The sequence below is a fragment of the Oncorhynchus keta genome, chromosome 1, assembly GCF_023373465.1.
Source record: "Oncorhynchus keta strain PuntledgeMale-10-30-2019 chromosome 1, Oket_V2, whole genome shotgun sequence".
Classification (NCBI taxonomy): domain Eukaryota; kingdom Metazoa; phylum Chordata; class Actinopteri; order Salmoniformes; family Salmonidae; genus Oncorhynchus; species Oncorhynchus keta.
The window spans coordinates 21,572,615-21,716,793 of record NC_068421.1 but is presented as its reverse complement, the minus strand read 5'-3'; the positions used below and the strand labels follow the sequence as shown (position 1 = coordinate 21,716,793).

At 43.3% G+C, this 144,179-nt stretch overlaps 4 protein-coding genes and 1 pseudogene across 6 annotated transcripts in view; 1 reads left to right on the top strand and 4 right to left on the bottom strand.

The window, feature by feature from the left end:
• Window positions 1–2,553, bottom strand: part of LOC118376166 (unconventional myosin-XVIIIa-like) — a 220,504-nt gene extending 217,951 nt beyond the window's left edge. For both annotated transcript variants that reach the window (XM_052518612.1, XM_052518616.1), the window contains exon 1: window positions 2,375–2,553. The gene's annotated coding sequence lies outside the window, so the exon portion shown is untranslated. The remainder of the gene's footprint in view (window positions 1–2,374) is intronic.
• Window positions 2,554–4,959: 2,406 nt separating this feature from the next.
• Window positions 4,960–11,406, top strand: LOC127924357 (phospholipid scramblase 2-like; annotated as a pseudogene).
• Window positions 11,407–20,751: 9,345 nt separating this feature from the next.
• Window positions 20,752–32,100, bottom strand: LOC118380416 (galectin-9B-like). Of its 2 annotated transcripts, XM_035767402.2 has the most exons (9): window positions 31,792–32,100; window positions 31,516–31,691; window positions 24,408–24,496; window positions 23,347–23,554; window positions 22,624–22,743; window positions 22,292–22,537; window positions 21,725–21,813; window positions 21,262–21,418; window positions 20,752–21,014 (listed from the first exon to the last, which is right to left on the bottom strand). In XM_035767402.2, exons 2-9 carry the CDS (start codon window positions 31,549–31,551, stop codon window positions 20,868–20,870), a joined length of 1,092 nt encoding a protein of 363 aa, XP_035623295.1. In that variant the 5' UTR covers window positions 31,552–31,691; window positions 31,792–32,100; the 3' UTR covers window positions 20,752–20,867. The 2 variants fall into 2 exon arrangements, with proteins under 2 accessions (XP_035623295.1, XP_052374536.1); XM_052518576.1 differs by having other exon boundaries at window positions 31,516–32,100.
• A 4,132-nt stretch (window positions 32,101–36,232) lies between these two features.
• LOC118380417 (kinase suppressor of Ras 1-like) lies at window positions 36,233–100,084 on the bottom strand. The gene is made up of 20 exons (XM_052508569.1): window positions 99,701–100,084; window positions 82,200–82,340; window positions 52,231–52,369; window positions 51,729–52,131; window positions 51,356–51,492; window positions 51,072–51,141; window positions 50,530–50,613; window positions 50,378–50,439; window positions 50,146–50,258; window positions 49,831–50,020; window positions 49,016–49,108; window positions 48,586–48,643; window positions 48,364–48,421; window positions 43,996–44,232; window positions 42,728–42,924; window positions 42,462–42,558; window positions 42,226–42,365; window positions 39,937–40,068; window positions 38,985–39,120; window positions 36,233–38,759 (listed from the first exon to the last, which is right to left on the bottom strand). Exons 1-20 carry the CDS (start codon window positions 99,833–99,835, stop codon window positions 38,613–38,615), a joined length of 2,769 nt encoding a protein of 922 aa, XP_052364529.1. The 5' UTR covers window positions 99,836–100,084; the 3' UTR covers window positions 36,233–38,612.
• An 8,658-nt stretch (window positions 100,085–108,742) lies between these two features.
• Window positions 108,743–132,694, bottom strand: LOC118395788 (WD repeat and SOCS box-containing protein 1). Its single transcript, XM_035789755.2, has 9 exons — window positions 132,283–132,694; window positions 130,842–131,010; window positions 125,748–126,016; window positions 118,019–118,150; window positions 117,174–117,274; window positions 114,053–114,225; window positions 113,839–113,952; window positions 112,888–112,995; window positions 108,743–111,309 (listed from the first exon to the last, which is right to left on the bottom strand). The coding sequence occupies exons 1-9, from the start codon at window positions 132,320–132,322 to the stop codon at window positions 111,147–111,149; spliced, it is 1,269 nt and encodes a 422-aa protein (XP_035645648.1). The 5' UTR covers window positions 132,323–132,694; the 3' UTR covers window positions 108,743–111,146.
• Window positions 132,695–144,179: the final 11,485 nt, after the last annotated feature.

The following is a 144,179-nucleotide window of genomic DNA, read 5'->3' as shown; positions in this document are numbered from 1 at the left end:
TATAGCCCAACGTTTGTATAACAACTAAAGTTACATTAATAACTCTAAATTTGTCACGACTTCCACCGGAGTTGTGTTTATACTGGTGTTTTCTTGAATTAAATACCTTGTCCACGCATCTCAGCTCTCCTGCGCCTGACTTCTTTCACCAGTTACCCACAGCCTTGACAAAATTAAGCATAGGAGTACCTATTTTTATTTATTTAACCTTTATTTAACTAGGCAAGTCAGTTAAGAACAAATTCTTATTTTCAATGACAGCCTATGAACAGTGGGTTAACTGCCTGTTCAGGGGCAGAACGACCTTGTCAGCTCGGGGGTTTGAACTTGCAACCTTCCAGTTACTAGTCCAACACTAACCACTAGGCTACCCTGCCGCCCCATTTATTTATTAACCGTTCAACACAGAATAGCCGCATGTACGCACTCCCTCAAATCCTTTGTAGAAAAAATATATAATTTATTCAGCTTTGTTCAATTGTATTCTTCATACTATAAAATAATGCCATAGAATTATAAGCAAATCTTGTCTACTAAATGAACTAGTGTAGCCCACAGCCATTTGGCATAAAGCACATCAGGACCTAACAAAAGGACAACTTAGAATATGCTATTCTTTTCTTCTGAAATAGACTATACATTTTCTTCATATCATGCTTCGTAAGACTAGTCTAAAATAAATAATGGATTTATTGAGAAGGTGTAGGCTATATTACATGGATTTATTAGCCTACAATCCATTTTAAAGTCTGTGTGGAAGGCAGAAGATGCTAAATGTGTTTGTTAATTAACGGTCAATTAATGTGAGAACGACAGTTATTTCCTTGACAATCACCAGCTGACGAAATTTTGTGACCGTCACAGCCCTATGCGGACCACCCTCTCCATGGTGTAGCATAGAATCACAAACAGCCCCAGGCTTTATCCCCAAATTATGTAGGCTTAAACTATATTTCAGCCTCCGTTTCATGTGTGTAAATCACAGTCAATGTAAGCCAAAACCCAAATTGACTTAAAACTACCCCTGCCTGAGTGATAGCAGATATTTTGAATGTGAACTAACTGTTTAGACTAACTGTTGTTCCAGTGAGGGATGGGGGCGCTCAAAATGGGTCCGAATGCACACAGTCCCACTCTGGTAGTCAATGGGGTGAAACTTTGGTGACAAAGTTCCAGTTCTATCTGACATTCCCACAGTTCCCAGCAGCAGGAGACCCCATACATCTAAACAAGGGGCCAGATTCTTGCCCCCCAAAAAACAGGAAGCAAGGTTTTTTCAGGACCAGCTATAAAATGGTCTGGAGGATAACCATAGGCAGAAAAACTAGAAATAACTCATATGTTCCTCCTTGTAGGAGAAAATGACCAGACAACAAGCATAATGGACATACTCTAGAAATGTGAATATACTACACAATACATATAAGCTTTATTCACTTCTAATAACGGGCTTGGCAGCTACAACCACATGCACAGTTAAAAATATACTGCCAATTGCAACACTTTACATCAGTCCCCCTTTAAAGGAGGTAGGCTACTAAAAGGTTGGGATATGTAAGCTGTCTTAAAGACAGTTCATTATTAAATCATTAATGAGAAGATGTCTTGTTTGAAATTGATTATTAATAATGATGTAGTCACATATAAAGTTTGCTTACTTTTTGGCATCATGTCAGCAAAAAAATGCCATAGAATCAAAGTTGCATGAAGCTCCCAAACCGCTTCATTATCAGCTGACATATTTCCTACACTTTCGTGGTTATAACCAATCTTGCTTGTTGCTACAGATGTTTACACTGTTTTCTTCCCACCACCGCAGGGATGCTATGGGCACATAATTTCGCCACTTACATCAAGGCTTTATGTTACAACAATGAAATGCCCGCTGAAATACCAGGCACTCTCCACTACGCTAGCGAGTGAGGTGTCATCGTTCCCCATTCCCTCAATGGACAGGGGAGAACAAAAAGCGAGAAAACTACTAGCTAGCCAGCTAGCTGATGTCACATTGGGAATTATACTATTTTTACAGGCCATTTTTATTTACTACAACTTTAAAGTATTTTCCTCTAAACCCGACTGTAACAGAAAAGCCCTGGTTACAATACTCCATTGACAAAAATGTTATTTTGAAACTACCAATACGCCTTTAGTTAGCTTGGACTATTAGCTGGCATCCCAAGCCTCTGTTCTTTGCCAACATTAATTATGGTGTAGGCTATCAGCTACGTTAGCTAGCTGCTACAGCACTGGGGAAATGTTTTGGTATTTCGGAGACCTCTATTCATAGCTATCTTGCTAAGCCATTCTGCTTTCAATGTTTAGCTCAAATTGGTGCATCGATTCCATCTTCATGAAATGATGGGTGACTCACCGTTTTCAGTGTGTTCTTCCTCTGTGTCGGTGGTTTGACACTAGTGTGTTCGAATCCGAGGCAATTGTGTTGATGGGATGCAGCTCGTGCTAGAAAGCAGCTGCGTTGACTGTTTATGATTAGCTAGATAGCTGGTTACAGCATGCATGCAACATCACTAAAAATCTATCGAATAGTGATTCCTGCTGGCCAGTTGGGTTTATTGCAAGTTGGACAGGATGAACTATATATGGAAGATTAGTTTATGACTTTATGGTGATAGATTTCTATTGGTTGCTGTTGCTTTTTATATTTTCTGGGTTAAGTCTTAATACATACACAGTTAATAACCTAGGAGTGACTGGTTTGTTTATTTGGGATTCATTCAAACAAGCACTATTAGGCACCATTTCGAAGCAGGTTACTAATACTTTTATCACCGACCCTATCTTTTTGGGGGGCCTAAGCAGAATCCGGTTTAGGGTCCTCCTCACAGTTTGTGGGGAGACCCTGAACATTGGGGCCCAAAGCAGAATCCGGTTTAGGGTCCTCCTCACAGTTTGTGGGGAGACCCTGAACATTGGGGCCCAAAGCAGAATCCGGTTTAGGGTCCTCCTCACAGTTTGTGGGGAGACCCTGAACATTGGGGGCCCAAAGCAGAATCCGGTTTAGGGTCCTCCTCACAGTTTGTGAGGAGACCCTGAACATTGGGGGCCCAAAGCAGAATCCGGTTTAGGGTCCTCCTCACAGTTTGTGGGGAGACCCTGAACATTGGGGGGGCCTAAGCAGTTGTTTATTTTGCTAATAGCCCAGGCTGCCTTTGTGGTGTCGGTTTACCTTAGTGGAAATTCACACCACACCTTCACTCATGCGCAGTGAACTGTTTGCCTACACGTCTGGTTGCTGCATCAACTGTGAGCCTAAAAGGTGGAAACATTATGCATGGTAAAGTCATAAACTATAAGGTATAACAAACTTTATTAAATAGTAGGTCTAGGCTTCTTTGAACTGTAAACTGCTGGATATAAATGTGCCAGACAGTTACTCCGTTACTGGTAAGGCAGCGTTGCTAAGGGAAATAGCTCTTTGTGTGATGCTGTAACTTGACCTACTTGAAAGAGAGGACCCTTGGATTCTGTAGACTCACAAAGGAGTTTCAAACAAGCTGAAGTTTAGTTTTGGACAACCATTTCCTAAATTGTCTTGTAAATGTAATTGTCATAGATTTAAAAAATAGGAAGGAAAACTCATTTTTGCATTTTGTATGTTCGATGGTAGATTGAGTTTCAATAGTGGAACTGCCTTGTTCACCCAAGGATGGTTTGACACTTCCTCAGGACAGATACCCCAGGCACCCTTTAACTCAGTAGAGGCGCCTGGCCATAATGCTGTCTTCACCCCTCTCACGAGCCCCAGAGTCCCACTACCCCCAGGCTTTATGCCCCCTGTGGTGGAGACATCAGAATTAGCTAAGTAACATAGATAATTAAGATGTCTTGTCTGCAGAATATGCCAATATGATTGAACTGTTGAAACTCTTTGTTATTAGAATGTCTCCTTTCGCACTCTGATCTTGGGTCCAGAGAGGGGAGAAGTCAGGCTTATCTATCACATGTCCCTGTTGCTATGCAGAATATCTGCAAGGAGTATGGCAAAGGAGGTCAGAAGGAAACATTGTTTCCATATGCAAACTGTGTGTCTCTATTGCAAACCATGTGAAGGGATGCGTGAGTAATGGGGAACCAATCACTTGTCTCCATAATGTCTGAGCATCAATCAACTCCTCCTATGGGGAGATTGTTCTCTCCCCTAGCTCAAGGTGGAAACTAAGTAACAACAAATGTCCAAAGTTCTTAGTACTGAACAAAACAACAAGTTCCTTGTATTTGGAGCCTAATGTCTGGCACTGGATGTGGGGGTTAGTGTCTGGAACCATTGTGTGTCATCTCTGAGATTGCACCTATCCTGACCTATCCTGAGATAGTATATAACTCAGAGGTTCACTCCACTCAGTGAGTACTCACTCCATTCATTTGTGTTTGATGTGACCTGCTCCCTTATTAATAAGTGAATAAAGATTTAGTTTAAGTATAACTCTGACTTGTGTGATAAGTTTGGTTGCTCCTGAAGATCTGGGTAAACTGTGCCCAGGGGAGCCCCAAATTGGAATCTCAGGGGAGCCGCACACCTGAAGGAGCAGCTGGACTGCATAAGATCTGAGAGAAAGCGGACACGGGTGGATACCAGATTCCGAACATAGTATTGAGAGAGGGGAGCAAGATGTTCCACCAATATCCTGATCGGTGATTGACCTTGTCTCTCCTCATTATTGAAAAAGAGGTGAGGGAACCACACAAAGTCAAGTTTTTAAGAAAAGCCTCTGTTACGTAGGCTCCGAGTGTGGTCCTGTGTGAGGCGGCACCTTGGAGGCGTAAGCAGGGCAGAGTCAGAGGAGAGTAATCTGAGGATTTGCAGACTCAACGATACTCTGTCACTGCTCGGTTGCGGGCGACCTAGAGCTGTCCTGACACTGAAATGATTACAGTGGGGATTGGTGCGGTCTGTAGGTGCGAGGGGCCAGGGTGACTGTGGGTTCTGTGGGAAGCATGGTACCTGGTGAAGTCCCATTGGATGAGGGGCCGCTGTCTGAAGGAGGTATTTACGTGTCTAAGTTACTGATTGATCTCCAGAAGTGGTTGAAATCCATTTATTTGAAATGTGCTAGCCAGGTATGCCCCGGGTTACGATAGTTAGATGTTATTGTGAGTGTTTTGTTATTCCGGGCACTTCACCTGAGGTGGAGGTTAAAATATACGAGGTAAGATTGGATTTTTGGGACCGTGTTACACAATTAGATAGAAGACACAGTACTCTGTAGGTAGTTTTGTACATTTGGATAGACATAAGAGAATCTATACAACAGTAATCGTAGTACGCAATATCCTCGTGTGGAGATAATACCCCGTTCTGGGGCAGTATTTTAATGAAGATATGAATTACATATGGATAAAATATAAAATCATAAACAGTGCTAACTGGTTTTCTTTGTTTGTCTACCCCTGTGTGTGTCTGTGTTATCTTTGAGTGTGTGTGGACAAAGAACCAGGCATTCCAGACCCTCCTACAGGAGCCTTGAAGGTCACGGTAGATAAGTGGGGAAGGGATATTATGGCATAGAGAGGGTGGGACACTAAGTGTGATGCTGTTAGACAAGGTAAGACAGAAATTGGTAGAGAAAGAAGGTAAACTAGGGAAAATGGATCAAATAGACAGGGTAAAATTCAGGAAATGGGAAATGGAAGATGACAAACAAAAGGAGAAACAGGACCCATTTCAGGGAAAGCCCCATCAGAATATGGTATTTCAGACTGAGGAAGAAGAAAAGAAGGGAAAATATGAAACAGTCAGAAATAATAGGAAAGATGATGATGACAGAGACTGTCCCCCTCCCTATGCTACTCCTCAAACTCTCTATCCAATGTTGCCGAATCTGCCACCTCCTCTGCCGCCTCCAGTTGAACCGCCGGATGCCAGACCACTGCAATCTGCTGTCCCACCCCCTGTCTCTCCCAACACCCCGGTGATTGATCATCTGGCGCGGAGGGTGACTGAAGTCCTGACAGGGTCTGGGGTGACCCCGGGCCGTCCCGCTGAAGACGCAGTGGGGGGAGCACGCCAAAAGGGAACGAAGACCAATCCTTTTTTCAAGGCTCCTCCACCCAGCTCCAGTGAGGAAAGTGAGGACGGAGGGGCACCCCTGCTGACTCTCCTGCTGAAGGACCATCTACGGGCCAGGATGGAGAGGTGTGCCTCTACCCTCTCCCCGTACAACCCAGCATCAGGCCTACATCAACAATATCCTCTAATGGCCTGTCCCAACCCTCAGCATTGACCTGACAATGCCAATGACGCTGCCGCCACAGCCTGGAATCCAATTGTGAATGTCCAGAGGACGTAAAGACATGATGAAATCAAAGAGATTGTAGAAGACCTACCAGACCCAAGTAAGGATGCTGTGAAATATTCAGCAGAGATGAGGGTATTGGTGGGTCAGTACAAACCGAGATAGCCCATATCTGTAAAAAATAAACTGGGACTCAGTGCTACGGTGGGGGCAGGACGTGGGGTGCTACAACTGTAGGAAGCTGGCAGAAGTGCTACAACTGTAGCTACAACTGTAGGAAGCTGGCACAAGTGCTACAACTGTAGCTACAACTATAGGAAGCTGGGTCATTTTGCGGCTGACTGCTCTGAGCCACAGAAGAGCAAAGGCTGGGCAGACTGAGAAGGGGGCCCCAAAGGGGGACCCCAGAGGAGAGGGAAGTGGAGAACCTCAAACTAAATCAAATCAAATGTATTTATATAGCCCTTCGTACATCAGCTGATATCTCAAAATGCTGTACAGAAACCCAGCCTAAAACCACAAACAGCAAGCAATGCAGGTGTAGAAGCACGGTGGCTAGGAAAAACTCACTAGAAAGGCCAAAACCTAGGAAGAAACCTAGAGAGGAACCAGGCTATGTGAGGTGGCCAGTGGTGGAGATTATAACAGAACATGGCCAAGATGTTCAAATGTTCATAAATGACCAGCATGGTCAAATAATAATAATCACAGGCAGAACAGTTGAAACTGGATCAGCAGTACGGCCAGGTGGACTGGGGACAGCAAGGAGTCATCATGTCAGGTAGTCCTGAGGCATGGTCCTAGGGCTCAGGTCCTCCGAGAGAGAGAAAGAAAGAGAGGAAGAGAGAATTAGAGAGAGCATACTTAAATTCACACAGGACACCGGGTAGGACAGGAGAAGTACTCCAGGTGTCCCCAGTCCACCTGGCCATGCTGCTGCTCCAGTTTCAACTGTTCTGCCTTGTTATTATTCGACCATGCTGGTCATTTATGAACATTTTAACATCTTGGCCATGTTCTGTTATAATCTCCACCCGGCACAGCCAGAAGAGGACTGGCCACCCCACATAGCCTGGTTCCTCTCTAGGTTTCTTCCTAGGTTTTGGCCTTTCTAGGGAGTTTTTCCTAGCCACCGTGCTTCTACACCTGCAATGCTTGCTGTTCGGGGTTTTAGGCTGGGTTTCTGTACAGCACTTTGAGATATCAGCTGATGTACGAAGGGCTATATAAATAAATTTGATTTGATTTGATTTGAGATATAACAAACTAACCCTAGCCCCCCGACACATAAACTACTGCAGCATAAATACTGGAGGCTGAGACAGGAGGGGTCAGGAGACACTGTGGCCCCATCCGATGACACCCCAGGACAGGGCCAAACAGGAAGGATATAACCCCACCCACTTTGCCAAAGCACAGCCCCCACACCATTGGAGGGATATCTTCAACCACCAACTTACCATCCTGAGACAAGGCCGAGTATAGCCCACAAAGATCTCCGCCACGGCACAACCCAAGGGGGACGCCAACCCAGACAGGAAGACTCAACCCACTCAAGTGACGCACATTGAGTCCCCCAAAATTTCTTTCAAACGCATTGGCACAAATTTTGGAGGGTTTCATTCCCGCGGAGGGGAGCACTCTAATATAGTATGTTGATGACTTGTTATTTTGCTCTGAAACGCTTGAGGTGTATGAAACTGATACTTGAGCTCTTTTGATCTTTCTGGCAGAGAATGGCCACAAAGTATCAAAAACAAAAAAAAAATACAACAATTCAAATTTAATTCAATTTAAATTTAAAAAAATGTTATATATATATATATATATTAAAATTAAAAGTTGCAACTTCTCTCCCAAACTGTAAAGTATTTTGGGAAATTATATCACTCCCAATGGCAGACAGCTGGGTCCAGAGAGAGTACAAGCTATTCTCTCTGTCCCATAGCCTGTTACCAAACGACACATGATGTGGTATGACAGGGTACTTACTGTAGGGTGTGGCTGCCTGACTATGCCGAGGTTGTCCAGCCTCTCTTAGATCTCATTTACGGTCACAAGATGGCTATAAAATGAATGACTGAATGACTGACTGCCCTGACGCAACTGAAACTTACTCATGACTACTTCTCCATGTCTGGGTCTCCCTGTGCACATTCTAAACCCTTTCAATCTGTTTGCGGTGTGTGTAAGAAGAATGGGTTTATGTCTTCTGTGTTGACTCAGGACCATGGGTGGGAAACAGAGACCAGCGGGTTACTATTCTAAGCAATTGGATTGCGTGGCGAGAGTGCCTGGTGTGTTGTTTGACAGCGGTTGCTGCAGCTACCGAGGCTGTACTGGTGTATGCTGACATCATTGCTATGTGTGAACTAACTGTGCATGTACCAGACGCTGTTTATGCTCTCTTCTCACAGGCCAAGACTGCTCATCTGACTCCAGCAAGGCACTATCAGAATGTGCTTCTAACCATGTCTCATGTGACTCTGAAAAGGTGCACTGTGCTAAATCAAGCTACATTGTTACAAACTAAGAACAGGAGAAACCCACGACTGCACAGCGCTGGTGGAGCTTGTATCTAAACCAGATTTGACTGATGTCCCTTTGCAGAATGCTGAATTGGAAATCTTTGTAGATGGCTCCGCTCAGAGGTCTGAGAAAGGAGAACCACTTGTTGCATATGCTGTAACAACAGCGGCAACCACACTTGAAAGTGCTAAATTGCCACCACATCTCTCAGCGCAGGCTGTAGAACTTTTTGCAATCACAAAAGCTTGTATAGTGGCGAAGGATAAGTCAGTTACTACCTACACTGATAGCCACTATGCATTTGGGGTAGTACATGATTTTGTTACATTGGGAAACAGCGTGGGTTCCTCATGTTCTCTGGGAAAACTATTTCTCACTGGAAACTTGTTGATAACCTATTTAAAGATATTCTTCTCCCTTCTGAAATAGCTGTATGTAAATGTTTGGCTCATACTAACTCTCCAAGGACAACATAATGGCTGATTTGGCAGCCAAAGCAGCAGCTGTGTCTACTGATTCTCCCGTGTTGCAGATGGGTTCACATCATATTATGAATCTCTTCTCCCCCAATGACATTTCAGACTTGCGAACTTCTGTAGGTCCTGTCGAGCTGAGGAAGTGGAAGAGGCTGTGTACATATGACAATGTGCAGAAACTGTGCTTGAGCCCGGCTGGGCTGCCAACTCTGCCACGTTCTTGTTTTCCCTACCTTGCTAAGTTAGTGCATGGCCAGTACCAGTACCATGTGTCAATAGTGGAGAGTGGTAGATTTACCTGGTGGAGTAATTATTAAAGACAGAGGTATAGTAGAGACAGAGTATAGTAGAGATTGTAAAATGGAAAGTCAGGTATTTGAGAGGAAGAGATATGTAGTTAATAGAAAGTAACAAAGAAAGTGGGAAATAAAGGAAATTAGAATTTCATTGGAAAGTAAAATTGAAAGTATAAATTCATATTTTGAATTGTTTGAACATTATGATGGTGAAACTCATGGCAGGAACTGGCCTCCCCTGGGTCATGGTAATGCCACTCGCATTGATGTACATGAGGGGGCGGGCACACATAACTACTGGGTTGGCCCCCCATGAGATTTTGACCCCTTTCCTACAGAACAAGCTGAACCTGAGGGGCTGCAACGATGACATGGTAAGTTATTGTACTGCTCTAAACAATGTTCTGAAGACTATTTTCCCCAGGGTGAAAGCAGCTCTGCCCCAGCCTCTGGTGGGGATCCTGCACAAACTGCAACCAGGTGACTGACTGGTGGTGAGACTTGAGACGAAGGCATTGGAACCACCAGAGGAATCCATGCCAGCCACTGCAGGAAGGTGCCATACTGCCCACCAGACCCTGAGGATGGAGGATCCGAGACTACACCCCTCAGACTCCTGTGATGATCCCTGCCCCACCTGGCTTAGGACAGGCAATCATGGCCGAGGGGTGCAATAATGCTTCCCACCCAGCAAACACGAGCCCCGTGTCCCTCTATCCCCAGGCCTCTACCCCGCACCCATGATTTCCAGAGTACCTCTAACCCCAGGCTTTGTGCCCCCTAGGGATCCTGTGATGATGCCTGCCCCTCTCAGACCACAAGCCTGCCCTCCAGGACTGGAAAACCTGACTAAATTGATCAGCTCCTCATCCATCAGAAAGTTAATCTGGCTGAAGTGGTTCTGGGCTGGGAGGTGAAACATAACTACATTGTAAAGAACAGTGTCCGGCAGCAAGTGTTTGCTGTAGCAGAGAAGGAATGCTGCACTCTACAGTTCTGGGCCGAGACCGATCTTTCACCCTTCACATCCAGGACAACCTGGGAGAGGAAGTGATGACCCTGATACGGCCTTTGAGGTGCGACTGCTGCTGCTTCCCCTGCTGCCTGCAAGAGCTGGAGGTTCTGTCCCCCTGGTAGCCCCATAGGCTATGTGGTGCAGGAGTGGCACCCTTAACTGCCCAAACTCACTGTGCAGAACAAGAGGAGACAGCCCCAGCTTAAGATCCATGGGCCAAATGTTGTTTGTCATTGCAGTTCAGATGTCACCTTTGATGTGAAGTCTCTGGATGAGACAGTGGTGGTGGGGCAGATCAGTAAGCAGTGGGTTGGATTCCTGCGAGAAGTCTTCATAGATGCAGATAACTTTGGAATCTCCTTCCCTATGGAACTGGATGTGAAGGTAAAGGCAGTGTTGCTGGGAGCCTGGTTCTAAATCGACTTAATGTACCTTGAGAGAGGTAGAAGAGGTGGATTACATTCCTAACCCTATGGGTGACGTTTTCTGCCCACTGAACAACACTTGGATTGAAATTAAACAAAACCAGTGTGAATTTAGGATTTCCATCCATTGATGCTCAACGTAAAGTATGTTGAAATGTGACGTTAATAGAATGTTAAAGGCATAATCTGGGATATCACCTGCTGCATTTATTCAGTGAAAAGAGTTTAGTATTTCCAACCTAGCCTACGGCAAGGATTTTTTTAAGGAGCTCTGTATGCGTTTCCTTATTAACCTCACTAGCTTGTCTGTACATTCTCCCGTCAACATGCACAGATAGATGTTTTAACACATAGCTACATTTCGAGTAGTTTCCTGATGAAAATGAATAGGCTGAATGACTGATGTATCAGTTTAACGATCTACTGACATGTGACCCGATACTCTTCACTTCCGCTCCAACACAAGTGCGTCCGAAGGCTTGATTTTTGTTCCCTCTACGAATGCACGCAGCAAGAACTTGTCTATGGTATGCTCGCGTTCCTGAGGAACGAAACAGCGCTCGCTAGCGAATCCCAAGGCTAGCACCTACCTGGCTGTCGCGAATAGAATTCACTGCCCATCAGTGACGTGAAAATACCTTTTGGGGACCATGTACTCAAACAAAAAAAAGGCACACCCAAAAAATGTGTCCCGCAACCACGGTCACAGACTCGCTTTATTACAACAAGAGGAGACAGCAGCACAATCTGATGAGTAAAGTATTTTGCTAAACTATTTTAAACTGGAATAATTGCTACACTTATTACCAATGAACAACACAATTCCAGTTAAAAAAGAAGAGTGTAAGAAATACTGTACATATATGTAGGATCTTCATTTGTTCACCCTGTTGCAGGAGTACTTTACTGAAAAGCAGGAAATGTAAAACTTGTAGTGTATTTGAGGTGTCATGTATGCACCTGGAGTGCCTGAGGGTCGCACTGTTACTAATTCCTACTTGACCATCTGTACTTGCATTTGAAATCCCTGCCTCAGTGTGCTAATATATTATATGGTGTCAGAAGTTAAAAAGTAATACAAGGAAAGCTCAACATTCCGAAATATCAAACAAATGAGACCGCCAACTACTCTGAACCTAGAGGGAAATGTAGCCGAAAATTGGAGTGTGGATCCAGAAATTCAACCTTTATATCAATGCCAGTGGCATCTGCAAGAAATCCGGAAAAGTTCAATGTGCCACATTCCTGCACGTAGCCGGAGATGATGCAATCAAGGTATTAAATACTTTTGATTTGGATGATGATGTAGAGGACTTGGATGTATTAAAATAGCTTTTCCAAACGTATTGTGAGCCAAGAAAAATGTGGCTAAGTGAATGTCAATGAGAAAAATACTGAGAATTAGCTGTGGCCAGAAACACTGAAAATAAACAACCACAAAGTTACTATTAAGCTGGATACAGGAGCTGAGTGTAATGTCTCGTCCATGAGAGACTTGAAAACACTGACAGTGAATGTGAGTGGTGATTCCATGCAAAAATCCAACTGCTAGTGACGTTTTCAGGCCACCAGATGGAGCCAAAGGGCAAGAAAACACTCAAACGTGTTAGAGAACGTGTTAGACCTGGAATTTCAAGTGATAGAATAAGATGCACCTGCAATACTTGGAAGATCAGCTTGTCTGCAAATTAGCTTAATACAGATAATATTCAAGCTTGAACAAAGGACAGACTGACAGTGAATATGAAGATTTATTCACTGGACCTGGATGTGTTCCGGGAGTTCATCACATACAAATAGACCCAGAAGTCACACCAGTGGTTCAGTCACCCAGAAAAGTGTCATGGATGTCATCAGGCAAACTGAACCTACTGAAAGGGTAAACAACTTGGTGACAATCGTGAAGCCAAACAAATTACAGGTATGCATGGACCCACAGGATCTAAACAAAGCCATCAAGAGAGAACATTATATTTTGCGTACCATTTAAGAGGTAGTTTCTGAAATGCCTAACGCCAAGGTATTTTCAGTAGTTGATGCAAACCAAGGATTCTGGCAAATCCAACTGGATGAAGAGAGCTCCCGACTCTGCACGTTCAATAAGCCGCTTGGGAGGTATTCATTCAAGAGACTGCTGTTCGGAATCCTGTCCGCTCCAGAGGTGTTCCAGAGGTGCCTCACCCAGCATTTGGAAGGTGTCATAAACATCATGGATGACATTCTTGTCTGGGGTGATGACACCAAACAGCACGACCGGAGACTGAGACAGCTACTAGACAGACTGAGAAGCATCAACTTGAAACTGAAAGTGCAAAATCAGAAAGACAGAAACTCGCTAAATTGGACATGTGTTGAACAAAGTCCTGAAACCAGACTCCGAAAAGGTCAGAGAAATACAAGAAATGCCAGAGCCAGAGGACAAAGCAGCACTTCAGAGGTTCATGGGAATGTTGAAGTATCTCGCAAAGTTCATCTGAAATCTCTCAGATATCAGCACACCACTGACACACAACTGCTGGAAGGAGACATTCAGTGGTGTTGAGAGTCTTCACAGTAACAGCTTCAAAAGCTTGAAAACACTTGGCAGCCAGTGTTAAAGTACTACGGTGTAAATAAAAATATAAACTGTGACACTATCTGTGGATGCCAGCTCAGAAGGCTTGGGAGCTGTGATCCTGCAAGATGGTCAGCCAATCGCATATGGGTCAAGATCCCTCAGACTGTCAAGAGATACGCTCAAATTGAAAAAGAGCTACTGGTGATGGTGTATGACTGCGAGAAGTTTTATAAGTACCTGTATGGAAACCAGATCCAGGTGGAGTCAGACCACAAGCCCTTGGAAACAATCTTCCAGAAGTTGCTCCAGAAAACACCAGCCAGACTGCAAAGAAAGCTGATTAAAATACATTGATACTGTCTACATGTGACATACAAACCAGGAAAGGAGATACACATCACTGATGCACTGAGCTAAGCATACCTGAAGGAACAGATAAAGAAATTGCTGGATGGTGAGCTGGATGTAATGTACATCGCTCATCAACTTCCTGTTTCAGAAGAGAAATGGCAGCAATTCAAAAGAGCAACAGCATAGCTGTTTAAAGTTGGTGAGGGAGATAAAAAATCTACAACTTCAACAATTTTTGCAATTCGTTCCAGTCACAGGCAGCAGAGAACTGGAAGGAAAGGCGGCCAAATGAGTTGTTGGCTTTAGGGATGATCAGTGAGATACACTTGCTGGAGCGCGTGCTACGGGTGGGTGTTGCCTTCGTGACCAGTGAACTGAGATAAGGCGGAGCTTTACCTAGCATGGACTTGTAGATGACCTGGAGCCAGTGGGCCTGGCGACAAATGTAGCGAGGGCCAGCCGACTAGAGCATACAGGTCACAGTGGTGGGTGGTATAAGGTGCTTTAGTAACAAAACGGATGGCACTGTGATAAACTGCATCCAGTTTGCTGGGTAGACTATTGGAAGCTATTTTGTAGATGACATCGCCGAAGTCGAGGATCGGTAGGATAGTCAGTTTTACTAGGGTAATGGAGTACCGTGATTAATGGACAGTCCAGCAGGCATCAGCTATGTAGCCAAGTGATCATAGTGTCCAGGGGGCAGCAGTAGATGGAACAGGGAAGCTGCCACTACATAGCGACACAGCGTTTAAAGTTAGTAGCCCAGGGCTAGTAGGAGCGTCTGCTCCGACAGAGGCCGGTTGAAGGCACAGCGGATGGAGTATTCGTCGGCAGACCAGTCGTGGTGGTGCGGCGGGGCGCCCTGTCGACAGAGAATCCAAGCCAGATGGCGAAAGAGGTATTGTAGAATTTAGTTTGCTAGCCCGGAGATGCGCCTGGCTCACGGCTAACTGGTGCTAGCTTCGTGGCAGTGGCGTTAGCCACTAGCCAATCGGTAGCAGCGGTGATCCGATGCCAAGGTCCAGAGTTTACAGCAAGGATCCGGTGGAGTATTGGGCTCTAGCCGTGTATGAGTGGGGTTCGGGTGAACAGCTGAGTAGGCCGGGAGGTGGGCCTCAAGGATAGCTTCGGTACTGGGTGCCACGGTGAGTGCACGCTAGCTGTGAGCTAGATAGCTGCAAGTTGTGAGCTAGCTGTGAAGATCAGAAGTACAGTGCCGTGCGAAAGTATTCGGCCCCCTTGAACTTTGCGACCTTTTGCCACATTTCAGGCTTCAAACATAAAGATATAAAACTGATTCCAATCGAGAATCTGTGGAAAGAACTGAAAACTGCTGTTCACAAATGTTCTCCATCCAACCTCACTGAGCTCGAGCTGTTTTGCAAGGAGGAATGGGAAAAAAATTCAGTCTCTCGGTGTGCAAAACTGATAGAGACATACCCCAAGCGACTTACAGCTGTAATCGCAGCAAAAGGTGGCGCTACAAAGTATTAACTTAAGGGGGCTGAATAATTATGCACGCCCAATTTTTCAGTTTTTGATTTGTTAAAAAAGTTAATATACAATAAATGTCGTTCCACTTCATGATTATGTCCCACTTGTTGTTGATTCTTCACAAAAAAATACAGTTTTATATCTTTATGTTTGAAGCCTGAAATGTGGCAAAAGTTCGCAAAGTTCAAGGGGGCCGAATACTTTCGCAAGGCACTGTAGTGTTCCAGGGATTACGGCAGGAATCCGGCGTTGTTGTGGAGAGACAGTCCGATACTGGTAGACTAGCGAGTATTATCCAGGCTAAAAACAGGGCTGGTATCTGTGCAGAAGATAAAAGCCGCTAGCAGTGGCTAAAAATGACTAAATAGCTTGTAGCTAATTAGCTGGTTAGCTTCTGGGAGGTTCTTGAATAAAATGGAAAATAATAGCGATTCCGTATCACATTGGGTGAGGCAGGTTACCAGAAGGTATAATCGAATTAAAAATCGAAAAGAGATTGAAAAAAATAAAATAATAATTATATACAAAAAAATATGAAAAATACAAAAGTACACGAGAGGACAAACAAACACGTCTTCACTGCTATGCCATCTTGGATCTAGTGATATCCTTGTCTCATCACGCACTAGCGACTCCTGTGGCGGGCCGGGCGCTGTGCACAGTGTTTCCTCCGACACATTGGTGCGGCTGGCTTCCGGGTTGGATGTGTGTTGTGTTAAGAAGCAGTGTGGCTTGGTTGGATTGTGTTTCGGAGAACGCATGGCTCTCGACCTTCGTCTCTCCCGAGCCCGTACGGGAGTTGTAGCAATTGGATACCATGAAAAAGGTTTTTTTTTTTTTTTTTTTAAGTGATGGACAGACATAGGGTTAGAAACTTTCCGGTAAATTTCCAGAATTTTCCTGGAATTTTTCTATGGGAAGTTAAGCCCGGGAGTTTTTGTAAATTTGCTTAAATTCATTAAAAAAGTTACCTTATAACATCAAAAATATTTGTGGCATATTTTGGTTAAACTATCCCCAATTCAATGAAATTGCAACCCTCTGCATGCACAGTGCACTCTTCCAACACATGTAAAGCTGATTCTTAAGATCTTGCACACTAATGAGATGCTACTGAGTCCACACTACTACACTGTCTGAGCCAAGGACTACATGCTTTCCGGTAAGAATTGATTACAATACTGGGTGAAGTGAATATATATGACGTACATTATTTTTTGTTAACTAGTAAATAGTAGCCCACAGCAAAGTGTGTTTAAAAATGTTGGAGTCAACAGAAACCAGAAATCACATTATAAATATTCCCTTACCTTTGATGATCTTCATCAGAATGCACTCCCAGGAATCCTAGTGCCATAATAAATGCTTGATTTGTTCGATAATGTCTGTTATTTATGTCCAAGTAGCTACTTTTGTTAGGGCATTAGGTACACATATCAAATGCTCGTGCAGGTCAAGCATTCCTTCGGACAAAAACTTCAAAAATGTATATTACAGGTCAAAAAACCATTTCAAACTAAGTATAGAATCAATCATTAGGATGTTTTTATCATAAATCTTTAATAACGTTCCAACAGGAGGTTGATTTAATGTGGAATGCGCGTGAACAGGAAATGGCTCTCTGCCAGTAACCTGACTAATTTCAGCTCTTATTCAGTCCCATAGCACAGTAGAAGCCCCATTCAAGTTTCTAAAGACGGTTGACATCTAGTGGAAGCCCTAAGAAGTGCAACTTCATTCATATCCCACTGTGAATTCAATAGGGCCTGGGTTGAAAATCGACCAACCTCAGATTTCTCACTTCCTGTTTAGATTTTTTCTCAGGTTTTTGCCTGCCATATGAGTTCTGTTATACTCACAGACATCATTCAAACAGTTTTAGAAACGTCAGTGTTTTCTATCCAATACTAATAATAATATGCATATATTAGCAACTGAGACTGAGGAGCAGGCCGTTTACTCTGGGCACCTTTTCATCCAAGCTACTCAATACTACCCCTGCTGCCATAAGAAGTTAAATAATTTCTAACTTATTAATGTGTTAAGTCACCTGTTTCCATACATGTATAATTTTAAAACATTTATCTTACAAATGACTTGTTTAATCTAACTGCTTAACTATTTATCTGTACATCGAATTGTATTTGGGTTTTTTGGAAAAAAAATGTCTAATCTTTACAGGAAAATGCCACGGGCACTATCTGATGTGTGGAAAAATTCCACTGTAGCTAATGTAGAAGGAGAAGCTGTGTATATTTACAAATACTGTGCCAAATCATATGTGAAGAATGTAACAAAGATGCAGAATCATCTGGCCAAGTGCATAAAGTTCCCTCAGCGCTCACAACAAGCAACCTCTGACAAAAGTTCCTCTACTTCTATTCGAGTTGAGAATTATGAATCACACACCTTGTCGATAGCAACAGCTCATGGTCCTCCTGGAATCAGAAGTGTTTTTGACTCAATGGAGGAACTTGGTCAGAGAAATGCTGATGAATTTCTTGCTTGAACTGTGTATGCAACTGGTTCACCTCTGATGCTCACAGGCAGTGTGTATTGGAAGAGATTTCTGAATGTTCTTCACCCAGCATACACCCCTCCAACCAGACATGCTTTATCTACTCATTTGCTGGATGCAGAGTTCAACAGAGTTCAAGTGAAGGTCAAGAAAATCATAGAGAAAGCAGACTGTATTGCAATCATCTCTGATGGGTGGTCGAATGTTCGTGGGCAAGGAATAATTAACTACATAATCTCCACCACTCAACCAGTATTCTACAAGAGCACAGACACAAGTGACAACAGACACACCGGTCTCTACATTGCAGATGATCTGAAGGCAGTCATCAATGACCTTGGACCACAGAAGGTATTTGCACTGGTGACAGACAATGCAGCGAACATGAAGGCTGTTTGGTCTAAAGTGGCGGAGTCCTACCCTCACATCACACCCATTGCTGTTGTCGTGTCTTTGGCTATGCCGGATTAAGTGATATGACATGCTATTCTATAAAATAATTTATCTGTAATTAATATTACCTGATCAAGCTAATGTTAGGAAAGTTATGATTAAATGACTTAACAAATCATTTTAAATGGAACTGTAACTAAGTGAAACTTATATACTCTGTTTTACTATATCTGATTAACAATATGAGTTCATAAGAAGGGATTGTGAGACACGGACAAGGAGTAATTAAAGTTAATGAACACCATTCCAACTAGGAAGAGACTAATGGGTTGTGGACTGTGTAAACACATAAGGTCGTTAGCCTATGGTTGAACCTATGGAACTGAGCTCTGGGGCTTTTAGATAAGACAGTGAGTGCATTCCTAAATTTTCTGTTAATTAGAACTGTCAGCTCAGTGGTGATCGATAATGTTGAGGGGTCAAAAGTTACCTGGGAGTGTGTTAGTAAGTTTAAGGGATTCTGTTAAAACAATGAAATGACGTCATGATCTGTATATAAACTGTTGCTTGTGGTTAAGTGGCAGCGCGCTCCGAGAATAAATTCTGTTACCTATTATTGAAAAGACTGGTCTCCAACTATTTTATGCAAACAAGAATCTTACAAATTCTTATAAAATAGATTAAGGGTTTTCAATTAATGAAAGCACATTGGCATAATTAAATGACAGTAACAGCTAATCAGGTAAATAATTAACTAGAAAGTTAGGGCACCACGAAATAATGTATATAGAGCTGTTATCTTCCGAATAAACTTAAAGACCTGGTCATCTTTTACGTCAGTAGCAGTCAATATTTAATCCTCACCTTATTTTGTCTCATCTGAAAGTTGTAAATTATTGGTTGTCTTCACAAATCCTGGTTAACAAGTTGAATCAGCAAAACATTTGGTTTAATTATTTATTCACTAAATACCTAACTAATCACACAGAATTACATATACACAATGAATCATACATTGATTGACCTGGTGAACGGAGCCGATATAGTGGCTGGTTACAAAGAAAAGGGGGGGGATTTGAGTGAAAGAGCGGGAAGACTGAGGAGCAAAAAAGGTTTTGTGTCTCTATCGGTCCGTAGGCAGCTTTGCTATCGTAAATACAGTATCGTATGCATTCTAAATAACCGCCCATTTGAAAAAGGAGAATGCAATAAATATTTACTCTGAGCTGCGCTTCGATTGGTTGGTCGTAGATGGGAGGCCGGGTTGTCCTTTGAAGAATGTCTGATGGTAGAATGGATACTTGGTATATTTAAAAAAAAAAATAGCCTCAGCTTCAACATACTCTCCTGCAACCTGCCTCACCCAATGTGGTATGGATCTACTATTTTCTATACTTTAGAACCGGAACTCCCAAAAGAAGCTAGCCAGCTAACTAACAACTAGTCAGTTATCCACTGCTAGCGGTCATCAGCTAACCTTAGCCTGGTAAACTCCTTGCAGTCTGCACAGCGCGATTCAACCCAAAGCATACCGGACTGCTTTTTCTCCACATCTCTGGTTTCCTACTGCAAGCTCTGAACATTTTCACCTGGATCATCGCAGCTAGCTAGCTGCTATCCGAGTGGCTACCCCCTGGATAACGTCTCTGTCCCGAAGCAAGCACCAGTGAACCTGGAACTAGCCTCGTGCTAGGCCCATCTCCCGGCTAGCTGAAGAGGCCCATCAGCCACTCCTTGGGCTACTATACATATTTTGCCAATTGGCCTGGACCCCTTTTTCTGCAGACACGGAGCCCCTCCGATCCCAGGATCCCGATCCCTAGCTACTCTGTTGATTTGAAAGCTGGATAATCTTATCCTCTGAGGCTTTAAAGGTGTTCTTACACTATGATTTTGAACATTCAAAGCAACTGGGAAACGTCCATGGCATTCATTGTTGTCATCTTAACTTGCTACATAACTTCTGAGTGATAGGAAGCACGAGCATCACCAATCAGCCTACACCACGGTGCACACACCCATTGTTAATGACAACTAGCGTAGCCATGTCAGCAAATCACTGCTGTCTGAACACATACTGCAGTTTACTTTGTGAACAAGGGTTTTGGCATAGCCAGTCTCACGCAACATATTGTCACACTTAACTGTATATACTGTAACTTAATGTTATAAAAAAAGTCTAGAGAACTAGAGTCTAGAGAACACTGGTGATAAACTAGGTTACATATGGAATTACTAGGCATTGTCCTCAGGGTACGTCTCATGAGAGTTAACGTCAGGTCTGGCATTCTATCACAATGTGATTTCTAATGGCTTTCTACCTTGATTTATAACAAACAGGAACACATTTCTCATCCTTGAAGTCAATGGCACGGCACTCACTAATAATACATGTGCAAATGGGGTAGTCTAACAGGCACTGATAGCAGTAAGGAAACAAAGTGAATGTAATGTTTATTGCGGCAAGAACAGATCAAAAAGATATGTGGTGGTTTGGGTCAGAGGTGCCACAAAATTAAACAAGTGGCTGAGTCACAGTTGTGACCCACAGCCCTAAACCATCACGGAGGTCAAGCTGAGGTCTCCATCCACCTCCAGAACGTTGACCTGCTGAAGGAGGGTGTGGCGGTGTTTGTAGGTGCTCGTCTGATTCCCGTTGACCACTATCTTGTAGCACTGAGCCTCACAGGTAATAGACAGCTGAAAATACAAAACTAGCCTTATTAGTACTCCGTCTCTGATATAGAGAGAGAAACAGTCCGGAATCTTTAAAGTGGAACATCTCTCTAATCAGCGTCATGCCATTGTCTGAGTGACTAAACCATCAAGGAACTCTGTATCAGGAAAGGGCTTGAGTGGCATGCTTTGGGTTGAAACAAGAAATAATTATTCATCCTTGAAACTAGGAACGTATAAAAGCTGCTTCGTGTTCATGGTGGGTAGTTACCGTGAAGGCCTGGCCCCTGTGGAAGGGCATTCCACCAGAGCGCTCCTCCTTTCCCCATTGGTCCCTCAGCCTGCTGTTGCGTACCACTAGGGTCTCGTCAAATCGGGGGTTGTAGTGCAGCACAATCTCAGAGTTGCAGAGTAGGTTAACATTAAACCTATAGGCAAGGAGAAAAGGATAAGATCAGTGTTGGTGAGAAACCATGACAGGAGAACTGCTATAGTTGCACCCTCCAGGATGTTTTGTAAGCCTCTCTTTCTTAGCCAAGGGGTTATTGACACACACTTTCAATACCACGCAAATGATGAACTAGAATTGCTAAAGTTCTTCTATACTTTTATTTCTAAGGGGAACAACTTTAAAAGATAAAAAATCATATTATAATTGTGCCTACAACTCCAGAGGAAGTGAATGTCTCACTGTGGTTCCCCTTTACAGTAAAGACAATAAGACAGGATCAGACCTATTTGCATTGGGGTTAACCACTCCCTGGATGTTGATGGTGCGTCCAGGGTAGAGTCCACCATTGATCGTGTTCTTGTATGGAACAGCCTGGATGAAAATTGAAGATTTGAATAAATCACTCATTAGACAGACATTGATGTGATACAGTAAGTAGAAGGTCATTTACAAAGAATGGTGGCTGGACATATGGAGGAGGAGCCTGTGAGGAGCAACAGGAGAGAGGGACAGCATGTTGATTAATGTACTACACTTTCCTGTAAACAGGTTACTGTATATTTACTGTAGAAATCTGCCTAAAGACAATGACAGGGGTTATACTCGCATAACGATACAGTCACTGTACTGAATGAGGAAGTAAATCACTCTAAAATAAATATGAACTTTAGTGATCTTAAAATTCCCCATCACAGGCGATATCAGTAGTACTGAACATAAAACCAACATATAGAGACTGAAAGACAATGAAAGGAAAACAAATCACAGATCTGCCCCCCCAAAATTATGAATCCGATAACCAAGAAGTGGTTGGCCAATAAATTATCATTAATGATTCAGATGAACTTACTGGACATCCCGTTTGCGCCGGAAATCCCGTTTGCGCCGGAAATCCCGGTTGCGCAGGAAATCCCGGTTGCGCAGGAAATCCCGGTTGCGCAGGAAATCCCGGTTGCGCAGGAAATCCCGGGTGCGCAGGAAATCCCGGGTGCGCAGGAAATCCCGGGTGAGAAGGAAATCCCTGTTGTGCCGGAAATCCCTGTTGCGCCGGAAATCCCGGATAAGAAGGGAATCCTGGCTGTGCAGGTAAGGTGGGCTAAAAGATATTAAATCCCTTTAAAATCAGTGGAACTTACCTTCAAATTCTCTGTACATCTAATAAATGTGTTAGGTACTACTCACTGCAGGGTTCTGGAAGACGATGGAGGTCACCTCCACTTTTCCCTCGACTGAGATGGTGTCCACTGCGTCAAATGGAATACGGTGCTTAAAGGTCATGAAATGTTTCCCATTCGCATTCAACTGAAGGCAGAGAACAGAGAACAACCATGAGCAGAGTCATTATGGACCTGAGGACAGTGAGTATTCCAAGTAAACCCATGAATTGAAATCCATTTTAACTCCTTAACAGACTAGCATAAATTGAGTCACACTGTAAAATAGATAAAAAGATAATAATGATAGAATAACATAACATACAATTTCAAGAAAACAAGAGTGAACCACCATGTTAGATCATGAGTCACTGACTTCATTAAAATCATGGGGGAGCTCTGTAAGCATAATCTTTTACAATCATTCACACAAACAGACGGAAAAGGTTATTGTGTAGTCGGAATGTACAGATGTTGGATCTTAATCTGACCCCTCTTTTGTTTCTGAAAATGTTCCTACACAGCAGGAAAAGCAAACTTTTAGTGTATTCAAGATTTAAAAAGAATTCTAAAGTTTGTAATTTCCCTTTTAAAAATGACTTGATTTGTCCTAACGAAAAATGTATCAACCCAATTAATTATAATCCACATAATAATTCACATTTCTTGTTGCTGCGCGATTATTTTGGCTTAAATTAAGATCCTACATCTCAATACTCCATATACTATAGTATGGGAGGGTTTGGGTGACCTGGAAGCCGTCCCTCTGGACGGTGATCACGAGGCTGAAGCCAGAGCCATGCTGAAAGGGGGAATGCTGCTTCCGCTCCTCTGTCCCCCATCTGGACTGCTGCAAGGTGTTGGCCACCACATATCCAGGGTGACTGTCATATCGTGGGTTGAAATGAAGGGCAATGTCCGCCCCTGCCCTAGAACCACACTGCAAATTCACATGGAACCTGAGCGAGAGAGAGAAACCGAGAGAGAGGGAGAGAGAGAGGGCGAGAGCGAGGGAGAGCATGTGGTTCCGGAGATGTTAACCTCTATGGGATCGGTGTCCCCCCGCGGGACGGTTGAGCTAATGTGTGCTAATGTGATTAGCATGACGTTGTAAGTAACAAGAACATTTCCCAGAACATAGACATGTCTTATATGGGCAGAAAGCTTACATTCTTGTTCATCTAACTGCACTGTCCAATTTACAGTAGCTATTACAGTGAAAAAATGCCATGCTATTGTTTGAGGAGAGTGCACAGTTATGTACTTGAAAATGTATCAATTGATCGATTAAGGACTTCATACAGCATTTTGAACAGTAATGCAATGGTTCATTGGATCAGTCTAAAATGTTGCACATACACTGCTGCCATCTAGTGGCCAAAATCTACAATTCTAGACTCCTAAGTTATTTATGGCCTTTCTCTTGCATTTCAAAGATGATGGATCAAAAAAGAGAAAATGCATGTTTTTTTCTTTGTATTATCTTTTACCAGATCGAATGTGTTATATTCTCCTACATTAATTGCACATTTCCACAATCTTCAAAGTGTTTCCTTTCAAATGGTATCAAGAATATGCATATCCTTGCTTCAGGTCCTGAGCTACAGGCAGATAGATTTGGGTACGTCATTTTAGGTGAACATTTTTAAAAAGGGTCTGATCGTTTTAAACAGTTCTCCAAACAAGTTTTAAATCTGCACAGAAAATGTGTAGTATGCATTATCTAGACTAGAACGCAAACCCCTGAATCTCTGGAAGACAAAGAATGAGGAAATGTGTTAACAAAGTTTATATCGGTGAGTGGTGACCCACCTGTCTGCCCCATGGTGAAGTTTCCCAGTAATAGTGATCGTCTTCCCCTCCTGCAGCCCACCTTGGATAGTGCCGGTGAAAGGGAGTCTCTGCAACAGATAAACATAATCATTGATGATAAACAGAATAGAATAAGAATAGATAAGAGCTATTACAGTGCATCCAGACCACTTCCCTTTTTCCACTGTTTGTTACGTTACAGCCTTATTCTAAAATGGATTCAATTAAATGTTTTCCTCATCACTCTACACACAACACCTGAACACATGAATGTTTTTTTTTTTTTTTTTTATGCTTGCAAATGTATTAAAAATACACAACAGAAATACCTTATTTACATAAGTGTTCAGACCCTTTGCTATGAGACTTGAAATTAAGCTCAGGTGCATCCCATTTCCATTGAGATGTGTTTCTACAAGTCCACCTGTGGCAAATTCAATTGATTGAACATGATTTGGAAAAGCATACAATTGTCTATATAAGTTCCAACAGTTGCACGTCAGAGCAAAAGCAAAGCCATGAGGTCGAGGGAATTGTCCGGAGATCCAAGACAGGATTGTGCCGAGGCACAGATCTGGGGAAGGGTACCAAAATATTACTGCAGCATTGAAGGTCCCCAAGAACACAGTGGCCTCCATCATTCTTAAAATGGAAGAAGTTTGGAACCACCAAGACTCTTCCTAGAGCTGGCCGCCCAGGCAAACTGAGCAATCGAGGGAGAAGGGCCTTGGTCAGGGAGGTAACCAAAAACCTGATGATCACTCTGACAGAGCTTGACAGTACCTCTGTGGAGATGGGAGAACCTACCAGAAGGACAACCATCTCTGAAGCACCATCAGGCCTTTATGGTAGAGTGCCCAGACGGAAGCCACTCCTCAGTAAAAGGCACATGACAGCCCGCTTGGAGTTTGCCAAAAGGCACCTAAAGGACTCAGACCATGAGAAACAAGATTCTCTCGTCTGATGAAGCCAAGATTGAACTCTTTGGCCTGAATGCCAAGCGTCATGTCTGGAGGAAACCTGGCACCATCCCTACGGTGAAGCATGGTGGTGGCAGCATCATCATGCTGTGGGGATGTTTTTCAGTGGCAGGGACTGGGAGACTAGTCAAGATCGAAGGAACAGCGCAAAGTACAGAGAGATCATTGATGAAAAACTGCTCCAGAGCACTCAGGAACCTCAGACTGAGGTCAAGGTTCACCTTCTAACAGGACAATGACCCTAAGCACACAGCCAAGACAATGCAGGAGTGGCTTCGAGACAAGTCTCAATGTCCTTGAGTGGCCCAGCCAGAGCCCGGACTTTAACTCGATCTAACATCTCTGAAGAGACCAGAAAATAGCTGTGCAGTGACGCTCCCCATCCAACCTGAAAGAGCTTGAGAGGATTTGCAAAGAAGAATGGGGGAAACTTGAGGCTGTAATCACTGCCAACGATGCTTCAACAAAGTACTGAGTAAAGGGTCTGACTACTTATGTACATTTTTGGCAAAAATGTCTGAACCTGTTTTTGCTTTGTCATTATGAGGTATTGAGTGTAGATTGCTGGGGAAAAAACAATTTAATCAATTTTAGGATAAGGCTGTAACATAACAAAATTAGGAAAAAGTTAAGGGGTATCAATACTGTATGTAGGCTAGAGGCCATTGACTTGTTCCTCTTTACCTCCCTCCTGTTTCAGCCTCCAGTATTTATGCTGCAGTAGTTTGTGTCGGGGGGCTAGGGTCAGTTTGTTATATCTGGAGTACTTCTCCTGTCCTATCCGGTGTCCTGTGTGAATTTAAGTATGCTCTCTCGAATTCTCTCTCTCTCTCTCTCTCTGAGGATCTGAGCCCTAGGACCATGCCTCAGGACTACCTGACATGATGACTCCTTGCTGTCCCCAGACCACCTGGCCGTGCTGCTGCTCCAGTTTCAACTGTTCTGCCTGTGATTATTATTATTTGACCATGCTGGTCATTTATGAACATTTGAACATCTTGGCCTTGTTCTGTTATAATCTCCACCTGGTACAGCCAGAAGAGGACTGGCCAACCCACATAGCCTGGTTCCGCTCTAGGTTTCTTCCTAGGTTTTGGCCTTTCTAGGGAGTTTTTCCGTGCTTCTACACCTGCATTGCTTGCTGTTTGGGGTTTTAGGCTGGGTTTCTGTACAGCACTTTGAGATATCAGCTGATGTACGAAGGGCAATATAATTGATTTGATTTGATTACTACATCCCGTATTACTACCTGTGTGATAATTATTTGTATTTTTTTTTTTTTTTTTTTTGCGGGGGGGGGGGGGGTTGTACTAGATTGTAAATTGCAATGGTCAAAACATTGATGCAATAGTAGCTAAGATGGGGAGAAGTCTGTCTATATTAAAGCGCTGCTCTGCCTTCCTAACACTATCAACAAGGCAGGTCCTACAGGCCCTAGTTGTCGCACCTTGACTACTGTTCAGTCGTGTAGTCGGGTGCCACAAAAAAAGGACTTAGGAAAATTGTAATTGGCTCAGAACAGGGCAGCACAGCTGGCCCTTGGATGTACACAGAGCTAATATTAATAATATAAGTGTCAATCTCTCCTGGCTGAAAGTGGAGGAGAGATCGACTTCATCACTACTTTTATTTATTGATTGACATGTTGACTGCACCGAGCTGTCTGTCTAAACTACTGGCACACAGCTCGGACACCCATTCATACACCCTCATAGATAACATCCTGACCAACCTGTCCTCTAAATACACCTCTGCTGTATCCAACCAGGATGTCAGCGATCACTGCCTCATTGCCTGTGTCCGTAATGGGTCCGCGGTCAAATGACCACCCCTCATCACAATCAAATGCTCCCTAAAACACTTCAGCAAGTAGACCTTCCTAATTGACCTGACCAAGATATCCTGGAAAGATATTGACTTCATTCCGTCAGTTGAGGATGCCTGGTTATTCTTTAAAAAGTGCTTTCCTCACCATCTTTAATAAGCATGCCCCATTCAAAAAAAGTTAGAACCAGGAAAAGATATAGCCCTTGGTTCACTCCAGACCTGACTGCCCTTGACCAGCACAAAAACATCCTGTGTGTCACGTTCTGACCATCGTTCGTGTGTGTTTTCCTCGTTTTAGTGTTGGTCAGGACGTGAGCTGGGTGGGCATTCTATGTTGTGTGTCTGGTTTGTCTATTTCTATGTTTGGCCTGATATGGTTCTCAATCAGAGGCAGGTGTTAGTCATTGTCTCTGATTGGGAACCATATTTAAGTAGCCTGTTTTGTGTTGGGTTTTGTGGGTGATTGTTCCTGTCTTTGTGGCACCAGATAGGACTGTTTCGGTTTTTCACATTTCTTGTTTTGTAGATAGTTGTAGGGGGTTCAATTTTCGGGTCGACTCTTCTCCGTATACATCAATGATGTCACTCTTTCGGCTGGTGATTCTCTGAACCACTTATACACAGACGACACCATTCTCTATACTTCTGGCCCTTCTTTGGACACTTAACTAACCATACAACTATCCATCAGTGGCTTCCAACTGCTCTTAAATGCAAGTAAAACTAAATGCATGCTCTTCAACCGATCGCTGCCCGCACCTGCCCGCCCACCTAGCATCACTACTCTGGACGGTTCTGACTTAGGGATTTGTAGTTGTCCACAAATTCTAGGTGTCTGGCTAGACTGTAAACTCTCCTTCTAGACTCATATTAAGCATCTTAAATCCAAAATAAAATCTAGAATTGGCTTCCTATTTCGCAACAAAGCATCCTTCACTCATGCTGCCAAACATACCCTCTTAAAACTGACTAGCCTACCGATCCCGGACTTCGATGTCATTTACAAAATAGCCTCCAACACTCTACTCAGCAAATTGGATGCAGTCTATCACAGTGCCATTCGTTTCGTCACCAAAGCCCCATATACGACCCACCACTGTGACCTGTATGCTCTCGTTGGCTGACCCTCGCTTCATATTCGTCGCCAAACCCACTGGCTCCAGGTCATCTAAGTCCTTGCTAGGTAAAGCCCCGCCTTATCTCAGCTCACTGGTCACCATAGCAGCACCCACCCGTAGCACACGCTCCAGCAGGTATATTTCACTGGTCACCCCCAAAGAAAATTTCTCCTTTGGCCACCTTTCCTTCCAGTTCTCTGCTGCCAATGACTGGAACGAATTGCAAAATATATATATATATATTTTTTTTTTAATCACTGAAGCTGGAGACTCATATCTCCCTCACTATCTTTAAGCATCAGCTATCAGAGCAGCTTACAGATCATTGCACCTGTACATAGCCCATCTATAAATAGCCCATCCAACTACCTCATCCCCATATTTTATTTAGATTTTTTTAGCTCCTTTGCACCCCGGTATCTCTACTTGCACATTCATCTTCTGCACATCTATCACATTGTTCATTTGCGAAATTGTAATTATTTCGCCACCACGGCCTATTTATTGCCTTACCTCCCTAACCTTACTACATTTGCACACACTGTATATAGATTTTTCTATTGTGTTATTGGCTGTATGCTTGTTTATTCCATGTGTAACTCTGTGTTGTTGTTTGTGTCACACTGTTTTGCTTTATCTTGACCAGGCCACAGTTGTAAATGAGAACTTGTTCTCAACTGGCTTACCTGGTTAAATAAAGGTGAAATAAGAAAATAAAAAAACACTGCATGTGGGAATGTCTTATGTCCGTTCTACATGTAGTGTTGGTACATGGCATATTCCTCAACTGCATATATCATAATACTTCTATTTGCAATAGCAATTTATGTTCAACAACTGACATTTTCAGATATTATTTTGACAAACACAATAGATTTGGTAGGCACTGTCATCTTTGTGATATGACTTTAAGCACGTACTGATGAAACTGTCACTTAATATTTTTTTCTTTAAGTCTACAAACACTCTACATTTATTCACTCTGTGATGGGGTTGGATCCTATATGCTACTTTTATTATTGTCCTGTAAATGGTTCAGTGCCTATAATTTAGGCTGTGTGTAGAATGGGGCATAAAAGAAATTACCTCTACTACTAAATTACTACTAGATTATAGTGATAAGGAAAACAGCATTACAAATGTGGCTTGTGTATTTGCCTATAACTAATCAGAATTCCATTATGTTGACATAAAAAAGAGAATACTTCAAAATGAGAAGATCCTGCCGTGGAAAAGACGACTGGGGACAAAGTGGAAAGGAGGGGAAATTACTCACACCATGCAGAAGGACACCTTCAGCTCCGGGGTCTTTGCAATGCAGGTTTGATAGTTGTATTTTCAATAATGAATGGTTGGCTGTTATGTGACAATTAAGTCAAAAGCTCCATTTTATTTTTTGGTATAGATGGGCCAAGGTAGTTGCACAGAACTTCCCCAACATCCCAAATTGATATGGAACCTTCAAAAACACATGGATCAACTGCAAAAAGAAACAGCTGAGGACATACTAAAAATGTCTGGTATGTAATGACATTTAATTCAAAGTAAATGTAAATTCTTTATTTTCATGTAGTTGTGTCAGACAGCCATATGTTCAGTTCATGCCTATGATTTCTGAGTTCAACAAAGCCAACAACTGCTTCATGTGTGCCATTGATAGATAACCTGGATGTGGCCCAAAGACTGACTAGGTTAGTAACTTGTGTGCTTCTACACCTGCATTGCTTGCTGTTTGGGGTTTTAGGCTGGGTTTCTGTACAGCACTTTGAGATATCAGCTGATGTACGAAGGGCTATATAAATAAATTGGATTTGATTTGATTTATTTCAAATGTTTATATCTTTTGACAACAGTGACGGCATGCAAGACAATTTACGATATAACACAATGGATGGCTAATTTGTCATACTACATTGATATTATTTATAACGTGTTACGCTTTGTTTTTGATTGAATGCTTTGCATGCCAACGGTGGTTCCATGTGCTGTAACTAGGAATGAAGACAAAATAGTTCAACACCTTGGGGGGGGGGGATAAGTACTTAGGACTAACAATTATACTTAGATAAATATTAAAGAAAAGGGTCAATACTGGACTGAACCCCCTAATTGTCAAACTAATACTAATGTACAACAATATTGACGAGATGTAAGAGGTTATGCAATATGGGTGTATATCCACTGCATACTTAGGTGTGTAATTGACATGACCAAGGAGCTATTGAAATTTAAAACTATGAAAAAATGTACGTTACACCACGTGATTTTACAGTACACCAACAAGAGTGTGAAATATAGAAGGGTACATTCTGCCCCATGCTTGAAGTCAGGAGCTATTGAAATTTTACATTTTGAAAAATTAATGTACAATCTTGTGAGATGAAAATGGACACACTAAAGGGTGTGCAATATAGAAGGGTAGTCAGTGGCCATTCTGAACCTTGTTTGAAGTCATTAGGTCACATGACCAAGGAGCTATTGAAATTCAAAAATGTAAATAAATCATTTAAAATAGTGTGAGATGTAAATTGACAAAAAAATAAGTGTGCAATGTGTGTCTATGCCATCGGGTTAACGAGAACCCGTTTTGAAAGTTTTAGGAGTAATGGGTAAATAGCTATTGTAATTTGAAAATGTTGATTTGTCACTATGTTGACGGTCCCTAACTGCTGCTGGTGGACGTAAGACTACAGGCGAATATCCGTCGAATATTCAACCTGAAACTTTCTTTACCTCGGTGAGGGCACACAAGTGTGTTGTGAACATTTTACGTTGTTTTACAATTGTATAAATTGCCTTAATTTTGCCGGACCCCAGGAAGAGTGGCTGTTGCTTTGGCAGCCGTTAATGGGGAACCATAATAAATACAAATTAATAGGAGTCTACATAACGGTGTACGCGAGACATTCACTGTCGCCTAATAAGATAAATATTACATTTGCACAATAGCATGAATTGATACTATGAATGACTAGCTATGCATCTATTGATTTTAGCATTACATCTGTGAACGGAACAAGTCAGACTAAAACTGGCTAAATAATGTAGATTACTGAGGGGAGGGCGCACATTATGATTACCAGATGTGACCGTATGCACACGCCCAACTCTCAAAGTTAAACATTAAGTACATCTACATTTTAAATACACAACAAATCACATAAATGCTTATAATAAACATACCGGATTATGAAAAGGTTCTTGGTTATAAAATGCCATTTCTTCAAATCTCAGTCAGTCGAAGCGTCTTTCTTCTCAGTTGCTCAACGCTCTCCTCTCAGTGATGATAGAATTTCAGAGATGTTCAGTTTCGTTTTTTCATGCGTTGAAGGGGGCGGAGGAGGAAGTAACAATGTGGCCTAGTTTAAAATGTCCTCGTTACATTTAGGGGTTTTAACCTAAGGAATACATCTGTCGAATACATGTATATATGCTGCAGTTGCGCGTTATCGGACTTACCGTACTTGTAGGCCTACACAGACTAGTCAAGAGACGATGCGCGCCTATATATTCTTATGCTTTTTTAATCATTAACCAGCAATCACTCAGTCAGGTGATGTTGTCGGGAAGATGAGCCAAAGTTGGACAAAGTTTACTGTGTGTAGATGTCAGTTTGTCTCCTTGCACGCTAACATCACCATGGAAAATGTCATCCTAATGGAACCTTTTTCATTGAAAATCATTTCTTATTCTATATCCGAATTAATTGCCCTATTGACACCTCAAAGCGAGAACTAACTGTAGGGTACAACTGTTCTTTAGCCTACTGAGGAAGGCAGGGGTACAGAACAATGATGTGTGGTTTTTATGCTGCTTTTGTAAGCAATTGGGAGGTGGAATGTACCAATTGTGCAGTCATAAATACTAGTCGGATGCATTAAAGTGCTTTGAACTAGTTGAGAAACGCTGATTGGATACTGGCCAACAAGCTGGGTAAACAAAAAATACAGCTATCATGCTTGCAAACAAATGATAGTGATCAAAACCCATATTCATAGATTGCTTTTTATAAATAATGTTTTGTTGTTGCATTTAACTGTCAAATGCTGTTATCGAGGTCATTTCCTTAGTATGTGATGTCAGAGGCCACCATGTGGGAGAAGTGGGAGCTGATAATTGAGTTTGCCACTAGTAATTAACAGTTGGAGGGAGAGTTGTTCGAGTGGATTTTTCCCAGTCGTATGTGGTCATTTCCCACTTGGTTTTGCATGCAGCATGAGTGCTTTCAATGATTGAGAACCACATGATCAATTCCAAACAGGATGATGACTAAGGGGCCCCACATCCAAGTTAGTCATTACAGTAAAGCCTTACTCTGGCTTGGAAAGCCAGTGAGGGTGGAGGCTTTTGCTCTAGCCAAGCAGGAAGATACCTTTTTAAAACATGGTCTTCTACCATATCATAGATTTTTTAATGTCATTTTTTTCCTTTGGGGAAAGACAAAAACTGAACACCATTTGAAGCTAAAGTTGTTTGTTTACTGTCAGTGTGGCCACCTTAAGTCTGTACAAACACCAGTGTCCTGATAAAATGTTGCATACTGCACAGGTTAACAATGTCATAGGTCATGCCCTAAAATTGACGTTACAAATCATTATCGCTAGTGTTGCAAAATCTTAAACAAACCAAGGGAATATGACTTGCAGATAGATATCTCTAGCAGAACTTCCCCATATTTCTATTTACACTGAACAAAAATATAAACATTGGTCCCGTGTTTCATGAGCTGAAAAGATCCCAGAAATGTTCCATATGCACAAAAAGCTTATTTCTCTCAAACGTTGTGCACAAATTTGTTAGTGAGCATTTCTCCTTTGCCAAGACAATCCATCCAGGTGTGGCATATCAAGAAGCTGATTAAACCGCATGATCGTTACACAGGTGCATCTTTTGCTGGGGACAATAAAAAAGGCCACTCTAAAATGTGTAGTTTTTTCACAACACAATGCCACAGATGTCTCAAGTTTTGAGGGAGTGTGCAATTGGCATGCTGACTGCAGGAAGGTCCACCAGAGCTGTTGCCAGATAATTGAATGTAATTTCTCTACCATAAGTCACTTCCAATGAGAATTTGGCAGTAAGTCCAACCGGCCTCACAACCGCAGATCACGTGTAACCACGCCAGCCCAGGACCTTCACATCCTGCTTCTTCACCTGTAGGGTCATCTGAGACCAGCCACCTGGACAGATTATGAAACTGAGGAGTATTTATGTCAGTAATAAAGCCCTTTTTTGGGGGAAAATCTAATTCTGATTGGCTGGGCCAGCTCCCCGGTAGGTGGGTGGCCTATGCCCACACATGGCTGTACCCATAGCTCCCAGTCATGTGAAATCCATAGATTATTTAATTGAGTGATTTACTGAACTGAAACTCATTAAAATCATTGAAATTGTTGCATGTTGCATTTATATTTTTTTCAGTATATATGGGCATTTTGAGTGATAAGAAATCTGAACATTCTGATAAGGAGGCACTTCCATTTGTCTCTCCTGGATTCAGTGACAATCTTTATAATTTTGGTATTTTAGTAATAATGCCACAAATAGACTCACATTTATTTGTGTTTGTCTCAAAATGTGCTAGAAGATAAATAATCATGTACTACTTTGTACTGACATTTTGCACATACTGTATATTTTACAACACACTTTTTGATGTAATCCTGCATATCAGTAGCAGAAGTGTATTGGGACCACCATTGTCTCGGTCAGCATGAACATGTCTGTTCTCGGCATCCTCCTCTCTCTCCTGGGAACTGGTGAGTCAGTGACACCCATATTTAAAGTCAATCAACGTTTTGAATCCCGGATTGCCCCTTTAAATCAAATCAAACACTTGTAGATAAATCAACTGTATAAATGGTGTCTAGTGGAAAGTGTGCTTGTAATTTAGCTGCTTAAATCCTTAATGTAAAGAGATACCTTTATCCAACTGATCATACATTTAAACTGTTGTCAGCATTCCACAACAAGACACAGAACCAAATGATATGAGTTCAATTTTATCGTCTTTCACTGAGGAAACCAGAAACACCTTGAATGTAGCCACAATCTGTACAAAAATATACATTCTTATGACATAAAAAACACCAACCCATCTTTAAGTAATGTACAATTTTTGTTTACACAGTGTTTTGTGAGGGGAAAATGTTTTAAAGCTCTACATAATTAGATGTGAAGTACCTATACTGTAATGTAAAAACTGTGTACACCTAAAATAAATGTTATCTGTACATTAAATAAAACAATTATATCTATATTTATATATCGGATACATTTATCTTTGTTATCACTGCTAACATTCAATCACTGCAGTCTTTCACAGGGTTAATCTGTGGTTGTCCAGTACATTACATTCAGCAACCAACCAAACAAGCATGTTGACACAGGCACACGAAGAGTGCACAAGAGGAAAGTCAACATCTTACATTGAACCTCATTATTACTTCGTCTTGCATACTGAAGGCTACAACCTAAGTTGTAGGGTGAGAGAGAGCGAGAAATAGAGAGAGGAAAAAGAGGAGAGAGAGGAATAGAGAGGAAAATTGAAAGAAAGCAAGTGGTTAGACTAGACTGTTTGCATTAGCCACTACTAGCACCAAAATGTTAATACACAAACTGAAGTTAGGCAAAGAACAAGAAACTAACAAACAACCCAGGCAGTGCATTATGGTACATTTAGCAAGTTGACAAAGATACATGACTCTCTATATTGGTGGCACTATTGGCTGTGATACCAGTTATTCTGCTGGGTTGTCCATTCCCCCTTCTGATGACCAGGTGGCGAATCGCATCTCTGCATGTCTGGCAGACATATCAGTGTGGATGACGGATCACCACCTCAAGCTGAACCTCGGCAAGACGGAGCTGCTCTTCCTCCCGGGGAAGGACTGCCCGTTCCATGATCTCGCCATCACGGTTGACAACTCCATTGTGTCCTCCTCCCAGAGCGCTAAGAACCTTGGCGTGATCCTGGACAACACCCTGTCGTTCTCAACTAACATCAAGGCGGTGGCCCGTTCCTGTAGGTTCATGCTCTACAACATCCGCAGAGTACGACCCTGCCTCACACAGGAAGCGGCGCAGGTCCTAATCCAGGCACTTGTCATCTCCCGTCTGGATTACTGCAACTCGCTGTTGGCTGGGCTCCCTGCCTGTGCCATTAAACCCCTACAACTCATCCAGAACGCCGCAACCCGTCTGGTGTTCAACCTTCCCAAGTTCTCTCACGTCACCCCGCTCCTCCGCTCTCTCCACTGGCTTCCAGTTGAAGCTCGCATCCGCTACAAGACCATGGTGCTTGCCTACGGAGCTGTGAGGGGAACGGCACCTCAGTACCTCCAGGCTCTGATCAGGCCCTACACCCAAACAAGGGCACTGCGTTCATCCACCTCTGGCCTGCTCGCCTCCCTACCACTGAGGAAGTACAGTTCCCGCTCAGCCCAGTCAAAACTGTTCGCTGCTCTGGCCCCCCAATGGTGGAACAAACTCCCTCACGACGCCAGGACAGCGGAGTCATTCCGGAGACACCTGAAACCCCACCTCTTTAAGGAATACCTAGGATAGGATAAGTAATCCTTCTCACCCCCTAAAAGATTTAGATGCACTATTGTAAAGTGGCTGTTCCACTGGATGTCATAAGGTGAATGCACCAATTTGTAAGTCGCTCTGGATAAGAGCGTCTGCTAAATGACTTAAATGTAATGTAAATGTCTCTGAATCTAATACCAAACAGGCTATTCCTATGGGTTGATAAGCACCGGTTGTCACTGAGAGATGTGTTATTTCTATATGTAGGGGCAGCGAGACTGCAGACCCTGACCGCAATGGTCCCGCAGGCAATGATGATGAACCCACGGTCTTCATACGGAGAGCAAGGAGAGAAGAAGAAAGATCATGGGATAGATCAAGGAGTGGAGGAGGGAAAAAACAATATGGGGAAACAAGAGTTGATGTTTGAGGGGGGTGGAAGTAAAGAGGAGGTGGAGGGGACCAAGGGAGACAGTGAGGGTGAAGTGGAGCAGGAACAGGTGGAGTCAGTCAGTGGTCATCCAGGAGAGAGCAGCAGCGCCCAGAGAGGGAGGGGGGAGGGAGGGAGACCCAAACAGAGATGACAAGAGAGGTATGACAGAAATATTCACAGAAAGGGGGACACACAAGAGAGGTGGGACACTCAAGCCTCCAATCACTGCCCACAGGGAGAGGGGTAGGAGGTGGTGCTATTATAAAGTATACTCTCTTTTAAAACATGGACAGATTTAGGCATTCAGCTCTGAAATGAGTAGTCACAAACCAAACAGTTTCAACAGGCTATTAAACCTTTAGTCCTGTTCAACTTTACTTAAAAATAATTTTTAGCAAAAATTCCCTATTTACGACAACATTTCTTCTCACTGTATAAAGCTGGTAATTTGCATCACATTCATCCATTTTAGTTATTTAAATCAAAGGTCCTACTAAAAAAAAAAATACAGTAGGCCCAGGTTTGTCAGATGGCTACACCCCTCCACCATAAACACATTCTTATTCACACACTCATATCAACACCTCCTGTTCTCTCAGCTCCATCCAATGTGACATCACTGGAGAGACAGGGATCAACAGGTACATCCAGCCATGAGAATATATATATATATATACACACATACACAGTGAGGGAGGGAAAAAAGTATTTGATCCCCTGCTGATTTTGTACGTTTGCCCACTGACAAAGAAATTATCTATAATTTTAATGGTAGGTTTATTTGAACAGTGAGAGACAGAATAACAACAAAAAGATCCAGAAGAACTTGTCAAAAATCTTATACATTGATTTGCATTTTAATGAGGGAAATAAGTATTTGACCCCCTCTCAATCAGAAAGATTTCTGGCTCCCAGGTAACGAGCTATACAGGTAACGAGCTGAGATTAGGAGTACACTCTTAAAGGGTGTGCTCCTAATATCAGTTTGTTACCTGTATAAAAGACACCTGTCCACAGAAGCAATCAATCAGATTCCAAACTCTCCACCATGGCCAAGATCAAAGAGCTCTCCAAGGATGTCAGGGCCAAGATTGTAGACCTACACAAGGCTGGAATGGGCTACAGGACCATCGCCAAGCAGCTTGGTGAGAAGGTGACAACAGTTGGTGCGATTATTCGCAAATGGAAAAAACACAAAAGAACTGTCAATCTCCCTCAGCCTGGGGCTCCATGCAAGATCTCACCTCGTGGAGATGCAATGATCATGAGAACGGTGAGGAATCAGCCCAGAACTACACGGGAGGATCTTGTCAATGATCTCAAGGCAGCTGGGACCATAGTCACCAAGAAAACAATTTAACACACTACGCCGTGAAGGACTGAAATCCTACAGCGCCTGCAAGGTCCCCCTGCTCAAGAAAGTTTGCCAATGAACATCTGAATGATTCAGAGGACAACTGAGTGAAAGTGTTGTGGTCAGATGAGACCAAAATGGAGCTCTTTGGCATCAACTCAACTCACTGTGTTTGGATGAGGAGGAATGCTGCCTATGACCCCAAGAACACCATCCCCACTGTCAAACATGGAGGTGGAAACATTATGCTTTGGGGGTGTTTTTCTGCTAAGGGGACAGGACAACTTCACCGCATCAAAGGGATGATGGACAGGGCCATGTACCATCAAATCTTGGGTGAGAACCTCCTTCCCTCAGCCAGGGCATTGAAAATGGGTCGTAGATGGGTATTCCAGCATGATCCAAAACACACGGCCAAGGCAACAAAGGAGTGGCTCAAGAAGAAGCGCATTAAGGTCCTGGAGTGGCCTAGCCAGTCTCCAGACCTTAATCCCATAGAAAATCTGTGGAGGGAGCTGAAGGTTCGAGTTGCCAAACGTCAGCCTCGAAAACTTAATGACTTTGAGAAGATCGGCAAAGAGGAGTGGGACAAAATCCCTCCTGAGATGTGTGCAAACCTGGTGGCCAACTACAAGAAACGTCTGACCTCTGTGATTGCCAACAAGGGATTTGCTACCAAGTACTAAGTCATGTTTTGCAGAGGGGTCAAATACTTATTTCCCTCATTAAAATGAAAAATCAATTTGTAACATTTTTGACATGCGTTGTTCTGGATTTTTTTGTTATTATTCTGTCTCTCACTGTTCAAATAAACCTACCATTAAAATGATAGACGGATCATTTCTTTGTCCGTGGTAAAACGTACAAAATCAGCAGGGGATCAAATACTTCCCCCCCCTCACTGTATATATACATATATATACAGTGAGTATATTCAGTATATCTCAAAAGGGATCCTGGTCTTTAGGATACATACTCGGCTGACTTCCAGAAGTGGCCTGGGTGGGAAAGCCTGCGGTTGAGCTTCGGCAGCTTCTCCAGCATGTCAGTCAGCTGGGTGAAGGAGGGACGCTCTTCCAGCTTGAAGGACCAACAGGCAGACAGTATCTCCTACAGGAGAGGAGGGAGGGCGTATTTATCTAATCCCACATCCATCCTTATGGCTATAAACACAATGTACAGTAGCTGATGATCCATCCAAATGTTTTGGCTCTGGTAGTGCAATGTCAGTCTGTTTTATATCACTCGCACACTGAGAATAATATTTTTTGGTTTATTATGTCAATACAGTACACTAAGCTTCCCAGAGGACATCACACTGCTCTTTGACCTTACCGTAACCTCCTTGCCCAGGCTGACCTTTGCCAAGACCTTCTTTATGCCCTCTCCACTGCCCACCTGCCAGATGGTGGCCTCTGCTGGCTGGTTGGTGAGTGGCCAGCCACGGGCCTGCAGCTCATACCAAATGGTGCTAGGGATTGAAATATACTGTATGGTTAGCACCTGAGTCCTAACCCTGTATACAAACAGCATACACCTACTCACACATTCATTTCATGGGGAGCCACATTTCAGCATATTTATGTATGTATCGCCCACATTTTCTTTTTAAAACATTCAGATGTCCTATATTTAAGTATACTGTACAAAAATATAAATGCAACATGCAACAATTTCAATGATGCAGACAGAAATACTCCTCAGCATCCCCCCATCAGATGATCCCACAGGTAAAGAATAAGGATGTGGAGGTCCTGGGCTGGCGTGGTTACAGTTCCGCGGCTGTGAGGCCGGTTGGATGCACTGCCAAATTCTCTAAAATGACATTGGAGGCGGCTTATGGTACAGAAAAGAACATTACATTCTCTGGCAACAGATCTGTTGGACATTCCTGCAGTCAGCATGCCAATGTCACGCTCACTCAAAACTTCAGGCATCTGTGGCATTGGGTTGTGTGACAAAACTGCACATTTTAGAGTGGCATTTATTGTCCCCAGCACAAGGTGCACCTGTGTAATGATCATGCTGTTTAATCAGCTTATTGATATGCCACACCTCTCAGGTGGATGGATTATCTTGGCAGAAAAAGGCTCACTAACACGGATGTAAACACATTTGTGCTCAAAATTTGAGAGAAATAATATTTTTGTGGGTATAAAAAATGTCTGGGATCTTTTATTTCAGCTCATGAAACACGGGACCAACAGGTTGCATCTATATTTTTGTTCAGTATAAATGCAGTATTATTATTATGTCAGGATGTAAGATGAGATGAAGTTGTGTGTACCCAAAGGCATAGACGTCTGCAGCATTGGAGAAAGGCAGGCGGTCCTCATGGTTCCCAGTGCCCATCCTGCGGACGATCTCAGGGGCCAGGTAGTAGATCCAGCCATGAGGGAGCCTCAGCTCGTTCTCTTGCCTGGAAACGCACACAGACACCCACAGATGGACAAACATACATTTTTGATCCTTCATCTGGAATGAAAAGGTGTAGAAGTATACTCCTCAGTGTGTTAAAATGTTTTTTATATATACAGTGCCTTGCGGAAGTATTCGCCCCCCTTGAACTTTGCGACCTTTTGCCACATTTCAGGCTTCAAACATAAAGATATAAAACTGTATTTTTTTGTGAAGAATCAACAACAAGTGGGACACAATCATGAAGTGGAACGACATTTATTGGATATTTCAAACTTTTTTAACAAATCAAAAACTCAAAAAATTGGGCGTGCAAAATTATTCAGCCCCCTTAAGTTAATACTTTGTAGTGCCACCTTTTGCTGCGATTACAGCTGTAAGTCGCTTGGGGTATGTCTCTATCAGTTTTGCACATCGAGAGACTGAAATCTTTTCCTTGCAAAACAGCTCGAGCTCAGTGAGGTTGGATGGAGAGCATTTGTGAACAGCAGTTTTCAGTTCTTTCCACAGATTCTCGATTGGATTCAGGTCTGGACTTTGACTTGGCCATTCTAACACCTGGATATGTTTATTTTTGAACCATTCCATTGTAGATTTTGCTTTATGTTTTGGATCATTGTCTTGTTGGAAGACAAATCTCCGTCCCAGTCTCAGGTCTTTTGCAGACTCCATCAGGTTTTCTTCCAGAATGGTCCTGTATTTGGCTCCATCCATCTTCCCATCAATTTTAACCATCTTCCCTGTCCCTGCTGAAGAAAAGCAGGCTCAAACCATGATGCTGCCACCACCATGTTTGACAGTGGGGATGGCGTGTTCAGGGTGATGAGCTGTGTTGCTTTTACGCCAAACATAACGTTTTGCATTGTTGCCAAAAAGTTCAATTTTGGTTTCATCTGACTAGAGCACCTTCTTCCACATGTTTGGTGTGTCTCCCAGGTGGCTTGTGGCAAACTTTAAACAACACTTTTTATGGATATCTTTAAGAAATTGCTTTCTTCTTGCCACTCTTCCATAAAGGCCAGATTTGTGCAATATACGACTGATTGTTGTCCTATGGACAGTCTCCCACCTCAGCTGTAGATCTCTGCAGTTCATCCAGAATGATCATGGGCCTCTTGGCTGCATCTCTGATCAGTCTTCTCCTTGTATGAGCTGAAAGTTTAGAGGGACGGCCAGGTCTTGGTAGATTTGCAGTGGTCTGATACTCCTTCCATTTCAATATTATCGCTTGCACAGTGCTCCTTGGGATGTTTAAAGCTTGGGAAATCTTTTTGTTTCCAAATCCGGCTTTAAACTTCTTCACAACAGTATCTCGGACCTGCCTGGTGTGTTCCTTGTTCTTCATGATGCTCTCTGCGCTTTTAACGGACCTCTGAGACTATCACAGTGCAGGTGCATTTATACGGAGACTTGATTACACACAGGTGGATTGTATTTATCATCATTAGTCATTTAGGTCAACATTGGATCATTCAGAGATCCTCACTGAACTTCTGGAGAGAGTTTGCTGCACTGAAAGTAAAGGGGCTGAATAATTTTGCACGCCCAATTTTTCAGTTTTTTATTTGTTAAAAATGTTTGAAATATCCAATAAATGTCGTTCCACTTCATGATTGTGTCCCACTTGTTGTTGATTCTTCACAAAAAAATACAGTTTTATATCTTTATGTTTGAAGCCTGAAATGTGGCAAAAGGTCGCAAAGTTCAAGGGGGCCGAATACTTTCGCAAGGCACTGTATATATATATATATATTTTGTACCCGCTCTTCTCCCCAATTTTGTCATATCCAATTGGTAGTTACAGTCTTGTCACATCGCTGCAACTCCCGTATGGAATAAGGAGAGGCGAAGGTCGAGAGCCATGCGTCCCCCGAAACACAAACCAAGCCGCACTACTTCTTGACACAAGGCCTGCTTAACCCGGAAGCCAGCCACACCAATGTGTCGGAGGAAACACAGTACACCTGGCAACCGCATCAGCGTGCATGCGCCCGGCCCGCCACAGGAGTCGCTAGAGCGCGATGGGACAAGGATATCCCAGCTGGCCAAACCCTGCCCTAACCCGGTCGTGGCTGGCACTGCGATGCAGCGCCTTAGACAGCTGCGCCACTTGGGAGGCTAGTGTGTTTAACTTTTGACAACGTTTTTTTTTGCTTACCTTTTGTGGTACTCTTGTACCACTCCAGACATTCCAAAAAGGCCAAAGTCTGTGATTACCACTTTGTTTGTGTCATAGAACACATTCTTGGACTTCAGGTCCTTGTGAACGATTCCTTTAGCGTGAAGGTAGCCCATACCCTGAGGGAGAGGTCAGAGTTTAGTCATTTCAATGAAAGGAAGAGTAGGCTGCTTACAATGTACTTACAACTCAAGAGAAGATGAGTAGTACCACACCTTAACAATTTCCTGAGCGATCTGCCTTGTCTTGTTGATGTCTAGCGTGTTCTTGGCATCTCTTACAACAGAGAATAGTGTCCGACCTTTGCAGAAACTGAGAGGAAACCAGAGGAAATGTCAAAACAAAGCCTTTCCTGGTTTCCTCATTTGTTAAACCAAGACACATTTAATACCTCTCATAGATTGATTCAAGGGTTCCAGCTTTTCCCTGCTCAACTCCCCTAGACATCCCCACCTCCCTTTCCCACTTCCTTCCCCCTAACCTGGTGATGATGGCGAGGTGTGGCGGGGCCATGCAGGCCCCCATGAAGAGGACCACGTTCTCGTGGCGGGTCTGTCTGTAGTTCATCACTTCCTTCTTAAACAGCTTCAGGTGGTCCTGGTTATTACCATCTATCTCCAGCAGCCGAATGGCCACCTCTCCATGCCAGCGCCCCTTATGAACCTTCCCCCAACGGCCCTGGAATAGGGAAGTATGTATGGGTACTTGTGTTATTAGCTATTTTTTTCAGTTCCCATTCAAGGAACTCTAATTTAGTCCATTGGCCTTTTTTTAAAGGAGACATGCAGATACCAATTGACTTTGAATATGAGCCCTTACAACCCCACCTCTGTGTAGATACAGCTGTTGTCATTTTCACTTATTGGCCAGTTTATTAGGTACACTCATCTAGTACCGGGTCAGACACCTCTGTAGCCATGGAGGGATGCCACAATGTTCAGACGCTATGGTGTTCCAACATTGCAAAATTGGTAGCATAGGACCTAACATGCACCAGGAAAACATTCCCCACACCATTACACCACCGCCATCAGCCTGTACCGTTGACACCAGGCAGGATGGGGCCTTGGACTCAGCATGACACAACAGGAACCGGGATTCGTCGGACCAGGCAATGTTTTTCCACTCCTCAATTGTCCAGTGTTGGTGATCACGTGCACACTAGAACCTCTTATTCTTCTTTTTAGCTGATAGGACTGGAATCCGGTGTGGTCGTCTGCTGCAATAGCCCATCCATGGCAAGGCCCAACTAGTTGTGCTTTCCGAGATGCTGTTCTGCACACCACTGTTGTACGGCACCGTTATTTGCCTGTTTGTGGCCCGCCTGTTAGCTTGCGCGATTCTTGACATTCTCCTTCGCCCTCTCTCATCAAAGAGCTGTTTTCGTCCACAGGACTGCCACTGACTGGATGCTTTTTGTTTGTCCCACCATTCTTGGTAAACCCTAGACACTGTTTTACGTGAAAACCCCAGGAGGCCGGCCATTTCTGAGATATTAGAACCAACGCGCCTGGCATCGATGGTCATACCACGCTCAAAGACACTTTAGTCACTCGGTTTGCCCATTCTAACCTTAAATCCAACAGTAACCTAATGCTTCCATGCCTGTCTGCCTGTATTATATAAGCAAGCCATGGCAGCATGACTCACTGTCTGTAGGAGCGAACCATTTTCGTGAACGAGTAGGTGTACCTAATAAACTGACCGCCGAGTGCATAATTACCACCATGTAAAGCTGGAGTCATTCACCTTGCCAATGAGCTCCCCCAGCTCCAGCTGCTCATAGGGGATGTCCCACTCCTGCAGATATACACTGGTCTGGCTGGCCTTACGGGAGATGGGCCCCCTCCATTGGCCACCGGCCAGTCGGCCCCGGTAGCTGGGCAGGTCCTCTATCTCATCCCCATCACACTCTCCGTTTGAGTGGCCCTTCTCTCTGCCCTCCTTGCTCCCGTTTCCTTCATCCCCTGGGTATTCCTCCTCTTCCTGAATACACAGAGACAAAGCATGCACAAATTGTGTCATGTCAACCCGAACAAAACATACCATCAGGGGGATATTCAATCAATTGCAGATTGAGATTTCTGGAAATCAGTTTCAGAAGTCTGTTCGATTTTTTTGCTGGTTTATTTGATCACAACAGCACAGTTAGAGAGATTGGAATAAAAACTGAAACCCAAATAAAATCAAATGTATTTGTCACAGTGAAATGCTCACTCACAAGCCCTTAACCAACAATGCAGTTCTAAGAAAAATAAGTGTTAAATAAAAAATAAAGTTACAAATAATTAAAGAGCAGCAGTAAAATAACAATAGCTATATACGGGGGGTACCGGTACAGAGCGTAAAAAGGGGATTGGGGGATGCAAAAATCTGGGAACCATTTGATTAGTTGTTTAGTTGTTTAGTTGATTAGTTGTTCAGGAGTCTTATTGCTTGGGGTAGAAGCTGTTAAGTCTTTTGGATCTAGACTTGGTGCTCCGATACCGCTTGCCGTATGGTAGCAGAGAGAACAGTCTATGACTAGGGTGTCTGGAGTCGTTGACAATTTTTAGGGCCTTCGTCTGACACCGCCTGGTATAGAGGTCCTGGATGGCAGGAAGCTTGGCCCCAGTGATGTACTGGGCCTTACGCACTACCCTCTGTCGTGCCTTGCGGTCATAGACCGAGCAGTTGCCATACCAGGCCGTGATGCAACCAGTCAGGATGCTGTCGATGGTGCAGCTGTAGAACTTTGAGGATCTGAGGACTAATAGAAAATAGCCCTCTTCACGACTGTCTTGGTGTGTTTGGACCATGTTAGTTTGTTGGTGATGTGGACACCAAGCAACTTGAAGCACTCAACCTGCTCCACTACTCAACTTGCTCCACTACTCAACCTGCTCCACTACTCAACCTGCTCCACTACTCAACCTGCTCCACGCACCCCTGAGGGGCCCCCATGTTGAGGATCAGCATGGCGGATGTGTTGTTACCTACACTTACCACCTGGGGTTACCACCAGGGGGTGGCCCGTGAGGAAGTCCTGGATCCAGTTGCAGAGGGAGGTGTTTAGTCCCAGGGTCCTTAGCTTAGTGGAGCTTGGAGGGCACTATGGTGTTGAACGCTGAGATTTAGTCAATGAATAGCATTCTCATAGGTGTTCCTTTTGTCCAGGTGTGAAAGACAGTGTGGATTGCAATAGAGATTGCATCATCTGTGGATCTGTTGAGGCGGTATGCAAATTGGAGTGGGTCTAGGGTTTCTGGGATAATGGTGTTGATGTGAGCCATGACCAGCCTTTTAAAGCTCTTCATGGCTACAGACGTGAGTGCTACAGGTCGGTAGTCATTTAGGCAGGTCACCTTAGTGTTCTTGGGCACAGGAACTATGGTGGCCTGCTTGAAACATGTTAGTATTACAGACTCAGACAGGGAGAGGTTGAAAATGTCAAGACACTTGCCAGTTGTTCAGCGCATGCTCAGAGTACCTGTCCTGGTAATCCATCTGGCTCTGCGGCCTTGTGAATGTTGACCTGTTTAAAGGTCTTACTCACACCGGCTGCGGAGAGCGTGATCACACAGTCGTCCGGAATAGCTGATTCTCTCATGAATGTTTCAGTGTTACTTGCCTCGAAGCAATCATAGCAGTAGTTTAGCTTGTCTGGTAGGCTCGTGTCACTGGGCAGCTCGCTGCTGTGCGTCCCTTTGTAGTCTGTAATAGTTTGCAAGCCCTGCCACATCCGACGAGCGTCGGAGCCGTTGTAGTACAATTCAATCTTAGTCCTGTATTGACGCTTTGAATGTTTGATGGTTTGTCGGAAGGCATAGCGGGATTTCTTATAAGCTTCTGGGTTAGAGTCCCACTCCTTGAAAACCGTAGGATATACGTACTCATAGTTTGTCTATCATTTTATCCAATAATTGTACTAATAGGACCGATGGTAAAGGCAGATTACCCACTCGCTGTCGGATCCTTACAAGCACCCAGACCTACGTCCCCGATTTCTCCATCTCTTTCTCCTGTAAATGAACGGGATGAGGGCCTTGTCGGGTGTCTGGAGAAAAATTCTTCTTCCAGTATGGGGTGAGTAATCGCTGTCCTGATATCTAGGAGCTCTTTTCGGTTATAAGAGACGGTGGCAGAAACATTATGTACAAAACAAGTTACAAATAATTTGAAAAAACACACACAATAGCACAACTGGTTAGGGGACCATAAAAGAGCGTCAGTCATCTCCTCCGGCGCCATCTCCTTAGAGAAATAGAGAACCAGCCTTTTATTCATTTTTCTATATGGCAAAATGATCGTATCAGTATCATTGCACCACATAATCAACTCGACTAGAGAACTCTCACTTGATCAGGTAAATGCTGCTGGGTGATTTCCCCATTGCAAAACATGGAACCGTCTTCTATTTCACTTCCTCAGCAACTACCGAACAATGCAACCAATTTGTTGAGTTCTTCAAGGCTAAAATCAACACCATTGGACAGAACATTGTATCCTCCAACCTCAACCCCACTCTAGCTCCTACCTCACCACCCATATCTAAAAAACGAAGACCACTGGTGGCCCCCATGATCCTATTGTAACGTCAATGTTCAAAACATGCTCAGCTGCTTTCAACCTGTTCAACAATTATCTCCACACTGGGCAGGTGTTCAACATTGCTTGCTCAAGAAACCAAGACCTCATCTCAAACTTCAGGCCTATTTCCAACCTCCCATTTTTATCTAAAGTCCTGGAAAAGATAGTGGCAACTCAGCTTCACTCACACATCAGTGCTAACCAGCTTTATGAAGCTCACCAGTCTGGCTTTAGGTCCTTGCACAGTACTGAGACAGCCCTGGTGAAGGTTATAAATGACCTGCTCATGGCTGCAGATACAGGATCTCCCACCATCTTGATTCTTCTGGACCTCAGTGCTGCTTTTGACACAGTAGATCACACCATTCTACTGGAACGCCTCAGAGAGCACATTACCAATCTGTGGGACTGCACTAAACTGGTTTAACTCCTACCACTCTAACCGCAAGCAGAATGTCACCCTCAGTGAGGCAAGATCAGAGGAGTCCGCCATAGCCTGCGGTGTCCCACAAGGGTTGGTGTTAGCACCTATCCTCTTCCTGCTCTACATGCTCCCACTTGGCCAGATCTTCAGACAGCACAGTGTCCAATTGCACTGCTACGCAGACAAAGCCTGACTCATCATCTGCTCTGTCAACTTTGTCCAACTGTCTGGAAGAGGTCAAATCTTAAAAGCAGAACAACTCCTTCCAACTCAACAGCAGCAAAACAAAGGCAATATTGATAGACAGCCCCCAGCAGATCAACTCCTGCAGCATCCGCCCTACAGCATTCGCCATGCAGCATCCTCCCTGCCATAGACAGTCACATCATCCCACTCTCATCAGTCATCACTAATTTGGGTGTGAAATTTGAGCCTGCTCTCTCCTTCAATGCCCACATTAGTCTGTTAAATGCCATTCTTTCACCTGAAGAACATCTCCCGCCTAAGACCCTCTCTCAACATCTGACGCAGAAAAGCTAATCCATGTATTCATTTTCTCCAGAATTGATCATGGGAACACAGTTCTTGACATAAACTAAAAAGTCTGCCCACACCCCCCATTCTTGCTGAGCTCCACCTGTTCCTCAAATAATTGACTATAATATTCTCCACTTCTTCTGAAAAACCTTGAATGGCATCTGACCCACCTACCTGTCAGACCAATTCTCCCCCATTAACCTCCACGCCCCCTACGTTCAAGCCATGTTAAACTCCTCCATGCCGTCAGGACCAGGCTCCGCACAATGGGGGACCATGCCGTTTCCTCCCAAACACCACACCTATGGAACTCCCTCCCTGATAATGTCAGGGCTGTTCAGACTGGTGGGTGCTTTTAAAGCAGGCCTTAATGTTCTTCTCTATCATCTGTCCTACCCTTCCTGCTACACTTTGATTGTTGCTGTTATGATTTGGTTAGACACACAGTACATATTTGTTTTTTAACTAGTTTATTTCTATTTAATCTTATGCACTTTGAGATTATTATTGTATAATGAAAAGTGCTTTACAAATGTAATTAATAAATTATTATTATTATTATTTCTGCCACCATTTTGAGTACTCACCGCTCCACATTCCTGTCCTTGACATGGAGGTTCTGATTGTGCCAGTTGCTGTGTGTCTCTGTGGGGACAAACATCACCATAAACAGCGGTTCCTCATTTTAACGTAACCCTGTCTAGTAGAAACTATGGTAAATTATGGTGGGACTTACAGTAGACAATGTGGGTGAAAAATCACAACATTTTAAATGGTCTTTACTTGGACTCTAAGCTGTTGCCTCTTACCCAGTGTCATGGTAGCCTTCAGAGTGTAGTCCAACAGGATATGGTGAAGAGGAAACATCTGTGTGTGGGACAATGAGGATGTTGAGCAAAAGAACACAAATATCTGATTCATAGTAAAACTATTATTTAACTAACCCTATCTGTCTTCACTTCACTTCAGAGCATGCATCCTCTAAATTGTGATGGCTGCCTCTAACTCTGTCTGACCATACACAGCACCAAGCAGCATTCAGTCAGTTCACCTTTTTGTCCACCAGAGAGCAGCCATGCACTGTAAAAGCCAAAGCTATCAGCATGTAATATTATGGCTTTGCTAAAAGCTTGTCATAAAGGACAGTGACAACACATGAAAAGGGGATGGTATTTTACGAGTTGGGCGGGACTACAGGACACACATGGAGGGAGCGGTATTAACTCAGTGTTAACTCACCAGGGAAAATAAACTGTTGTCTAGGTTGTAAATAACAGCCAGCTAAAGGACAAGATGAGAAACAACCACCAGAGGAAAATGGAGAGGAGAGAGCTTGGGTTAGACAAGGTTAAATAAGCCACAAGCAGTTAAGGAAATGTTATAATAGGATATGATTAGTGGTAATAGAGCAAATTAAGTGTGATTATGAATTGGAGTATGATTAGAGATGTTCTTTTATTGGCTTAGGGTGGATTTGCAGTTCAGTGTTGTGAGTTAGAAAAACAGAGTAGGAATCTAGAGTCTTTGGGGTGGGGGCCTGTGAGAGATACTGGAGTACTGTAGCTTTGGAGTTACATGTTTGTGGAACAGAGTAGGAATCTAGAGTCTTTGGGGTGGGGGCCTGTGAGAGATACTGGAGTTACATGTTTGTGGAACAGAGTAGGAATCTAGAGTCTTTGGGGTGGGGGCCTGTGAGAGATACTGGAGTACTGTTGCTTTGGAGTTACATGTTTGTGGAACAGAGTAGGAATCTAGAGTCTTTGGGGTGGGGGCCTGTGAGAGATACTGGAGTACTGTTGCTTTGGAGTTACATGTTTGTGGAACAGAGTAGGAATCTAGAGTCTTTGGGGTGGGGGCCTGTGAGAGATACTGGAGTACTGTTGCTTTGGAGTTACATGTTTGTGGAACAGTTACTTTGGGGTGGGGGCCTGTGATGTTTGTGGAACAGTTTGTGGAGTAGGAATCTAGAGTCTTTGTGCCTGTGGGCCTGTTGCTTTGGAGTTACATGTTTGTGGAACAGGGCCCTGACCTGGGGAGTTACATGTTTGTGGAACAGAGTAGGAATCTAGGCTGTCTGTCGTGGTCCCTGTCTCGGGGGGGGTTGGGCGAGGAGTTGGGGGGCGGTGTGGCGTTGATGCTGGGGGGGTTGCTCTGCTGGAAGGGGGTGGGCGAGGAGGGCGTAGAGGAAGTGGTGGAGGAAGGGTTACTGCTGGAATCCATCTGGCCCAGCATGGGAGGGTTGTCCTGAAAGAGAGGGTTTTCAACAGAAAGGTTTCATAAATTAAGGTTCAGGACAAATTAGAGGTTCCATGTATGGTGACATTACTATTAATACATATACACACGTATGCTAAAACATTTTTTTCTACCTTTTTGGTTAGCACCTTAGGTAAAGTGCCAAACTGGATTGGTAACTCTGCCGTACGGTCAATTTGATTATTGATATCTGACGGTACGGATTCTGCCCGGCGGATTTGCGGGACTGAAATATAGGGAACAATGACTCAGTACTAAATTGACATTCTTGGGATGTACCGGGAAAAGGATCATTACAGTGTGCAATTTTTGCCGTTTTGTATGCAGGAATGGACCAGGTCTTACGTGGGAGAAAAGATATCCTGCAGGGAAGGGCTTCTTTGGTACATTTGTTATGGCACTTTAACCTGGAAGCAGAGGAGAGAGTAGTTCACAGAGGAGCAAAGAATGACTTGTGAACAAATGAAAGCGGCAATGTATAGAAGGTTTCTTCTTACTTGCAGTGTTTACATTTAACACCAAACATCATGTTCTTCTGACACACCTGGCATGTCTGTGAGAGCCAGGATTTGGTTGAAAACCTTAGAAGGAGAGAGAGCAAAGTATGAATATATGTCAGTTATATCACAGCTTCTAATGTTGGAGTTGCCTACTGGGTAGTGAACAAACTGGGATGTTCAAGAGAAGTGTGTTGGAATTCTGTCAATTCCAGAAATGGTTTTCATTGGAATCTGTTATTTATTTTCCCAGAACTTTCATGCAATATCAAAATGAATAAATATACACTTTCCAGTCAGATAAACACAAGTCTGGCTGAGTGTCTGCATAACTCAAATTCTCAGGTTCTTGAGACACCATTCTCACCAGACCAATGCAAGAAATGTGTGTGGTCTGTGCCAAGGTAGAACGCTGAGCTCAAAACCGGGATGTATTTTTTCACAGTCCCATCACAAACTCCACTAAGACCCTGAGGGCCTCTAGGGCTTAAACGATAGATATGTAAGTATGGTGTGACACAGGTCTTGATGATGTGTCCTACCTGTGTGTTACAGAGAGGCCGATATCCCTCCTCATCATCTGTGGAGACCCCCGGTGCAATGCTAGGTTATCTGGAAGGGAATGAGAGAGGGAGGGAGTGAGTGTGAGAGGAACTAGACAGAAAGGGGAACAGAGGACAGGAGCTAGAAAGTTGGAGGCGGAGGAAGAGGGAGAGAAACAAAGAGTGGGAGAAAGAAAAAGGAGAAAAGTGATGTAGTTCCAATCTAGTAGAGAGGGAAACAGAAAGGCAGAGTTCCCAGGTTCTACTGGGACATCAGGACTCACGCTCCAGCAGCGTAGGGGTTCCTGGGAGGGTGTAGGGGGCGGTGGCTGGGCCAGGGGTCCGGGTGGAGTCTTCACACCCGTTCCCACTGCTACTGTTAATGTGCACATTCAGGAGCAGCTTGTTCTTCTTCCCACCCCTGCAGAACAAAGAGAGGGCTAGCTGTGTGGGTCACTCAGACAACAGACAGATCATTCACAGAGAAACCAACTCATTCCATAGGTTTTAACTCAAACACCCACACTTGCTATGAAAATTGTTGCTCATATTCAATAAAAGAAAACACAAAATAGCTAGTTCAATCAACAAAGGAACACAACAAAATGGCTGCCTTAATTAATTTAATTAAAGACGACATAATAGAGAAACACCTACTTGTTGTTGGGCACTGGCTCTTCTATGCGGTTGGCCAGCTGTGACTCATGGCTCTTGCTGCGTGTGAGGGTGATATTGAAGGGGAGTTGCAGCAATTTTCGGGAGGGGGACATGCGTGGAGGGTGCTTGGCGCGTCTCTTGGAGGGAGGGGAATTGGAGAAGAGCAGTGGCGAGGAGGGGAAAGCGTCCGACATGCCTCCTGTGTAGACTTGATGCCCCTTATCGTCCACACAGGGTACGACAGTCACAGAGACAGAACGGGCGTGGGTATGCGGACTGAGGATGGAGCCACGGGGTAGTGTGGCGGGGGTGGAGGGGCGACGGTCCGGAGGAGGTAAGGTGTTACTGTCACGGCGGGGCGGCTCTGATATCCAGGTTCTTGGGTCTTCTCTGATGTCCCCACCTAAAGCAGAAGTCAGAAGTTAGAGTTACAAACAGTACTAAACTACAGAGCACACAGCATCAATAAGCACTGTTATTAATTACAGAAAACATGTCTCACTGGCACTCTTTAGGCAGGAGAGGGCAGCAGTGAGTCGGGAGCACTCCTCTGGTTCAGAGCCCAGCTGTCTCATGGTGTCCTGCACCTGACAACTGGACATCTGCAGCAAAGCATCCAGGGACAGCTTCACTGGTACAGCCTGGACACACAGAGAGAGAGATGGAGAAAGGAATGAGAAAGAGGATGGAAGGAGACCTAAACAGATGGGTAGAAGACTGATTCAGGGAGGTATGTGTGCCAGAGATAAAGTAAGGAGAGAAGGATGAGAGAGAAATGTGGGAAATGTGTGTTTGGTTGTCCCAAACAAGTTGCTATGACATTCTACACAGACGTGCTGTGATACACTATCAACCCAACCCTTAGACAGGACAGTGTCAACACTGTGTCACTTCAGGGCAGGCAGGGAGTGGGGGGACATTGTGTAATATGTGACATTTGGTCAATCTAGAGGTTACTTGGTGGCTATGTCAAGTCCAATGAAAAACACTATCCTTAAAGAGATGGCTACACTGAACAAAAATATAAATGCAACATGTAAAGTGTTGGTCCCATGTTTCATGAGCTGAAATAAACGATCCCAGAAATGTTACATACGCACAAAAAGCTTATTTCTCTCAAATGTTGTGCACAAATTTGTTTACATCCCAGTTATTGAGCATTTCTCCTTTGATAAGATAATCCACCTGAGATGTGTGGCATATCAATAAGCTGATTAAACAGCATGATCATTACACAGGTGCACCTTGTGCTGGGGACAATAAAAGGCCTTGGTGGCCACAATGCCACAGATGTTTTGAGGGAACTTGCAATTGGCATGCTGACTGCAGGAATGTCCACCAGAACTGTTGCCAGAGAACTGAATGAACTTCTCTACCATAAGTCGCTTCCAACATCGTTTTAGAGAATTTGACAGTACATCCAACCGGCCTCACAACCGCTGACCACGTGTATGGCGTCATGTGGGGGAGCGATTTGCTAACCTCAATGTTGTGAACAGAGTTCCCCAGGGTGGTGGTGGGGTTATGGTATGGGCAGGCATAAGCTACTGACATTTTATTGAATGCAATTTTAATGCACAGGAATACCAGATGCGATCCTCAGGCCCATTTTGAGACCCATTTTTTTAAGGTATCTTTGACCTACATATGCATATCTGTATTCCCAGTCATGTGAAATCCATAGATTAGGGCCTAATGAATATATTTCAGTTGACTGATTTCCTCATATGAACTGTAACAGAGTAAAACATTAGAAATTGTTGTATGTGGCCTCCCGAGTGATGCAGTGGTCTAAGGCACTGCATTGCAGTCCTAGCTGTGCGACTAGAGATCCTGGTTTGAGTCCAGGCTCTGTTGCAGCTGGCCACGACCATGAGACCCATGGGGTGGCGTACAATTATCCCAGCGTCGTCCGGGTTAGGGGAGGGTTTGGCTGGCAGGCATGTTCCTGTCCCATCGTGCACTAGCGACTCCTGTGGCGGGCCGGGCGCAATGCACACGGTCGGCAGGTGTACGGTGTTTCCTCTGACACATTGGTGCGGCCGGCTTCCGGGTTAAGCGGGCGTTGTGTCAAGAAGCAGTGTGGCTTGGTGGAGTTTGTTTAGGAGGATGCGCGGCTCTCGACCTTTGCTTCTCCCGAGTCCGTACAGGAGTTGCAGCGATGGGACAGGACTGTAACTACCAATTGGATATCACGAAATTGGGGAGAAATATTTAAAATAGTTCTATGTTTTGTTCAGTATAGTTCACTCAGAGATTTCTGCGATGAGGTACCCAAGTGCTGGACTGGTGAATTCCGGAATCTACTGGCAAGCCATGAAAAGAAGGTTTAACCGATATACCACCATCAACCCCTGTTATTTTACCACAATGAATTTTCCCACCTCTGGTCTCCCTGGCGACAGTCCATCACAGGGTTTCTGTGATGGAGTCTTAATTACCTGGCAACCATGTGGTTCCTGCATTGTCTCCATAGTAAACGGATGAAAGAGCTCGAATGAAATGGACAAAAGGGCGCATGAAGTGGTGTTTGGCCCAGTGTGTCACACCCCTCACACCCTGATCAGTTTCACCTGTCCTCGTTATTGTCTCCACCCCCTCCAGGTGTCGCTTGTTTCCCCAGTGTATTTATCCCTGTGTTTCCTGTCTCTTTGTGCCAGTTCGTCTTGTATGTTTCCAGTCAACCAGTGGTTTTTCCCGTTCCCATATGCTTTTTGCATTCGCCTTTTTCCTAGTCCTCACGGTTTTGACCCTTTCCTGTTTCTGGACATTGTATCAGCCTGCCTGACCATTCTGCCTGCCTTGACCACGAGCCTGTCTGCCACTCTGTACCTCCTGGACTCTGAAATGGTTTTGCCTGTCCACGACCATTCTCTTGCCTACCCCTTTTGATTAATAAACATTGTTAGACTCCAACCATCTGCCTCCTGTGTCTGCATCTGGGTCTTGCCTTGTGGCATGATACAGTGAGGGGGGCAGGAGACTGAGGAGTTGGATATTATCTAGGTCTATTAGTTTTTGTCACGATCTAGAGAGCCACTGAGTATACGTTTCTACAGTTGGGAAAACTGGGGCTTGAATCAACTTCAAAGTCCCTTTGCCTAGTTTCTTACTGTGGCATGTTCATTTTATTGTAGTACCTCACAATACTCATGGAAATAAAAAGCTATTTCTTTCCCTGCTTCACTGAAATGATGAGACCTGATTATCAGAATTCTACTTCATAAAGCCTATTCCCAATAACCTACCTGACCATAACGTTACTAAGTCCACACAACAATTGACCTCAATGCATTTAACATTAAGTCAGCTGCTGAGAAAAGCACTGAGACTAATGAGTCGGAGGAGAAGGATTTTTCTCCAGACCCCCGACGAGGCCCTCATCCCCGTCAGACGGCGACATCGTAGAAGGAGATCGGGGTGCCTTGTAAGGATCCGGCGACAAGTGGCTAATCTGCCTTTGCCATCAGTACATACAATCGCTGGATAATAAAGTGGAAGATAGAACAGCAGCCTCTGGTAAGACAAGGGGTGACACTCTATGTATATTTGTAAATAACAGCTGGTGCACGATATCTAAGGACGTCTTGAGGTTTCGCTCGCCTGAGGTAGAGTATCTCATGACAATGTGTGGACGACACTATCTACCAAGAGAGTTTTCATCTATATTCTTTGTACCACCACAAACCAATGCTGGCACTTAGACAGCACTCAATGAGCTGTATAAGGCCCTAAGCAAAAACCCTCATCCAGAGGTGGCACTTCTAGTGGCCGGGGACTTTAATGCAGGGAAACTTAAATCCGTTTTACCTCATTTCTACCAGTATGTTAAATGTGCAACCAGAGGGAAAAAACTCTAGACCACCTTTACTCCACACACAGAGACACATACAAACCTCTCCCTCACCCCCCATTTGGAAAATTTGACCATAATTATATACTCCTGATTCCCGCTTATAAGCAAAAACTAAAGCAGGAAGCACCAGTGACTCAGTCAATAAAAAAGGGGTCAGATGAAGCAGATGCTAAGCTACAGGACTGTTTTACTAGCACAGACTGGAATATGTTCCGGGATGCTTCCGATGGCATTGAGGAGTACACCACATCAGCCACTGGCTTCATCAATATGACGTAGTCCCCATAGTGACTGATACCCCAATCAGAAGCCATGGATTACAGGCAACATCCACACTGAGCTAAAGGGAGCTTTCAAGTAGTTTATAAGAAATCATGCTATGCCCTCCGATCAAACAGGCAAAGTGTTAATACAGGACTAAGATCGAATCATACTACACAGGCTCCGACGCTCATCGGATGTGGCAGAGCTTGCAAACTATTACAGACTACAAAGGGAAACACAGCTGCGAGCTGCCCAGTGACACAAGCCTACTAGATGAGCTACATTACTTCTATGCTGGCTTTGAGACAAGTAAAACTGAAACATGCATGAGAGCATCAGCTGTTCCGGACGACTGTGTGATCACACTCTCTGTAGCCGATGTGAGTAAGACCTTTAAACAGGTCAACATTCACAAGGCCGCAGAGCCAGACGGATTACCAGGACGTGTACTTCGAGCATGCGCTGACCAACTGGCAAGTGTCTGGGCGAGGCAGGAGAGAGGAGCGCTCCAATGGCAGTCTACTGTCAACCTCTACCTGTCTCTGTCTGAGTCTGTAATACTAACATGTTTCAAGCAGACCACAATAGTCCCTGTGCCCAAGAACACTAAGGTAAACTACATAAATTACGACTGACCCGTAGCACTCACGTCTGTAGCCATGAAGTGCTTTGAAAGGCTGGTCATGGCTCACATCAACACTATTATCCCAAAAACGTAGACCCACTCCAATTTGCATACCGCCCCAACAGATCCACAGATGATGCAATCTCTATTGCACTCCACACTGCCCTTTCACACCTGGACAAAAGGAACACCTATGTGAGAATGCTATTCATTGACTACAGCTCAGCGTTCAACACCATAGTGCCCTCAAAGCTCATCACTAAGCTAAGGACCCTGGGACTAAACACCTCCCTCTGCAACTGGATCCCGCCCCCAGGTGGTAAGGGTAGGTAACAACCCATCCGCAATGCTGATCCTCAACACGGGGGCTCCTCAGGGGTGCGTGCTCAGTCCCCTTCTGTACTCTCTGTTTACTCATGACGGCATGGCCAGGCATGACTCCAACACCATCCTTAAGTTTGCTGATGACACAACAGTGGTAGGTCTGATCACCAACAACACCAAGACAGCCTATAGGGAGGAGATCAGAGACCTGGCCATGTGGTGCCAGGACTACAACCTCTCCCTCAACGTGATCAAGACAAAGGAGATGATTGTGGACTACAGGAAAAGGAGGACCGAGCATGCCCCCATTCTCATCGAAGGGGCTGTAGTGGAGCAGGTTGATAGTTTCAAGTTCCTTGGTATCCACATCACCAACAAACTAACATGGTTCAAGCACACCAAGACAGTCATGAAGAGGGCACGACAAAACCTATTCCCCCTCAAGATTCTGAAAAGATTTGGCATGGGTCCTCAGATCCTCAAAAGCTTCTACAGCTGCACCATCGAGAGCATTCTGACTGCCTGTTATGGCAACTGCTCAACCTCCGACCGCAAGGCACTATTAAGGGTAGTGCGTAAGGCCCAGTACGTCACTGGGGCCAAGCTTCCTGCCATCCAGGACCTCCATGCGGTGTCAAAGGAAGGCCCTAAAAATTGTCAAAGACTCCAGCCACCCTAGTCATAGACTGTTCTCTCTGCTACCGCAGAGTAAGCAGTACTGGAGCGCCAAATCTAGGTTCGAGAGGCTTCTAAACAACTTCTACCCCCAAGCCATAAGACTACTGAACATCTCATCAAATGGCTAACCAGACTATTTGCATTGCCTCCCCCCTTTTACACTGCTGCTACTCTCTGTTTATGATCTACCTGCATGTACATGTTACCTCAATTACCTCAACTAACCGGTGCCCCCGCACATTGACTCTGTACTGGTACCCCCTGTAAATAGCCTCGCTATTGTTATTTTACTGCTGCTCTTTAATTATTTAACTTTTTTAAACTGCATTATAGTTTATTTACTTTTTTAGAATACCTGAGGATTAAATAGAAATATTGTTTGACTTGTTTGAACAAAGTTTGCGGTAGCTTTTTGGACTCCTTTGTCTGCATGTTGAACGAGTGGATAACTGAAATCGATGGCGCCAACTAAACATACATTTTGGGATATAAAGAAGGATTTTATCTGACAAAATGACCATTCATGTTTTAGCTGGGACCCTTGGGATTGCAAAGAGAGGAAGATATTACATTTAATCGCTATGTGTGATTTTATGTTGAAAAATATGTTGATGTGGGCCGCCGTCCTCAAACAATCGCATGGTATGCTTTCGCTGTAAAGCCTATTGTAAATCGGAAATGCAGTTAGATTAACAAGAATTTAAGCTTATAAACGATATAAGATACTTGTATGTTCATAAATTTTTAATATTACGATTATTTATTTGAATTTCGTGCCCTCCAATTTCACTGGATGTTGTCGACAGGTGTCCAAGCCTTAAGAAGATTTAAGGGCTTGTTAGTACTGCATTAGCATCGAATAGCCCCCGTGATATGCAACTTTTCAGGGAAGACAGGAACCAATATACACAGTCAGTTAGGAAAGCAAAGGCTAGCTTTTTTCTTTCTTACTTTTTTCTTACTTAATCCAAGATTGTGTAGCAGTCGGATGTGTGTTTGACTTGTCCCGTCTTGTCCCATGTAAATAGTTGGTTTCCTCATTTTTTTTTCATATATATTTTTAATCTCACTTTAAACATACGATCTAAATATACTTTCCTGCAACCCGCCTCACCCAATGTGGTACAGATCTGCTATTTTTGTACGTTATAACTGGAACCTCCATCAGAAGATAACTAGCTACTAGCTAGTAGTCGCTTTTAGCCACAGCTAGCGGTCTTCACCTTTAGCTCGGACACCAGCCAGCTTTAGCTCGGTCACTACCTGCCAGTCTGCACAAAGCGATATCAACCCAGAGCATATCGGAATCCTTTTCTCCACCACATCGCCGGATTCCTGCGGCAAACTCTGGGTCATTACACCGGATCATCACAACTAGCTAGCTGCAACCTTGAGCTAGCCTTGAGCTCGGTCCATCTCCCGGCTAGCCGAAGAGGTATACCCACTAATTCGTGGGCTACAATACCTCTTTTGCCAATTGGCCTGGACCCTTTATTGCCGACACGGAGCCCCGCCAATCCATCATGACTGGTCTGCCGACGTAATCATCCAATGTGGTTTCAGCAGGCTTTTCCGTTGTGATGTCGACGAAGACCCATCTGCTAGCTCCGGGCCGCTAGCTTTCTGAACGCTGTGCCTCCTGCTCGCCTAGCATAGTAGCGACTACCGAACAGCTCCCTGACTCACCTATTGCTGCTCTTTGGACCCTATGATCACTCGGCTACATATACCTCTCTCTAATGTCAATATGGCTTGTCTTCTGCTGTTTCGGGTAGTTATTGTTTTATTTCACTGTAGATCCTTTAGTCCAGCTCAACATGCCTTAGATAGCTCTTTTGTCACACACCCCAAACATGGGGAGACCTCACCTGGCTTAACTGGTGTCTCCAGAGATGCAAGCTCTCTCATCGTCACTCAATGCCTAGGTTTACCTCCACTGTACTCACGTCTGTACATTATGCCCTGAATCTATTCTACCACCCCCAGAAATCTGCTCCTTTTATTCTCTGTTCCCAACGCACTAGACAACCAGTTCTTATATACTTCAGCGGTACCCTTATCCTACTCCTCCTCTGTTCCTCTGTTGATGCAGAGGTTAACCCAGGCCCTGTAGCCCCCAGCTTTACACCTATTCCCCAGGCACTCTCATTTGTTAACTTCTGTAACCGTAAAAGCCTTTGTTTAATGCATGTTAACATCAGAAGCCTCCTCCCTAAGTTTGTTTTATTCACTGCTTTAGCACACTCCGCCAACCCTTATGTCCTAGCCGTGTCTGAATCCTGGCTTAGGAAGGCCACCAAAAAATTTGACATTTCCATCCCCAACTACAACATTTTCGGTCAAGATAGAACTGCCAAAGGGGGTGGAGTTGCAATCTACTGCAGAGATGGCCTGATGAGTTCTGTCATACTATCCAGGTCTGTGCCAAAACAGTTTGAGCTTCGACTTTTAAAAATCCACCTTTCCATAAATAAGTCTCTCGCTGGTACCATTTGTAATAGACCCCCGCAGCCCCCAGCTGTGCCCTGGACACAATATGCGAATTGATTGCCCCCAACTATCTTCAGAGTTCGTACTGTTAGATGACCTAAACTGCGATATGCTTAGCACCCTGGCCGTCCTACAATCTAAGTTCAATGCTCTCAATCTCACACAAATTATCAAGGAACCTACTTGATACAACCCTAAATCCATAAACATGATCACTCTCATAGATATCATCCTGACCAACTTGCCCTCTAAATACACCTCTGCTGTCTTCAACCAGGATCTCAGCGATCATGCCTCATTGCCTGCATCCGTAATGGGCCCGCAGTCAAACGACCACCCCTCATCCCTGTCAAACACTCCCTAAAATACTTCAGCGAGCAGGCCTTTCTAATCAACCTGGCCCGGGTATCCTGGAAGGATATTGACCTCATCCCGTCAGTAGAGGATGCCTGGTTGTTCTTTAAAAGTGCGTTCCTCACCATCTTAAATAAACATGCCCCATTCAAAGAATATAGAACTAAGAACAGATATAGCCCTTGGTTCACTCCAGACTTGACTGCCCTTAACCAGCACATAAAACATCCTGTGGCGTACCACATTAGCATCAAATAGCCCCCGCAATATGCAACTTTTCAGGGAAGTCAGGAACCAATATACACAGTCAGTTAGGAAAGCTACGGCTAGCTTTTTCAAACAGAAATTTGCATCCTGTAGCACTAATTCCAAAATGTTTTGGGACACCAAAAAGTCCATGGAGAATAAGGGCACCTCCTCCCAGCTGCCCACTGCACTGAGGCTAGGAAACACTGTCACCTCCGATAAATCCACGATAATCGAGAATTTCAAGAGGCATTTTTCTACGGCTGCCCATGATTTCCACCTGGCTACCCCTACCCCGGCCAACAGCCCTGCACCCCCCACAGCAACCAGCTGGCGGTGTCCGAGCTAAAAGGAGAAGACTGCTATCCGTGGCTAACAAAGACTAGTAGCTAGTTAGCTGGCTAGCTCCTGATGGAGGTTCCAGTTATAAGGAATAAAAATAGCAGATCCGTTCCACATTGGGTGAGGCAGGTTGCAGGAAAGTATATTTAGTTTGTAGATAGAAAGTGATATTAAAATGTATACGAGAAAAAGAAGGGGAAAAAAATGGCTATTTACACGGAATAAGACACCGGATGAGACAAAGACGAACACAACACACGACCGACTGCTACGCCATCTTGGAACTACACTTTACCTCCCTAATCTTACTACATTTGCATACACTGTACATAGATTTTTCTATTGTGTTATTGACTGTACATTTGCTTATTCCATGTGTTTTTTATTTATTTTTATTTATTTCACCGTTATTTAACCAGGTAGGCTAGTTGAGAACAAGTTCTCACTTACAACTGCGACCTGGCCAAGATAAAGCATAGCAGTGTGAACAGACAATAACACAGAGTTACACATGGAGTAAACAATAAACAAGTCAATAACACAGTAGAAAAATAAAAAAAGAGTCTTATACATGGTGTGCGAAAGACATGAGGAGGGTAGGCGAATAATTACAATTTAGCAGATTAACACTGGAGTGAAATGATCAAATGGTCATGTGCAGGTAGAGATACTGGTGTGGAAAAGAGCAGAAAAGTAAATAAATAAAAACAGTATGGGGATGAGGTAGGTAAATTGGGTGGGCTATTTACCGATGGACTATGTACAGCTGCAGCGATCGGTTAGCTGCTCAGATAGCAGATGTTTAAAGTTGGTGAGGTAGATACAAGTCTCCAACTTCAGCGATTTTTGCAATTCGTTCCAGTCACAGGCAGCAGAGAACTGGAAGGAAAGGCGGACAAATGAAGTGTTGGCTTTAGGGATGGTCAGTGAGATACATCTGCTGGAGCGCGTGTAACTCTGTGTTGTTGTTTTTGTCGCACTGCTTTGCTTTATCTTGGCCAGGCCGCAGATGTAAATCAGAACTTGTTCTCAACTGGCCTACCTGGTTAAATAAAGGTGAAATAAAAATAAATCAATAAAAAGTAAGTCAGCATTTCACAGTAAGGTCTTCCTACACCTGTTGTATTCGGCACGTGACAAATGCAATTTGATTTGACTACACAGATGTAGAACTGCAGGCCACCTTCCCCCAGCCCTCATACTGACTCCCTCATCCTCTGAGAACCACTGGCCTTCACAGCAGGGCCCAGGAGGTTCGGCAACTGGTGACAACAGACACGCCAGGTTCTATTTTTAGTCATTGTTGTTATTTTGGAAACTTTTGTTTTGCTTGACAGAAATAAACTAGCTGGACTGCACAGGTTTGGAGGAACCCACCCACCCTGGAGGAACCCACCCAGTCAGTCAATGTTTTGCTATTATATTTAAAGATAGTGTAGCGTTGTGAGTGTGTGTGTGCATGCACACGTGGCAGAAATAGGTCATCAATTCAACAGCTTGTATCGTAAGTGCTATAGAACTTAATCCCTTTTATGTACAGATTATTAACGACAAGGTAATTGTGTAAGGGACAGGGTTGGGATCAGAGGCCTAGATAAGTGCCTACTTATTCCAGTAGTAACAAAGTGAGGGTGGAGTGTGTGGAAGCAGGCCCGACCAGGGTTACTGTTCTGTATCTGGGCAGATGGATAGAATCCCAGGATACAGAGCCCCTAGCTGGAACCTCCCCATTAAAACCTGATTACTTCTTTGTCTGTCATACATATTTCCTATAGTAGCAGGTATCACTATTGCCTAAGGTATTGCTTCTTCAATAAGCACTGTGGCACTTAATATGTATTGCGGTGGCAATGGTCTACCATGGAACTCAATCCCTCCATAGAATGATTTGTTTCTCCAGGGAGTCACTTTCTTCTTATCATCAGACAGACTTATTTCCCACAACAAAAGACAAGCTGAGCTGGAAATTCACCAGGAAGCAAGGTGTCTAATGGGGATATGGTTTTGTTTGAAAGTACCTTTAGACTCTTTATCTTGGGACTATATGACACAATCTCAACCAACTGCACTGTCATGCCAGCCAGAGACTAGAGTCAGTACAATCTTGCCAACTATTCACAGTACAACCTTACCAACTATTCACTCATCTGTTGAATGCACACACACTCACACTCACACACACACACACACACACACACACACACACACACACACACACACACACACACACACACACACACACACACACACACACACACACACACACACACACACACACACACACACAGCAGGTGTGTGTGTGAGAGAGAGTGTGTGGGGCAGGCTAAAACTTCAAACTGAAAGTGTATGAAAAGGCTGGGTGTCAGCCTGTCTGGGCATGTCATGACTGGCTGTGTTTGGTTTTGACGTAACCTAATAATGACAGAACGAATGACTGACAACACACAACCAGAGAGAGATTTCCAAGAACAGCTCAACTAAACAGTTCCTTAACCACAAACAGACGCATGACCACGCACACCATGAACACACACAAACCACTTATCTCATCCCTGTCCCACCTGCACGCATTAAACCTCTAAAAGTCCAGGCCTATTATAGCCCATAGAAACGCATTAAACCTCTAATAGTCTAGGCCTATTATAGCCCATAGAAACGCATTGAATAACACATTCATAAATGGCAAAAAATAAATCATAAGGAATAAGGTTTTGAAGTCGTATATCTTGGAGATATATATGAAAGCTCAGGAAATACTTTACTTCTTTTGGATACATATTTAACCCCTTATTTTTGTTGTCACAAAACTACCTCCATAGTTCCATTAATTAGTATGTGTTACCTTCAGACGAGTCCTGTTACACTTGGGGGGGGGGGGTCTTAGAGCAACATGGAGAACACCTTCGTGTTTGTCATGCCCTGATCTGTTTCACCTGTCTTTGTGATTGTCTCTACCCCCCTCCAGGTGTCTCCTATCTTCCCCATTATCCCCGGTGTACTTATACCTGTGTTCTCTGTTTGTCTGTTGCCAGTTCATCTTGTTTGTCAAGCTTACCAGCGTGTGTCCTGTCAACTCCTGTTTTTCCCAGCCTCTCTTTTTCTCACCCTCCTGGTTTTGACCCTTGCCTGTCCCGTGTCTGTACCCGCCTACCCTGACCACTCGGCCTGCCCCTGAGCCTGCCTGCCGACCGGTACCCTTGCCCCATCTCTGGATTATTGACCTCTGCCTGCCTTGACCTGTCTCTTGCCTGCCCCTTGGACTATTAAACCATTGTTTATTCAACGTGTCTGCATCTGGGTCTTACCTTGATTCCTGATAGTGTTCGTAAGAGTCTCATATTTCCATACAGTGTAAGCCATTATTACATATATATTATATTATTATTATTATAAACCGTTCGGAAGCTACAGACGTTTTTTTAGAAGACCAATTTTGGAGATGTCTCATGGTCTGACAAACACAGCTGTAGCTCGGCCACCTTCCACAGCAGATGCGAAAGGCCAACATAGGTGGATCAGGCATATTGGGACACAGCCCATTCAAAAAAACAATATCACTAGCTTAAATTGATGGATTTTGATGGTGATTATTTTATTATGTTACTTAGATTGACGCACGGGTGGGACAATCAATAGACTCTTAAGGATGTAATAACACCCAGGACAAGCCTCCTTCTATAAATCATCAAACAAACACACTCATCCAGACACCCAGAACATACACGTAGGAGGTGAACACATTAATCGGCCAAGCTACTGGAATACATATAGAAACTTATGTGTAGTGAGTGAGATAGTGAGATACCCAATGGGCTGGACGATTCTCTTCTCATCCCTCATCTTGAAAAAATGTACAATCAATAAAAACTTGGAAATCAATCCACCAATCATTACCACAAGGTAAAAATCAAAGGATTTATTATTGAAATAGCATGGGTGACTGCGAAAAACAAATGGAATCAATTTAAGGCCAAGTGGCAAACAATAACGCAGGCACTAGGGATAGGGGTGTGAGAATGTGGGTCTGAGCAGAGGAGATGAAGTCATCGCTTGTGTGCGTCTGTATGTTGTTGTTTGTATGTATAAGTTTGTATCTGGAGTGAAATTAAATACTATAAACAAAGAAAAAGAAACTTAGTAAGGGACACACATGAACACACACTCACACAGACACGCACAAACACACACAGCCGGAAGCATACTAAAACCTGTTAACATCAACAAACTAAACTAAACAACCGCCTCTTATATCCCCACATTAAAAGAGGCCAGATTAAACAACATTCATCTTCACTGTGCAATTAAATCCCATATATTGTGTACTAAAACAGTATTTTCAGTTAATAATTTAGCGTACGCAGAGCTACAGTCTATCAGCACTGCGGAAACAAGTCACTCTCTAGTAAAAAACTTGCAGCTAACAGGAAACAAGGAAACACCTGGTAAAATCAGCCATGTTGCTGTACAAAAGGCTTTCCTTCAGTAGATTGTTCTAAAGCTTTCTTATAGTACTTACCATGTGCTCCTTATGGACCCTGTTGTGTTGTAGCCTCTTCTCTAATGTCCCAGTGATATCCCCAGTGTTCCAAACCGCTGTCAAAAACACTGTGAGAACTCAACTCCTCGCTCCAGTCTCTCACACTCCCTGTTTTTTCTATCTCGCTCCCTCCCTCAGTCCCTCCACTCCCTTCCCTCCCTCCTTCTCTGTCTCTCTCTCTTTTATTTCCAAGCAGGCTCTGCCAGATAGCCAGACTGTCTGTCTTCCTGCTTCTGGCATGCCAAAGCGGTGCATCAGCAACTGGTGATGGTAAACTCAGTTGATCACCCCTGACCTCTCTTCCCCCCTCTCCATGCTGCCCTGGGCATACATACACAACGATGTCACAGGGAAGCCATACAGAGTAGCCCAACACAACAGCAACCCGCCAAACACAGGGGCCCAAGTAACCCCACAAAGCAGCCGCAGTAGAATAGGAGACTGCTAGAAACAGTAGTAGTAGAGAATCTCAACAGAAAGGCAGTCTGTGCAGAATGCAGCCAGTGACCTCAAGTCTAACAGCCATAGAGACTACTTTATGTGGTTGATTCATATATCTCTTTCTCAGTCTCTGATGGCTCAGGATGTCCTTCCTGCAGACAGGACCCTGAAGACGAGAAGAGACCCATAACTAATCAGTGCTTTGCCACCCAATCTCAGAAGACTGCCTCCACTTCCTCTGAAAACTAGCATTTTTCCACAGGCCATCGTCCTGGACGCTCTAGATAAGAAAAATGGCTGGCCATAAGACCAGATAACAGAGGATAGTGAGAAGGGAGGATGGAGGAGGAGAGGGGGAGGGTGGGAGGGGGATATATCTTCCACAAGGGCACAGGAAACAGAGGATTTGTTGAGGTACTGAGATTACACTAACTAACCCCTGGTTGTTCATACATGTGTTGATTCAGTCTGGTCCCAAATGACACCAAATCATCCTTAACACATATTGACATTTCCCATTAGGTGAAGGTGTACACAAGAATGTCCCAACTCTTTAAGTAGTATTTATAAAAATGGTTGATTATTTGATAGGAACAAAAAGTGAATATATGCTAACTTAACACAGCTCTTTTCCCCTGGTTATCACTGCCTCTTCACAAAACTGTCCAGTCATGCAAATGTGGTAGAGAGGCATGTCTGATCTGGGCACTGCCCTGAGGGCCATTCCTCACCTCTTCCTGTGGAAACAGTGGCCCTCTCTCTAATATCTCCCAGGGTTTACAATGGCTGAGGGCTGGGAGAAGAGTGTTCATTATTAGGCATCTTTTATAGCCTAGTCTGAGATCTGTTTGCGCTGTCTTCCTAACTCCTATGGTCATTGTTACCGCCAGGACTTGGCAAGACAGCACAAACCGATATCGGGACCAGTCTAGCTCTTTTAGCACATCGGATCCCAAATGTACCCAACAACAGAGACTGTCAGCCGACTGGTGACATTTTTTGTGTGATGAGGCATACATTCCTGCACTGTGAGTCATATAGTGAATGGAGAGGAGCCCTGGCTAAATGAATGGCCATTTTTGTCAGGACACTTTCATAGGGAGGGAAAAACGTTATGGAGTGAATTGACAATCCCATCCTATGAGCTGTGGTAGCATGGTCCACACAGATGCTAAAGTAGAGAATGGCTTGTCGTCTAACCTATTCATTTAAAACAGCGCAACAGATTTACAGGAAAAGTCTAAACATTCTTGTTCTGCAAGGACATTATATTTTATTTTTTATTTCACCTTTATTTCACCAGGAAGGGCTCATTGAGATTTGAAATCTCTTTTTCAAGCGCGTCCTGGCCAAGATAGGCAGCACCAAGTCATTACACAATTACAAACAGACAATATGAAAAACTACAAGTAATCTAGTAAAAACCATAGAATTCACAAGAGTATAACAAAATCATAAAACAGCAAATTAAAAACATTGATATGTCAGGGAATCAGCCTCAAAGTCCTTCATCAGTGATTTAAAAACACCAATCGGCACAAGTTTAAACGGATTTTGTAAGGCGTTTCAAGCCGATGGCGCAGAGTATATAAAAGCCCTTTTACCAAATTCAGTTCGGACATTTGGAACAGTTAGCAGGATAAAGTCCTGTGAACGAAGAGTACTCACCACATTTCCGAACAATAAAAATGGCCAAATAAAATGGAAGTAAACCCAAAATGGCTTTGTAAATAAAGGTATGCCAGTGAGACTACAAATGCAGTGGTGCATTTGCATTCATGGACTCAACAGAACAATGTTGATAAAACAATGTTGTCAATCAATTGCAATCCATTACAATTTACATGCACCTGCTTTCTTGCTGTGAGTGGAGAATAATGTTATTTTCAATTAGACGCAATATTAGCCTACCTCAGTGATTTGACCATACTATCTACTGGTTTGACCCTACTATCTACTGGTTTGACCCTACTATCTCCTGGTTTGACTCTACTATCTCTTGGTTTGACTCTACAATCTCCTGGTTTGACCCTACTATCTCCTGGTTTGACTCTACTATCTCCTGGTTTGACTCTACTATCTCCTAGTTTGACTCTACTACAGTGCATTCAGAAAGTATTCAGACCTCTTCAATTCAATTAAATTGATTTTAATGATGATAATGATAATGACCAAGCGAAAAATTAAAAAATTAAACTGAAACGCCTTATTTACATAAATATTCTGACCTTTTGCTATGAGATTCAAAATTGAGCTCAGGTGGATCCTGTTTCCATTGATCATCCTTGAGATGTTTCTACAACTTTATTGGAGTCCTCCTGTGGTAAATTCAATTAATTGGACATGATTTGGAAAGGCACACACTTGTCTATATAAGGTCCCACAGTTGACAGTGCATGTCAGAGCAAAAACCAAGCCATGAGGTCGAAGGAATTGTCTGTAGAGCTCAGAGACAGGATTGTGTCGAGGCACAGATCTAGGGAAGGGTACCAAAACATTTCTGTAGTATTGAAGGTCCCCAAGAACACAGTGGTCTCCATCATTCTTAAATGTAAGATGTTTGGAACCACCAAGACTAGAGCTGGCCGCCCGGCCCAACTGGGCAATCGGGAGAGAAGGGCCTTGGTCGGAGAGGTGAACAGGAACCCGATGGTCACTCTAACAGAGCTCGAGAGTTCCTATGTGGAGATGGGAGAATCTTCCAGAAGGACAACCACCTCAGCAGCACTCCACCAATCAGGCCTTTGTTGTAGAGTGACCAGACGGAAGCCACTCTCAAGTAAAAGGCACATGACAGACCGTTTGGAGTTTGCAAAAGGCACCTAAAGGACACTGTCATCTCCTGGTTTGACATTACTATCTCCTGGTTTGACACTAATATCTCCTGGTTTGACACTACTATCTCCTGGTTTGACACTACTATCTCCTGGTTTGACACTACTATCTCCTGGTTTGACACTACTATCTCCTAGTTTGACACTACTATTTCCTGGTTTGACACTTATCTCCTGGTTTGAAAATACCTCCTCTGTCTCTCTTTCCCTGTAAGTCCACTGCTAAGGTCTGAATCCACTGCTAAGGTCCTGAAGTTCAGCCACTTAAGTTCCTGTGTTGTAGTCTGTAGCGACAATCCTACACTGTCCAGTGCTACGTGTCTGTGTGAGTGAGAGTGCTCAGGTCCATGCATGTGTGAGAGAGTGCCTACATCCATGCGTGTGTGTGAGAGAGTGCTTACGTCCATGCATGTGAGTGTGTGTGTGTGGTATGTGGGGAGGCAGGACCGTGTGTATAAATAGCGTAGCAGGCAGGGACAGAGGGGGGAGCAGCTGACTGTGCACATTCTGGGCCCTCCATGCAGAGCTAGAGCCAGGCAGAGCCAGATTTGGTGAGTGTTCATCATCAGCGAGAGAGAGGGGAATGTACTGTATCTGGTGTGGGGCCCTGAAAACACTACAACCTATCCACTCTATACCACACTATGTCTTTAATTCTATCTCTTTCCCGGGGCTCACTCTTTCTTTCTGTGTCACTATTTAAATGTATTTCTTTCACTAGCCTTAATCTTCAACGTAATCTTAGCCTTTCTGTAGGATTCTGCAGAATCTCTCATATTGCAGTCTTAAAAACCTCTTAGGGTTAGGCGTCCTGTCAGCAGGGCACCTGTCGACAACTTCCGGTGAAATTGGAGGGCGTGCAATTCAAATAAATAATCATAAAAATTATGGATCTTAGACATTTAGGTACATACAAGTGTCTTATATCGGTTAAAAGCTTAAATTCTTGTTCATATAACTGCATTGTCCGATTTACAATAGGCTTTACAGCGAAAGCAAGCCATGCGATTGTTTGAGGACGGTGCCCCACATCAACATATTTTTCCACCGGCACAGGCTTTTTGAAAATCTTCCTCTGAATTGCAATCCAAAGGGTGATAAAATATGAAATTACCAATGATCAAATCAAATCAAATGTATTTATATAGCCCTTCGTACATCAGCTGATATCTCAAAGTGCTGTACAGAAACCCAGCCTAAAACCCCAAACAGCAAGCAATGCAGGTGTAGAAGCACATTAAATGTTTTGTTGAAATGACGTGGAAATAACGCTGATTCAACCACTTTTTGCCCAGTGAGCTGTATTTGCAAAGAGGGCTTGGTAGAGAGGAGCAGGTTAAACTGGTCTGTGATAGACACAGATTAGTGACAACACGTGGGGCCAGGACATGTATATAACAAAACAGAATCCTCCTATTCTGTTTTTGACAGTTGCCAACTCCTGAATAGCATGATCTGCATAAACCTGCTGGGTGTGCATTATACATGCATACATGTTCTGTCATTTTGGTACATGGCTGGAGGCCAGGGACAGTAGCAGGAACATGGATTGGATCACGTGAAGAGTTGACTACAAACCAATAGGGTTTGGGGGTGGGTCGTTTTCAGAACCCAAAGTGTACAACGACAGTACTAAATGCAGGTCCTGAAGAGAAGAAATTGATGGTAAAAAGTGATCTCTCATTTTCCATTGGCAGAACAAATAGTCTCTATAAAAACACCAGATTAAATGTTTTTGTGTCTGTACTAGTCCTGACAAAATAGTGGCAGAAACTCTCCCCGTGAAGCTGCTACTGCCAACTGGAAGGGTGGAGACAGAGCAGAACTACAAAAGCCTGCTTTCAGCTTCCAGCAAAGGCCTTAATTGCTATGAAATATGCCCTATCATAAGCATGTTACCGTCCAAAAGAAACAAAGACCCAAATCCAATCTGACACAGATAAAGGGAGATGGTACTGCTAGTTCACTAATGATGCTTACGTTGCATTGCGGGAGTTAATCATGTTTTGTATCGTAAGAGTTAACGATGTTCTGCATTGGAGGAGTTAACCATGTTCTTTATTGGAGTTAACCATGTTCTTTATTGGAGTTAACCATGTTCTTTATTGGAGGAGTTAACCATGTTCTTTATTGGAGTTAACCATGTTCTTTATTGGAGTTAACCATGTTCTTTATTGGAGGAGTTAACCATGTTCTTTATTGGTGTTAACCATGTTCTTTATTGGAGGAGTTAACCATGTTCTTTATTGGAGTTAGCCATGTTCTTTATTGGAGTTAACCATGTTCTTTATTGGAGGAGTTAACCATGTTCTTTATTGGAGTTAACCATGTTCTTTATTGGAGTTAACCATGTTCTTTATTGGAGTTAACCATGTTCTTTATTGGTGTTAACCATGTTCTTTATTGGAGGAGTTAACCATGTTCTTTATTGGAGTTAACCATGTTCTTTATTGGAGTTAACCATGTTCTTTATTGGAGTTAACCATGTTCTTTATTGGAGGAGTTAACCATGTTCTTTATTGGAGGAGTTAACCATGTTCTTTATTGGAGTTAACCATGTTCTTTATTGGAGGAGTTAACCATGTTCTTTATTGGAGGAGTTAACCATGTTCTTTATTGGAGGAGTTAACCATGTTCTTTATTGGAGTTAACCATGTTCTTTATTGGAGTTAACCATGTTCTTTATTGGAGTTAACCATGTTCTTTATTGGTGTTAACCATGTTCTTTATTGGAGTTAACCATGTTCTGCATTGGAGGAGTTAACCATGTTCTTTATTGGAGTTAACCATGTTATTTATTGGAGTTAACCATGTTCTTTATTGGAGTTAACCATGTTCTGCATTGGAGGAGTTAACCATGTTCTTTATTGGAGTTAACCATGTTATTTATTGGAGTTAACCATGTTCTTTATTGGAGTTAACCATGTTCTGCATTGGAGGAGTTAACCATGTTCTTTATTGGAGTTAACCATGTTATTTATTGGAGTTAACCATGTTATTTATTGGAGTTAACCATGTTCTTTATTGGAGTTAACCATGTTCTTTATTGGAGTTAACCATGTTCTTTATTGGAGTTAACCATGTTCTTTATTGGAGTTAACCATGTTCATTATTGGAGTTAACCATGTTATTTATTGGAGTTAACCATGTTATTTATTGGAGTTAACCATGTTCTTTATTGGAGTTAACCATGTTCTTTATTGGAGTTAACCATGTTCTTTATTGGAGTTAACCATGTTCTTTATTGGAGTTAACCATGTTCTTTATTGGAGTTAACCATGTTCTTTATTGGAGTTAACCATGTTCTTTATTGGTGTTAACCATGTTCTTTATTGGAGTTAACCATGTTCTGCATTGGAGGAGTTAACCATGTTCTTTATTGGAGTTAACCATGTTATTTATTGGAGTTAACCATGTTCTTTATTGGAGTTAACCATGTTCTTTATTGGAGTTAACCATGTTCTTTATTGAAGTTAACCATGTTCTTTATTGGAGTTAACCATGTTCTTTATTGGAGTTAACCATGTTCTTTATTGGAGTTAACCATGTTCTTTATTGGAGTTAACCATGTTCTTTATTGGAGTTAACCATGTTCTTTATTGGAGTTAACCATGTTCTTTATTGGAGTTAACCATGTTCTGCATTGGAGTTAACCATGTTCTTTATTGGAGTTAACCATGTTCTTTATTGGAGTTAACCATGTTCTTTATTGGATTTAACCATGTTCTTTATTGGAGTTAACCATGTTCTGCATTGGAGGAGTTAACCATGTTCTTTATTGGAGTTAATCATGTTCTTTATTGGAGTTAACCATGTTCTTTATTGGAGTTAACCATGTTCTGCATTGGAGGAGTTAACCATATTCTTTATTGGAGTTAACGATGTTCTGCATTGGAGGAGTTAACCATGTTCTTTATTGGAGTTAACCATGTTCTTTATTGGAGTTAACCATGTTCTGCATTGGAGGAGTTAACCATGTTCTTTATTGGAGTTAACCATGTTATTTATTGGAGTTAACCATGTTCTTTATTGGAGTTAACCATGTTCTGCATTGGAGTTAACCATGTTCTTTATTGGAGTTAACCATGTTCTTTATTGGAGTTAACCATGTTCTTTATTGGAGTTAACCATGTTCTTTATTGGAGTTAACCATGTTCTTTATTGGAGTTAACCATGTTCTTTATTGGAGTTAGCCATGTTCTTTATTGGAGTTAACCATGTTCTTTATTGAAGTTAACCATGTTCTTTATTGGAGTTAACCATGTTCTGCATTGGAGTTAACCATGTTCTTTATTGGAGTTAACCATGTTCTTTATTGGAGTTAACCATGTTCTTTATTGGATTTAACCATGTTCTTTATTGGAGTTAACCATGTTCTGCATTGGAGGAGTTAACCATGTTCTTTATTGGAGTTAATCATGTTCTTTATTGGAGTTAACCATGTTCTTTATTGGAGTTAACCATGTTCTGCATTGGAGGAGTTAACCATGTTCTGCATTGGAGGAGTTAACCATGTTCTGCATTGGAGGAGTTAACCATGTTCTTTATTGGAGTTAACCATGTTCTGCATTGGAGTTAACCATGTTCTGCATTGGAGTTAACCATGTTCTGCATTGGAGTTAACCATGTTCTGCATTGGAGTTAACCATGTTCTGCATTGGAGTTAACCATGTTCTTCATTGGAGTTAACCATGTTCTGCATTGGAGTTAACCATGTTCTGCATTGGAGTTAACCATGTTCTGCATTGGAGTTAACCATGTTCTGCATTGGTGTTAACCATGTTCTGCATTGGAGTTAACCATGTTCTGCATTGGAGTTAACCATGTTCTGCATTGGAGTTAACCATGTTCTGCATTGGAGGAGTTAACCATGTTCTTTATTGGAGTTAACCATGTTCTGCATTGGATGAGTTAACCATGTTCTGCATTGGATGAGTTAACCATGTTCTGCATTGGATGAGTTAACCATGTTCTGCATTGGAGGAGTTAACCATGTTCTGCATTGGAGGAGTTAACCATGTTCTGCATTGGAGGAGTTAACCATGTTCTGCATTGGAGGAGTTAACCATGTTCTGCATTGGAGGAGTTAACCATGTTCTGCATTGGAGGAGTTAACCATGTTCTGCATTGGAGGAGTTAACCATGTTCTGCATTGGAGGAGTTAACCATGTTCTGCATTGGAGGAGTTAACCATGTTCTGCATTGGAGGAGTTAACCATGTTCTGCATTGGAGGAGTTAACCATGTTCTGCATTGGAGGAGTTAACCATGTTCTGCATTGGAGTTAACCATGTTCTGCATTGGAGTTAACCATGTTCTGCATTGGAGGAGTTAACCATGTTCTGCATTGGAGGAGTTAACCATGTTCTGCATTGGAGGAGTTAACCATGTTCTTTATTGGAGTTAACGATGTTCTGCATTGGAGGAGTTAACCATGTTCTTTATTGGAGTTAACCATGTTCTGCATTGGAGTTAACCATGTTCTTTATTGGAGTTAACCATGTTCTTTATTGGAGTTAACCATGTTCTTTATTGGAGTTAACCATGTTCTTTATTGGAGTTAACCATGTTCTGCATTGGAGTTAACCATGTTCTGCATTGGAGTTAACCATGTTCTTTATTGGAGTTAACCATGTTCTTTATTGGATTTGACCATGTTCTTTATTGGAGTTAACCATGTTCTTTATTGGATTTGACCATGTTCTTTATTGGAGTTAACCATGTTCTTTATTGGAGTTAACCATGTTCTTTATTGGAGTTAACCATGTTCTTTATTGGAGTTAACCATGTTCTTTATTGGAGTTAACCATGTTCTTTATTGGAGTTAACCATGTTCTTTATTGGAGTTAACCATGTTCTTTATTGGAGTTAACCATGTTCTTTATTGGATTTAACCATGTTCTTTATTGGAGTTAACCATGTTCTTTATTGGAGTTAACCATGTTCTTTATTGGAGTTAACCATGTTCTTTATTGGAGTTAACCATGTTCTTTATTGGAGTTAACCATGTTCTTTATTGGAGTTAATCATGTTCTTTATTGGAGTTAACCATGTTCTTTATTGGAGTTAACCATGTTCTGCATTGGAGGAGTTAACCATGTTCTGCATTGGAGGAGTTAACCATGTTCTGCATTGGAGGAGTTAACCATGTTCTGCATTGGAGGAGTTAACCATGTTCTGCATTGGAGGAGTTAACCATGTTCTGCATTGGAGGAGTTAACCATGTTCTGCATTGGAGGAGTTAACCATGTTCTGCATTGGAGGAGTTAACCATGTTCTGCATTGGAGGAGTTAACCATGTTCTGCATTGGAGGAGTTAACCATGTTCTGCATTGGAGGAGTTAACCAAGTTCTGCATTGGAGTTAACCATGTTCTGCATTGGAGTTAACCATGTTCTGCATTGGAGTTAACCATGTTCTGCATTGGAGTTAACCATGTTCTGCATTGGAGTTAACCATGTTCTGCTTTGGAGGAGTTAACCATGTTCTGCATTGGAGGAGTTAACCATGTTCTTTATTGGAGTTAACCATGTTCTGCATTGGGTGAGTTAACCATGTTCTGCATTGGAGTTAACCATGTTCTGCATTGGAGTTAACCATGTTCTGCATTGGAGTTAACCATGTTCTGCATTGGAGTTAACCATGTTCTGCATTGGAGTTAACCATGTTCTGCATTGGAGGAGTTAACCATGTTCTGCATTGGAGGAGTTAACCATGTTCTGCATTGGAGGAGTTAACCATGTTCTGCATTGGAGGAGTTAACCATGTTCTGCATTGGAGGAGTTAACCATGTTCTGCATTGGAGGAGTTAACCATGTTCTGCATTGGAGGAGTTAACCATGTTCTGCATTGGAGGAGTTAACCATGTTCTGCATTGGAGAGGAGTCAACCATGTTCTGCAACCATGTTCTGCATTGGAGGAGTTAACCATGTTCTGCATTGGAGTTAACCATGTTCTGCATTGGAGTTAACCATGTTCTGCATTGGAGTTAACCATGTTCTGCATTGGAGTTAACCATGTTCTGCATTGGAGTTAACCATGTTCTGCATTGGAGTTAACCATGTTCTGCTTTGGAGGAGTTAACCATGTTCTGCATTGGAGGAGTTAACCATGTTCTTTATTGGAGTTAACCATGTTCTTTATTGGAGTTAACCATGTTCTGCATTGGGTGAGTTAACCATGTTCTGCATTGGAGTTAACCATGTTCTGCATTGGAGTTAACCATGTTCTGCATTGGAGTTAACCATGTTCTGCATTGGAGTTAACCATGTTCTGCATTGGAGTTAACCATGTTCTGCATTGAGTTAACCATGTTCTGCATTGGAGGAGTTAACCATGTTCTGCATTGGAGTTAACCATGTTCTGCATTGGAGGAGTTAACCATGTTCTGCATTGGAGTTAACCATAATTCTGCATTGGAGTTAACCATGTTCTGCATTGGAGGAGTTAACCATGTTCTTTATTGGAGTTAACCATGTTCTGCATTGGAGTTAACCATGTTCTGCATTGGAGTTAACCATGTTCTGCATTGGAGTTAACCATGTTCTGCATTGGAGTTAACCATGTTCTGCATTGGAGTTAACCATGTTCTGCATTGGAGTTAACCATGTTCTGCATTGGAGTTAACCATGTTCTGCATTGGAGTTAACCATGTTCTGCATTGGTGTTAACCATGTTCTGCATTGGAGTTAACCATGTTCTGCATTGGAGTTAACCATGTTCTGCATTGGAGGAGTTAACCATGTTCTGCATTGTTAACCATGTTCTTTATTGGAGTTAACCATGTTCTGCATTGGATGAGTTAACCATGTTCTGCATTGGAGGAGTTAACCATGTTCTGCATTGGATGAGTTAACCATGTTCTGCATTGGAGGAGTTAACCATGTTCTGCATTGGAGTTAACCATGTTCTGCATTGGAGTTAACCATGTTCTGCATTGGAGTTAACCATGTTCTGCATTGGAGTTAACCATGTTCTGCATTGGAGTTAACCATGTTCTGCATTGGAGGAGTTAACCATGTTCTGCATTGGAGGAGTTAACCATGTTCTGCATTGGAGGAGTTAACCATGTTCTGCATTGGAGGAGTTAACCATGTTCTGCATTGGAGGAGTTAACCATGTTCTGCATTGGAGGAGTTAACCATGTTCTGCATTGGAGGAGTTAACCATGTTCTGCATTGGAGGAGTTAACCATGTTCTGCATTGGAGGAGTTAACCATGTTCTGCATTGGAGGAGTTAACCATGTTCTGCATTGGAGTTAACCATGTTCTGCATTGGAGTTAACCATGTTCTTCAACAATGTTTAAAGTAAAAAGGCTCACAAGCTGCTCCTATTGTGGAAATACATTTTCATTGGATATTGATGGGAAACCACACCTGTCCTGAAATTATAGTAAGCAATGTGCAGGAACGTCTTCTCTTGAATAACAAACTGTTATGCCATGTTAATTTAGTTTGATTTATTTAACCTTTATTTAACTAGGCAAGTCGTTTAAGAACAAATTCTTATTTACAATGACGGCCTTGTTCAGGGGCAGTATGACAGATGTTTACCATGTCAGCTTGGGGATTCGAGCTAGCAACCATTTGGTTACTGGCCCAACGCTCTAACCACTAGGCTACCTGCCGCCCCAAAATGATGTCCCCATCAACTTAGGGCAAAATTTACCTGGTCCAGAGTACATGGAATCTGAGGAGTCCAACATGATTGCCCTCTCTAAGTCGGATGCAAACTAACCAAACTAACCTGGTTACTTGAACCTTACGTGCACGCTCTCACAAACACACACACACACACACACAAAATCCACATTCTTACATTATGTCCAACTGAAACGCTTCTAGACCTATAAATATCAAATTCAGTGTCAAGTCAAGTAATAAATTGGCCTCTTAAGAACCAGAATTGAAAATGGCCTTTATTCAAGAAAATAAATGATGGCGTATTACCGTTCCCCTTTTTCTTGTGGTCTGGAGAATACATTTTGTAATCAATGCAGGAGAGTGGCTCCACACATTCACGACCATCCCTTCACCCCACCAACCCTACTCACTCTCCCCTTAACCGGGCAAGACCCAGTGATGTACTGGGCCGTATGCATTACCCTCTATAGCGCCTTTCAAAGCACTTCATGGTTACCGATGTGAGTGCTATGGGGCAGTAGTCATTTAGGCAGGTTACCTTCACATTCTTGGGCACAGGGACTATGGTGGTCTGCTTGAAACATGTAGGTATTACAGACTCAGTCAGGGAGAGGTTGAAAATGTCAGTGAAGACACTTGCCAGCTGGTCAGCGCAAGCTCTGAGTATACGTCCTAGTAATCCATCTGGCAGCGGGGCCTTGTGAATGTTGATCTGTTTAAAGGTCTTGCTCAGATTGGCTACGGAGAGTGTGATCACACAGTCATCCGGAACAGCTGGTGCTCTCAAGCATGCTTCAGTGTTGCTTGCCTTGAAGCAAGCATAAAGGACATTTAGCCCATCTCGTAGGCTTGTGTCACTGGGCAGCTCGTGGATGGGTTTCTCATTGTAGTCCATAATAGTTTGCAAGCCCTGTCACATCTGATGAGCGTCAGAGCCTGTGTAGTACGATTCAATCTTAGTCCTGTATTGACACTGCCTGTTTGTTGATTCGTCTGAGGGCATAGCAAGATATCTTATAAACGTCCGGATTAGTGTCCCGCTCCTTGAAAGCAGCAGCTCTAGCCTTTAGCTCGGTCTGGATGTTGCCTGTAATCCATGGCTTTTGGTTAGGATATGTGCGTACGGTCGCTGTGGGGATGACGTCATCGATGCACTTATTGATAAAGCCGATAACTGAGGTGGTATACTCCTCAATGCCATTGGATGAGTCCCGGAACATATTCCAGTCTGTGCTAGCAAAACATTACTGTAGCGTAGCATCCACATCATCAGACAACATCCGTATTGAGTGAGTCACTGGTACTTACTTCCTGCTTTAGTTTTAGCTTGTAAGCAGCAATCAAGAGGATATAATTATGGTCAGATTTGCCAAATGGAGAACGAGGAAGAGTTTTGTATGTGTCTTTGTGTGTGGAGTAAAGGTGGTCTAGAGTTGTTTTCATCTGGTTGCACATGTGACATTCTGGTAGAAATTAGGTAAAACGGATTTAAGTTTGCCTGCATTAAAATCCCCAGACACTAGAAATGCCGCTTCTGGATGAGCATTTTCTTATTTGCTTATGGCCTTATACAGCTCGTTGAGTGTGGTCTTAGTGCCAGCATCAGTTTGTGATGGTAAATAAACAGCTATGAAAAATATAGATGAAAACTCTCTTGGTAGGTAGTGTGGTCCACAGCTTATCATGAGGTACTCTACCTCAGGTGAGCAATACCTCAAGACTTCATTAATTGTGGACCGGATGTATCAATGTGAAGCATCCGCTTAGCGTTTCCACTCACTACCAAATATGGTAGAGAGAGAAAGCCCACTGGCTGGCAGTGGGAGAAAATGGAACGAGATGGATTTTACACACACACAGAGGCTTTCCATAAACAAAATATGCATATGTATGCAAGAACGCGCCAATAGAATCTCTCTAGCTTGTGCTTGGCTCTGCCTACTTCCTTGCTTGTTCTGCCCACTATGACTAATTTGTTCCCATTGTAAACGACAGGCTGTGGTCTATCTTGGTTTAGTTATGAAAATCTTTGACAAAGCTAGGCCTCTCTTAATTCTCATTGGCGAACACTGAACTCTGGTTATGGGTTATACGTTAGACTCTCCTATACCACTTTGCCCAACATGTTATACCCCAGAGGTTGTAAGTAAACCCTTTTTAAGGGGATATAACTTGTATCGTAATTATAGGACTGTGAAACCCATAGCCGAATGGCTTCAGACTAAGCATTTCTCACTGGAATTGGCTGCTTACTGTAACGTCTGCTTCCAACTCACACCCTCAAACAAACACGTAGATCCCCCTGAACGCAGCTCACTCTCCAGATCCCTATCACCTGAATTCTGATCACCTATTCACACACCTGTATGTCATTATCACACATTATTTAGTTCAGTTATTTGTAAGGTATTGTTTGTATTGTGGCTTTCAGAGCTCTGGTTTTCCTGTGATTGTCTCCTGTGTATGATCATTTTTTGCCTACCTCACTAACAACGCCTTTTGCCTATTCCCTGCCTGTACTTTAGCCTATCGGATTTCCTGTGATCAATCTATTGCCTGATCTCCCGGACTACATTACTAGCCTTTTCCCTGCCTGTATTGGTGCACTTTTGGACCCCCTGTGTATGACCTTCTGCCTGCCCCTGGACCCAGCTACCTGCCTCCTCCTGTGTATGACCTTCTGCCTGCCCCTGGACCCATCTACCTGCCTCCTCCTGTGTATGACTTTCTGCCTGCCCCTGGACCCAGCTACCTGCCTCCTCCAGTGGTCCTTTGCAATAAACACCTGCTGCGCCCTGCGTTTGAAACGAGCTCTCTGTTCATTACACAAACATTTAACATAGCTTAGATTAGGGTATTTAATTCCTTTCAGACTCTCGAGGAGAGAGCGCAGGTATAAAATAATGACAGGCAGACTAACTAGATCACCAATTCAACACATAAATTGTAGCAGTTATCTTGCTAGCTAACTATAGCTAACTAAGTATTCATTTTGTTGTTGCATTTCCACCTGCACTGTAGAGCCTTCGATAGCTAAGTAATGGTAGGCCTAATGCTCTCAAGAGAGTATGTAATATATAATATAATATATGCCATTTAGCAGACGCTTTTATCCAAAGCGACTTACAGTCATGTGTGCATACATTCTACGTATGGGTGGTCCCGGGAATCGAACCCACTACCCTGGCGTTACAAGCGCCATGCTCTACCAACTGAGCTACAGAAGGACCATATGTGAGTTTAGGGAGGAGATAATTGCTTTTCTCTGCGATTGAAATCGATTAAAATCACTTGAATGGACTTAATTTTGGACTACAGGGGAGGGATAAAACAGTTATTGGCATGCTTGAAAAATGTATTGCTTTACAAAATAAATGTGTTATTTTCTCCTCTGATATGAGCCCACAAACAAAATCATCAATTTTCCTACAGTGCGTAACTATATCCAGTCATCATCAGTACAGATGTCAGAGTTTTTAGTTAAACTGAAAGATAACTTTGAAACAAGACTTGATGAGTTTAGTCTTCCCACAGAGGTGATGCAGTTTGTTAGGGACCCCGTTCTATGCTGATCAAGGGGGGAGACTTCTCTGCAAAAGCCAAACAGGTGCCGACGTCACATGATGAGGGTTCCCTCTACCTACAGTTCGTAGACATGTCTGTGGGCTGTGCAAAGCTTTGGACTGAGCATATTATTGCAGAATAATTCCCAAACATACAGGAGTAAATATTTTGTTTAATCTAAAATACAACAATATATAAACAATTCAACTAATGAATAATATGTGTGTAGATTGTGTGTGATCGAGTGTGAGAGTGCACGTTTAACTATACTTGTGGGGACCAAAAGTCCCCATAGAATAGTAAACTAATAGATATTTGACCAATTGGGGACATTTTGCCAAGTTTTAGGTATGATACAAAGGTTTCAGTGTATGTATAATACTCAAATAATGCTTGCAAACTACTTTGCTTTTCGCTTGGGTCTGTTTAATGTTGTTACTACTAGTCTACATAGCCAGCTAGCCTACTGTAGCCAACCTAGCCAGCTAGCCTATTGTAGGCAACCTAGCCAGCTAGCCTACTGTAGGCAACCTAGCCAGCTAGCCTATTGTAGGCAACCTAGACAGCTAGCCTATTGTAGACGACCTAGCCAGCTTGTGTTATGCTAACACATGTATTACAACGTGTTTGCTGTTTTAATGGCAAAACATTGCCGATTGGTGTTTATTTATCAATGGCAGTTTTGCAAATCTATCTGATATTATTTGATTGTTCATACAATGCATTTAGCTTGTGTTTATTTTGACTATGTAATATAGACCTAATAATTCATATAATATGTGTGTCTGAAAGGATTTGATTGGTAAGCATATTTTTCATAGAGAACCCTTCTGGTCAGGTATAATATATTTTATGAATGTACTTTTATGGATAATTGACATGCATTTAAAAAAAAAACTATACAAATATGCTAATATGTTAATGTTATGCAAATGCCTTAGGAGCCTCATTAAATATGTACACTGCAGTACCAAAACCCAGGTACAGGGGGCGCTCTCTGGATACACACTCACATACACTGTGACTGAAAAAAAACACCTTCTGGGGACTGAACCCAAATAATGAGATATTCATACTAGACATATTAGCATGCAATTTTCTATCAGTTACAATGGTCTGCCTGAACATGAACATGATTTTGTCCCCAGTTTGTCAAGACGTCCACACATGGAAGGTGTGCAAACAGTTCAATGTCCCCATAGGGTCAGCAAAACAAGAACACACACACATACACACACACACACACACACACACGGTGTGAACAAATTGTACCTGTATGAGTTCAGGTCTGAGGTTGATGGTGCAGAGCCAGTCTCCCAGTCGAGGGTAGCTGGCCAGGGCCTGGGTCCTCTGTCTCTCAGGCACTCTCTGCTTACACTGCAGCTGCTTACAGATGTACTTAGTCAGTTTCACCTGGAGGGGGTGACAACACAAATACAAGAGCGTTAAGACGCCGCTTGGTCTGAGCTCCAAAAATATTTTTGAAAAGTTCCGAAAATAACTGAAACACAGATGAGGCTTAGCAAAAGCATTATCTGATTGTTGTTATAACCAAGTAGAACAAAATGAGTGGATAATGAAACCTGCAGCACAACAAACAGTTGATCCTTTGCAAGCACAGTGTGTGGGAGTTTCATTTCATTTTAACAAAGGAGACTGACGACAAACTGACAACTGCGGGTGTGAAACCCACTGATGTTTGAGAACAAGCTGAACTGCATGGTGTTTCTTTCTTGTTATTTTCAGCATGAGGTCTGGTGTTCTATGCAAAATACCGGTGAGAAGCGAGACTTGAGCTCAGGCTGAGGAAATCCCCCTGTCGACTAAGAGTTAGAGTGGGCCGCAGTGAAGTGAGAGAAGAGAGAGAGAGAGAGAGAGAGAGAGAGAGAGAGGACAGAGAAATATATACAGTGGGGGGAAAAAGTATTTAGTCAGCCACCAATTGTGCAAGTTCTCCCACTTAAAAAGATGAGAGAGGCCTGTAATTTTCATCATAGGTACACTTCAACTATGACAGACAAAATGAGAAAAAAAATCCAGAAAATCACATTGTAGGATTTTTAATGAATTTATTTGAAAATTATGGTGGAAAATAAGTATTTGGTCAATAACAAAAGTTTATCTCAATACTTTGTTATATACCCTTTATTGGCAATGACAGAGGTCAAACGTTTTCTGTAAGTCTTCACAAGGTTTTCACACACTGTTGCTGGAGAGTTGTTATTAGCCTATTGTGAATGATATATTATCACTTGTCATGATGCCCAGCATGTGTGCAGTAAGGCAAGAAATGCATGCCTTTTCCCCCGACTTTTTCAAATCATAGTCACACACCTCATGTAGCCCACAGGCCTATATGTTTTGATAATGTTTGTATCTCAAATAAAGTGGCCAAATAACCTAAAAGTAAGCACATTAATCAGCTTTACAATGGATTTAAAACCTAACTGGCATACATACGCAGCATGTGAGTTTCAATTTTGGGGAAGATCATTTTCACCATAAAAATGCACCTTTTTAATAAAAGCATTACTTGCATAATCACATTTGCAGTCACTTTGAGAATGGTGTTTTCCCGCTAATGGAACATTTGCGCTTATAGCATACTTGCATGTGTGCATTGCTGCGCTTATAATGTGAAGAAATAGCCTTATAGTTTATTAACATTTTAAGCTAAATGTTCTGATCTGTTGTGTCAGCCTCAATGCTTAAAAAAGTAGTTTTGCTGCTAGTTGTATTAATTTGGGATCTTTCCTAAACCACAACTGTCCCAGACTATGTTTGGAATAATTCTTTCTCTCACAGAATAGGTCAACTTTTGTACTATGGGGGATAGTAGATTGACATAGGCTAGGCTTTTGCTGTTCGTTAAGCCTACTCATCTTGTTGACTGACAAAAAGTAAATGAGGACAGTTCTTCCAATATCTTCAATATTCACTTCAGAATTGGATAAGGACTCGCACAGTTGCATCCCCGATGTGTCTGTCTTCAATTGTAGTTTGTGAGAAAGACCCAATCACGTGACGGAGAGCCATTTGAGTGAAATGGGCTTTGGAGCACGCAGCCTGGAGAAGGGAATTATAATGATTCTATTCAGCCCAAGGGCACAATGGCCACTGGCCGCAAAAAACATGGATTTTTTTATGCGGCATTACGGCCACACAAAGGGGATGCCGCTGGGAAATTTGAGACATTATCAAATGCTTGTCAAATTGTGAATGAGAGACTGATGAAGTGTGTGCAGCCTCACAAAAAAACAAAGCAGAGCTCATGCCTTTTATGCAACTTTTTTCAAATTATCATTATAGTCGCAGACTTAGAATATATTAAAAATCAAAACATACAGCCCAATATTTGTATCACAACTAAAGTTACATAAAGAACTCTAAATTAAGCATTTCGGAGTACCTGTTTCTTTGTTAACTGCTCAACACAGAATAGCAACATGTGCGCACTCCCTCAAATCATTTTGAGAAAATATCCTTTCTATTTCATTCAGCTTTGTTCAATTGTATTCTTCATACTATAAAATAATATAATATAATGCCACAGAATTGTCTGCTAAATTAACTAGTGTAAATGTGTTTATGTTAATTAACAGTCAATTAACAGTTATTTGCTTGACAATCACCGGCTGACGAAATTTCATGACCGCCACAGCCCTAGCCAGGCGCATCAGGTTTGAACTGCAACGCTGCTGGGTTTTTCACAGGGGGGTGCAACTCAATATTAGGAAGGTGTTCTTAATGTTTTGTACACTCAGGCCTAAAAAGTAACAACTTTGTCTCAGAAGCACCTCAGTGGGCTCTTAAGAACATGAATGGAGAACGTTGATAAAGGAGAGAAAATGTCACTGTAGAATATTGATATGCACTACTACCTCCTAAACAGAGAAGGTGGGGATGGAGTGGCCAGTTCCAGTACATCCTTGACTGACTGGGTATTTAACAGTTCTCCCCTCAGAACAGCAAACAGCAAATAGTCCTCATTACATACAAACTCAGAGGAACACCGAGCTGCCTTTCTCATGGGGGCGTCGGCTTGTGCCACTGCCATGACAACCGAGCACCATGGAAACCCTGCAGCCACAGACAGCGGAACCCATATGTAAAAAATGCGATTATGGGAGATGCTGGGCTGGGGTCACAGAGAGGACTAGAGAGATCAGTTAGAGCAGGGATGGGCAACTTTGATGGGGTTAGGGGCCACAGTAAATCTGAATTTATTATGAGGGATGCAGTGGGGGGATCAATCCGGGGGCATCAAAAGGGGGAGCCAGTTGCCCATCCTTGAGTTAGATTATAGCAGAGTCAAGTTGTCCACCTTACCTTCGGACACCAGATCTCAGAAAGCAAGCTTTTACCTGGCAACCAGTGGACTGAACTGGACTCACATATACTGTACCTCTTATCCTTCTGTCCAGCCACAAGCATTACTTCTAGTCTTATCCCTCTGTCCAGCCACAAGCATTACTTCTAGTCTTATCCCTCTGTCCAGCCACAAGCATTACTTCTAGTCTTATCCCTCTGTCCAACCACAAGCATTACTTCTAGTCTTATCCCTCTGTCCAGCCACAAGCATTACTTCTAGTCTTATCCCTCTGTCCAGCCACAAGCATTACTTCTAGTCTTATCCCTCTGTCCAGCCACAAGCATTACTTCTAGTCTTATCCCTCTGTCCAGCTACAAGCATTACTTCTAGTCTTATCCCTCTGTCCAGCCACAAGCACTACTTCTAGTCTTATCCCTCTGTCCAGCTACAAGCATTACTTCTAGTCTTATCCCTCTGTCCAGCCACAAGCATTACTTCTAGTCTTATCCCCCTGTCCAGCCACAAACATTACTTCTAGTCTTATCCTTCTGTCCAGCTACAAGCATTACTTCTAGTCTTATCCTTCTGTCCAGCTACAAGCATTACTTCTAGTCTTCTCCTTCTGTCCAGCCACAAGCATTACTTCTAGTCTTATCCTTCTGTCCAGCCACAAGCATTACTTCTAGTCTTATCCTTCTGTCCAGCTACAAGCATTACTTCTAGTCTTATCCTTCTGTCCAGCTACAAGCATTACTTCTAGTCTTATCCTTCTGTCCAGCCACAAGCATTACTTCTAGTCTTATCCTTCTGTCCAGCTACAAGCATTACTTCTAGTCTTATCCCTCTGTCCAGCCACAAACATTACTTCTAGTCTTATCCCTCTGTCCAGCTACAAGCATTACTTCTAGTCTTATCCCTCTGTCCAGCCACAAGCATTACTTCTAGTCTTATCCCTCTGTCCAGCCACAAGCATTACTTCTAGTCTTATCCCTCTGTCCAGCCGCAAGCATTACTTCTAGTCTTATCCCTCTGTCCAGCTGCAAGCATTACTTCTAGTCTTATCCCTCTGTCCAGCTACAAGCATTACTTCTAGTCTTATCCCCCTGTCCAGCCACAAACATTACTTCTAGTCTTATCCTTCTGTCCAGCTACAAGCATTACTTCTAGTCTTATCCTTCTGTCCAGCTACAAGCATTACTTCTAGTCTTATCCTTCTGTCCAGCCACAAGCATTACTTCTAGTCTTATCCTTCTGTCCAGCCACAAGCATTACTTCTAGTCTTATCCTTCTGTCCAGCTACAAGCATTACTTCTAGTCTTATCCTTCTGTCCAGCTACAAGCATTACTTCTAGTCTTATCCTTCTGTCCAGCCACAAGCATTACTTCTAGTCTTATCCTTCTGTCCAGCTACAAGCATTACTTCTAATCGTATCCCTCTGTCCAGCCACAAGCATTACTTCTAATCGTATCCTTCTGTCCAGCCACAAGCATTACTTCTAATCGTATCCCTCTGTCCAGCCACAAGCTTTACTTCTAGTCTTATCCCTCTGTCCAGCCACAAGCATTACTTCTAATCGTATCCTTCTGTCCAGCCACAAGCATTACTTCTAATCGTATCCCTCTGTCCAGCCACAAGCTTTACTTCTAGTCTTATCCCTCTGTCCAGCCAGAAGTATTACTTCTGAAAGTAATACGTCTGCAGAATTTCAGTCAGGGTTTTAAGTATTTTGTTTTTTAAAAGCTGGATGTTTAGCTTATTTCAACCAAAAAGCTTTAAGTTAATGTTTAGGCTTTCATCTTTAGTCACTGTTGGTCCTGGTAGGTTTTAGAGAGCCTGGCCTAGTGGAACAGCATTAAAGTTTCATTAGCACTAGACCAGTCTGACGGAGGCTGTCTCTGAATGACCTCCTGTCTCTTTCCCTATCAGAGAATGGCCATGGCTGATTTGATGTACTTCACTGAGCGACTAGAGGAAACCAGGCGGTGTTGGTTTGCACCCTACAACGCCTGGCCTCGTTCCGCTGTGGCGCTCTTCGTTATTCACCGTCTTATCTGTCTCTCCATCTCCTAGATCTGTTACATGGCAGGCACAAGCAGCGAGGGGTAGGGCAGGCTGAGTGGGTCCATGGGGCAGACAGGCAGCACGTATCTGTGCCCACATGTTTTACCACAGTGTGTGGAACTAAATTGTGTTTATTGTGTGTGACAATGACCCAAGGAAGGGGCCTTTTCACAGAAAGAATAAAGGAGGTGGCCTTGGCTGCCAGTACTCAACCTTTGAATGTTAGTCTCTAAGTGGTCCTTCTGTAGCTCAGTTGGTAGAGCATGGCGCTTGTAACGCCAGGGTAGTGGGTTCGATTCCCGGGACCACCCATACGTAGAATGTATGCACACATGACTGTAAGTCGCTTTGGATAAAAGCGTCTGCTAAATGGCATATATTATTATTATTATTATTATTAAAGTACCAGACAACGCCTGTGTGGGGGAGGGACGGTACTGGTTCTCAAGATATCATTCTCAACCACTACCACAGTTCATTCCTCGAAGCTGACTTGTATATTGCAGTTATGAAAAATACCACAGTACGCAAATGGAAAGCATCACTTCTCCGTGTAAGTTTCCATCTATGGAAAAAACATTTGTGTGTCTTAGTTAAGGCAAAGGAAACAGTGATAGATGTGACAAAGAGAGCGAGCAAAAAGGTCAAGAAAGGAAGGAGAAATCAAACAAGACAAAGAGAAAGAGAGGTGGGGAGGGGAACGAGAGACAGATCGTTTGCAAAACCACATGGGAGTTTCCTGACACTACACGACCCATCATTTTGTAGTTCTGTTTCTTCCACTGACTGCACCGTAGCTGCTGCTTAGGATAATCGCCAAAATGATCAAACTAGCACTTCTATGATCTTCCCAAAATAGTGTGACAAGAGTCTCTAAAGTAAAAATCTCTGCAAAATGATAGTCATTTAATGAGTGTTTATTTAATGACAGGTTTCCCAGAAACAGACAATGTGGGCAGATAATATGGGCCATGTCCATCCCTGGGATGCCAGATCTGATTCCAGAGTAGAAGCTGACCACCGTGGCATTATTAGTTAGTGTATGGAAATCAGATGACGGCTGTTAGTTAGGTGTGGTCAGTCTGTAGATTTAACTTTCGACTGCAGGAGTCACAGGGCCCTGTAATAAGGTGCCAGTAGCACTAGGGATGTGACAGTCATGACATTTTGTCAGCCGTTGATTGTCATGCAAATAACTGCCAGCCTCAAGGTAAATGACCGTTAATTAACATAAACACGTTTAGCATCTCCTTGCTTCCTCGCATAGCCTGTAAGCCACTGATACAGATGTTTGGAACATCTATATTTTAAAAAGTCAAATTAAGAGCAATAAATCCATTTAATTTAGCCTACACCATCACAAAAAAATGTAGTCTATTTCAGAAGAACAGAATAGCATACTGTAAACTGTCTTCATGTTAGGCCCTGATCTGGCTATGCCATACATCTGTGGGCTACTCTAGTTATTTTAGCAGACAAGATTTGCTTATTGTTCCTGTGGCATTATTTGATATTATTTTGTAGTAAGAACAATACAATTGAACAAAGCTGAATAAAATAGAAAGGACATTTTCTCCAAAAGATTTCCAGGGAAGTGGAAAGTGCGCACATGCGGCTATGCTGTGTTGAGCGGTTGAGCTATTCTGTGTTAAACGCAACATGCAAACATGCTCAATGGGTGACATGTCTGATAACTATGCAGGCCATGGACAAACTGACCATTTAGGGGCTCCCGAGTGGCGCAGCGGTCTAATGCACTGCATCTCGGTGCTAGAAGTGTCACCCTGGTTCGATTCCAGGCTGTATCATAACTGGCTGTGATTGGGAGTCCCATGAGAGTTTTATCATAGCCCTTGATGTTTTTTGCGACTGCACTTGAAGAAACTTGAAAAGTTCTTGACATTTTCCAGATTGAATAACCTTCAAGTCTTAAAGTAATGATGGACTGTCGTTTCTCTTTGCTTATTTGAGCTGTTCTTGCCATTATATGGACTTTTACCAAATAGGGCTATCTTCTGTATACCACCCCTATCTTGTCAGAACACAACTGATTGGCTCAAACGCATTAAGAAGGAAAGAAATTCCACAAATTAACTTTTTACAAGGCACACCTGTTAATTGAAATGTATTTCAGGTGACTAGCTCATGAAGGTGGTTGAGAGAATGCCAAGAGTGTGCAAAGCTGTCATCAAGGCAAAGGGTGTCTACTTTGAAGAATCTCAAATATAAAATATATTTTGGTTTGTTTAACACTTTTTTGGTTACTACATGATTCTATATGTGTTATTTCATAGTTTTGAGGTCTTCACTATTATTCTACAATGTAGGAAATAGTCAAAGTAAAGAAAAACCCTTGAATGAGTAGGTGTGTCCAAACTTTTGACTGGTACTGTATACTAAATAATATACAGTGCAATCAGAAAGTATTCAGACCCCTTTTCCTATATTTTATTAAGTTACAGCCTGATTCTAAAATTGATTAAATTGTATTTTCCCTCATCAATCTACACACAATACCCCACAAAGAAAAAACAGGCTTTTACAAATTTTAGCAAATTGATTAAAAAAATAAGAAAATGTAAATATCACATTTACATTAGTATTCAGACCCTTTACTCTGTACTTTGTTGAAGCACCTTTGGCAGCGATTACAGCCTCGACTGTTCTTGGGTATGATGCTACAAGCTGGGCACACCTTGTATTTGGGGAGTTTCCCCCATTCTTCTCTGCAGATCCTCTCAAGCTCTGTCAGGTTGGATGGGGAGCGTCACTGCACAGCTATTTTCAGGTCTCTCCAGAGATGTTCGATCGAGTTGAAGTCCGGGCCCTGGTTGGGCCACTCAAGGACATTCAGAAACGTGTCCCAAAGTCACTCCTGCATTGTCTTGGCTGTGTGCTTAGGGTCGTTGTCCTCTTGGAAGGTGAACCTTCATCCCAGTCTGAAGTCCTGAGCACTCTGGAGCAGGTTTTCATCAATGATCTCACTGTACTTTGCTCCGTTCATCTTTCCCTCGATACTGACTAGTCTCCCAGTACCTGCCGCTCAAAAACATCCCCACAGCATGATGCTGCCACCACCATGCTTCACTGTAGGGATGGTGCTAGGTTTCCTCCAGACGTGAGGCTTGGCATTCAGTCCAAAGAGTTCCATCTTGGTTTCATCAGACCAGAGAATCTTGTTTCTCGTGGTCTGAGAGTCCTTTAGGTGCCTTTTGGCAAACTCCAAGCGGGTTGGGGTGGTAGCGGTTAGAGCGTTGGGCCAGTAACCAAAAGGTTGCTGGATCGAATCACTGAGCTGACATAGTAAAAATCTGTTGTTCTGCCCCTGAGCAAGGCAGTTAACCCACTGTTCTCCGGGCGCCGAAGACGGGGATGTCGATTACGGCAGCCCCCCTCACCTCTCTGATCCAGAGAGGTTGGGTTAAATGCCCCCTGACCAAGGTCACCGCACTGACCAAGGCCCTTCTCTGCCGATTGCTCAGTTTGGCCAGGTGACCAGTTCTAGGAAGAGTCTTGGTGGTTCCAAACTTCTTACATTTAAGAATGATGGAGGCCACTGTGTTCTTGGGGACCTTCTATGCTGCAGACATTTTTTGGTACCCTTCCCCAGATCTGTGCCTCGACACAATCCTGTCTCGGAGCTATACAGGCAATTCCTTCGACCACATGGCTTAGTTTTTGCTCTGACATGCACTGTCAACTGTGGGACCTTATATAGACAGGTGTGTGCCTTTCCAAATAAGGTCCAATCAATTGAATTTACCACAAGTGGACAACAATCATGTTGTAGAAACATCTCAAGGATGATCAATGGAAAAATGATGCACCTGAACTCAATTCGAGTCTCATAGCAAAGGGTCTGAACACCTATGTAAATTAGGTATTTCTGTTTTTGCAATTTCTAAAAAACGTTTTTTGCTTTGTCATTATGGGGTATTGTGTGTAGATTGAGGAGGGACATTTTTTTATTTAATCTATTTTAGAATAAGGCTGTAACGTAACAAAATGTGGAAAAAGTCAAGGCGCCGTATGCACTGTATGTGTGAAGTAACTTAAACTTAAACACTTAAACAGCACTAAGAAGACACTTTTCCCGGGGTTAATTTTCATGCTAGCCAGTTAGGCTACTCCGGTTATAAAGCGAAGCAATGTGCTTATTAATATTAGAAAAGTTGAGAAATAAATATAGTAGGCCTAGCCTATAGAAAGCTGATGGGATCCTCCCTTTTTTAACAGAGGCCACCCAAACTCTGTTTTCCCACCCTATTGCATAGCTTATAGAAATGTTGCGCAACATGTGCTCTCATAAAGTGTTTGATTTGATTTTCGATTGCATTTGCATTGTCAGAGTGATTAGAGGGACAATAGAGCCCTGAGTATCAGGCCATTAGCGACTGGCAGTTAGCAAGTTTGGTAGGCTGCTAATGACCATCAGCCAGTGCACAGTTTTGGAGAAGCCTAGTTACCATGACTAAACGGTCATGTGGAATATGACTGCGGTCATGACTAGTGAATGCTGGTGTGGTGGTAATATGGTCACCATAACAGCCCTAAGTAGCACCCAGGATTAACCTTGCTATACATTCAACATCACAGGCCTGTGAAGTTTACAAGGACAGCGACTTCAGTTTACGTGACCAATGACATGATTTTAAAAAGGTTACTTCCCTGGTTCACGAGCTGCACAGCTCAATCTTCTAAGACAGTGTTTTGGTTCAAACTATTCAAAGACAATCTTGTACACAAGAATGATCCTCTTCACACAATAATGACCTTATTGTTATGCAATTGCAGTACAGCTAATATGAGGAAGTTGAAAACCAGTCGGAAAGACGACACCACTTCTGCAATTACATAAGATTCATGTTTCAGGCAGCACCAAACATCTCTCCAATTCTTCCTCATCTGGTGTCCAGCAACGCTCAAGTCTAGCCTATCCCAACCCCCCACACACCTGTCCTGACGGACATAATATCTGCCCCTTGTGGTCAGAGTCCTTTATCCATCGCTTTATGACAATGACAGTGTAGAACAGTGCTGCTCATCTCCAATATCCAATGTAAACACAATACAGGCCGTTTACATGGACAGACCTGAGTAACCCAACTCCCCATGCAGCCACTTAGCTCAGGCCTGACCACCCTATACAGACAGACAGGCCTATTGTGGGTTCAAGATGAAAGGGGGGGTAGAGAATAAAACGAGGGAAAGGGAGTGAAAGAGAGGGGGGGAGGGAGAGAGGAGAGAGGAGGGAGGGAGAGGAAAGAGACAGAAAAATATAGAGAAAGAGAGAAAGGGAGTGAAAGAGAGAGGGTGGGGAGAAGGGAGAGAGGGAGAGGAAAGAGACAGACAAATATAGAGAAAGAGAGAAAGGGAGCGAAAGAGAGAGGGTGGGGAGAAGGGAGAAGGGAGAGAGGAGGGAGGGAGAGGAAAGAGGCAGACAAATACAGAGAAAGAGAGAAAGGGAGTGAAAGAGAGAGGGGTGGGGAGAAGGGAGAGAGGAGAGAGGAGGGAGGGAGAGGAAAGAGACAGACAAATACAGAGAAAGAGAGAAAGGGAGTGAAAGAGAGAGGGGTGGGGAGAAGGGAGAGAGGAGAGAGGAGGGAGGGAGAGGAAAGAGACAGACAAATACAGAGAAAGAGAGAAAGGGAGTGAAAGAGAGAGGGGGGGGAGAAGGGAGAGAGGAGAGAGGAGGGAGAGGAAAGAGGCAGAAAAATACAGAGAAAGAGAGAAAGGGAGTGAAAGAGAGAGGGGGGGGAGAAGGGAGAGAGGAGAGAGGAGGGAGGGAGAGGAAAGAGACAAATACAGAGAAAGAGAGAAAGGGAGTGAAAGAGAGAGGGTGGGAGAAGGGAGAGAGAGAGAGGAAAGAGAGACAAATACAGAGAAAGAGAGAAAGGGAGTGAAAGAGAGAGGGGGGAGAAGGGAGAGAGGAGAGAGGAGGGAGGGAGAGGAAAGAGACAGACAAATACAGAGAAAGAGAGAAAGGCCTGGCAGTGGATTAGGCTACCTCTTTTGTTCGTAACCATGTTGTTGTCTGCTGGTTCCCTGGTTCCCCCAGTCCAGTCTCAAAGAAAGCCCCTGGATATTCAGCTTTAATAAGAGACAGCCATGTTGGATATCTCCTTCTTCATATATTCCTCCCTTATTTCCTCATTCCCCTTTTTCTCCCCTTCCTTCCTCTCCTCCCACTGTTTCTCACTCTATCTTTAGCTTTCAACAGCCCGCACTGAGAATGTGTGGGAGGGAGAGAAGTCCAAATTTAGATGCTACTACATTAATAGCGATGAGAAATCCAGATCAGACGGCCTTCTCCAGCGCTTTGAATTGAACAATCCCATGGGAGAGAGGCTAGTAGGCCAATTTAGTGTACCTGATATGACCTGTACAGAATAGGTGATGTTATCAAATCAAAATGTTTTTGTCACATGCGCCAAATATAACAGGTTACAGTGAAATGCTGACTTACAAGCCCTTAACCAACAATGCAGTTTTAAGAAAAAAATACCCCAAATCAATAAAATTAACAAATAATTAAAGAGCAACAGTAAAATAGCAATAGCAAGGCTACATACATGGGGTACTGGTACAGAGTCAATGTGCAGAGGCACCAGTTAGTCAAGGTAATTGAGGTAAGAAACTCAGCAAAAAAAGAAGCAGCCCTTTTTCTGGACCCTGTCTTTCAGGGTCCTGAATTCGTAATTCGTAAAAATCCAAATAACTTCACAGATCTTCATTGTAAAGGGTTTAAACACTGTTTCCTATGCTTGTTCAATGAACCAAAAACAATTCATGAACATGCACCTGTGGAACGGTCATTAAGACACTAACAGCTTACAGACGGTAGACAATTAAGGTCACAGTTATGAAAACTTAGGACACGAAAGAGGCCTTTCTACTGACTCTGAAAAACACCAAAAGACAGATGACCAGGGTCCCTGCTCATCTGCGTGAACGTGCCTTAGGCATGCTGCAAAGAGGCATGAGGACTGCAGATGTGGCCAGGGAAATAAATTGCAATGTCCGTACTGTGAGACGCCTAAGACAGCGCTACAGGGAGACCGGAGAGACAGCTGATCATCCTCGCAGTGGCAGACCACGTGTAACAACACCTGTACAGGATCGGTACATCCGAACATCAAACCTACGGGATAGGTACAGGATGGCAGCAACAACTGTCCGAGTTACACCAGGAATGCACAATCCCTCCATCAGTGCTCAGACTGTCCGCAATAGGTTGAGAGAGGCTGGACTGAGGGCTTGTAGGCCTGTTGTAAGGCAGGTCCTCACCAGACATCACTGGCAACAACGTCGCCTATGGGCACAAAACCACCGTCGCTGGATCAGACAGGACTGGCAAAAAGTGCTCTTCACTGATGAGTCGCGGTTTTGTCTCACCAGAGAGATGGTCGGATTCACATTTATCGTCGAAGGAATTAGCGTTACACCGAAGGCCTGTACTTTGGAGAGAGATCAATTTGGAGGTGGAGGGTCCGTCATGTTCTGGGGCGGTGTGTCACGGCATCATCGGACTGAACTTGTTGTCATTGCAGGCATTCTCAACGCTGTATGTTACAGGGAAGACATCCTCCTCACTCATGTGGTACACTTCCTGCAGGCTCATCCTGACATGACCCTCCAGCATGACAACGCCACCAGCCATACTGCTCGTTCTGTGACTGATTTCCTGCAAGACAGGAATGTCAGTGTTCTGCCATGGCCAGCGAAGAGTCCGGATCTCAATCACATTGAGCACGTCTGGGACCTGTTGGATCGGAGGGCAAGGGCTAGGGCCATTCCCCCTAGAAATGTGCGGGAACTTGCAGGTGCCTTGGTAGAAGAGTGGGGTAACATCTCACAGCAAGAACTGGCAAATCTGGTGCAGTCCATGAGGAGGAGATGCACTGCAATACTTAATGCAGCTGGTAGTCACACCAGATACTGACTGTTACTCTTATTTTGACTCCCTCTTTGTTCAGGGACACATTATTTCATTTCTGTTCGCCATATGTCTGTGGAACTTGTTCAGTTTATGTCTCAGTTGTTATGTTCATACAAATATTTACACGTTAGTTTGCTGAAAATAAACGCAGTTGACAGTGAGAGGACAATTATTTTTTTGCTGAGTTTATGTACATGTAGGTAGAGTTATTAACGTGACTATGCATAGATAATAAAGAGAGAGTAGCAGCCGTGAAAAAGAGGGGGCAATGCAAATAGTCTGGGTAGCCATTTGATTAGATGTAGTGCCTTGCGGTCGGAGGCTGAGCCGTTGACATATCAGGCAGTGATGCAACCAGTCAGGATGCTTTCGATGGTGCAGCTGTAGAACCTTTTGAGGAACTGAGGACGCATGCCAAATCTTTTCAGTCTCCAGAGGGGGAATAGGTTTTGTCGTACCCTCTTCACGACTGTCTTGGTGTGCTTGGACCATGTTAGTTTGTTGGTGATGTGGACACCAAGGAACTTGAAGCTCTCAACCTGCTCCACTACAGGCCCTTCGATGAGAATGGGGGGCGTGCTCGGTCCTCCTTTTCCTGTAGTCCACAATCATCTTCTTTGATGAGTTTTGAGGGCCCTATGGTGTTGAACGCTGAGCTGTAGTCAATGAATAGCATTCTCACATAGGTATTCCTTTTGTCCAGGTGTGAAAGGGCAGTGTGGAGTAAAATAGAGATTGCATCATCTGTGGATCTGTTGGACGGTATGCAAATTGGAGTGGGTTTAGGGTTTCTGGGATAATGGTGTTGATGTGAGCTACAGAAGTGAGTCCTACGGGTTGGTAGTCATTTAGGCAGGTTACCTTAGTGTTCTCTTGGGCACAGGGACTATGGTGGTCTGCTTGAAACATGTTAGTATTACAGACTCAGACAGAGACAGGTTGAAAATGTCAGTGAAGACACTTGCCAGTTGGTCAGCCCATGGTCGGAGTACACATCCTGGTAACCATCTGGCCCTGCGGCCTTTTGAACATTGGCCTGTTTAAAGGTCTTACTCACATTGGCTGAGGAGAGCGTGATAAGACAGTCGTCCAGAACAGCTGATACTATCATGCATACTTCAGTGTTGCTTGCCTCGAAGCGAGCATAGAAGTAATTTAGCTCATCTGGTAGGCTCGTGTCACTGAGCAGCTCGCGACTGTGCTTCCCTTTGTAGTCTGTAATAGTACTGCCACATTCGACAAGCTTCGGTGCCAGTGAAGTACGATTCAATCTTAGTCCTGTATTGACACTTTGCCTGTTTGATGGTTCATCAGAGGGCATGAGATTTCTTATAAGCTACCGGGTTAGAGTCCCGCTCCTTGAAAGCAGCAGCTCTACCCTTTAGCTCAGTGCGGATGTCGCTTGTAATTCATGGCTTCTGGTTGAGGTATGTACGTCACTGTTGGGACGACGTCATCGATGCACTTATCGATGAAGCCAGTGACTGATGTGGTGTACTCCTCAATGCCATTGGAAGAATCCCAGAACATATTCCAGTCTGTGCTATAAAAACAGTCCTGTAGCTTAGCATCTGCTTAATCTCACCACTTTCTTGTTGACCGAGTCACTGGTGCTTCCTGCTTTAGTTTTTGCTTGTAAGCAGGAATCATGAGGATAGAATTATGGTCAGATTTGCCAAATGGAGGGCGAGGGAGAGCTTTGTACACGTCTGTGTGTGTGGAGTAAAGGTGGTCTAGAGTTTTTTTTCCCTCTGGTTGCACATTTAACATGCTGGTAGAAATGAGGTAAAACAGATTTGAATTTTCCTGCATTAAAGTCCCTGGCCACTAGGAGTGCCGCCTCTGGGTGAGCGTCTTCCTGTTTACTTATGGCCTTATACACCTCATTGAGTGAGGACCTAGTGCCAGCATATGTTTGTGGTGTTATGTAGACAGCTACTAAAAAATACAGATGAAAACTCTCTTAGCAAAAAATGTGGTCTACAGCTTATCATCATGAGATACTCTACCTCAAGCAAGCAAAACCTTGAGACTTCCTTAGATTTCGTGCACCAGCTGTTGTTTACAAATATACATAGACCGCCTGTCACGACCTGACCTTAGAGATCCTTTTTATTCTCTATGTTTGGTTAGGTCAGGGTGTGACTCGGGTAGGAAAGTCTATGTTTTCTATTTCTTTGTTTTTGGCCGGGTGTGGTTCCCAATCAGAGGCAGCTGTCTATCATTGTCTCTGATTGGGGATCACATATAAGTTGTCATTTTCCTTTTGGGTTTTGTGGGATCTTGTTTTCTGTTTAGTGTTTCTGCCTGACAGAACTGTGCGCTTTCACTTTTTTGTTATTTTGTTTGAGTATTTTTTTAAATAAAAGAATCATGAACACTTTCCACGCTGCGCTTTGGTCCACTCTTCCTACCACCAACGAGAGCCGTTACAGAAGATCCCACCATCAAAGGACCAAGCAGCATGGCCAGAAGGAGCAGTGATCCTGGGCCCGGGAGAAAAGGGAGTGGAGGACATCCTGGACCTGGGAGGAGGTAATGGCAGGGGACAAGACCCTGCCATGGAAGCAGGTGGAGGCAGCAAGAGAGGAACGGCGACGATACGAGGAGTTAAGACAACGACAGAAGCACGAGAGACAGCTCCAAAAAATGTTTTGGCGGGGGCACACGGGGTGATTGGCGGAGTCAGGGTTTAGACCTGAGCCAACTCCCCGTGCTTACCGTGGGGAGCGTGTGACCGGTCAGGCACCTTGTTATGCGGTGATGCGCACAGTGTCTCCAGTGCGCATTCACAGCCCGGTGCGCTCTGTTCCAGCTCCCTGCATTTGCCGTGCTAGAGTGGGCATTCAGCCAGGATGGATTGTGCCGGCTCAGCGCTCCTGGTCTCCGGTCTCTGGTCTCTTCGGCCCAGGATATCCTGCGCCAGCTCTACGCACGGTATCCCCAGTTCGCCAACACAACCCAGTGCTGTGCGCTTTCATTGAAAAAAATGTTGTATGAGTATTTTTGGAAATAAAAGAATCATGGACACTTTCCACCCTGCGCTTTGGTCCACTCTTCCTACCACCAACGAGAGCCGTTACACCGCCACCCCTTGTCTTATCAGAGGCCGCTGTTCTATCCTGCCTGAAAAAGCTTCAAACCCGCCAGCTGTTTGTTATTTATGTCGTCGTTCAGCCACAACTTGGTGAAACATAAGATATAACAGCTTTTAATGTCCCATTGGTGGGACTTTCATGATCGTAGTTTGTCTATTTTATCATCAATTGATTGTTTGTTGGCTAATAGGACCGATGGTAAAGGTAGATTACCCTCTCGGCGAAGGATCCTAACAAGGCACCCGGATCTTCGTACACGATTCCACCGTCTCTTTCTCCTGCGAATTACGGGGATGAGGGCCTTGTCGGGCGTCTGAAGTAAATTCTTCCTCTCCGACTCGTTGAATAAAAAGTATTCCTCCAGTATGTAGTAGTAATCGCTGTCCTGATATCTAGAAGCTCTTTTCGGTCATAAGATACGGTGGCAGAAACATTATGTACAAAATAACTTACAATGATAATGACAGTTGGCGTCTCCATGTACAGTATGTATGATCCTAAAGGGCTTTACATTATAAGGACGTTGCTCCGTTTGTAATACCTAGTTGATTAACAATGTGAATGGATCGCGGTGGAAGTGGCTACTCAATGTTCCTTTAGTGAGGAGTAGAGATGTGCATTGTTGGTTGCTTGAGGGACAGACTGACTTGAGGGAGAAGTGAAACTGACAGGATTCATTGAGGGGGACAGATGTGTGAGAATATCACACAGACTTTGTCTGATGACAGCCAGGCATATCCTTCATTGTAACTCATTTCCTTTCATCAATATGTTTCTGTCTTACAGTTCTAAAAGTTCATAAACTGTTAATTATTAGTTTATAATCTGTAATAAACAGTTTTAACACATTAGTTGAAACTTTGATTTTTAGGCTGTTTTGATGTGTGGCATGTTGAGAGTTGCCTTAGGCTACGAAACTGTTATTGATTATGGGCATGGAAGGAACAAGGAAGTTGAACCTAAATACAATATACCTACTATAGGCCTACAGCACATCAAGGACAGTTCATCTATAGGCCAGGCCTACACGCACGAGATTACTGTATTATTTGTATTTATTTTAAGAACGTGGAGCCTGCAATGTCTAGTCTGTCGTTTTGTATATAAAAAAACATCTAGTAGCCTATAAGGACGTGGAGCCTGCAATGTCTAGTCTGTCGTTTTGTATATAAAAAAACATCTAGTAGCCTATATCATGAGAACAACACACAAATATTTACATTTTCCACCATCACTCACTCTCCCTCCCTCGCACGCACGCACACACACACACACACACACACACACACACACACCAACAAGCTGAACTTTATTATGATAGCAGTCAAAGTGTATTTTTTGCCTATGCTACCCATACTGTACCTCCAAAGTGCGTATTTCTTGCTGAGTGAGGTCGCTCAATGCTGCGCATTTGGTTCGGAGTCCTTGTAAACTGGAGATGGAGATCTCGATCATATTCTGGATGAGTTCGCACTGGTGGAGTGCGTCCCTGTCCATCGCTGCGCCACCTACACTGTCCCCGTCCGATAGTTAATTACTTTGAACCATCCTTCCACCTTTGACTGGCACAATATCCATTCCTCGTCGTTGGCACGGCTTGGTAGGTTTAGTCGAGTTTGAACAGCGAACTAATAGAACAGTTAATCTACGACCTTTACATTGGTAGCTCTGTCACTTCAATGAACACACAGTGGGTTCCGTGTATTCTGAAGAGCTACGTAAATTACTTCTTTCTGCATGGTGTTTGACAGAGTGGTCGCGTTCCAGGTCGTCTTTTAACTTCCGTGGGGCAACGGCCCACATTTCAGCAAATAAACGCCTGTTTCAAATAAACGGCGAGTCTAAATGAATTGTTTATGCAGTTACCATGAATTACCAAATCAAATCAAATCAAATCAAATTTATTTATATAGCCCTTCGTACATCAGCTGATATCTCAAAGTGCTGTACAGAAACCCAGCCTAAAACCCCAAACAGCAAACAATGCAGGTGTAAAAGCACAGTGGCTAGGAAAAACTCCCTAGAAAGGCCAAAACCTAGGAAGAAACCTAGAGAGGAACCGGGCTATGTGGGGTGGCCAGTCCTCTTCTGGCTGTGCCGGGTAGAGATTATAACAGAACATGACCAAGATGTTCAAATGTTCATAAATGACCAGCATGGTCGAATAATAATAAGGCAGAACAGTTGAAACTGGAGCAGCAGCACAGTCAGGTGGACTGGGGACAGCAAGGAGCCTTCATGTCAGGTAGTCCTGGGGCACGGACTACCACAAATGTTTACAAGGTTCAATTTGTTACATTACATAATTCAGTATTGTCTCGAAAAAATTATGGCAACCATCTGTTTTTATCACCAGTAAGAAACTGCTAGCCGTTGGCTGCTAACAGCTAGCTAACCATAGACTGCTAGCTAACTATAGACATGTAACTATAGCTAACTGGCAAGCACAAAAAACTCATTACTCTCTGTAGTGCCCTGTAGTCGGATGCCGAACAGTTGCCATACCAAGCGGTGATGCAACCAGTCAGGATGCTCTCAATAGTGCAGCTGTATAACCTTTTGAGGATCTGAGGTCCCATGCCAAACATTTTCAGCCTCCTGGGGGAGAATAGGCATTGTCTTGCTCTCTTCACTACTGTGTTGGTGTGTTTGGACCATTTTAAGTCCTTAGGGATTTGAACACGAGGAACTGGAAGCTCTCAACCAGCTCCACTATAGCCCCATCAATGTGAATGGGGGTGTGCTCAGCCCTCCTTTTCCTGTGGTCCACGATCAACTCTTTTGTCTTGCTCACGTTGAGGGAGACATTGTTGTCTTAGTACCACACTGTCAGGACTCTGACCTCTCCCCAATAGGCTGTCTCACTGTTGTCAGTGATCAGGCTTACCACCGTTGTTTTGTTGGCATACTTAATGATGGTGTTGGAGTCATGCGTAGCCACAAAGTAGTGGGTGAACAGAAAGTACAAAAGTGGACTAAGCACACACCCCTGTGGAGCCCAGGTGTTGAGGGTCAGGGTGGCGGAGGTGATGTTGCCTACCCTCACCACCTGGTGTCGGCCTGTCAGGAAGTCCAGGATCCAGTTGCAGAGGAAGGTGTTCAGTCCCAGAGTCCTAAGCTTGGTTACTAGATTGGAGGCGACAATGCTGTTGAACGCTGAGCTGTAGTCAATGAACAGCATTCTCAGATAGGTATTCGTCTTATCTAGGTGGGTGAGGGCAGTGTGGAGAGCATTTGAGATTGTGTCGTCTATGGACCTGTTGGGATGGATCCTTGGTGTCTGGGATGATCGAGTTGATGTGTGCCACCAGCCTTTCAAAACACTTAATGATTACTGATGTGAGTGCTACAGGGCGGTAGACATTCTCGCATGTTGCCTTAGAGTTCTTGGGAACAGAAAATATGGTAGTCATTTTAAAATGTGGGGATTACAGACTGGGACAAGGAGAAGTTGAAAATGACCTGCCAGCTGTTCTGAGCATGCTCTGAGATCTTGCCCTGGAATATCATCCGGTTCCACGGCATTGCACGTGTTGACCTGATTAATGGACAGTAAGCCCTGCCGTGTGCGGCGGGCGTTGAAGCCTGTGTAATATGATTCCACCTTATTCATATATTGTTGTTTTGCTCGTTTGATGACTCTGCGGAGTTCGTAGCGGGATTTCTTGTACTTGTTCCTGTCCTCAGCCGTAGCCTCAGGGTTGTCTATGATAGCGTGGCAGCCCTGTCCTTTAGTGCCAACCTCTGTGTTAATCCAGGGCTGTCTATTGGGGAAGCAGCGTATCTTTATTGTGGGGACAACGTTGCAGATGCATTTCCTAATGAAGCTGGTGACGGAGGTGGTTAGCTCATCAATGCTATCGGTGGAGTCTCGGAGCGTATTCCATTCAACGCTAGCAAAGCAGTCCTGTAGCATAATCTCTGATTCTGATAACCATTTCTCAACGCAATGAGTACTTCCTGTTTGAGCTTCTGTTTGTAACAGGAAGCAGGAGTACAGAGTCATAATCTGATTTGCCGAATGGGGGACAAGGAGGGCCTTGTATGCTTGCTTGTGGGTAGAGTAACAGTGGTCTAGGACTTTTTCACCCCTGGTAGCAAAGGAGACGTGTTGATGGAAGTTGGGCATCACGTGTCAACAAGGAAAGCAGCCTCCGGGTGCAAGTTTTACTGCTTGTTTATAGCCTCATGCAGTTTGTTAAGTGCCAGCTTGTTCTTTTTCTTGTCCTGAGATGGAATGTATACAACAGTCACAATAATATCTGAAAACTCCCTCAGGAAGTAGATGGGTCGGCATTAGAGCATCAGGTAGTCCAAGACGGGTGAACGATGGGTCAAGACTTCCACTGCGCTCGAGTCGGCACACCATTTGTTTTTGATGAAGAGGCAAACCCCTGCCACTCTCGATTTCCCAGACTTCACTGTCCTGTCCACTCAGTGAATGGAGAATCCATCAAGTTGGATAGCCATGGGGGGTATCTTGGCCAAAAGCCATGTTTCAGAAAAGCAGAGAATATTGCAGTTACAACAGCCATGTTGATGGCAATTCCATGATAGGAAGGTAATACATTTTATTGTCAAGTGATTCTATTGGCCAAGATTGTTCACTCGTCTTGGGCAATAGAATGGAGGGAAGAGGTGGCTGGTTGGGGGTCCTGGGTCCTGTTGGTTCCAGACTTACCGCTTGCCGTACTGTAGCAGAGAGAACAGTCTATGACTAGGGTGGTTGGATACAATTTGGGGCCTTCCTCTCGGCCCTCTGTAGTATTTGCCATACCAAGCGTTGATGCAGCCAGTCAAGATGCTCTCAATGGTGCAGGGTTAAGGTTTAGGGTTAAGTGCCCTGCTCAAGGGCACACCGATTATCACAATAACCCTGGCTTAACTATCACCAAATACAAAGATCACAGCACATGCTCATTAAATGTTCTCTATGTATGTGATTTGCCAGTATACAGGTATAGTTCAATTTGTGAACTATGGTGGGAACCAGTGTAGTTGGCAGAGCGCAGAGAATAACCAGGTTTTTGTTAAATGTGTGTGTTGAGATGAAGCTCTGACTGGCATGCTGTGATCTGCCCTCCCTGTGTTTTCCATAGGAAAGCTCCCCTCTCCAAAACAGCTGGGAAAAAATCTCCCTACATGGGCAGGAGAGGAGGAGGAGCCAAATCCCGGAGGACAGGAGTCCTGGAGTCCTGGAGAAGAGCCTTAACTCTGGGAATATTTTAATGCTCTGTAAGGGAGGTAGATACAGACAGAATTCAAAGACATTGGATTTCATACACTCTCAAAGCCCAATGCCACTCACCTAGAATTTTTACAGTAATGGGTAATTAACCCAGAGGGTTCTGGCATCAGGCAACTTGCTGTGTTTAATGAAATTCTAAACACATTCACACTGATTGGCTCTATAGAACAGCACTGACATAGTCCTCCTCAGAGCCCTCGGGCCAAGTTGCCTAGATTTCAGGTGATTAGAGAGAAACTGGTCCTTCGTGGCACTAATGCCCGCTACCCTCAACAAAGTTGACTCTGCTCCCAATGTTTGGGGACGATTGTTGTAAACGTATTTTTGTATTACTGTTATTTTGTCCTCTTGTCCCTATTTTTTTTGTGAGAATGTACTGCCATCTACTGGTACAATAAGGTCAGTGAATAGAGAGAGAGAGAGAGTCCCATTTCCCCTCCCGTCAATTCAATGAATTAATTCTAAAGTGGCCCTTATTTTTGATGTAAAAAAAAATATATATATTCTTTAGGAGGTCTGTTAAAAGATTGACGTAGTTGGCAATGAAGACGCTCAACAAGGACAGGGAGTGACGATGTACGGAGATTGAGAGACAGGAAGTGGACACAATCGGAGGAAGGGAAAGAATGTATAATGTATCCACATACCCGGTAACGTCATTGTATCAATATTTATTTCTGCATATCCGCTTTGTTCTTTTTATATTCATATTTTTAATCAATCCTCAAATATCATGCCACGTTTAAGAAACAAGATCTTTGTCACATTAGTACACAAATAAAATGGTTGTATAAATGTGATCAACTGCAAGTGAAAAAGCTATTGCACAAACAGCTGATCTGGCAACGAAACAATGCAAATGAACGTGCTATTTAAGTCACACATTTCCCTGCCTGCTAAAAAACTTGTACTAGTCACAGTTCCACCATATTCTCCCTGTTCTCAGTGCATGGATCAATTTGTGTCTTTGTTCATGTACAAGTCACAGGCACAAGGAGAGGGCCTCCTGTGGTGCCAGATTCTCTTCATCTGCCATTCCAAAACATAGTATAAAAGTAGGGGTTGTGCACCTGAAATGGCATCCTATTCCCTATATAACGCTCTACTTTTGGCCAGAGCCCATGAGGGATAAGGTGCCTGAGTCTATTTTAGGCTGCTGAGCTCCTCCATCTGCTGACCTGTGACCCACAGAGGCAGCTTTACGGTCAGATATCAGGGGCCAACTAGGCCAGTTACCTCTTTAGCTATATACTCTAAAAAACACTACCACTGATGCACAATAGTACTAAATTGACAGTAATCACTCAGAAAGCACTACTGAGTGAGACTGAAAACAATAAAATCAACACACTACAGATGGCGAAAGAAAGAAAAAGAGAGAAAAAGTGAAAAAGACAGACCAGTTTCCAAATGAAGTGATAGTTGTTTCTACACACCCACTCTCCCTACTCCCCTCCCTCTCTCTCCATTTCTGTTTCTCTCTCTCTCTATCCTTTTCCCCCTCTTTCCCACTTTTTTCCACGAGGTGTCAATACTATTATGTTTCAGGAACCGTGGCCGTTGAGCATATGACTTGCGCTGCCCAACACATAATTTACAATAGTTTTTCAAGGCTGTAAGGAAAAAAGCCCTCCACTACGCCCTCAAATACACACAAGCACACAGAGGCAATCTTTATCCTATCAGTCAAGGACAGGAACTGATAACGGCTTTATGGAAGAGTTCCTGTCCCAAATAAATAATCTCGACTCGTTTGGAAATAAGACTAAATTAGATTTAGATCTCCACAGTAGCCATTTCTGTTTGTAAAATGTTCCATATTTTATGGATTGGAAAAACAAGAATGTTCCTCCTTTACCATTCTAAGATTGATCTACTCATGAGAGAGAATTTGTCAACATTTGTAATGTCATCATGACCTAATGGCATTCAAATAGAGACGTTGAGTCACCTGTTAACAATTCAAAGCAGTGATTCCAAAATTGCTAGACCCTTTAGGTTGCATGGCCTCTGACAAGAAACAATGTCTTTGTTTACTTGGTGAATAACAAGACACTTCAAAACACTTTAGGTGGGTCACAGTGAAAAAATGTGTGGCAGGTGAATCCCTGAATGAGAACAAAGGTCATGTATGTATAGTTACAGCACAGTGCAACAAGGAAGAACTTGGAAGATTTACAGTCAGATAGTTAGTCAGCTTACAGCACATCTGTTTTGATGACTAGTGGGTCGGGGGACCTGCTCTTGCCCTCCTTACTACCTCAATCTCTCATCTCTGATCACCATCTCTGTGGAGCCAACAGCCTCCTGGTATGCTCTCTGCCTGCTCATGTCCTAACCAGTCAGGGCCCTTAATGTTTAACTTGAGTATTAAGGGTTCAAGTCAATGATAAACCAGCAAATTTCTGATCACAGACAGCTACAACATATTTTTCCAGTACTGTGCTGTTATTGGGGAGGCAGGTAGGCTAGTTGTTAGAGCATTGGGCCAGTAACCGAAAGGTTGCTATATCGAATCCCTGAGCTGACAACGTAAACATCTGTCGTTCTGCACCTGAACAAGGCAGTTAACCCACTGTTCATAGGCTGTCATTGTAAATAAGAATTTGTTCTTAACTGACTTGCCTAGTTAAATAAAAATTGAGGACAGTTTTCCCATGTGAAATTTTAGCTATATGTGTATTTTTATTTAACTAGGCAAGTCAGTTAAGAACAAATTCTTATTTACAATGACGGCCAAACCTGGACAATGGTAGGCCAATTGTGCGCCGCCCTATGGGACTCCCAATCATGGTCGGTTGTGATACAGCCTGGATTCGAACCAGGGTGTCTGTAGTGACACCTCTAGCACTGAGATGCAGTGCCTTAGACTGCTGCGCCACTCAGGAGCCCACTCGGGAGTGTGTGATGATTAAGAATTTCCCATGACATGTTTTGAAGAGATTGAGATTGCAAAGAGATTGAACAGAATCTTACACACTTACAAATTCGTAAGTGTTTCTACCTGTGTAGAAACAGGAACACTGCCTAGGACTGATGATTGTGGTCTGTTTTAAACTGGATCTTCAGTACTGTGTGTCATATGTCAGTGTGGCATGGATCTGGTGTAAAATAAAACTGGGCTGATATTGTTCTAAACCAAAATGAAGCTTCAGGAGTGTTCTGGTCACTTGTGTCACAGCTGACAAAGCAGGACAGCTGGAGATATACAGTAACTCCTCACTCTCTCCTTCTCCCAGACTACTAGAATCTTCTGGAGGTCCTGGAGTCCTGTGGAGGCAGTTACCACAGCTGCGAAAGCTAAGAGGGGGGTTCACATTGGCAGGTTGAAGTCACTCAAGTCCTATTTTTTTGCATATCGGATTCAAATCTGTTATTTTTTCCAGCAATCTGAACAGCCAAAAAGCAAATGGAATCGTATATTTCAAGCCACATTTTCAATCCCATTCGTAGGTGGTTTGAAGTCAGATACAAATTGATGAAATCAGATTTGTTTTTAGAATGCTATTTGGCATATCTAGCTACTCTGTTGACAGTTTGACAAGAATACTCAGTAGCCTCGGTTTTTCAGATGACTGCCTTGCCTGGTTCACCAATTACTTTGCAGACAGAGTTCAGTGTGTCAAATCGGAGGGCATGCTGTCCGGTCCTCTGGAAGTCTCTGTGGGGGTGCCACAGGGTTCAATCCTCGGGCCGACTCTTTTTTCTGTATATATCAATGATGTTGCTCTTGCTGCGGGCGATTCCCTGATCCACCTCTACGCAGACGACACCATTCTATATACTTCCGGCCCGTCCTTGGACATTGTGCTATCTAACCTCCAAACGAGCTTCAATGCCATACAACACTCCTTCCGTGGCCTCCAACTGCTCTTAAACGCTAGTAAAACCAAATGCATGCTTTTCAACCGTTCGCTGCCTGCACCCGCACGCCTGACTAGCATCACCACCCTGGATGGTTCCAACCTTGAATATGTGGACATCTATAAGTACCTAGGTGTCTGGCTAGACTGTAAACTCTCCTTCCAGACTCATATCAAACATCTCCAATCGAAAATCAAATCAAGTCGGCTTTCTATTCCGCAACAAAGCCTCCTTCACTCACGCCACCAAACTTACCCTAGTAAAACTGACTATCCTACCGATCCTCGACTTCGGCGATGTCATCTACAAAATTGCTTCCAACACTCTACTCAGCAAACTGGATGCAGTTTATCACTGTGCCATCCGTTTTGTCACTAAAGCACCTTATACCACCCACCACTGCGACTTGTACGCTCTAGTCGGCTGGCCCTCGCTACATATTCGTCGCCAGACCCACTGGCTCTAGGTCATCTACAAGTCCATGCTAGGTAAAGCTCCGCCTTATCTCAGTTCACTGGTCACGATGGCAACACCCATCCGTAGCACGCGCTCCAGCAGGTGTATCTCACTGATCATCCCTAAAGCCAACACCTCATTCGGCCGCCTTTCGTTCCAGTACTCTGCTGCCTGTGACTGGAACAAATTGCAAAAATCGCTGAAGTTGGAGACTTTTATCTCCCTCACCAACTTCAAACATCTGCTATCTGAGCAGCTAACCGATCGCTGCAGCTGTACATAGGCTATAGGCAAATAGCCCACCCATTTTTACCTACCTCATCCCCATACTGTTTTTATTTATTTACTTTTCTGCACACCAATATCTCTACCTGTACTTGACCATCTGATCATTTATCACTCCAGTGTTAATCTGCAAAATTGTAATTACTCCTCATGCCTTTTGGACACAATGTATATAGACTCCACTTTTTTTTTCTTCCTATTGTGTTATTGACTTGTTAATTGTTTACTCCATGTGTAACTCTGTGTTGTCTGCTCACACTGCTATGCTTTATCTTGGCCACACCACCATCGTTACTATGACAACTAACAGTGTCACCAAATGACTTTCGTCTGAACACACACATTTGGTCACTTGAAACTTGCTGTTCGGATAGTCATTTTTGCTAAATGGATTTGAAATAAAAAACTGATTTCAGCATTAAGGCCTGCAGTGTGAACAAGACTTCAGTGTTTCTCAAGTGACCTCTTTTCCTTTTGCCTTGTGGGTTCCAGGAAAAAGGTTGCCTGGAGACTTCAAGAAAAGGACAAAACAAAAAAAACATGACTTATTTTTGGTTTTCAAAAAAAGGCTTTATTCAAACTATAAATGCGAAAAAACAATACATGCATGAAGCAGACCAGAAAGAACAAATATTTTTCTATTTAAATTTGATATATTCAACATTTTACTTACACTTGGGGAAGCTATTCTGTAATGATATTGGTAGCTTGGTAAACTTACTTCACACTGAAAGAAGTTAAGCTAACCCTTTGAAAAATATAGTTTCCTTAACTAAAGTTACTTTGAAAAAGTAGTTCACTACATCCAAACTACTTTGTGAAAAAGTATATGTAAATCTGAAATGTCAGACTATAAATTGCAAGTTAAGATCACTTTGGGGTCATACAGTATGTTAAACAAAATGTGTAATTTAGCCTATTAAACACCAAATCTAATGTTCCAATTGAGAATTTGGCAGGTTTGATGCCCAAACATTTAGGAAATGATTGCCTACTTCACCCATAGTTTTAGTTAGCTACACCACTACATGGCAAAAACATGTATTAACTACATTAAAAAAACAACCGAGATTGAATTAAGTAACCACCAAGCTTATGCAAAATGTAGTTAAATTACTAGTTTAACTACATGTAGTTTACTACTCCCCAACACTGGTGAGAACCCAGCGCTTAGATTCATTCACTAGCTCTAGATCTAGTCAGCAAAGGCTTTACTAAACACACCAACCCAACCGGTTACTGAAGACAACAGCCTTATGGCTTTACTAACAGGATAAATCAAATCAAATTCACAGATGCACAATAGTTAGAAGTTTTAGCCATGAGAGAGAAAAGTCACTGACTGACAAGAGCACAGGCTATAAACCGAGAGAGAAAGAGAGACCTTTGGCATCAGCATTGACAGACAGAAAACGTATTTCCAAGATTGATTAACAGCAGGCCTGTATCCACTATCTAGGTCAACATAAGACAAAATACAAAAAGTAGACCATTAATACTATTCCATTAGGCTCTTCTCAACATTCTGTCTGAAAATAATTCATTTTCCCCCCAATTAAATATTTACTATCAAATGTCTGCCTTCAAAGGCCTGCCAGTCATGTATGACACAATCAATAAAGAGCCCATGCTACAGATGGCAACTGTAAATACTTATTTTCAGAAGATGTTGTATAGCTCTCCCCTATAGGTTATTTCTTACACTTAGAAACACCACTTTAGAGTTGCGCAGCATAACACAGGATAGAAAATGGGTTTCAGACCGTCATTAATACGGATGGCAACCGCCTTTTAGGCTTTTTCTGTGTTTTTGAATAAGTCCTAGGGCACACTATAATCCACACTTTCACAGTCTCACCGATTCTGAAGGATCGTCTCATTCATTCATTCATTTACAGGTCTTCACATTAAAACGAACGAAAACTATGTACAGAGGGAAAAACCCGTTTTCAACAGTCTATTATTCAAAAAGAAAACAGCAGTAAAAAACATACTACGCCCTCTGATACATTCATATACTGGTATAATAGGTATTTATAATATATTGTGTATATACACACACATACTTGCACACAATTGTCTATACAGATTTTGTTTTTTTTTACAGGTAAAAAATATACATATTATGAGAAGCAAAACAGGTCAGGCCATGGGTCGCTATTATTTTGGAGTGAGATGTGAGACAGTGAAGGCTACAGGCCCTCATTTCCCTCCTGGACATGAGTGAGGATGGAAGTGTGGAAAGAAAAGCCCATTGAGGAGCTGGGGCAGCGAGTGAGTGAGGGTTAAGACCTGGGGAGATCTAGGGTAGCAGAAAACATTGGAAGGGCACTACACTAAATCTTATCAGCAGTCATTCACTTACCCCAGTGATGTTAAACACCGGATCCAGCCCGCGAGCGCATTCAAGCCGACCCACAGATGGTTTGACTATTTTTTAAATAAAAAACATGTATTTAGGGAAAGGGAAAACGATCTCAATTGATATTGAAATGACCAAAACCAAATGGAAACTGTAGAGAGGATAATGGACCTCGACTTTTATAGTCTCCTCGATTTGACCAGCTTTCTAACAAGCATTCGAAATCTAAGCTAGACAGTTAGGGAGCATCGAAAATCTAAAAGCGGCCAATTATCTACAGAGAACAAGTCTCTATTGCAGGAAGAATGCAGAGGTGACTGATATGGTAAGGCCATCTTAAGCAGAGACAGGCCACTGAAATAACTTAACCATTCAAGCACACTCCCTGAGGGACACCGTGGCTTGCACAAACAAAAGTAAACCAACAAAAATAAATACATAGAAAAAGAAGCTGCCTTGCCACAGAAGAGTATGGGGGTGTTAGTCTGTAAATCAAGTTTTCCTCTTTTGTCTTCTTTATCCTGGGTGTTTTTTCTAGGAAGGTAATATTCATTGGTTTCCAGCGTACGGTGTTGAGCGGTGAGGGTGAAGGGCTAGAGATCTTGGTAAGACAGGTAGGAGCGTATGCGGGGCGGGATGGGCAGCGTCTGCACCTGCTGGGTGGACATGACTCGTCGTAGTGCCATGCGACACAGGTGCTGCAGGCTGGCAATGCCCTTTGGGCACGCCCAGAAATGCACGCTGCCGTCTCGAGATCTGAGAGAGAAACGGGGCGAGAGAAAGTTATTCCCATGTCAATCAATCCCTCACAACAGCACTGAAAGGTAGGTAATAGGTAGCCGTGGTCTACCTAACAGAACTGGTTGAAGCATCATTGTAAGATACACCCAGGCTCCTGGATAACCATTAACATATAGGAGCCGCTGTGCTTCCTACAACATGCAAATAAAAAGCTGGAAAACCAGTTTCTGGCAGTACATAGTCTTGATTGATCACCTGAGCGGAGTGGTTGAAAAACGAGTTTTAATGACTCCAACCTGAGTGTATGTAATCTTCTGACTTCAACTGTAGGTGTGTGTGTGTGTGTGTGTGTGTGTGTGTGTGTGTGTGTGTGTGGTAGGTGTGTGTGTGTGGAGAGGTGTAGTTAGGTGTGTGTGTGGAGAGGTGTAGTTAGGTGTGTGTGTGGAGAGGTGTTGGTAGGAGTGTGTGTGTGTGGAGAGGTGTCGGTAGGAGTGTGTGTGGAGAGGTGTAGGAAGGAGTGTGTGGAGAGGTGTAGGAATGTGTTTAGGAGTGTGTGTGTGGGGAGAGGTGTAGGTAGGTGTGTGTGTGGGGAGAAGTGTAGGTAGGTGTAGGTGTGTATGTGTGTGTGTATGTATGTGTGGAGAGGTGTCGGTAGGTGTGTCGGAGTGTGTGTGGAGAGGTGTCGGTAGGAGTGTGTGGGGAGAGGTGTAGGTAGGAGTGTAGGGGTATGTGTGTGTGTGGAGAGATGTAGGTAGGTGTGTAGGAGTGTGTGTGTGTGTGTGTGTGTGGAGAGGTGCAGGTAGGTGTGTGTGGAGAGGTGCAGGTAGGTGTGTAGGAGTATGTATGTGTGTGTGTGTGTGTGTGGGGGGATATAGGTAGGTGTGTGTGTGTGTATGTGTGGAGAAGTGTCGGTAGGTGTGTGTGTGTGAGAGGTGTAGGTAGGTGTGTAGGAGTGTGTGGAGAGGTGTAGGTTGGTGTGTAGGAGTGTGTGTGTGTGTGGAGAAGTGTAGTTAGGTGTGTGTGTGTGGAGAAGTGTAGTTAGGTGTGTGTGTGTGTAGAAGTGTAGTTAGGTGTGTGTGTGTGTGTGTGTAGTTAGGTGTGTGTGTGTGTAGAAGTGTAGTTAGGTGTGTGTGTGTGTGTGTGTGTGTGTGTGTGTGTGTGTGTGTGTGTGTGTGTGTGTGTGTGTGTGTGTGTGTGTGTGTGGAGAAGTGAAGGTAGGTGTGTAGAAGTGTGTGTGTGTGGAGAGGTGTGTGTGTGTGTGTGTGTGTGTGGAGAGGTGTAGTTAGGTGTGTGTGGAATGGTGTAGGTTGGTGTGTAGGAGTGTGTGTGTGTGTGTGTGTGTGTGTAGGTAGGTGTAGGAGTGTGTGTGTGGAATGGTGTAGGTTGGTGTGTGTGTGTGGAGCGGTGTAGTTAGGTAGGTGTGTGTGTGTGTGTGTGTGTGTGTGTGTGTGTGTGTGTGTGTGTGTGTGTGTGTGTGTGTGTGTGTGTGTGTGTGTGTGTGTGGGAGTGTGTGTGGAGTGGTGTAGGTAGGTGTGTGGGAGTGTGTGTCTGGAGAGGTGTAGGTAGGTGTGTAGGAGTGTGTGTGCGCCTCACCCAGCTGCTAAGACACTCCCATCAATGGAGAAGGCACAACAGAGGCCATTAATGAGGGGAGCGATGGCCTTGGGAGACTTCTCATCAATGGTCCAGAAACGCACCATTCTGGGGAGAGAGGGATGGACAGAATGAGTTAGTGGGTGTGTAGAAGAGAGAAAAGGACAAAATAAAGAGGGAGAGATAGACCGCAAGAAGGGCGCTGGTCAGACACAGCTGACACAGATCACATGGGAACTGCATTAGAGCCAAAACAAGCTGGCTGAAAGAATGTAGGATTCATATTGTTCGGCTTCAAATTTTTTAAAAAGGGGTTATTTTCACTATTAAATCAAATGTAACTGTTCAAATTCAAAATGTTTTATCCTCATCCTATCTGACAAACTAATCTTGGCAGATGTGGCTGAGAATTTTTTTTGTCCCCGCCATTTTGTGAGACTTGTTCCTCCTCTCCCTCTAGCACTGCCTTCGCACTGGTAAACACTTAGCAGCCTAACCAACGAAGGGAATGGCTAAGGAGAGAAGGAAGCAAGGCGTCAGCGGTTGATTAATGGCCGTCATGTAACCCATTCCCAAAGGGGGCCCTGCCTGGCTGCAACAGCTCTGTTCTCACTCAGACCCTATTAAGAGCCGTGACTCCTCTCTCTCTCTCTGCTTCACAGCGCTCTGCTACTGCAGCAAACTAACACTTTTTCATCAGCAGAGGGCACGCAGTTTACCATGTACAATGTGAAGTGTGACAGCGCAAGTGAGCTTGGTGAAGCAGCTATGGCCAACACAAACTTACAAATCTACACCAGCCACGCTCTACACGTGTGGTAGAAGAGAACGCCTTAGAGAGAGGATCAAGTGGACATTAGCCATAAGAATCTCAAACATTTTTAAAGCTGAGCTTTTCCTTATTGGACCCTTCTGATGCACCAGACACAGGTCTCAGCCTTTGTTCCTTACCGGTCGTCAGTGATGCTGGCGATGTGACGCCCGTCGTGACAGAACGCTACGGAACGTACCCAGCGATCGTTGGCCCCTCCTGCAAAGATGGGCGAGGGGGGAGGGAAGAGGTGCCTGAAGGAGAGAAAAACACAGAGATAAGAAAACTTCAACAAGGTCTTAACAACATCATTGTGTCATTACTTTGCCCTAGTTCCTGGTGTCTGTGACTTACGCTAGCTCCAGCAGCACAGTGCCCACATGGGGGTCCCAGATGATGACGCGGGTGTCGTAGGAAGCGGTGGCGAGCAAGGCGCCATCAGGAGAGAACTCACAGGACACCACGTCATTATGGTGACCCTCCAGCTTCCGGATCAGGGAATATTTATCCATATCCCAAAGGAACACCTACAGAAGGAAGAGGTTCATGTTAGAGCCAATGGAATAACACTATGCAGGGACAAGCATTTTAAACAACTTAAAACACTTAACCTAAAAACTACTGACATAAAATGTCATAACAGACGCAATGTAAATTACAAGTAGTTAAATTAAGCAACAAAAATAAAACAAGAAATAAACAGAAAAAACTTTGTATGCTCAGTGTCATTTTATGGCTTATGTGTTGAACTACAGACCAAACAATGCACACAATAAATCACATGCTACTCAAGCAGCAATTCTATGTTATGTAACAAAATGCATGTCACTGCACATCTGGTTTCTTAACATAGCTGCTAAAATAGTGCTCCATATAAATTGTAGTTTTCTTGACGTAGGCTAGCATTTAAACATTAATATCCAATTACAACGTTGTCAATATAAACATTTTTAAGTCTATAGAAAAAAGAAGAAAATAAAACAAGTAGTAACTTAAGGTAACATAATGTTACTCCACTGGTTTCCCCTTTCAGAGTTCTAGTTCCCTGTGATTACAAAAGACTCGCACCTCCGGCGGAAGCCTACGAAGAGACATACTGCAAGAGAGAAAAAACATTTCATGGCCAAAAGGTTGACGCCCTTGGACACACATTTGCAACATGTGCACACGGTTTTCAACAGTCAGCCATAAAGCCTTGAACGTTCCTTTGCTCCAGAGCAATGTAATGCATGCCAAGAGATGCCTTGTTGTTTGTTAAAACTTTAAACTGACCAGAACAGAGCAAATCTAATTCAACTCAAATTCTTGAGAGGCTTTAACAGTGATGTTGAACTTGTAACTTTTAGAACCAAAACAAGATCGTATAGGCCTATTGAAAACGTCACAAGGAGTTCTGCAAACATTGCACTTGAGCAAAAGTGCAACATTTCAGCTAAAGTAGATAAATGCCATTCCACAAACAAGTCAATGGTTTCTGGGGGCTACTTCAGTTCAAAATGTTCTCCTACTCCCTCCTCTAGCGTTAGTGTGAAATGAAAGGAATCCAACGCATGAGGCTACTGCCTGCATTTTAGGCAAGCTACACCACTTCACAGTTTATAAGACAGTCAGCTGCCAGTGACTGGAAAATCTGCTCCAAAATGGCAGACAGTTACAGTTGCCTCCTTTGTTTTCTGTGGCGTTTTTTAATGAGGCTCAGTTCTCTATAAAATATCTGTTCAAGCAATTTAGAGTTCAGTTTGAAAAGTATTAGCAGTTTTGTTTTTTGTACTATGACGAGTATGTGTTTTGGTTTTCAGTCATTCTGTATGAGAGACTGTTCTTCCTCTCCCACTATGGTCACAGAAAAGTATTGACCGTTGCGTTTGTTTTCTCTGTTTTAACAAATAAATATGCAAATGATAATCAAAATGGGACATTTCCGTGAAGAAAATACTGCCCTTTGGCCAATTATGAGGCAACAGGGAATTCACTAACTTACATCATGTTTTTTTCAACTCCAACATAGTCCATGTTCATTTTGGTGGAGTGCTTGGGACAAAGGCAGACATTTATGGGGATGGTGGCAGTCTGCAGAGCCACAAAGAGTCCTTTCAATTCTCATTTACGCCAACAATGACCTGACCCCTGCACACTAACTCCATTACTAAAGGGGCTGAGCGGGGCGGCCACAATAGAGACGGGCGTGCTGACTGGCCCTTAAACATGGGCCCCGGGAGAGAAGTTAGGAGGATAATGGAGAACTAAGGATATCAAACTAAAATTAACTGATGTTAACCTCCTCATTATGGAGAGACATAAATAATCATAACAATGTCATTCATACAAGTTAGAGACTGTGGGAGGGCGAGACTGACATTGAACTGACAAAAACTCCTAACCTAACAAAATGTCAGTTAAGGTATGCTATAATAGGTAGGGTTTCTAATTAAGTACATTTGGGAGTGGGGGGCGAGGTGAGATAGGGAGGGACAGTAGGAGGTGAAGGAGAGGGGTAAGGGACCATGTGGGTGGGAAGTATTTACTTTACTGCAGTTTTCAAATCACTGTTTTATAACTGATATAAAAGGAGGAACTGCGACAGCGGAGGTAGACAAACATGGAGACAGCAGCACCTACGTACGGGAGACCTTGCGGTCAGGTAGGTGCAAGACTGCCCCCTGGGCAGGGGCACAGTGCGTCCCAGCCCGGCAGTAGTAGTGACACTGGTGCCACCAGCCAGCCGTCTGCACCGGCTGCTTTATGTCAGCGCGGCGCTCCCTCCCTTCAAAAACACTCACACCTGCCACCTGTGACAGGGAAAGCAAGACACTTATGGACACACAGCCTAACAACAATCTAGCTGCACCCTGCACAAGAAGGGTGGAACTGGCTACAGTAACTAACTACTAGCATGGTAATGAGGTTCTTGCAAAGTGTACATCTGTGACTGAAGTCATTGGGTCCAATCCCGCACTGGCCGGGCAGCCATTTTGAGGACTACGCCACTTAGCTAACCATCTCATTTTCTCCTTGCATACTCTTTACTAAATACCAGGTAGATTTTATCAAAAAGGGAAATCCAAAAATATTTAGAACATTTCTTTGAATGATTTTGGTCTGCATTGAGGTTCAAAGGTCATTAAATAAAGCATAGCAATCTGCATCCCACATTCTAAAGCATCAAATTAACATTTTAGATTGTGAGCTGGATTGTAGATGGAGGATAAATACCGGAACTATTACAAAAAAGTGTGTGATCATTTGTTTAGTCTACATGCATGTTACAATACCAAAGCTATTTCAAACCAAGCCAAACCGAACTACAGGCAGGGTTGTTGAACTAATCATGACACCAAGCATAACGGTCAAGATTCAGTTGAAGGGAAGGTGGGAGTGTTTCATTGGTAGGTCATTGAGCATAACTAGTCAAGCAATAGCACACAGAGAAGCAGTTCATCTCAAAAGGGAGAGAAAGGGAAACAGGTGTACGTACCGATTTACTGGCTCCGACAGAGCAGAGGACTGAGGAGTCTGGTGAGAATGCGCTGCAATAGACCCAGTTCTGATGACCCCGCAACACTTTCACCATGTTGCCTACAACACAGCATCACAGGTTGTTATGACATGTACATGTGACGGACAAATGCACAAACTATTTGCTTTTAAGAAATTATTATTGTGATGAAGTAACAGTACAAATGTCTGCTGATGATGTTTCCAAGGTTTATAGGATTGTCTGCACGATTTCAATTGGGATAACTGGGCTATTTTAATTATTGGGCTTCGATAGTAACATGTAGGTTTTTCCAATTAGGCTCTGGAGACATACTGCTTGTGTTTGGATTTGTTGATTGTGTCATTTGAAAACCCGGATTCACAGATAAAATAGATGTGTTAGTGGTGATCTGACCGTTGACTGGATACAGGACTGCTCTGGCCAATAGATGAGAAACTAGGTCAGACCATGCCATGGTCAGGAGACCTTGGACTTGGGCCCAATTTTAACATTCTCTGCTCATGTGAGCTTAGAACGCATGCAGGGGGTGAGGGGCCTTTCAAAGTGGAACTGCCAGCAGCAGTAGCTCATTCCACTGGAACAAAAGCAACTTATCACATGCTCCCTACTTCTTCAGCTTCGTGTGTGGATGTGTATAAGCCAAACACACAAAAACGACATCTACATGCATCATAATAATCTTGACCTCAACAGATCAGTGTGGCTTGCTGGCACAGCTGTACAAATCTCAAGCAAAAACAATAACTATGTTAACAAGCATGGAAAATGGTTTCAGTTCCAAGATAATAAAAAAGGTGTTCCTCAGAGCTCAGTGTTCTTACCGTCATCTTTCAGGTCCCAGACCCTCAGGGTTTTGTCTCTGGATGCCGAGACTAGCATGAGGCTGCCATCAGGGGCAAAAGTCAGGTCTCGCACTATATCTGTATGGTCCATGAGATTCAGCAACAGCTTTCCTGTAAAGGCAAAAAAAAAACAAGAGTTAATAATAAAGCTAATGAGATACACAGCACAGACGAGTTACTGTAGGTCAACTCCACCACCTCTGTTTACACAGCCTTGGGGAATTTGTCATGATTTGTGGATTAAAATGCAACAGAGCTGCAATTTGCTTTATTCCCTCTGTGGGGTGTAGAATAGTGTGGGTTCCACACCCATGTGAAAAGTAACCAGAGCACTGTCAGTTTGTACAGAGTTAGATAAGCGTATAGAAAATAAACATTTAAGAGGGGAAAGAAAGAGGGGGGGCCCCCTCACAAATTAATTCTTCATGAAAAAACTAGTCCCACTGACTGTGCTCTTTTCTTTACATGATGAGTTGGAGACCAGGAGAGCTCTATTTCAAAGGCTGGTCCTGGTGTTGACAGTCAGAGTGACTCAGAATACCCTCTGGGTAGACTGACACACAATAGTTGAAAGCAGAGTAATCCTGAGTTAAACCCTGCAATTTGTTACTTCCTGATACTCAGTCCAAACACTGGTTCCATTGAGGGGAGAATGGGACTCAATTACAGTAGCTATTCTCAAATAGTCTGCTAACAGTTGACAACTCTAAATTGGTGTATAATAATCTATTATAATAGTTATTACAATAACACTAATTGCGCCTGAAGCCAAATCCTAACAAAAGTAATGCCACCGGCAATATTCAGCCATGAAATAAAGAAAACAAAGCCAGAATAATCAGTTCTTGATAAAGTGAACTGGAGATCTGGATCGATGTCAGAATGACCCGCGATCACTGGAGCCAGGAGTGAAATACAGTTGAAGTCGGAAGATTACATACACTTAGGTTGGAGTCATTAAAACTCGTTTTTCAACCACTCCACAAATTTCTTGTTAACAAACTATAGTTTTGGCAAGTCGGTTAAGACAATTTCCAAAAATTGTTTACAGACAGATTATTTCCCTGTATCACAATTCCAGTGGGTCAGAAGTTTACATACACTAAGTTCATTGTGTCCTTAAACATCTTGGAAAATTTCAGAAAATGATGTCATGGCTTTAGAAGCTTATGATGGGCTAATTGACATCATCTGAGTCAATTGGAGGTGTACCTGTAGATGTATTTCAAGGCCTATCTTCGAACTCAGTGCCTCTTTGCTTGACATCATGGGAAAATCAAAAGAAATCAGCCAAGACCTCAGAAAAACAATTGTAGGCCTCCACAAGTCTGGTTCATCCTTGGGAGAAATGTCCAAATGCCTGAAGGTACCACGTTCATCTGTACAAACAATAATAAGCAAGTATAAACACCATGGGACCACGCAGCCGTCATACCGCTCAGGAAGGAGACACGTTCTGTCTCCTAGAGATGAACGTACTTTGGTGCGAAAAGTGCAAATCAATCCCAGAACAACAGCAAAGGACCTTGTGAAGATGCTGGAGGAAACAGGTACAAAAGTATCTATATCTACATAACCTGAAAGGCCACTCAGCAAGGAAGAAACCACTGCTCCTTAACCTCCATAAAAAAAGACAAGACTACGGTTTGCAACTGCACATGGGGGCAAAGATTGTACTTTTTGGAGAAATGTCCTCTGGTCTGATGAAACAAAAATAGAACTGTTTGGTCATAATGACCATCGTTATGTTTGGAGGAAAAAGGGGGATGCTTGCAAGCCGAAGAACACCATCCCATCCATGAAGCACGGGGGTGGCAGCATCATGTTGTGGGGGTGCTTAGCTGCAGAAGGGACTGGTGCACTTCACAAAATAGATGGCATTATGAGGATGGAAAATGATGTGGATATATTGAAGCAACATCTGAAGACATCAGTCAGGAAGTTAAAGCTTGGTCGCAAATGGGTCTTCCAAATGGACAATGACCCCAAGCATACTTCCAAAGTTGTGGCAAAATGGCTTAAGGACAACAAAGTCAAGGTATTGGAGTTGTCATCAAAGCCTTGACCTCAATCCCATAGAAAATTTGTGGGCAGAACTGAAAAAGTGTGTGCGAGCAAGGAGGCCTACAAACCTGACTCAGTTATACCAGCTCTGTCAGGAGGAATGGGCCAAAATTCACCCAACCTATTGTGGGAAGCTTGTGGAAGGCTACCCAAAACATTTACATTTACATTTAAGTCATTTAGCAGACGCTCTTATCCAGAGCGACTTACAAATTGGTGCATTCACCTTATGACATCCAGTGGAACAGCCACTTTACAATAGTGCATCTAAATCTTTTAAGGGGGGTGAGAAGGATTACTTTATCCTATCCTAGGTATTCCTTAAAGAGGTGGGGTTTCAGGTGTCTCCGGAAGGTGGTGATTGACTCCGCTGTCCTGGCGTCGTGAGGAGTTTGTTCCACCATTGGGGGCCAGAGCAGCGAACAGTTTTGACTGGGCTGAGCGGGAACTGTACTTCCTCAGTGGTAGGGAGGCGAGCAGGCCAGAGGTGGATGAACGCAGTGCCCTTGTTTGGGTGTAGGGCCTGATCAGAGCCTGGAGGTACTGAGGTGCCGTTCCCCTCATAGCTCCGTAGGCAAGCACCATGGTCTTGTAGCGGATGCGAGCTTCAACTGGAAGCCAGTGGAGAGAGCGGAGGAACGGGGTGACGTGAGAGAACTTGGGAAGGTTGAACACCAGACGGGCTGCGGCGTTCTGGATGATTTGACAATTTAAAGGCAATGCTACCAAATACTAATTGAGTGTATGTGAACGTCTGACCCACTGGGAATGTGATGAAATAAATAAATCTCTACACTATTATTATGACATTTCACATTCTTAAAATAAAGTGGTGATCCTAACTGACCTAAGACAGGGAATTTTTACTCTGATTAAATGTCAGGAATTGTGAAAAAACTAGTTTAAATGTATTTGGCTAAGGTGTATGTAAACTTCTGACTTCAACTGTAGGTGTGTGAGAGAAAGAGTGGGAGAGAGAACCAATGAGTTTAGGAGAGAGGGGGGCCTAGCGGGGTTGTGACATGAGCACTGTGTTGGCAGCAGGGACAGAGGGGCCGTGGGCAAACATCATCATTCAGGTGTGTCAGTAAAAAACATGGGAGGAGAGGAGGTGCAAGCAGACAGCCAGCTGGGCTAAAATGAACACATTATATCACCCACTGACTGTCTCCAACACAGCCTGATGGGTAGGATTTCTAAACTTTAAATATTGTTAATCATCAGTTATACTAGAGGCATGAGGAGTGCCATAGTCTAGTTTCTACACCAGAAGTTAATGGGTATCTGTAGGAGGAATGTATATGGGGCCAGGGAAGGTTGGATAGGAGCCAGAGGGCTTTGGGAGGTGCTGAGTAGAGGAGAGGCAATCACACGATTGCAGTCACTGATAATGGTGGAGAGCTGTGGAGTAGTGAGGAAGGGGGTAGAGGTCAGGTCAGCTTAAGGGAGAAGGAACTGTTTGTGGCCCGTATCACTTAACCTAGTAATAAAGATGTAATGTTTAGAGGAGACTCCACCCAAATTGGGGTATATAAACTCAGCTAAAAAATGTACGTCCTCTCAAACTTAACATGTGTAAATATTTGTATGACCATATGATTCAACAACTGAGACAAACTGAATAAGTTCCACAGACAACAGAAATGGTATAACGCGTCCCTGAACAAAGGGGAGGGTCAAAATAAAAAAAGAACAGTCAGTATCTGGTGTGGCCACCAGTTGCATTAAGTACTGCAGTGCATCTCCTCCTCATGGACTGCAACAGATTTGCTGGTTCTTGCTGTGAGATGTTACCCCACTCTTCCACCAAGGCACCTGCAAGTTCCCGGACATTTATGGGGGGGAATGGCCCTAGCCCTCATCCTCCGGTCCAACAGGTCCCAAATATGCTCAATGGGATTGATATCCGGGCTCTTCACTGGCCATGGCAGAACACTGACGTTGCTGTCTTGCAGGAAATCACGCGCAGAATGGCTGGTTGCATTGTCATGTTTGTCACGTTGTTGCCGGTGATGTCTGGTGAGGACCTGCCTTACAACAGGCCTACAAGCCCTCAGTCCAGCCTCTCTCAGCCTATTGTGGACAGTCTGAGCACTGATGGAGGGATTGTGCGTTCCTGGTGTAACTCGGGCAGTTGTTGTTGCCATCCTGTATCTGTCCCGCAGGTGTGGTGTTCAGATGTACCGATCCTGTGCAGGTGTTGTTACATGTGGTCTGCCACTGTGAGGATGATCAGCTGTCCGTCCTGTCTCCCTGTAGCGCGGTCTTAGGCGTCTCACAGTACGGACATTGCAATTTATTGCCCTGGCCACATCTGCAGTTCTCATGCCTCCTTGCAGCATGCCTAAGGCACGTTCACGCAGATGAGAAGGGACCCTGGTCATCTTTCTTTGTGTTTTTCAGAGTCAGTCGAAAGGCCTCTTTCGTGTCCTAAGTTTTCATAACTGTGACTTTAATTGCCTACTGTCTGTAAGCTGTTAGTGTCGACCGTTCCACAAGTGCATGTTCATTAATTGTTTATGGTTCATTGAACAAGCATGGGAAACCGTGTTTAAACTCTTTACAATGAAGATCAGTGATGTTATTTAGAGTTTTACAAATTAACTTTGACAGAATGGGTCCTGAAAAAGGGTTTCTTTTTTTGCTGAGTTTATATACTACCACTGGTGGAAATATGCATTTGTCATATGCAGTTGTATGACCCAATGGTTGAATAAACTTGGTTTAAACTTTACTAATCGTCCGTGAGTTTTAATAGGTTCATTTAGAACCTAACAAGACCATAAAACAGGATGCCAGCTAGAGGTGGGTGGGTAGATGATGAGATGGGCAGAATGGCATGGTGACCTTGTTTCATTTCTGGAACAGAACAATGAGCATTTTCTTTGCACTTCTTTTAGAAAAACTCATATTATAGCCCTGTGTGCATCAGGAAGGCTTATGTAACTCGACTGGGATAAATCTACTCTCTTTAATGATTGGCTACTAAAAAGAGTACCTAATAATCCTGTATCTGGGCAACTGTTGATGTCACAGCAAACAAACATATATCCAGAGCCAGTGTTTCCCCCCTATATTCATTTAAAATCGTTGCCGCCACTACAAAAAGTATGTAGAAAAGAAAATGGACCTATTATGGAGCTTTGAGCACTAAGAATCACCCAAATCAAAATAAATATCATGGCATGAGGCACCCATTGATTTTGTTATGATTGAGCCACTTAGATAGCATAAGAACACGTCATAAACCATTGCAAAATGTGTCAAATTGCAGGAAAGTAGCTTTAAAACTTGAATGTTCTCTCTCTGCACCATGACACATTGTGTATAATTGCAGGAAATTCCCTTTAAAACAGAAAAAAATATATATATGCGACGAGGACCTCTAAATACTAAGCCCAACTTTGATCAAAAAAACCCTGGAGTTCCAAGTTACAACATACATTTGTATAATTGAATACATTCAGAGTCTTTTGTGGTTTTTCCAATTGGGGAAATGCAGATGGTCAACCCCATTCTCCAGCCTATTTATTTAAAGCTGCTATACAGCTCAATTGGGCAAAAGGTTGTAAAGCTTTTGAATTAGAAATTATATTACATTTATTTAAATCGTGTAATGTCCTTTTAAAAGTCACCAGAAGCGATCTTCTCATAATCATGCAAAAAAATATATATCACAGGTGTGCCTGACCCCACCCAGCAAAAAGGAACCTGCCTGAAACCCCCCAAAAGCTCAATTTGACACCGCTGCTGAAAAAAATTAAATACATTCCATTTAGGACACGAAGTACCACCAGTTGAGCTCTACGCAAGACATATCATGTTCTCTCCTCTTGTTTGCTCCCTTTCACATACAGTGGGGCAATAAAGTATTTAGTCAGCCACCAATTGTGCAAGTTCTCCCACTTAAAAAGATGAGAGAGGCCTGTAATTTTCATCATAGGTACACTTCAACTATGACAAAATGAGAATTTTAAAAATCCAGAAAATCACATTGTAGGATTTTTAATTAATTTATTTGCAAATTATGGTGGAAAATAAGTATTTGGTCACCTACAAACAAGCAAGATTTCTGGCTCTCACAGACCTTTAACGTCTTCTTTAAGAGGCTCCTCTGTCCTCCACTCGTTACCTGTATTAATGGCACCTGTTTGAACTTGTTATCAGTATAAAAGACACCTGTCCACAACCTCAAAGTAACAAAGCCTACCATCTGTAACACACTACGCCGCCAGGGACTCAAATCCTGCAGTGCCAGACGTGTCCCCCTGCTTAAGCCAGTACATGTCCAGGCCCGTCTGAAGTTTGCTAGAGAGCATTTGGATGATCCAGAAGAAGATTGGGAGATGTGATATGGTCAGATGGTCAGATGAAACCAAAATAGAACTTTTTGGCAAAATCTTAATTTGTCATGTTTGGAGGACAAAGAATGATGAGTTGCATCCAAAGAACACCATACCTACTGTGAAGCATGGGGGTTGAAACATCATGCTTTGGGGATGTTTTTCTGCATAGGGACCAGGACGACTGATCCATGTAAAGGAAAGAATGAATGGGGCCATGTATCGTGAGATTTTGAGTGAAAACCACCTTCCATCAGCAAGGGCATTGAAGATAAAACGTGGCTGGGTCTTTCAGCATGACAATGATCCCAAACACACCGCCCGGGCAACGAAGGAGTGGCTTCGTAAGAAGCATTTCAAGGTCCTGGAGTGGCCCAGCCAGTCTCCAGATCTCAACCCCATAGAAAATCTTTGGAGGGAGTTGAAAGTCCGTGTTGCCCAGCAACAGCCCCAAAACATCACTGCTCTAGAGGAGATCTGCATGGAGGAATGGGCCAAAATACCAGCAACAGTGTGTGAAAACCTTGTGAAGACTTACAGAAAACATTTGACCTCTGTCATTGCCAACAAAGGGTATGTAACAAAGTATTAAGATAAACTTTTGTTATTGACCAAATACTTATTTTCCACCATAATTTGCAAATAAATTCATTAAAAATCCTACAATGTTATTTTCTGGATTTTGTTTTCTCATTTTGTCTGTCATAGTTGAAGTGTACCTATGATGAAAATTACAGGCCTCTCCATCTTTTTAAGTTGGAGAACTTGCACAATTGGTGGCTGACTAAATACTTTTTTGCCCCACTGTAGGTGTAAACAGCCCCACCCAATTTCTGCCATGCTGCTTTCAACTATAAGATCTGTGGGAGTGAAAAAAGGTAGAAGGGCGAAGTGGATTTTCTGGAATGAAAACGCAGCCCAGGATGTGTGTGGGGAAAGTTGATCCAAGAAACCCCCCTATGAGGCTTCAACTTCCTCCCTGCTGAGAAGAGACATGCTGATTCAATAACTTGCATTGGTACATGGAACTAGGAATAATGCACTGTGAAAACAGAGCTGCCCAGCTGGTCAAGATGTTCATGTTTGGGGCGGCAGGGTAGCCTAGCGGTTAGAGCGTTGGACTAGTAACCGGAAGGTTGCAAGTTCAAACCCCGAGCTGACAAGGTACAAATCTGTCGTTCTGCCCCTGAACAGGCAGTTAACCCACTGTTCCTAGGCCGTCATTGAAAATAAGAATTCCTCCTTACTAGCCTAGTTAAATAAAGGTAAAATAAATAAAAAATGTTTAATCAGGTGCTCACCAGTATAGACGTCCCAGATCTTGACACGTCCATTGTTGAGGCCCGTGGCAAGCAGCAGCTGGTCCTGACCAAACTTGAAACGGTGCCACTCGATGTTGACGCAGCGACTCTGCTTCTCTGGCACAGACGAGCCAAAGGCCAGGCCCCACACGATGTCACCGCAGTCGATGGTATGCTCCCTGGGCTCTCCCACTGGCACCACTGTTCCCCCCTCGCTGTTCTGCCGCGACAAACGCCGAGGGCCCGCTCCGGTGGAGCCTTCCCCAACACTGGAGAGTGGGATAGAAAAAGAGGAAAGACGGGGAGTGAGATGGGGGCAGAAAAAGAGAAGGGACAGAAATGGAGATGAGGGTAATGGAGGGAAAGGAGAGGGAGAAACGTGAGTTACATGTAGGTGAACACATTACTTTGTAATGTAACGCACCTGAATTCGATAGATCCAGGTGCCAAACAGCTAAAAGAATTATGCACATACAGGAGGAGAGCACTGAGTGATACATGAAGTCTAAAGTGGTGAGAGAGGGTTGGCTAATGAGTTTCATAAAGATATTCATGATGATGATGATTATTCCCTATTGGAATTTGGCCTCAAGGTAACCACTAAGGACAGAAGTAATCATAAACAGGTCTTAGTAACTGATATCTATCTGGGCCCATGATCCACAAAATCAGCCATGGGTGTCCTTTTAAAATGTATAGTCTATTGAACCTCTAGGTCTAAGCCTTGATTCAATGTTTTGACCAAGGGCAGGGAAGGATGAGACAACGAACATGAGGAGTATTTAGGTATACACTCCCTGCTGGAAGGAGAAAGATTTGCTGCCTCTCCAAAGAGCAGCCTCTCCAAACCCCGGTCTGTGGAGGAATGTTTGCCGGTCCGCGGCAAATTTGTCTTGAATATGATTGGGGCTTTCTTTGGTCTGCGGCATATTTGAATCGAATACATACTTGCCATAGGCCTGCTTGGGCAATGCGCTCAACTACGCATGCTGCAGTCAAGGTTGCAGTAAACAAAATTGTGTTGCCATGACGAAGTATAGTTACACCGCACACATTTTTTTTACGAAAAAGAGATGACCGACCAACCACAATCTTTTCAGACAACACTTCACTGAGGGCATCGTACTCTCTCAAAACATTCCAAGTGCCAGGCGCTATAGTTGAAAAACTGGTGATGATGCAATCAGAAGTTTTATGCCCAACTGCTGCTACAAAGGTCAGTGAAATCCCACTTTACAATAACACTGTCACACCTAGAATCCACAATATGGCAGATGATATTGAATCACAGGTTTTAGACAGAGCCTGTGCATCAAATTGGTTTGCAATCCAATTAGATGACTGACATTTCAAATGCTCGCTTCTTGTGTATGTGTATGCTATATTTATGAAGAATGTATTTGTTTTCAAGAGATGTCTCAGAATACAACTGCAGTTGAAATATTCTGTGTTCTGAACAAGTAGGCCTACATAACGGGACATGGATTACGATGGGACGTTATATCGGACTCTGTACCAATGGGACTGCTGCTCAAATTTGGCGAGAATAAAAAGAATGCGGACACTCATTTCAATGAGATGTGCCTTTCCACATTCTGGCTGTTCAGCACCAGAGAATACCCACAACTCAGCGAGATGGCAGCGAAGACATTAATTACCTTTCATTCTACATACTTATGTGAGACAGGCTTCTCCTCTCTTGCTGCAACAAAATCTAAATATTGCAGCAGACTGGCTGTTAAAACCCCCCTCAGTGTCCCTCTCCTCCTTCCCTCTGAGGTTTGACTTGTTGTTGTCCAAGAGGCAGGTACACCAGTCTCAATGATTGAGTGAGTGAAACATCTTTTAACATTATATTTATTTAACATAGTATAACATTGATAGATTGTTATTTGCTTATAAAGATTCAGTTGCTATTAGTGATGCACCGATATGACATTTTTGGGCCAGTAAAAACATCCAACTCATCAGGAAAATGGGCCATCTTCACTCCATAGAAAATAGTCAGCACTAATGACGCACGCTAGCTAACTGGTTAGCTTAGCATTGACAAAGTCAGAATGGGAATGCGCACTCCACTGTTATGTGACAGAATCGGTGGCGTTAGAAAATATATAAACGCAAGATGTAAAGTGTTGGTCCCATGTTTCATGAGCTGAAAAAAAAAGATTTTCCATACGCACATAAAGCTTCTCAGATACAACTTTCCTCAGTACGAAATCCTTAATGACCCACTCTGCTGTCAGACTTAGCATGCTCATAGGGCTGATATCGCTGGTCCACATGTCAGTTGTGAAGCTAATAGCAGTGACTCTATTACTGTGTAACTCCGAGAGGGCAACATCTGAAAAATAGCACACTTGGTAGTGTGTACCGGGTGCTCGACCAGTCGGCGAAAGCCAATATCACCCACGACAGAGAACGGTTGATTGTCAAGGGCAATGAATTCCATTATCTTGCCGTTAATGGATTTCGGCTTTGAGTTGCCTCGCTGAAATTTCTTCAAATGCCTGCTCGATCCACACAGCAGACATTGTGGGTTAGGAATTCTGTGTTGCACATGTAGCGCAACATTTTACGTGGCATCATTACATCATGTGCCTACGTTATATAGGTATGCACGTCATCTACCTACGTTATATAGGTATGCACGTCAGCTTTGACATCGGTTTTGCACATCAGCGTTAAACTAGACATCGGGCCAATACCGATGTTGGCATTTTTAGCTAATATCGGCCAATTCCGATATGTCCACCGATATATCGTGCATCCCTAGTTGTTATATTGTTTTTATTGACAACACAGGTAATGTGATTGTGTATAATTACTAAATTATATTATTTTTGTTTTGTCATTTATAGACAGACAGCCCCTGAAGAGAGCACAGACAGAGCAACACTGCCCATGAGTACAACACAGACAGGCAAACCATGAAGGAAGCCAATTAAATACATAATTCATTAATTTAGTGTAAAGTAAAAATAAATTAATGTTCATTAAAAAAGCGATAATGAATTATAAAAAATATATGTAAAGTCCCTGGCTCAAAAAAGTTTGCGAAAGATGCGTTGCTCTAAGACAGCCTATCTTCCCATATTAATATCTCTGTCTATGTCTGTCTATTAAACATTTAAATATTGAACTTGTTCGCTTATATTTTGCATCTAGTATATCTCTACACCGTGACCGCTTTTCAATTTCTAACAATCTCTCTCCACTAGACAGGACTTGCCTAGCTAACCACAACAACATCCAATAGGTAATACCAAACAGTGTACTACAACATGTCTACTATACAATAAGCTATTTTTGCTCAGACAAGGCTTTATTGTGTGGAAAAAGAGCCAGCTCTGCAGAAAGGCAACTGATAATACATGCCACGTGTCCTTGGCAGCTTGCTCCACAGCACACTGCACTGTTTCCTCCTCACAGGGAAGGATAGCACAAGTAATGAACTACAACTACTAGAATATTCTAGAACGAGACCAAGAACTCAACTAGAACTGTAAACAACAATTTGGACTGTGAGAATTTAGAATGAATTTTCAGTTCTGTGGTGTTATAGAATGTTGTGGATATTAGAAAATCAGATTGGATGCACCTAGGTCTTAGTCTGACTGACACCTAACTCGAAGTCCTCCTGACTTTAGAGTCTGGATAGACTATTTTGATGTCAGCACGATGCCTCGATAATGAAGGCTGTGTTTTTTTAAATAATTAGTTATCTTCAGTCTTTGTCACTCAAACACCCACATGGTGAGCCACATACAGCCCCTGAGCACCGCCCCTTCCAATACAACTGTTGGATTTTCAAACCCAAACAATGTGAAGTCTCAACCCCCCATGAAAAAAAAAAACACAGAGCTCCCTCTGACCACGTGAGCCGCGTCAGCCAGGCTACCCTGGCCTGTTACTCGACATAAAAAAGAAGTAGGCTGTAGCCCTGAAATAATGTAAAAGTGCATTTATAGCCTTCAGCCTTCCTTTAGTATTGATTTGATGTGTCATTGTTTACAGAAGGGTTTACAGCCTGACACCAAGTAGTTGACTTCATGGCAGTAAACCTTACATTATACAGTAATAAAACTCTAAGCTGCTGTGTGTGGCTTTCTCTTGCCAAAGACAAGAAAAGTTTGACTGCACTTTACAGAAGCTTTTCTAACGTGCTAAAATTATAGGCTAAGATAACACAAGGCCCTTGAGTCTATATCCACTTCTGAATAACAAGAAGCAGTGTCTCCTTTCCTACAACTTGGTTTACCAAGAACTCCTCATTAATGGAAGTCCACTCTACGTTATCAACAATCAGCTGCTGCTTTAAAAATAGCAGAATCTAGTACAGAACACCATCAAGATATTCAAGCAAAACAAAATAGCATATTGTAAGAAACATAAGGACAGGAATGATGCAACAATATATAAAAATACAGTACCAGTCAAAAGCTTGGACAAACGTACTGATTCAATGATTTTTCTTTACTGTGGGGGATTTTTATTTATTTATATACAGTACCAGTGGGGGGCTACAGCCTACATCCTTTTTAAGTCGAGTAACAGGCCAGCATAGCCTGGCTGACGCAGCTCCAGTGGTCAGAGAAGGAGCGCCGCCACTGGCCTAACAGGAGGCTGTTGTAAATGCACTATTTGTGCTTAATTCTTGTTGAAGCCTTTGGAAGTGTGCCGTAGCCTTTGGAAGTGTACCGTGCGACCTGTTACAGTAAGAGTGGAGGAGTGCTGAAAGGACCTTAAAACATCAGACAATGAAACAGGCACGGCAGCCGCCAAATGAATACCCAGTGGGCACCAGCAACACACCAGCACATGCCACATTCACTGTCTCTCTTGCTCCCCTGCTCTCTACTGCTGTCTCTGCCAAATAGGACTCCACGCCAGTCAGTGCATTCATTGCACAGACAAATTAGTTAGGCTATTCAGATATGTTAAACTGTTGAATTTCAAAACTCAAAAGGAATATTTGCTTCTGTAGGACTCCCTCAAAATGTAAACAGACCTCTGAAGTAGGGCCTAACCTGTTACTTTCTGATCACAATTGTACTGACCAAGAATGTGGTTAGGCCTAGTACAGGTACTTACAAATTCTTCAGGCATTTTGACCAGGGAACGAGCGTCACAATGCGATGCCCTTGAGACCAAGCAAAGTAAGAACCATCAGGTGCAAAGGCTACAGTCCAGGTCTCTCGCCCGGACTTCTGGTCAAAGGGAGCAACAGGCACTAAGAGTTCACCAATGAACTTAGCCTTACCTGAAAACAGAAACAAGAGGTCAGCAAGGGAACAATAGCACAAATACCATGATGACATGGTGCTTGTGAGCAACATCTGAATGATAGTGTAGAAAAGATGCTTCGGGGCCAACTGACCTTAGCCTGGTGGAACCAGCCTGATCACTGCTTTCATCATTCTATTGCACCAGCCTGGTCGCTGCATTCATCAATCTATTTCTAAAGGCGAACACAGATCAGGCTGGTTCCACCACCCTAAGCTGACCTCTGGTGTAGCTGGATATGAACCTTCAATGTCAGAATTGATGCTTAAAAGTAACTGAGAGATTCTGAGAGTCAATACTGTTTTGTTATTTGACATGCCATTACAAATGTAAATCAATGCTAATGAAGTTGGCTATAAAACAAAACATATTATTAGCCCAAATAAACTTATTTTAAATGTGTATCATAAAGATATGGTTGACCAAGTAGCTAAATGAGACATATACCACTTTGATTTATTACGCAGTGTTGCAAAACACACTATTGTATTTATTTATTATTAGCCCAACTTATTTTAACTGGGTAACATAAACATTCGGTTGGAATATAAATGAGACATCATATATCACATTAATGTATTGCGCAAGAGGTGTTGAAACAAAACATCAGTTTTATACAATAGCTATCTGATAAATCAGTGCGCTTCCCCGACGAATGAGGAATGAGTCATACTTCAGAAACTTAGATACCGCCGTCGCCTCCACCACCGAACGACTTGAGAACCAAAGTGTGCCGAACGCTCGCGCGATGTGTGGGAACAGAGTTTCAACCATATTGTCTTTGGTGTGGTGGCACCTAGTATAAACCGCGGGTGCATGGTGAATATGTGACTGTAGTGTGTGAGTCTCTAGTCTAGTAAATAGGTTATATGCTATGGAAGTAACGACTTGACCTACAATACAAAATAAAGTAAGACTACCTATGACGTCACCGACAGATGGAAGGTGTAACATAGTAGTAGCTGGCTAGCTATCTAGGTAGCCTAGTGGTTAGAGCATTGAACTAGTAAGAGAAAAGGTTGCAAGTTCAAATCCCCGAGCTGACGAGGTACAAAATCTGTCGTTCTGCCCCTGAACAGGCAGTTAACCCACTGTTCCTAGACCCTCATTGAAAATAAGAATTTGTTCTTAACTGACTTGCCTAGTAAAATAAAATAAATAAAAATCTTAGATAGAGAGATGAACATTAACGTTTGCAACCCCTCCACCCCAAACACAGAGCAGGATAGTGAAAAGGAACTCAACCTACCTATTTCATTTTCGTTTACAGAATTGGGGAAGCTTGCCATCTAAATAGAAACCGGATCCGTAGAGAAAACACTATTGGTTTAATAACAAAAGTTGTGGAAAATAAACAAAGTAGCTAGCTTTATAATTAGCCAGAGAGAAAGCTGGATTCCGACGTCTGGAATGCTGTGCACGTCGCGCACGTAGCCTGCTGCCCTATTTAATATCGCGTGAGCCCTAAAAAAATATATATATTTTAGGAATTATCTTCTTCAAAATCCGTGTGCAGACTAGGTTTTGTTCAATTCAACTGGCTAGCTAAAATCTGCGTATATTGAAATCCACGAAATGACTGTGTTACAAGCACACAGTTGAAATACAATGGCTGAAGAGTAGACTTGATGGCATCTTTTCTTTCACTGGGGAGGTGAGGTCTATCTGAGTGGCAGAGTTTTTTGTCATACGTCATCACAGTTACCAAGGTGATAAAATGGCACCTCCCCTTCATTTGTAACCGTTTTCCACTCTCATTTACAACCATTTATATATTTATCTCTTACTGTGCACTGTTCCATTGCAACGGAAATGGGTATATATAACAAATATATTTCAAACCAGAACTATTTTTCTGTTGAAGCTTAAAGCTATGGGGAGGGGGACAACAAAATTAAATGTGCATCGTTTACATTGGGGGATTTGCATTTATTTTATGTATTTATTTAACCTTTATTTACAGTTGAAGTCAGAAGTTTATATACACCTTAGCCAAATACATTTAAACTCAGTTTTTCAAAATTCCTGACATTTACTCATAGTAAACATTCCCTGTCTTAGGTCAGTTAGGATCAACACTTTATTTTAAGAATGTGAAATGTCAGAATAATAGCAGAGATAATGATTTATTTCAGCTTTCATTTCTTTCATCACATTCCCAGTGGGTCATAAGTTAACATACACTCATCTAGTGTTTGGTAGCATTCCCTTTAAATTGTTAACTTGGGTCAAACTTTTCAGGTAGCCTTCCACAGTAAGTTAGGTGAATTTTGGCACATTCACCCCGACAGGGCAGGTGCAACTGAGTCAGGTTTGTAGACCTCCTTGCTCGCACACACTTTTTCAGTTCTGCCAACACATTTTCTATAGGATTGAGGTCAGGGCTTTGTGATGGCCACTCCAATACCTTGACTTTGTTGCCCTTAAGCCATTTTGCCACAACTTTGGAAGTATGCTTGTGGTCGTTGTCAATTTGGAAGACCCATTTGCGACCAAGCTTTAACTTCCTGACTGATGTCTTGAGATGTTGCTTCAATATATCCAGCTAATTTTCCATACTCATGATGCCATCTATTTTGTGAAGTGCACCAGTCCCTCCTGCAGCAAAGCACCCCCACAACATGATGCTGCCACCCCTGTGCTTTACGGTTGTGATGATGTTATTCGGGTTGCAAGCATCCCCCTTTTTCCTCCAAACATAACGATGGTCATTATGGCAAACAGTTCTATTTTTGTTTCATCAGACCAGAGGACATTTCTCCAAAAAGTACCATTTTTGTGCCCATGTGCAGTTGTAAACTGTCGTCTGGCTTTTTTTTATGGCGGTTTTGGAGCAGTGGCTTCTTCCTTGCTGAGTGGCCTTTCAGGTTATGTCGATATTGGACTCATTTTACTGTGGATATAGATACTTTTGTACGTTTCCTCCAGCATCTTCACAAGGTCCTTTGCTGTTGTTCTGGGATTGATTTGCACTTTTCGCACCAAAGAACGCGTCTCCTTCCTAAGCAGTATGACGGCTGCGTGGTCCCATGATGTTTATACTTGCGTACTATTGTTTTTACAGATAAACGTGGTACCTTCAGGCATTTGGAAATTGCTCCCAAGGATGAATCAGACTTGTGGAGGTCTACAATTTTTTTTCTGAGATCTTCGCTGATTTCTTTTGATTTTCCCATGATGTTAAGCAGAGGCACTGAGTTTGAAGGTAGGTCTTGAGATACATCCACAGGTACACCTCCAATTGACTCAAATTATTTCAATTAGAATATCAGAAGCGTCTAAAGCCATGACATAATTTTCTTTAATATTCCAAGCTGTTTAAAGACACAATGAACTTAGTATATGTAAACTTCTGACCCACTGGAATTGTGATACAGTGAATTATAAGTGAAATAATCTGACTGTAAACAATTGTTGGAAAAATGACTTGTATCATGCACGAAGTCGATGTCCTAACTGACTTGCCAAAACTATAATTTGTTCACAAGAAATTTGTGGAGTGGTTGAAAACAAGTTTTAATGACTCCAACCTAAGTGTATGTAATCTTCAGACTTCAACTGTACCTAGGCAAATCAGTTAAGAACAAATTCTTATTTACAATGACCGCCTACTAAAAGGCAAAAGGCATTCTGCAGGGATGTGGGCTGGGATTAAAAAATATATATATAAATATAGGACTAAACACAAATCACGACAAGAGAAAACACTACATAAAGAAAGACCTAAGACAACAACATAGCAAGGCAGCAACACATGACAACACACCATGGTAGTAACGCAACATGACAACAGCAGCACAAAACATGGTACAAACATTATTGGGCACAGACAAAGCAAAGGGGAAGAAGGTAGACAACAACAATACATCACGCAAAGCAGCCAAGTGTCAGGAAGAGTGTCCATGATTGACCCAGGGATGTGTGTGCTTTGTGGACCTTTACACAGAATGTGACTGGCAAAACGGGTGTTATATGTGGAGAATGAGGGCTGCAGTAGATATCTCAGATAGGATGGAGTGAGGCCTAAGAGGGTTTTATAAATAAGCATCAACCAGTGGGTCTTGTGACAGGTATACAGAGATTACCAGTTTACAGAGGAGTATAGAGTGCAGTGATGTGTCTTATAAGGAGCATTGGTGGCAAATCTGATGGCCGAATGCTAAAGAACATCTAGCCGCTTGAGAGCACCCTTACCTGCCGATCTATAAATGATGTCTCCGTAATCTAGCATGGGTAGGATGGTCATCTGAATCAGGGTTAGTTTGGCAGCTTTGGTGAAAAAGGAGCGGTTACGATAGAGAAAACCAAGTCTAGATTTAACTTTAGCCTGCAGCTTTGATGTGTGCTGAGAGAAGGACAGTGTACCGTCTAGCCATACTCCCAAGTACTGGTATGAGGTAATCACACCTGTGGGGAGATGGGCACTATTCTTACCAAACCACAAAACCTTTGTTTTGGGGGTGATCAAAACAAGGTTAAGGGTAGAGAAAGCTGGTTGGACACAAAGATATCTTTGTTGTAGAGCATTTAACACAAAATCTTGGGAGGGGCCACCTGAATATAAGACTGTATCATCTGCATATACATGGATGAGAGAACTTCCTACTGCCTGATCTATGTTGTTGATGTAAATTGAGAAGAGTGTGGGGCCTAGGATTGAGCCTTGGAGTACTCCTTTGGTGACAGGCAGTGGCTGAGACAGCAGATTTATTGACTTTATACACTGCACTCTTTGAGAGGTAGTTAGCAAACCAGGCCAAAGACCCCTCAGAGACCCCAATGCTCCTTAGCCAGCCCACAAGAATGAAATGGTCTATCGTATCAAAAGCTTTGGCCAAGTCAGTAAAAATAGCAGCACAACATTGCTTAGAATCAAGGGAAATGGTGACATCAATGAGGACCTTTAAGGTTGCAGTGTCACATCCATAACCTGAGCGGAAACCAGATTGCATACCCGAGAGAAGACTAGACATCAACAAAGCCATTCAATTGATTATTCACAAGTTTTTCCAACACTTTTGATAAACAGGGCAAAATAGAAATAGGCCTATAACAGTTAGGATCAGCTTGATCGCCCCCGTTAAATAAAGGACGATCCATGGCTGCCTTCCAAGCAATGGGAACCTCCCCAGAAAGGAGAGACCGGTTAAAAAGGTTGAAGATATGCTTGGTGATGATAGGGGCAGCAACCTTAAAGACGAAATGGTCTAAACCAGATGTTTTTTTGGGGTCAAGTTTAAGGAGCTCCTTTAGCACCTCGGACTCAGTGCCTGCCTTCAGGGAGAAACTTTGTAGCGGGGCAGGAGAAAAAGAAGGAGAAGCATCGGGGACAGTCGCATTAGAAGGGGTGGGAGATGAGGAAATATTGGACGGGCAAGGAGGCATGGCTGAGTCAAATAGGAATCCTGACTTAATGAAATGGTGATTACAGAGCTCAGCCATGTGCTTCTTGTCAGTAACAACCACATCAACATTAAGGGACATGGGCAGCTGTGAGGAGGAGGGTTTATTCTCCAGGTCTTTAACCATTTCCCAGAACATCTTTGGGTTAGACCGACAGAGAGAGAACTGCTCCTTAAAGTAACTAACATGGGCCTTCTGGATAGCCTAAGTGCACTTATTTCTAATTTACCTGAACAAGAGTGAGTCAGCCTGAGTTGCGTGTGCCGAGCCTTGCGCCAAATACAATTCTTGAGATGGAGTAACTCTGTAAGATCACGGTCGAACCAGGGGCTGAATCTGTTTTTCATTCTCATTTTCTTTATGGGGGTGTGTTTGTTAACAATAACACTGAAAATATCAAAAAAGAAGGTCCAAGCAAGGAAGGTAAGGAGGGTAAGGCAATAAATAGGCCATAGTGGCATAATAATTACAATTGATCAATTAAACACTGGAGTGATAGATGTGCAGATGATGATGTGCAAGAAGGGATAATGGGGTGCAAAAGAGCAAAAATAAATAACAATATGGGGATGAGGTAGTTGGGTGGGCTATTTACAGATGGGCTGTGTACAGGTGCAGTGATCGATAAGCTGCTCTGACAGCTGATGTTTAGGGTAAGTGAGGGAGATATAAGTCTCCAGCTCCAGCGATTCTTGCTGTGTTGGAGTGTTGGAGGCTATTTTGTAAATGACATCGCCGAAGTCAAGGATCGGTAGGATAGTCAGCTGCTTCTAGATTTAATTTTGGATTGGAGATGTTTGATGTGAGTCTGGAAGGAGAGTTTACAGTCTAACCAGACACGTAGGTATTTGTAGTTGTCCACATATTCTAAGTCAGAACCCTCCAGAGTAGTGATGCTAGTCGGGTGGGCGGATGCAGGCAGTGATTGGTTGAAGAGCATGCATTTAGTTTTACGAGCATTTAAGAGCAGTTGGAGGCCACGGAAGGAGTGTTGTATGAAGCTCGTCTGGAGGTTTGTAAACACCGTGTCCAAAGAAGGGCCAGAAGTATTTAGAATGGTGTCGTCTGCGTAGAGGTGGATCAGAGAATCACCAGCAGCAAGAGCGACATCATTGATATATACAAAGAAAAGAGTTGGCCCGGGAATTGAACCCTGTGGCAACCCCATAGAGACTGCCAGAGGTCCGGACAAGAGGCCCTCCGATTTGACACACTGAACTCTATCTGAGAAGTAGTTGGTGAAACAGGTGAGGCAGTCATTTGAGAAACCAAGGCTGTTGAGTCTGCCGATAAGAATGCGGTGATTGACAGAGTTGAAAGCCTTGGCCAGGTCGATGAAGACGGCTGCACAGTATTGTCTTTTATCGATGGTGGTTATGATATCGTTTGGTGCACCTCAGCCACGCTCAAGGTTCTAATGACCAGCTCGGAAAACAGATTGCATAGCGGAGAAGGTAGGGTGGGATTCTAAATGGTCTTTGATCTGTTTGTTAACTTGGATTTCTAAGACATTAGAAAGGCAGGGCAGGATAGATATGGGTCTGTAACAGTTTGGGTCTAGAGTGTTCTCCCTTTGAAGAGGGGGATGACCGCAGCAGCTTTCCAATCGTTATGGATCTCAAACGATTTGAAAGAGAGGTTGAACAGGTTAGTAATAGGGGTTGCAACAATTTCGGCAGATCATTCTAGAAAGAGAGGGTCCAGATTGTCTGTCCCAGCTGATTTGTAGGGATCCAGATTTTGCAGTTCTTTCAGAACATAAACTATCTGGATTTGGGTGAAGGAGAAGCGGGGGGGGGTCTTGGGCAAGTTGTTGTGGGAGGTGCAGAGCTCTTGGCCGTGGTAGGGGTAGCCAGGTTGAAAGCATGGCCAGCTGTAGAAAAATGCTTTTTGAAATGTTTGATTATCGTAGATCGTAGAAGTCTCCATTGACTTTAGTGTAAAAAAAAAACATTTTGGAATTTGTACTACAAGATGCAAATTTCTGTTTGAAAGAGCTAGCCGGATTTATGGATTTACGGTTTTATGGTTGTACCTGGTAGGTTCCTTGATGATTTGTGTGATAGAGGGCATCTAGCTTAGATTGTAGGAAGGCTGGGGGGCCGGGGTGTTAAGCATATCCCAGTTTAGGTCACCTAACAGTACGAACCCTGAAGATAGATGGGGGGCAATCAATTCACATATGGAGTCCAGGGCACAGCTGGGGGTTGAGGAGGGTCTATAACAAGCGGCAAAGGTGAGACTTCTCTGGAAAGGTGGATTTTTAAAAGTATAAGCTCAAACTGTTTTGGCACAGACCTGGATATTATGACAGAACTCTGCAGGCCATCTCTGCAGTAGATTGCAACTCTGCCCCCTTTGGCAGTTCTATCTTGACGGAAAATGTAGTTGGGGATGGAAATTTCTGAATTTTTGGTGGCCTTCCTAAATCAGGATTCAGAGATGGCTAGGACATAAGGGTTGGCGGAGTGTGCTAAAGCAGTGAATAAAACAAACTTAGGGAGGAGGCTTCTGATGTTAACATGCATTAAACCAAGGCTTTTACGGTTACAGAAGTCAACAAATGAGAGTACCTGGGGAATAGGTCTGGTACTGGGGGCTACAGGGTCTGGGTTAACCTCTGCATCAACAGAGGAACAGAGGAGGAGTAGGATAAGGGTATGGCTAAAGGCTATAAGAACTGGTTGTCTAGTGCATTGGGAAGAGAGAATAAAAGGAGCAGATTTCTGGGCGTGGTAGAATAGATTCAGGGCATAATGTACAGACAAGGGTATGGTAGGATGTGTGTACAGTGGAGGTAAACCTAGGCGTTGTGACAATGAGAGAGATTGCATCTCTGGAGGAACCATTTAAGCCAGGTGAGGTCTCCACATGTCCAGGGGGTGGGACAAAAGAGCTATGTAAGTCATGTTGAGCGGGACTGGGGGCTCTACAGTGAAATAAAACAATAAGTACTAACCGATACAGCAGTAGACAAAGCATATTGACATTAGAGAGAGGCATAAAGCAATTACGGGTGTTGATCGGGAGAGCTTAGACAACAACGGGTAGATGGCAATGAATGGGCAGAGAGGGTCAGTTAGGGACACCAAGGACCTGAGTTCGAGGCTGGTGCCGACAGATAAACAAAAAGAGGTACCGCGTTAGTAAATAGTCCAGCAGGCATCAGTGTAGCCGAGTGATCATATCGTCCAATGAGCAGCAATAGCTAAGTCAGGGAGCCGTTCAGTAGTCGCTACTACGCTAGGCGAGCGGGAGACAACGGCGTTCAGAAACTTAGCGGGCCGGGGCTTACGAATGGGTCTTAAGCGACATCACAACAAAAAGCCTGTTGAAACTACATCGGACGATTACGTCGGCAGACCAGTCGCGATGGATTGGCGGGGCTCCATGTCGACAATAAAGGGTCCAGGCCAATTGGTAAAAGAGGTATTGTAGCACAATAAGTTAGCCGGTATATGGGCCTATCTCAAGGCTAACTGGTGCTTGCTTCGGGACAGAGGTATTCTGTGAAATCAAACTGTCCACTTAGGAAGCAACACTGATTGACAATAAATTTCACATGCTGTTGTGCAAATGGTATAGACAACAAGTTGAAATTATAGGCGATTAGCAAGACACCCCCAATAAAGGAGAGGTTTTGCAGGTGGTGACCACAGACCACTTCTCAGTTCCTATGCTTCCTAACTGATGTTTTGGTCACTTTTGAATGCTGGCGGTGCTTTCACTCTAGTGGTAGCATGAGACGGAGTCTACAACTCACACAAGTGGCTCAGGTAGTGCAGCTCATCCAGGATGGCACATCAATGCGAGCTCTGGCAAGAAGGTTTGCTGTGTCTGTCAGCGTAGTGTCCAGAGCATGGAGGCGCTACCAGGAGACAGGCCAGTACATCAGGAGACGTGGAGGAGGCCGTAGGAGGGCAACAACCCAGCAGCAGGACCGCTACCTTCGCCTTTGTGCAAGGAGGAGCAGGAGGAGCACTGCCAGAGCCCTGCAAAATGACCTCCAGCAGGCCACAAATGTGCATGTGTCTGCTCAAACGGTCAGAAACAGACTCCATGAGGGTGGTATGAGGGCCCGACGTCCACAGGTGGGGGTTGTGCTTACAGCCCAACACCGTGCAGGACATTTGGCATTTGCCAGAGAACACCAAGATTGGCAAATTCGCCATTGGCGCCCTGTGCTCTTCACAGATGAAAGCAGGTTCACACTGAGCACGTGACAGACGTGACAGAGTCTGGAGATGCCGTGGAGAACGTTCTGCTGACTGCAACATCATCCAGCATGACCGGTTTGGCGGTGGGTCAGTCATGATGTGGGGTGGCATTTCTTTGGGGGGCCGCACAGCCCTCCATGTGCTCGCCAGAGGTAGCCTGACTGCCATTAGGTACCGAGAGGAGATCATCAGACCCCTTGTGAGACCATATGCTGGTGCGGTTGGCCCTGGGTTCCTCCTAATGCAAGACAATGCTAGACCTCATGTGGCTGGAGTGTGTCAGCAGGTCAGCAGAGGAAGGCATTGATGCTATGGACTGTCCCGCCCGTTCCCCAGACCTGAATCCAATTGAGCACATCTGGGACATCATGTCTCGCTCCATCCACCAAAGCACCAACAGTTGCACCACAGACTGTCCAGGAGTTGGCGGATGCTTTAGTCCAGGTCTGGGAGGAGATCCCTCAGGAGACCATCCGCCACCTCATCAGGAGCATGCCCAGGCGTTGTAGGGAGGTCATACAGGCACGTGGAGGCCACACACATTACTGAGCCTCATCTTGACTTGTTTTAAGGACATTACATCAAAGTTGGATCAGCCTGTAGTGTGGTTTTCCATTTTAATTTTGAGTGTGACTCCAAATCCAGACCTCCATGGGTTGATATATTTGATTTCCATTGATCATTTTTGTGTGATTTTGTTGTCAGCAACTTCAAATATGTAAAGAAAAAAGTATTTAACAAGAATATTTCATTCATTCAGATCTAGGATGTGTTATTTTAGTGTTCCCTTTATTTTTTGAGCAGTGTATATACAAAAAACCTGACTATTGACACGGGATAAGACAAAGACAAAACACACGTCTGACTGCTACGCCATCTTGGAATGAGATGCTACGCCATCTTGAAACATTCAGTCCCCATAAAGTAAAATATATCATTGTGATTGTGATTATTTTTTTTTTTAAGTTTAAAATCATTTTCTTCTTAGCTTTCAAAATAGCATCAGACCAAACACTACTCCCTCAGTTCCAGGTTGGATGGTGGCCTCAGGTCTCTGCTGTTTGTTTGCTGGAGCACCCTCTGTAGAACTTGGAATGGGACATCATGACATGACACACATTTGTGTTAATGGTCACATGATGTGACCTTTAACATTCATAAAACAAGAATGTCACTATACCAACGATTGTTTACACTGAATCGAAAATTCCTTTCTGAATATAAACAAGAAAGTTTAGTTTAGTTTAGTTTATTTTATTTTTACAGGGACAGTGCACATTAATCAACGTTTCAGTAAAAGTGACGGTTTTAGCCAGCCGGCTAATTTTCAACCGCAGTCCCTGGGCAGGTTATTAAAAACAATTACAATATAGACAATAGCACCTTAGACATAGCAACATAGCAACATAGGACAAGCAAGACATAGCATACAGACAGAGCAACATAGAACAAAAAGCAGCAAGACAAAATTCATAAAAGCAACAAAGTGTTTCCATACCTCACAAGCTACAGACAACATGGAAAGCGGCAACACACAGCTAGGGACCATGTTCACAAATCTGATTGACCTTTAGCCATGTCTTCAAGCATTTTGTGAAAGTGTGATATGTGGTGCAGTTATGTGTGTCTGGTGGCAGTGTATTCCAGACATGGGAAGCTCTCACAGAGAATGCAGATTTACTAAAGGTGCTTTTCGTTAGGGGAACTATACAGTCACCTCTCATGGCAGACCTTGTGGATCTGCTGCCATATGTCTGGGTTTTCTGTTTACCAAAAATATTGAGTGGAGGGGGAGCCAGGCCATTAAGGATCTTGAATACAAGACATGCGTCGGTGTATTGCACAAGATTTTCCCAACTCAAGAGCTCATGTTTTCTAAGGATGTGACAATGATGATGGCTATTGGGCTTCCTATCAAGCACTTTGAGAGCCTGTTTGTAGACAGACTGAATAGGTTTTAATGTTGTACAGCAAGCTTGGGCCCAACTAGTCAAGCAGTATGTTAAGTGGGGAGTATCATAGATTTGAAGTACAGTTTTGCTACCTCTGTAGTCAAACAATTTCGTATAAATCGGAAATGAGCTAGATTGAATTTAGTTATTTGAATTACCTTTTTCACATGCTTTTTAAAAGAGAGGTTGGAATCAAGTATGATGCCAAGGTACTTAAAATCGGATACCACCTGGAGCTTCTCCCCTGACACATAGACATCTGGCTCAGTAGCATCTGTTGCCCTCTTTGTGAAGAACATGCAAACAGTTTTTTCATTGAGATGCAAACACGAGTCACAGAGCCACATTGTAACCTGGACCATTACAGTAGTGAGTTCTTGTGCAGCTTGTTGTTTGCTCTTTGCATGCACATATATCACTGTATCATCTGCATACATTTGAACTTCAGACCCAGTACATACAGAAGGCAGATCATTAATGTACAGGCTGAACAGGAGGGGCCCCAGTATTGACCCTTGGGGCACGCCCACATCATAGCTACGAGTGGGCGACAGCTCATTGCTCACTCTGACACACTGAGTTCTGCCTTCAAGGTATGATTTCATCCATCTCAAGGCATCAGGGGAAAAGTTGAACTTGGACAATTTTGTGATGAGAATCTCATGGTTAACAGTATCAAAAGCCTTCCTTAGGTCCAGAAATACAGCCCCAACAGCACCCCCTTTGTCCATCTTGGACTTCACATTTTCCAGAAGAAAGCAGTTGGCCGTTTCTGTGGATTGTTTCGCTCTGAAGCCAAACTGCATGGAGTGTAATGTGAAGGGGCTGTTGTTGAGGTGGTTAATCAGTTGTTCTGCTACACACTTTTCAACAACCTTTGACACCACAGGTAGTATACTAATGGGCCTGTAGTTACTCACGTCAGCAGGGTCGCCTGATTTAAAGATGGCCGTTATTATGGCCGACTTCCATACCCTTGGAAACACCCCCAGACCAATAGATGTGTTGGTGACCTTAGTAATGGGGCCAATGAGTGACTCTTTGTAGTTTTTAAGAAAGGTAGAGTCCATCCCAAACACATCTTTGGCTTTAGAGTTCTTTAGTGAGCTAATCACCTTGTTCACCTTTGACTCAGAAACCTCCCTTATGATGAAGACAGGTTGAGTGTCATTCACTAGCACTGAGCCCAAGAAATCAGTGAAGGGGTTCTGTGTCAGTAACCTGACAGAGTCAATAAAGTAGGAATTGAAGGCTGTTGCCATTTCAACTGCATCCTGTGTTAGATTGTTATTCACCATGATTTATAGTCTTTTTGCAGTGTTACTATGGTCTTTCCCTGTTAGCTTTTTTAGATTCTCCCATATCAATTTAGAATTTCCCTTTGCTTCACCAATTATGTTAATAAAAAAGTTTGCCTTGGCCTGTCTGATTTCTTTTATCACCTTATTTCTCAGCATGGTAAACCTACGTCTGTCATGCTCTAATTTAGATTTTAGGGCTGTTTTTAGAGCATAATCTCGTTCTTTCATCAATTTCCAGATTTCTCCATTTAGCCAAGGAAGAGTGCTCTTTTG

Coding starts and splice junctions, on each gene's coding strand:
- LOC118380416 (XM_052518576.1), bottom strand. CDS start 31,551: ATGGCATTTTATAACCAAGAACCTTTTCATAATCCG. Junction 23,555..24,407: donor CTTCACCATGGGGCAGACAG/GTGGGTCACCAC, acceptor TCTCTCGCTCAG/GTTCCATGTGAATTTGCAGT. Junction 21,814..22,291: donor CGGCGCAAACGGGATGTCCA/GTAAGTTCATCT, acceptor ATTTTCATCCAG/GCTGTTCCATACAAGAACAC.
- LOC118380417 (XM_052508569.1), bottom strand. CDS start 99,835: ATGGACAGGGACGCACTCCACCAGTGCGAACTCATCCAGAATATGATC. Junction 52,370..82,199: donor TCAGACCTGAACTCATACAG/GTACAATTTGTT, acceptor CTGTGTGTCCAG/GCTGTACCAGTGAAGCTGTC. Junction 50,259..50,377: donor CAGGATATCTTTTCTCCCAC/GTAAGACCTGGT, acceptor CCTATATTTCAG/TCCCGCAAATCCGCCGGGCA.
- LOC118395788 (XM_035789755.2), bottom strand. CDS start 132,322: ATGGCAAGCTTCCCCAATTCTGTAAACGAAAATGAAATAG. Junction 131,011..132,282: donor TGTAAACGAAAATGAAATAG/GTAGGTTGAGTT, acceptor TTCTGTTTTCAG/GTAAGGCTAAGTTCATTGGT. Junction 126,017..130,841: donor TCAAAATGCCTGAAGAATTT/GTAAGTACCTGT, acceptor CCCACTCTCCAG/TGTTGGGGAAGGCTCCACCG.